The 143260-nt window shown below is 39.4% G+C and overlaps 7 protein-coding genes and 1 long non-coding RNA gene across 12 annotated transcripts; 4 read left to right on the top strand and 4 right to left on the bottom strand.

Annotated features, from left to right (window-relative positions):
• Positions 1-37465: 37465 nt before the first annotated feature.
• On the bottom strand, positions 37466-42616 carry echdc1 (enoyl CoA hydratase domain containing 1). Of its 2 annotated transcripts, XM_043260572.1 has the most exons (6): positions 41872-42616; positions 41554-41783; positions 40405-40547; positions 40148-40200; positions 39770-39850; positions 37466-38386 (listed from the first exon to the last, which is right to left on the bottom strand). In XM_043260572.1, the coding sequence occupies exons 2-6, from the start codon at positions 41765-41767 to the stop codon at positions 37978-37980; spliced, it is 900 nt and encodes a 299-aa protein (XP_043116507.1). In that variant the 5' UTR covers positions 41768-41783; positions 41872-42616; the 3' UTR covers positions 37466-37977. The 2 variants fall into 2 exon arrangements, with proteins under 2 accessions (XP_043116507.1, XP_043116508.1); XM_043260573.1 differs by lacking the exon at positions 41872-42616 and having other exon boundaries at positions 41485-41696.
• A 1419-nt stretch (positions 42617-44035) lies between these two features.
• soga3a (SOGA family member 3a) lies at positions 44036-55810 on the bottom strand. Of its 3 annotated transcripts, none has more exons than XM_043260569.1 (7): positions 55673-55810; positions 53868-54035; positions 51237-51491; positions 49390-49851; positions 47853-47932; positions 46293-47763; positions 44036-44684 (listed from the first exon to the last, which is right to left on the bottom strand). In XM_043260569.1, exons 1-7 carry the CDS (start codon positions 55691-55693, stop codon positions 44499-44501), a joined length of 2643 nt encoding a protein of 880 aa, XP_043116504.1. In that variant the 5' UTR covers positions 55694-55810; the 3' UTR covers positions 44036-44498. The 3 variants fall into 3 exon arrangements, with proteins under 3 accessions (XP_043116504.1, XP_043116503.1, XP_043116505.1); XM_043260568.1 differs by lacking the exon at positions 55673-55810 and adding an exon at positions 54118-55650; XM_043260570.1 differs by lacking the exons at positions 49390-49851; positions 55673-55810 and adding an exon at positions 54118-55652.
• A 48-nt stretch (positions 55811-55858) lies between these two features.
• On the bottom strand, positions 55859-63520 carry LOC122360178 (protein SOGA3). Its single transcript, XM_043260571.1, has 7 exons — positions 62909-63520; positions 60367-61059; positions 59273-59497; positions 58971-59129; positions 58559-58627; positions 56601-57788; positions 55859-55994 (listed from the first exon to the last, which is right to left on the bottom strand). Exons 2-7 carry the CDS (start codon positions 61024-61026, stop codon positions 55884-55886), a joined length of 2412 nt encoding a protein of 803 aa, XP_043116506.1. The 5' UTR covers positions 61027-61059; positions 62909-63520; the 3' UTR covers positions 55859-55883.
• A 3504-nt stretch (positions 63521-67024) lies between these two features.
• Positions 67025-73850, bottom strand: elovl4a (ELOVL fatty acid elongase 4a). The gene is made up of 7 exons (XM_043260678.1): positions 73615-73850; positions 73028-73118; positions 71779-71966; positions 70577-70657; positions 69532-69703; positions 69308-69435; positions 67025-68542 (listed from the first exon to the last, which is right to left on the bottom strand). The coding sequence occupies exons 2-7, from the start codon at positions 73092-73094 to the stop codon at positions 68231-68233; spliced, it is 948 nt and encodes a 315-aa protein (XP_043116613.1). The 5' UTR covers positions 73095-73118; positions 73615-73850; the 3' UTR covers positions 67025-68230.
• Positions 70106-71769, top strand: LOC122360242. The gene is made up of 4 exons (XR_006252793.1): positions 70106-70468; positions 70554-70673; positions 70785-70936; positions 71208-71769. It is a non-coding gene; the product is annotated as an uncharacterized LOC122360242 (long non-coding RNA).
• A 1106-nt stretch (positions 73851-74956) lies between the features above and the next one.
• dctn3 (dynactin 3 (p22)) lies at positions 74957-77256 on the top strand. The gene is made up of 7 exons (XM_043260679.1): positions 74957-75118; positions 75662-75746; positions 75820-75906; positions 76346-76429; positions 76533-76591; positions 76678-76737; positions 76822-77256. Exons 1-7 carry the CDS (start codon positions 75017-75019, stop codon positions 76906-76908), a joined length of 564 nt encoding a protein of 187 aa, XP_043116614.1. The 5' UTR covers positions 74957-75016; the 3' UTR covers positions 76909-77256.
• A 718-nt stretch (positions 77257-77974) lies between these two features.
• ttk (ttk protein kinase) lies at positions 77975-88276 on the top strand. 2 transcript variants are annotated; one of them, XM_043260675.1, is made up of 25 exons: positions 77975-78073; positions 78525-78621; positions 78842-79064; positions 79237-79343; positions 79436-79579; positions 79729-79825; positions 79910-79991; positions 80069-80178; positions 81178-81274; positions 81381-81486; positions 81625-81844; positions 81924-82030; positions 82358-82501; positions 82633-82772; positions 82860-82987; positions 83069-83198; positions 84462-84554; positions 84629-84786; positions 84860-85011; positions 86148-86272; positions 86359-86430; positions 86520-86696; positions 86774-86864; positions 87327-87409; positions 87822-88276. In XM_043260675.1, the coding sequence occupies exons 2-25, from the start codon at positions 78534-78536 to the stop codon at positions 87897-87899; spliced, it is 2952 nt and encodes a 983-aa protein (XP_043116610.1). In that variant the 5' UTR covers positions 77975-78073; positions 78525-78533; the 3' UTR covers positions 87900-88276. The 2 variants fall into 2 exon arrangements, with proteins under 2 accessions (XP_043116610.1, XP_043116609.1); XM_043260674.1 differs by having other exon boundaries at positions 87324-87409.
• A 584-nt stretch (positions 88277-88860) lies between these two features.
• On the top strand, positions 88861-140140 carry bckdhb (branched chain keto acid dehydrogenase E1 subunit beta). The gene is made up of 11 exons (XM_043260677.1): positions 88861-89090; positions 90301-90378; positions 90452-90520; positions 94793-94926; positions 96765-96920; positions 98571-98679; positions 105711-105808; positions 106520-106630; positions 132259-132345; positions 138554-138701; positions 139823-140140. Exons 1-10 carry the CDS (start codon positions 88898-88900, stop codon positions 138692-138694), a joined length of 1176 nt encoding a protein of 391 aa, XP_043116612.1. The 5' UTR covers positions 88861-88897; the 3' UTR covers positions 138695-138701; positions 139823-140140.
• The last annotated feature ends 3120 nt before the right edge of the window (positions 140141-143260 follow it).

Below are 143260 nucleotides of genomic sequence, written 5' to 3'. Positions count from 1 at the left end.
ATCCCTTTATGACTCTGGACCAGCTGCTTAACCAGTTTAAACTAGACTCAGACCAGCTAAACTAGTGCTTGACAGGTTTAACGGGTCAGCCTGTTGTGAACGGAGAAAATATTTTATTTCTCACAGCAATTTAACACTTATACTTACTGAGCATGAACACGGCCATTTTTGGACTTAAAATGTTATTTTATCTTCTGAAAAGAAAAAAAAAAAACTTTAATTCATCAAGGATGCAATCAAAAGTGTTATTAATAATGTTGCAAAAGCTTTCTATTTCAAATAAATGCTGTTCTTTGAATCCTGAAACTTAAAACGTATCAAAACTGACAAAAATATGAAGCAGCGCGTCCTTTTTCAACATTGATAATAATCTGAAATGTTTCTCGAGCAGCAAATCAGAATGAGTTCTGAAGATCACGTGACACTGAAGATGATGATGCTGAAAATTCAGTAAGAAATTACAGATATTTACAGAGAGGAGAGCTATTTTAAATGGTAATAAATATTCTAAATATTAGTGCTTTTAAAGATTTTTTAATCAACGGCGAGCACTTCAAAAAACATAAATAATATTACGGACCCCAAACTTTTGAATAGTATTGTGTGTGAATTTAATTGCGCTACCACTAAAAATAACTACGTGCAAGACGCTCCAAAAAATAATTGAAAAATAATAAAAAAGCGTGTCTTTACTCTTTTTTTTTTACGTTATTTAATTAACTATATATGTATTATTTTTATTTAACATATAAATACTAATTGAATATTATACCCCTGATAAACCTGTTCATTGTATTTCACAAAACAGGAAGTCTGCTGTAAATTTGATCGTGCAACACTGATAAAAGTAAACACGCTCTGATATCTGAGCTTCATCGGGAGATCAGCAGATGTTTTCAGTCATCAGAGCAGATCCTCAAAACACATGACAGATAAGAAAGGGTGTGAGATTGCCATCTGTCTCACGGACGAGCGCAGTCTAAGAGAAATTCCTCCGGTGAGTCGATCCTCACCCGAGTCAGAGAGCGTGGAGGACTTTATGATCTCTCTGTAACTCCTAAACTCATGAAGCGGGTTTAGTTTTGGTCTCGTCCTGCAGTGAGAGGCCAAAGCCTTTGATTCCCACACGGCAGACCTCGTCCAATCAAACACACAAAAACACAAAGGCCGATATCTCATATCAGCAGCTCATTGTTACGCACCGGGCCTCGCTAGCGCTGCCAGAAACTTCAGAAAGCTGCTCAATTAAAGCACCTAGTGACAGTTTGGCTTATAGAAGCAGTTTCCTTTCAATGAAAAAGTTCCGTACAAACACACAAGCATGAATTCAGAATAACCGCTTGCTATTTTTGCAATATAACAAAAGAGAGAAGTGCAATGGTATGCAACACGAAACTCTACATGTGCGCATGCATATGCATATTTTGCAAAATACAAAAACACGTCGTTTCCGTGAGCAACAATTTGAAATAATTTGTTTTATATTTCTGCACTGGTTTAAATTTGCGATGCTTTTTGGATTCGTAGTTCTGCTCCTCATTAAAGCTGTTAAGTACAGGTTGGTTTTTTTGTCCAATAATTTTTTAACTCAAAGCTGATTGTAACGCTTTAACGAAATCTTCTTCTTGAATCCCTACGAGAAAAACGAAAGGAAAAAATACATCCGTAAGCAATGGCACTGAAACGCAGTCTATTTTTAGTCGTCCGGTGCTGGCCGGTGTGACTGTGGACCTGTCTTATCACATTTACTTCTGTAGGACTGTATTCAAAGATATTTTTGTCACCCAGGAACTTAAAGAGTATGATTTTTAGCCATAGATTTCAGTCACTTTGCAGACTTAATACAATACGCTCATTTTAATTAGTAGGTTGCAGTCTAATAAGTGCAGCATTTTGCCTTTAACAGTAATGAACAACTTTATGTATGGAAAGATAATTGCAAAATATAAACTGAGCTATATATGAATAAATATGAAATCACAACTGTGCAAAAAAGATATAAACTAAGAACTCAGAGTTTATATCTTATAATTCAGATTGCAATTAAAAAATCTAAATTATGAGTTAACATCCTAATAGCCTTTCATTCATTCATTCATTCATTCATTCATTTAAATATTTTTTTATACCGTCCATACAGTTTCCGTACAAAATGCTATTAAGCCCAAGTCGTTAAAACCGAAACAAAAAAAAAAAAAATATTAAAACAAAAAGTGAAACAAACCTGTGACCGAACACATCTAAGACATAAAACTACAAAGAAAACATGATACCTGCTACATGCTAGTAATGGCATAACCCATTACTAGCACACATGGGTGTGTGTGTGTGTGTGTGTGTGTGTGTGTGTGTGTGTGTGTGTGTGTGTGTGTGTGTGTGTCGGGTTACAGTACAGAGGGTGTAAAGAAGGTTTGATTTCTTTAGAGAACAATGAAAATAAACTCCACCCTAGAAAGTGAAAGGCAGATAATCTGATGCAATAATAATAATCTTTAGACGCCGCAGGATGAGATGATTATGACCTGGTTTTCAAACGCAGCTGTGAGACCAAAGACCTCGAGCCTGTATGAGCCGAGAAGAACAATGAGCCCTACCACACCCTCCCTCAGAAGTCAGCACTCGCTCACACCCTGCGGAGAGCGCTCTACGAGGTGGTCTTCTGGGACCGGTGTGTGATAATGCGTAGGACGGCAAAACTCACCTGGAAAAGACAAACACACAAAGAGAAGTGACATTAGTGCTCGTCCTGTCTGATCACAGCGGACTCGAGCACACAGACCTCAGGGAGACGTTCAACAGGATCAAACCACGCGTGCCTTCTCAAACACTGCCCCCTGCTGAGTGTTAAGGGTCACTTAGGGACCGCATATAACCCTTTCACAATAATTAATACATCCACTTATCACACCATATATGTGCATGCAATATACTGCACATTATATTGACATTAAAACACACAAAATATTTCTTTTGCAGCTTCTCGCACGTAATGTGACACGATCACACTCATTCTCATTGTAAAAAAAAGTTTAATCTGCAGACATTTCCTTGTTTAGGGACCTGGGTCTTTGTGCATGCAGAGATCTGACCGCTGAATAGGGATTGTGTTTTTTTCTGCAGTAGTTTGCACCCTACTTCCGTGATCTAAATGTTTTTAAGAATTAAAATGTTTGTTGTCAGTTAAAAGTCCAGGCCTTCTTGCGTTATGATTATACATTCAGTGGCATATACTGGTCTTAAAATGACAATAATATCCCTTACCGCAATTAATTATGGGGCAATATATCACACGACAAAAAGCTGTTATCGTGACAGGCCTACTCCCATATCTATGACTTTTTATCAGACATGTGTCTATAATGTTTCTGATTTGAGGAAAAAAATAAGAGTGGAATAGTATTACAATATATATTATTTACAATATATATATATATATATATATATATATATATATATATATATATATATATATATATATATATATTTTTTTTTTATTATTATTTATTTATATATATATATATATATATATATATATATATATATATATTTTTTTTTTTTTTTAAGGTAAGTTAAGCTTAAGGTAAGGTAAGCTACATATAAATAAATTTAGTTAAAAATTTGTCAGCTGAATTGATTAAAATGCAGCTAAAATAAACCACTTAAAAAAAAACAGTGCACAGACAAACCACAATCTACTGCTTCATTCTCACACAATCATCAATATTTCATGTCTATTTTTTTTTTGTAATCCGTGTAGTTTGAGATAACGTCCCACTGACTGTATATCATCCTACACGCTTTAATCTTATCCACAGAAAAGCCCTCGACGGCAGCCGGACAGAAGACAACTCTTGGCGTGCTTTGGTCAGACGGGGGAAGGTCACAGAGGGACGCATTCACTACGAGCGTGCGAGGTCTCTGAATGGTGAGCTGGCGCTGAACCCGAGGCCTTTCCTCTGAATACTTCCATAAGCTCACAAAGCTGGACGCGACGGCGAGTGAATGCCAGAGAGCTCTGAGCTCGGAGTGAGATGTCAGAGAAGCGGTCGGAAGCAGACGGGCGCTCACAACGGACAGTTCGGCTCGAATCATTCCGCTCATCTCCTTATAAAAGGCAGACGTTGCTTGTGAGAGTGTGTGAGTTCATACGGTATGTGTGTGTGCGGGTTCGTATCCGTTTGAACAGTTCAGCAGCAGTCAAAGATAAAGCCATCGGAACTCAACCCTGAGCAGAGAACAGATCCAGATGCTACTTAACTGTTATTAAATGTCACTTAAACAAGTGCAAGTGTCTGCTGAATGCATAAATACTGATGGAAGAGCATGCAGGATGAGCACGTGATGGTGATTTGACTTTTGAAATACTACAAATTAATCAACTTTTTAAAGAAGCTGCAGCTGTATGTAAAACTTGATTTCGACTTAAATCTTAACTTGCGACTGTTAGAGATGAAAATATGAAATAGAGATAAACTTGCATATTTACATAAATCAAACATGTTTTAGCACCACTTTATTGTCAACTATTTGCATCTAATTGAACAATCATGTTTCCAAAGCATTTATACGTATGCATTAATCGGCATAGATTTGTTTAGTGTAAAAATTGTACTTATTGGTTATAAAGCATGAAACGCTAAATATTTATTTTATATTCAATACATACATTTTTATCAGTGCTAACAAAGAAATCTGACTGTATGTATTATTTGTATATTATATATAATACATAATACTTTATTTTATCGTATGAGGTACTTGCACCTTTTAACTGCACAAATAGGGCCTGAATAAAAAAAAAAAACATTTAATAACAGGATAAGAATAAAATAATTGAAATAAATGATTAAAGACGAGACATGAGCAGGTTTGTGTCGACTGACTTCAGGGTTGAGCCGGAATTCATCCAATCACAGCCCTGCGCATCCCATCATGCTCTGCCCGTTCGAAAACTCCTCTAGAGCGTGATTCTTCTGTTATTTCCCCTAAAGTTCAAACTGTGCATTTTTCTGAACTCCACTCCGTAACCCTCGGGATGAAGCTGTCGTACCTCAGCTAGTCTAAGCACTAGAAACAGGAGCCGGTCTGGTGTGACACCCGTGTTATCTTCACTAGCTAGTGAGCTCTCGTCTTCCACCCCGCGACCCAACTCAGCCGTCTCCTACCTTTACCGGAGCAGTACAGATCCATCCTCTCTTTTCTATCCGCTCGAGTTAAACTCAGTCGCGGCTCTGGTTGTAGATCGCGTGTCGCTTCTCCAGAGCTCCAGGTGAAAGCGTTTCTCCTCCCACCACATATTCCCACGCTACCACTGGCTGAGAGACGCTTCGTAGAAAACAGGGTGTATCAGTAAAACAGCAATAAACCTCCACTCCAGATCCTCATTGTTTGTTGAAATGTAACTAAAGCGGTGTGTGTTTCCCGTCACACACACACACACACACACACACACACAACGACTGCACAGAGCAATTAAAATCAGTCAGAGGTCAGACGCGTGTCATTTCTGCAATACATAATTACAAAATAATGAGCGTTTAATGAATGTTTTCAATTCTAATGTCGCTGCTTTAAGACAGAGAAAGTTATCTGATGGTCAAAGAGACTATAAAGACATAAAACCATGTTATATTATATTAACCATTAACATTATCAGAAGATGTACTGCTCATATCTTTAGAGACTCAATAAACTAATAAACAAGACTTTAGCACATCCTGATCACCAGCACATCAGAAACAACAGAGAAACATGATGTATTAGAAGTAATGACGCGCTTCACGGAAAACGTATTCAAACTGTACAAAATCTATACAAAAAGACCAGCATTTCCCACAAGTACAGTGATGCTGCTGTAATTATTCAGTTTTAATAATCTGAGTATTACTCAGGAATGAGTCGTTCCCTCCGGAGTACTCCAGAGCGTTTCCTGATGACAGTAAATATTTACTATAATAAGGGAATATATTCAAGACATATTTAACGGTGAGTTTCCGTACAACACATATTTCAAGGGTCTGGGGTCTCGGGTATAGAAAGCGAACTTTGAGCCAAATACTACATTTAAAAAGGTGGAAAAAAACAACAGAGATATCAACTGAATGAAATGGTAGAAAGTAAATAAATATAGATGGGTAATAAGTACATAGATTACACACACACACACATATATATATATATATATATATATATATATATATATATATATATATAGTTCATAGTGTTTTTGAAAGAAGTCCCTCATGTTTAGTAAGACTATATTTATTTGATCAAAGATACAAAGAAAATTGTGAAATATTGTGCAGTTTAAAACAGCTGATGTGAATATCTGTTGATTTTTATTTCTGTGATGCACTGCTGAATTTCTCCAGTCTTCAGTGTCTTCAGAAATCCTTATAATATGCTGATTTGAAACAATTTTGGATCATTAGCTGTGTTGAAATAGGCTTTTTGTAACATTCCAAATGTCTTTACCGTCACTTTTGATTAATTTAATGTATCCTTAATGTCTTTAAAATAAATAAATAAATAAATCTTAATGTCTTTTCACAGAAATTATTGCATTTAAAAAATGTTGCGTCATAAATTATTTGTAGCAGGTGTAATTTTCTGTGTTTTCATATTCATAGCAAGCATTGTGATAGGAAAGGATGACAAATACGAAAAAAAGGAAAGAAGATATGAAAATTTCAGACTTAGTGTGCAAGGACCTGTACTGACCCCAAACAGTAGTTTAAGATACACCTGCGACAAGATCCATTATAACAGAGGAAGAAAACAGCCAAGAAACCCATAAAGACGTGACCGACTCTGACACAGGCCTTTCATCTTAAAACAACAGACTCCACACGAGTAAACACGTCTGTAAATCTTCACATGCACCCCACGCTGACTTCCTGCCTTTGTCCTCTTGGAGCTCAGACTACACACACACACACACACACACACACACACACACACGTATGAAGGAGTCCTCTCAAACTCACATGCATGTGAACAGAACTGAGCTTTTATGGTCTTACGTGTTTTGCTCTGATATATGATGAGAATGTAAGCTGTTTGAGCAGAAGAGGGCGATGTTTTTCCCAGCACATCAGAACAAATGATAAAAATAAGCAAAACATATTTCATTAAATAATTTAATTTAATTTACTTGAATTTCATTTACTTGAATTTAATTTATTTCATTTCATTTTATTTTATTTATTTATTTTTTATTTAATTTAATTTTATTTTATTTAGGCCCTAGTTCAATTAGGACATTTAAATAATTTTCAGTGCCAGTTTATTTCAGTTAAAATAGCTCCGATTTACATTTTAGTCTGGGACTAGACTTAAGCCTGGTCTGTTAAACTAAACTATTTTACTATTTTTTACTTTAATATATTTAAAAAGAACGTGTACAGAATAAAGCTGAAATAAAAATGAATATTAGTAATACATGGTAAAAAAGAATAATAATAATAATGCAAAGACATTTAAATTTTAGTTTTTATTTATTGCTAGTTATTAATTTTAGCGCTTCAACCAATTCCATTAAGCTTCTAATATTTATATTTTATTGAACAATTATTACTTTTGAAAAGTTTTAGTTAAAATCATGAATTAAAATCATGAAATTGGACAGTTTTAAATTCCTCCCCATGAATTTCTACGTGAATAGCATGCTTTCTTGTGGGAGGGTAATAAATGATAGGGTTTACAGCAGAGTAACAACAGCTGAGGACACAGACTCAACTAGACCACTGGACAAGAGAACAGATGAAGACAGACGAGACTGGAGCTGGCACGACCCGCTGACTACTAACTACACACACAGCCTGCGCAACATCACCGCTTGTTTACCAGAGACTCCATGACATTCAGCTCTAAGACCACCAGAGAGACTTTTATCTAGCAGGACCCGTGAGCCTCTGATTATAATAGCAGCTACTATTCTGACACAAAAGTTGTTTTTTTCCTCATTGAGAGTCATTTAAATGAAAAAAAGTACACGCATGTAATGGACTTCACAGACGCTAAAGTCACCTTTTCACCTCAACATTTACATCAGAGAGTACTACAGGGACTGAGTTTCTATCAAACAAATTTAAATGCATTGAAATATTGAACATCATATACAATCTTGCATAAAAATATGAGCGCAGGGTGAGAATTATAAGCATTTGTCCTCAAAACTCTTCTTTACTCGACAGTTCTGTTACTGTTTTTTTTTTTTTTTTTTTAAACAAGTACAATATTAAACACACTTATTAAAATATTAAATATTATAAAATTTGTAAATATTAAAAGCAATATAAAAACAATTTTTATTTATTAATTAGTTACTTGAAACATAACTTTTATAACAAAATACAACAAAAAAAACTAAAACTAAAACAACTATTAATTATGAATAACAAATAATGCTTTATGCAATCTCGTAAAGCAACTTTTTCTACATTTGATAGTTCGGTCAACCCTTAAAACCAAGTTTGTCCGACAAAATCTAACTTTTTTTTATAGCTCATGTTTTTCTTTCAGATGTACTGGCAGCCAGTTATCTTTGTGCAAATGTGCGTCCATATTAATTAATTTATGAATAAGCAGAATGCAGCAAATGTCCAATCAGTATCGGTTTCTCATTCCAGAGTGATCTGTGTCGAGGAACTTGCTTAAGCTCAGGTGCTTTGATATATTTACTATTAAAAAAAGCATATACGTGGAACTGAGAAGAAATGACCCCGAACCCAGAATTCAGCTGCCATTGACACGAAAAGTACCGAAAACAGACAGCGTTTTCCAGGATTAGAGAAAGAGGATTAGGATCTCAAAAAATAGTCAGCGTCGGATGGAAAACAGTGCATTGCTGTAGAATTATGTTGAGTGTAACACAAGAAGCCATGCGTCCATGCGGTCATGTGTGGGCTTCATCAGAGAGCATGACGTCTGTGGAAAACAGCCAGTGACGTGAGATTCCCCAAAGCAGACTTACAGGAAAGCCCTGGGATTCCCTCCCGCTCTGAGAGGAACGCTATGTCTGGCAGCGTGACTCACTTTGAGCAGTGTGTGTGTGTGTGTGTGTGTGTGTGTGTGAGGGGCGAGGAATAGCAACACCCTATGAAACCATTATAGAGCTCATAAAGCACAGAGGTTGTTGATCTATAAATATCTTCAGCTCTATATCCATATGGACAATCCCTGCAACTTCCTCTTGTATAAACGTTTTTTGCTCTATGCATTAGTGTCACATGATCCTTGATTTGCTGCTCAAGAAGCATTTCACGAAAGCTCGGGAAGGCAGTGAGAAAAGGCCCACAGTTGCCTGCTAAGCACGAGGAATGCGGCGTCACGGTTCATTTTAGCGCTGGGACGTGACTTCACATACAAGAAGACGTTCACGGCGAGGGGCGAGATTCGCAGACGCTTGATAATGACCGTCTGCTGAACTTTGCTCTGCAACGAGGAGCTTCCGCGCAGATTCTGGCAGCGCTCGTGGGAGCTAAAACAACGGGAATGAACCAAATGGATGACAAATCGTTTTCACGTAAACCTGTGGGAGCGGGAGAGCTGTGTGAAAATCCTCACGTGCTCCAAGAAGACGTGAGCTTCAGCCTTCGCCAAGCTATCGATCAAACCGCCATTTGCAGCGTGAACACCGGTGTACACATACATATGCATCTTTAGAGAATATCCCATCTCAGCCAGTTTAGGCAACCTTACGAATAAAAAGATTTGTTTATCGTGGATGCGCCGAACACAAGCTGCTGTGGGTCTCCTCATTAGCTTGACACCGATGGGGATAGATAAAGAAAACAGTAACACAAAGTTGCCTCACACTCCCAATTAGCTGCTAATTAATAGTTAGTAAAGTACTTGTTAAGTTTAGGTGTTTGGTTATAAATGTAGAACATGGTCATGCAGAGTATGTGCTTTATTAGCACTAACAAACCAGTATTTTAATAAAAGGCAAAGTTAATAATGAGAATTGGTCCCTATACTAAAATGTTAGTTTTTTGAGAAACTTTACAATCTATTGTTTTGTTGAAGAAAAGTTTTGCGAACCAACAGAAAGTTAAACATGACCGCCGCTGGATTTATTCTATTATGAGGTCAACTGTTTGACCGAAGAAACCTTTAATTGCTGTGATTTCTTCCATTATTTGTGTAATGATGTAAATAAGCCCAACTAGCTCCCACAAAACTTTTGCATTCTCCCATAAAACTGTTGAATTCATCACAATTTTACCTCCAAAACGCAGCTAAGTTTAGCCCTACGCACACATATATATAGAAAGACAGTCCGTCTGAACTTCCGGTGGCTCTGAAACAATGCCACAGCCGGACGCCTCTCCCTGTCCACCCAAAACAATCACAGCAGTCCTCCTGCTTATCTCTCGCAGCTTTAACATGGAAACATTTAGTAACGTATTTCACCATGTATCATTGCATGTAGTGAAACAATGAATCAATCCATCACCTGACCTCCCAACTTCTTCCATTATTCTCCTAGAAAGGGAATCCCAAAAATTCGGGCGGGAGAGAGCAAAGTTCGCTCAATCTGATCAGATTAGAGCCGTACCTTTCAGGATCGTGATCTCATGCTGAATGGATCTGGAAGTCATGACTGATTGGTGAATATCTTCAGGAAGTTCTGTCTTCAAGCACCAGCTCTTGGCTTCTCTGTCTTCAGTGTTTTGGCTCGTGGTCAAGCTCCTCTTCCTCACTCGCGTAGCCTCCCTGTGCTGGGATCTGTCCGTGCGCCGCCCATCCCTTCCACCAAACTCACCCTGGACTGTGAGCATCCTGCCTGAGCCAATCCCTCGTCCATATTCATGACGACCCGGCCAATCCCTGCGCCGCTGCACGCATACATTACTGATCGAAGCTATGAGCGGCTTTCATTCAGCGAGGATGCGTTACGCTGATCAGAAGTGACCGTAAAGACATTGTCATTTCTATTCACCTGTGAATGGTGAAAAATAAAATGCTTCACAGTTTCTGCAAACAACATTGGGCAGCACAACAGTTTTAAACTTTCAGAATAATCAGAAAGGTTTCTTGAGCAGCAAATCAGCATGTTATAATGATTTCTGAAGGATCATGTGACACAGAAGACTGGAGTAATGTCGAAAATTCAGATTTGATTACAGAAATACACTATTTTGCGGCGTATTCACAGTAAAACTTTAAACTTACTGTATTTTATTTTAAATAAATGCAAAAATATTACTGACTCCAAACTTTCAAACGGTAGCGTGGTTCAAAGATTTAACGTATTTAGCCTTATCCTATGCAATCTTTAGTTTTTCTTTGAACTGTTGAAGTTTTTTCCAGCTGACTAGAGAAGAAAGGCAGATAAAGTGGAAGTATTTCTCCTAAGCAGAAGCAGAGATCATGTCTAAAGATTTGCTCCCCTGGACATCCCACAGGAACAAAAACATTCCCAGCATACTTTACTTTCAAGCCAATAAAACACAGTAGCTGGCCAATAAATAAAAATATTTCGGATATTATCAGAATGTGCATATAAAGTTATTTCATGTCAGCTGCCCAGATATCAGTTTAAATGTACTGAAATCACAGCACCGTCACGTGACAAGATTGTTCTCAGACATTTGTTTTCATAAGGCTATGCTCGTGGGTTATCTGATGAAAGTGTGCAGAGCTGACATTTAGGCAAACAGAAAGCTCAAATAGAGTTTTGATATGCAGCTGCTTTTTGAAACGTGTGAGTGTTTGTATATAAACACACAGCCTGTTAAATGAGAATGAAAGAAAAACTCAAAGTTTTCAAATCACATGAGCCAATATTGTATTTGCAATAGAACATAAAGAACATAATGTTTAAAATTGGAAATTTTACACCTCTATCCACTAAATGAGCTAATTTCAGGTCTCAAGAAAGTCGTCACAGGGAAAACAAAGGGCTAAAAAAGTATAATATATATATATATATATATATATATATATATATATATATATATATATATATATATATATATATATATATATAAAATAAAAAAGTTACAGTGCTTCTAGAACTACATATCCTGCAAAACTACAAATACCAGCGTCTCATTAAACAGCAATTGCTTACAGCTTCTCAGTCATCATTCAGGAGTGGTTTGAGTACAGTAAGCATGAGGAAATCTGATATTACATGCACTCTCACTCAGAAGTAAACACCACCCTAAAGAGACGGCAGTCCAACTGATTACAGGAAGCACAAGCTCTGCAAATAATAGCAGCACTCCCAGAGCATTGAGTGCTGCTCCACCTGCAGATTCCTGACACAAAGACACTTACACAGCACAATCACACTGGATTCACCACCACATACCCGTCAAACAGAGTCTCAATCTGACACCTGATTACAGTAACGCATACTTCAACTTTGTAATAGTATTATAATAATAATAATAATAATTCCAACTACTTATTTAATTGGCTTAAAAAAGCAAATTTTCACTAGGTGACTTAGAAATAATTGCTCATTTTAGAATTACTGGGGTAACATTTTTAGGAATTTATTCTACATAAAACATAAAAAACTAATAATAATTAAAAAATCTGAAAAATCACTTATATGCTCTGAAAACGTTTTTGTGTAAGCTGCTGTTTTCAGACAAAACAATACAGGTAAAATTAGAAGAAAAAAAAACATTGAGCATACTCTTCATAAGAATTAACTTCTTTCAGTAACCATAAAGTGTTAATAATCTCTTTACACTTGTGTCTTCTTAGGATGCACTGTATGTTTTACAGTGAAGCACGTCTCTGTTCATTTATACACGAGCAGCTCGGGACCTGCCAGTGTTTTCATCCTCTATGAATAATGTTTCCCACTAATCTTGCAGTTTGAATGTATGCAAACTCTCCTACTGAACTGAATGCAGTAACTGATGTAAGAATGGTCTTGGATATCGTTTACTTGGAAATTCATTCTGCTTGTGACTTATGAAAAGCGTGCAATGAATGGAAGTAAAATGAGAGGAGATGTATGGCCCGTGAGCTGAGCTCGTTTCATTCAGTCCAAAAAGAGGTCGTCATCAGTGGCTCCCACAAGCTGGATGTCCTGAAAACATTCCAGTCCTCTTAGGTCATGCAATCCCAAAAAACACATCTAAACACTCTGCTGATCTGGTTATTTGTGCTGTGGACTCTATTGAGAGGCTACGTCTGTCTACTACCCATGAATGGACAGAAGTAATGCTAAGCAAACACACGCTCATATTTCATATCATATCATACTCTGGATGAATGCATGTGTGAGACCCCTTCAGTGTGTGTGTGTGTGTGTGTGTGTGTGTCTGGAAGCACTGGGACCTTTTGGCTCAGGATCTCCTCTAATCACTTGTCATTGTTTTGGCCCATTGTTACTGTTCCAAATCCATTAACAAACACCTGACAGGATATCCATGTGTTTTGTCTTCGATTGCTCAATATTTGTTTTTGTTTCCATTTAAAATTTACATCAGCATTTTTCTTTAACTTCAGCATCCACTTTCTAAATGGTCGATATTTTGAAGATATCGACCAATAGTTATACATCATCGGCTGACATTTGTCTACACCAGATGCAAGCATCACGTCAAAAGCAAATCAAATCCACTATAAATCACTGATACTTTCTTCACAGGATTCAGTGTACAGATACACATTCAGTTTCTGACTAACGCTTCTTGAGTCGACTGCCAACAGGACAAATGAAACAGTAAAGGAATATTCGCTTGGACAGGAACAAATGGATCATGGTTCATTTTTAAAGGAACAGTTCAAAATGGCCGAAATCACTGACTTCTGGTAACAGCAGTATGAGCGTTTGTAAATGGGCCCAGGAATACTTCCAGAAACCACTGTCGGTAAACACAATCCTCCGTCCCATCAAGATAGCAAATGAAGCTTAATTTTAATTTTGCTGTATGAGTGTTTGTAACTTTTGGGGGGTGAGGAAACTGTGGGGTAATTTTCATTTTTAGGTGAAATATTCCTTTAATGGCACCCAGGATTGTGTCAGAGGATTATATATTTGTTCAGAGCATTTTATTTAACAAACAAGGCACAGTGTAATAGAGAGTTTGCAAAGAAACTTGAAAAAAAATTGGCTTACTTCAGAATTGAATATATATAATTGTTTATATGGGGCATATTTCAGTTTTAAACCATAGGGCAAGCCAGTAGATATCACATAAGCAACATGCAAACTTATATATATTTGTTTTATTTGAATTACCATTCACCCAATCAACAGCCACTAGTCAAGTCCCACCCTACATTTTGCACTTCAATGTACGTTGCAGAAAAAAGTTACACTTCTCTATTTTTCATAGGTTCATTGTACTATAAAAACATTAAAGCTGTAAAAATGACTTGTTCGATACGTTCTTCAGCTTGTGATGTCAAGTTCAGTTGGCGTCTAAGAGCTCAAACCACTTGAATCAGGGAAAATAATGCAGAATGAACGTTAATGGCAGTACACACGCTCAGACTGACACCGCTGGGGAAACCCAGGCCCTGGCAGATGATTCCTTCCTGTTGAGGAATGCTGGGAATGGAGGAAAGAGGAAGTTGTTAGACACTCGCACGTTTCCCTTGTTTTGCGTCTCACGTCAGCACCTCAGCACACAAACACAGAGACTCGGAGACGAGGTCAAGGCCAAGTTCCACACACAGCGAGAGCAGGGGCTTCATTAGTTCAGACAGTGACGCACACAGGCATCTGGAAACCTGTACGCTTCACAAGAACATTTCTGGATGGAAGGATAAAAAGATTTCTCTGCTGTTATGGAGGAAACAGTCCACTAGAGGCTGTGCTCACACAATCAAATGACAACGGACATGTCAAATCCAAAGTTCTCTGTTAATAGAGACGGACACAGAAGAAACAACAGATGATGTCAAAGTCATAACTGGTATCTGTCTTTGGACGGCTGACTGAGGATATCTAAATAAAGCTCTAAGAGAAAGTTCATAATATCCTGTCAACCATAAGACAAGAGAAACGGCTAATTATCTCACTTTTACCACAGTTCTTCTGGCACTGGTCCAGCCCAGACACAATGAAACCATCTACCAAAACACAGCTCAAGATGACACACAAGCTGATACTACGTCACAAACCATCTACTCATAGAGTGAACTACCATTACAAGCATCCGAAATCATGACAATTCTTTTATTTAGCAAGAATGCATTAGGTAAAATCAGTATATTAGAAGGATTTCTGAAGGATCATGTGACACTGAAGACTGGATGATGATGCTGAAAACTCAATTACATTGTATTCACATAGAAATTGCCCGTTTTAAGGGATCATATGACTACTTTGTTTGTGCTTCCAAAAGAAGACATGACTAGAAATAAGTGTTAACAACACTGTTCCAGAACAGATGAACACTAATATTAAAGTGGGACTGATTCCTGAATCCATGCTGACTGTGAACAGAGACTATAAAGAGACTGATTCTAACTCTGCAAGAACAGTCAGGTGCTTCTGACTCACAGCCTTTAAGTAAGTTAAAGTTTAAGTAAGTTTAATAAGTTTTCTTATTAAAAGAACTTGCAACTTATTATTCAAACGCGAGTCTTGAGCAGTGAAGTGTTGTTGTTTCGCCAATCACAAATGCAGTCATGGTGTTGTGTTTACGAGGCGCAATGCCACATGACGCATAAAAAGGCACTACAAAGTCATTATAATCATTATGTATCCACTGGGTGCAAAAAATTCCTCATTTGTAATGTGTTTTATTGTTTTTGTGTCACAGCATTACGTTATGGTAAGGGGCGTAACCATCATTCACTTGAGGTATTCGGCCAATCACAGTGCAATGGATAGCTGGCCAATCAGAGCACACCTCGCTTCTCAGAACGATGAACTTAAATTAATAAACACATTACGCCAAATACACAAAATAATGTTCTTTTTAGAAACCCCTTTAAATTATAATAATATTTCACAATATTACTGTATTTATATTTTATAGTAGATTTACACAGAAATCTGCTGTTTTAAATTGTAATAAAACTTCAGAATATTACTGTATTTACTGTATTTTTAATTAAATGCAGCTTTGATGTACAGAAAAGAAAATCTTACTAACCTTAAACGTTTGAACTGTAGCAAAGTTGTCAAATTTAGTTCCATCAAACTTTGGGAGATCATTGAATATCATTCAGTTTAATCATAGTCTGGATTCCATAATTAGATGTTAGAGGGGAATATTAATCATGCAATCCATTCACAATCATACCCTTTCTCACAGATCAGAGCATATTTCTGAATATATACTCAAGGGGTGCTGCTGACTCGGCATGTCAAGCAACAAACAAGACAAAATACATTTCGCTGAAAGCTCAAGACTGGCCAAAGTCAAAGTCTTTTTGCAGACTGAGCCGTGATGTATTTGACGACGCAAAAGCACTGCAGAACTGACACAAACCGTGGGCTGAGACATGAGCAGTGACCTGACGAGAAAACCTTCAGAAGAAAACATTGCATGAATGACAATCAAAAGTAGATTTTGAGATTTCAGAAGACACCGTGAGGAGCTCACAGTCACTATGGTGGCTTCTATGAGGTTTGTGGCTCTCCAGGTGATTGCTTACTAGAGTTAGACCGGCCACACCCAACAGGAAGTGACCACAATTCAGAGAACTTCAACAGGTAATAGCATTCTGGGAAACGAAGAGCTCTTCCACATAAATGTAAAGTACATACAGTCTACAGGTGACGTTTAACAGATAAAACCTGACTTCAGAAAAGTGTTTAAACCATCAGACAAGGATTCGTCAGGTCATTATTCAAAATTTTCCTTCGTGACTAACATTCCAGTTCTATATATTTTTTTAATTTAAAGTTGTAAATTAAGAATATCGGTATATAATCGGAATTTCTGAAAGAGACGCTAATGCTTCAAACCTCCGATGACAAATCAGTTGCTATTCATGGCTGGTGACAAAGTTCCTTGTGCATTTCTAACATTATATCTCATGCATATATAACATATTTCTATAAGCACATTTATGCTTGACACTGGACTGTATGATATGCTGAATGACATTCAACACACAAGGACGCTGAATGAAACAAGAGAGCAGCCCAGCAATTTCTTTTTCCAATTCCTGTTATGATACTGGAAACCTGTTGACTGCGTCGCTGACGCAGAGATGGCCTTCTGCTGTGGAAATGATAATAACAATCACTGTAATCAGGCTTACACGCGCTAATTACAGAGTTCAGTAGAGAGCTGGCGACCTCACCCACAATGCTTTGCTTCTAAAGCGCTGCCAAATCGGCCCTCAAATAAACTACTACAGGAAGCACAAAACTGGGCGCTCTTTTGGCGTCGCGTTAAAGAAACAAACATTAGGCTTCCCAAGCTAAAAGAGGCTCTTAAATGAAGAGGAGAGCGGCGTAATGCCAATCATAGAGAAGGGGAAACCCACTTCAGAGTTATTTAAAACTCATGTGGAGAACGGCACATCTGAGGTTGGGCCTATTATTAGTTTAGGTCGTATATCATGAAAAGCAGGATTCTCCTTGCTCCTTTGAAATACTAAATCAGCTCTCTAGCTGAAACTAGTGGTGTCACGATTTTATTAGTCAATATAAACACCAATTTTGAGGAAATTAAATCAGTAAGGACACGTCAAATTGATCAAAAATGAGAGTTAAAACAATTTATTCCCAACAAATGCTGATCTTTTGAACTTTCTATGCATCAAAGAATATTGAAAAATAAAATACATCATAGTTTCTAAGAAATCATGATGCAGCGCAACCTGTTTTTAATACAGATAATAATCAAAACGTTTATTGAGCAAATCAGCGAATTAGAGCGAGGTCTGAAGGATCATGTGACATGTAAGGATGCTAAACAATTCAGATGCGCTTCACAGAAATAAACTAGATTAAAAAAGTTAACAAAATTTAGGTTGGCCTGAGAAAGCCTGACCAGAAAGTTTGAAAAGTTTAAGAAGTTTGATTCAGTTGATTCAGTCTGAAATGGATGTTTTTAAAAGCTTAAAGTTTGATAGAAAGCTATGCGGTTGCTAGGGTGTTGCTATGCGTTGGCTAGGGTACTTGAGGTGGTTGCTAAGTTAAGTACTTGGGGCATGTGTTATGCAGTTGCAAAGGTGCTTAAGGTGGGTTGCTAAGGCAGTTGATAGGGTACACTAGGTGGTTGCTAAGGTGTAACTATGCGGTTGCTAAGGTACCTAGGGTAGTTGCTATGGTGTTGCATTGTGGTTGCCAGGCTACTTTGTTGGTTGTTAGGGTGTTAAATATAGCAGATGTGGTATAATATTGTCAGGACATTTTGAATTAGAATCAATTAGATCATTTTAAACAAGGATTTAAGGTTTTAAAAATACCACAATTATATGTGAATTTTCAAAGAAGGCTTCTACGTTTTATAAATAAACTGAAGCGATATCCCAAGGTACAAAAGTTCATCTTTGTACTTCTTCGTACCTTTAAGTTACCAATGAAGTCGTTTGTACCTAAACCGTACACCTTTTGAAAGGGAGATCAAAGCTCTAATGAACTCTTGAATCACGTCTAATTCAGTGAGTGGAATCAGACGAGGCATCGTTAAGCTCCTGACGATGAAGGTGATCCATGCTCTCGGTGGAGTATGTGAGGGACGTGCGAGCAGCTGTGTGTCGGGCGACCCGTCATGACATTCCTGATCCTCACGCTGACCCAGTCATTCAAGTCTGAGTTTCTCACATGCCTCTGCGCTGCGGTAAGCTGCCGCTTTCTGGCGCAATGTAAATGTTACAGCTGTGTCATCTGATAAAAGCGGCTGATAAAAATCAGTGATCAATCACAGCAGCAGTGAAGTGAGAAACAGGAAGGCCGTGCGTGATCTTAAGCTCCTCAGAGTGCCGTTTATTGGTCCTCTCCGCAACAGGAGGCTCTTAATTCGAAAGAGAAACTTCTGGAGTGAAATGATTGTCTGGTATGTGAGCTCGTCTCCATCGGAGCATGACACTGACTCATGCGCTAGTAGCCGGATGATTATATTCCAAATAAAGCAAGGACAAACTTTAACGTGTGCGTGTGGAAGTACGAGAGGACACGAATGCCTTGGACAGTTTAAACAGCGACAGGTCCTGATGAAACACCCCGCAACGCTTCAGATGAGAGAGTCAGGTCCTGGAAATATATTTAATTAAATGTGTATTAAATGAATAAAGTTTTCACTCATTTTATCTCTATATCTCACCTTCACAGCCTTGATATGAATCGCACTTTGTGAAGAAGAAATAAATAAACCATGACCATTAAGTGGAATCAGAAGCAGAGTTATTGCATTTCTAACAAATGCTATCTGTACTCCTGGTTGAGTGTCAGTGAGTGCATGTGTGTGTGTGTGTGTGTGTGTGTGTGTGTGTGTGTGTGTGTGTGTGTGTGTGCACCTGGTATTTAACACATTACGGGAAGCAAATGTCCCCACAAGGACAGGAATACCAGTAGATTTTGACCTTGTGGGGACATTTTTTAGGAAACAAGCTTATAAAACACACAGGATTGAATTTTTTGAACATCTAAAAATAGTTTCCTGTAAGGGCCAGAACAATAACACATACAGTCTGTACAGTATAAAAAACATTACACCTATGGAGAGTCCCCATAAAACATGGAAACACAACTCTGTCTGTCTGTCTGTGTCTGTGTGGACATTTCTGTACATGCACATATGCAAGTACAGTTCCTGCCCCTGAGTGTTGTGTGCTGGTATTCTCCAACCACACACACACACACACACACACACACACACACACACACACACTTTTAACCAGGTGCTGTCTGAACTGAACGTCTCATCCTCCTTCAAACCAACATCATCTCTCTGAATCAGTGTGAACTTTACTAAATGCCTAGGTAGCCTTGAATAAAGGCATGCGCTCAATGGATAACTACTACTACCACATCTCGGTGAAGGCCAGGGACAGAAGCTCTTTGTGCGGTCAGATATTACCTTGCAGCAGCACAGCCCGCTCAGACACACAGTCATTTACAGGCCGACCCCTCAATACTTCTGTGGAAAGAGCTGCTGTGATTTCCATCTGGCACAAAGAGAGCAGTGTGACGACATGCCAAGAAACAACCACCGACATCAAGGGAAATCCCAGACTCGGATCTCTCTCGCTCAGCATTAAGTATAAGAGTAACTGGAAAAATGGAGTAATCCTGAGACGCATCTCGTACCGCCAGCAACATGACTAAAAATACTACAGTCTTCATTTTATTAAGAGATTCATCTCAATGAATCCAGTAGTGGCTGTGACCTCCTTTCAATTCACGATTCATCATGATTTTATATTAACGAGCTGCTTTAATTGATGCACACACACACACACACACACACACACACACACACACACACACACACACACACACACACACACACACACACAGAATAAGAGTGAACATGCTCATTTCATATATCACCATTCTAAATCATTTATTGTTTTTTGGGTTTTTTTTTTTTTTTAAACAGGTTTTCACAGGGGACCCATAATTTTATCAAATATAGATTTTTTTTTTTTTGACAGCAGATGCCAATATAAATGGTTTCACTTTCTAAACCACAATGGAATATATTTATTTTAGAAGTACGTCTGAAAAAAAAAACATTTAAAAAAAGAACTGCAAAACAAGCAGATTTATACTTTCAGTAATAACGTCTTGATGGTGTAATCTTAAATAAAGTTATCCAGAACTCCTATCAAACACGTTCGCGGATGTGATGTCATCAATTCATCATCGTTTTAAACCAGTTCGTTTTGCCGTTTATCTGCTTGCTAGTAGATTCATATCAGTGACGGATTTTGAGATCTCCCTGAATCAAAACGCATTGACATGAGATGCAGATTTATGAATGAAGATTATTGTGAAAGGAAACATGATGCGGGATGTAATGAGCTTCAATGATGTTAACGGATGAGAACCAGATTTTTAAAGCATTTTTTAACATTTGGGCAGAAAAGCGCCTTTCAGGCTCCTCGACATGCTAAAGTCCAAGCGACACGATTGAACACACGCACAGATAAATTCTCACGCATTCTCTCTGTCTTCTTACTGACAGCAGCGGAGTATCTTCACAACCAACGCGTTCTTCACATCTGATAAATTCAGAGCTCAACTATGTGGAAATCTTTCAGCAGAAACTCCTAATAAGGAAGCTACAGTTTCTGCGGGACTGAGCTTTGACCTGCAGACAAACACACACAGAACACACACATTTCTCTTCTATTGTGTGTCAGGGTCTCTTTTTAACGGTTAATAACGTCATTCAGAAAACTCTACAAATGAACAAATGAACTAAGAATTTTGGTTTTGATCAGGAAGTAAACCGTTGTATGTTTTAAACGTCACTTTTTTGGCAGCAATGTGTGAAAATGAAAGATGCATAAAAAAATTATCAGTCAATCGAACTTGAAAGATGATTTAAATAAAGACAATGAAGAAATGCAAGAACAATGTGAATGAACAAATCAAACATCTCTTTTTTATCTATGTTTTTATTTTTTATTTTTATCAATGTATATGGCACAGAAGGCGCTGGAAATGAAGCAGCCATATAAGGGTGCATGCTGTGAACACTTGAGCCCTGCTTGTTCCAGAAGTGTCCGCATAATAACGACGGTACAGATGAATATCTCACTGATGCAGAGACACGCGCACACACACACACACACACACACACACACACCTACACACATGATGCCACAGCCACCAACCGATCAACGATCACTCGCTCACACAGATCAATCATATGCACAGCCTCAAAACATAAAGAAAGCTCGCAGCATGCATGCATTTATTTCTTAGTGCCAAAAATACAGTGGCATTTAAATTGGCCCTTGCTTAACAATCAAGACCGCCGAAGGCCAAAAATAGTTGCTTAATTGGAGGCCGTGCGAGGGGGGCAACATGCAATGTTATTTTAAGACCTTAGGGGTTTCAGCAGGACTGCATGAAACTGCTGAGAGAGAGAGAGAGGTAAAGTGACACTGAGTAAGAGAGAGGTGTGTGTGTGTGTGTGTGTGTGTGTGTGTGTGTGTGTAATGATCCTGGTCTACAGCGACTCACTGACGCCCCGCCACCTGCTGCTGCAAATTACATTAGAGGATGCTATCGCTCTCAAATCTCTCCTTCATTGCTCAAAACTCGTTTGAACAGTAATTCTTTTAATAAGAAAATGTAAGACTGTTCTTGTAGTTAGAATCAGTCTCTTTATAGTCTCTGTTCACAGTCAGCATAGGTTCAGGAATCAGTAAATGTGCTGAACACACTTTAATATTAGTGTTCATCTGTTCTGAACAGTGTTGTAAACACAACTTAACACTGATTTCTAGTCATGTCTTCTTTTGGAAACACAAACAAAAGTAGTTTTACAACGAGAAACAGCGTCTCCGGAACATGGCGCCCTCAGCAACACTACAGACAGAAGAATAGCTCCGCCTTCTTTCTTATTTAATTATAATTCCATTTTTTTTATAAATATTTCCTGTTTTTCTTTGAGTGTTTTAGTCATTTTTCTATGTGTTTTTGTATTTTTATTCTTTTTTTGTCTGTTTATTACGTTTAGTTTATTTATCTGTAGTTATTTTAATAGTTTGAAGCTAAAAATGAGAAGTGTTTGCAGCTAGCTGATATAAAACAAGTTTAGGTTAAAAGATATTTTTCGTAAACCGTAACCGGGCTGTTTTGGGTCACCACTGACTTCCATAGTGGGGAAAAAACACTATAAAAAGTCAATGGTGACCCAAAACAAACTTTCTTCAAAATATCGTCCTTTTGTGTTCAGCAGAAAAATAATTCATACTGGTTTGGAACTACAAATATACATTATTAAGCCTTGTACCTTTAGATCAAAAACATATTCATTTTAGTCAAAAGAATATGGTTCAATGAGCAAGAAAATTCGGTTTCAGTCGATCCAGGAAGCAAACATAGCTGTCATTTCTTTAGATGATAGACATCACAGAAGATTGCGTTGCACACAAAACTCTTTTAAACATTATGGAACGCTTCCATGGCAACGGTTCTCGGTAAAGGCAGGAAGTGCTGGAGCCGTAATGAAACACTAAAAGAGCGACGCTTCCATCAAACCAGCACGAACCTCAGGAGAGAGACTGCTGACTTTCCACAAGGTCACAGATGAGTTACAGGCGGTTTACAGAACAAATACTTTCCACCGTCAGACATCAGCAGAACAGTAGCACAGCGACCCAGGCCAGCCCTTACGAGCCCAGCCGGCGGAGCCGATCAATACACGCCACAGCCGCTCTCTGTCCACACTACACCAGCTTTTAGGAGGCAACACACGGTAGAATACTGAAGAAACTACCCTCGAGCTTGATTCACACAGAGCCTGCATGCTCACTGAATAAAATTCACAAAAAAATGAAAGTTTGCAATAATTGTCAGTGGCCCTCATGGTGATTTTTAAAGGAAAAATTAAATATAGCAAGTCATAAATCTCTGTGTTGTGTATACAGAGAGGTCAGAGTAAGAATGAGGAGTCGGGACAGGATTAGCTCATGCTCTCGCTCCAATACAACATCAGCTGACGGCCTCTGGACCAATCAGAGCACAGACAGCCAAAACAAACAACTGCAAGCAACAAGGCCACCATCACTCAGCACAAGACCTTTCCTTAAAGCAACAGCTGTTTGTAAAGAATTAGAATAGTAATAATAACCCACATTTACCATTAGACTCATTCATCATTAGACTATATGCAAAAACTGCCATGCTACAAAACTCATTTCCATTGATGTTGGGTGAACTTTTTGTTCACTTTTCGTTGTATAAAGTAAAATAAAAATAAAAATAAAAATCTTAGAGCTTAGATGCAAAAGAAAAGAAAAAAATATTTGTAAAATATACTTAAAATAGAGAAAGTAAATCAAATCAAATCAAATAAATACAAGCAAAAAAATTAACAGTAAAATTCAGTGACAAATCTAGTAAAGTGCATGCTTGAAATACGGGAATAAGCATTATTTGGTATTAATTGTATAAACTTTGTAGGAAAACATGACATAAAATATTAAATATTACAGAAGTGTTACGCTTTAAACAATAACAAAAATATACAGAACTATTAGAATATTAAAAAACATGCAGTAAAATTCTGTAACAGGTTTAGTGAAATTGATGCTTAAAATAGAGAAAAACACTGATTTTGGTGTAAACTAGTGTGCAAACAAGTAAAATAAAATAAAAGTGAATAAAATAGAAAATATTTGGTTTAAATGAATAGAACTTTCCTCTCATTATTAAGTTTGTGCAGAATCTTTTTTGCACCTTCTACTATCCTGTCCTAACAATTTAATGTTTTAATAACTTGAAATGACATTGCAACCATAAAACAAAATATGTCAAATTAAGGATGAGCAAGTGAGCAGGAAAGATGGAATGACGTGCCTTAATAAGGACATCCCAGAGTCTCTGGCAGAGGAAAAGAGAAAGGACAAGAACGCTGCTTCTGTAAACTCACGGTTTACAAACACACACACACACACACACACACACACACACACACACACACACACACACACACACGGGCGACGAGACAGTGATTCAGCACAGGCCTCCACAGGGTCACTCGCAACACAGGGACAAAAGTGGGGCGATATTTATAGAGGAGGCATCTTCCCCGCGATCAGGTGAGAGACGTGAGGAAGAAACACAAAAATCACTGAACCCAAGAAATAAAGACTAAAGATCACTTAGTAACAACAAGACACACGATTCGAGGAATCATTCATATCAACAAACAGCGCTCTGTGACTGTGCACTCACTGTTGAGAGGAAAAACGTACCCTTTGAACTTACGATGTACTACAATTCAAAGCTTTGGGTCAGTATTTTTATTTTTTGCAAAGATATAATACTTTTATTCAGCAAGGACGCATTAAATCGATCAAAAGCATTAAAGGTATTTACAAAAGATTTCTATTTCAAGCAAACGTTGTTCTTTTGAACTTTCTATTCATCTGTGAATCCTGAAATATTAAAATGCATCACAGTTTTTATGAAATATCGGGCAGCTGTTTTCAACACTGAGAATAATCAGAAATGTTTCTTGCAGCAAATCAGTAGATTAGAATTATTTCTGAAGATCATGTGACGCTAAAGAGTGACGGTAATATAAAATTTGGTACTTCATCGCAGGAATAAATGACAGATTACTGTATATTCACAGAGAAATCGGATATTTTAAATTGTAAAAATATTTTTTAATTTTTACTGTACTGATTTTCTAAAAGTAAAAAACGCTGGAAAAAGTGTCAAGTAACAAACAGAGGTGATGAGAGCAAAAATCAAGCTCCTCGAATGTAGAAAGTATTACAACTTGACATGAGAAATCTAACAGAAAGTACACTCTCCATCACAAGTCATCAAGCAGAACGTGGATATCAGACGCTTGAGTGAGGACAGCCTCGTCCGGCTGAACCCGACTGACCCGAGCCGAAGGCCGCAGCGTGCAGAGAGCCAGAGACAGAAATCAAGAGACTGTCAGAGTAAGAAATCAGCTCCCCGTCTGTCAGAGTTGCTGCAGTGTTATTGAAGTCAGCCTGAGAGCATTCGAAAGCCTCCGGTGAAAGCACTCTGAACTTTGTCAAACTCTAGAGACTGACAGACAGCATGTGTGCGGATCAATAATCACTGAACGCCCAGCAGCTGAAGACCGGCTGCACGTGGCTCCGGCAAACACACACACACACACACACACACACACACACACACACAGACTCATGTCATCCCTTCCAGCCTTTCCCCTCTGTGTGGTACCTTTATATTTCTCTCGGACGTTCTCATAAGCTTGGACAAAGTCCTGTTCATCGGCGTTGGGCGGCAGGCAGAGGGGCTCGTACATGGCCATCGGTCCTGTGCTCTGTGGATGATGTGAGGCTCTGTGTTGCTGTGGATGAGTGTGTGAGCAGCAGCGCTGTGGTCTCTCTCTCTCTCTCTCTCTGCTCTAAACTTCATTCCAAAGCCAGCGCCAGCCACGCCCCCTCCTTCCTGACTGGGAAACAGCAGCAGGCTCCGCCTCTTAAAGCCGCACAGCCCATCAGCGTGATGACCCAGGCCACACCCGGCACCCGCTCACTGTGCACTAGAGCTGCTTCGCTCACTGAGGTTGCATCGTTTTGATCCAAAATGCATTAAAAATAGTCAAATATTATGATATTAAAAAACTGATTTCCCTGTGAATACACTGTAAAATGTGATCGATTGCGGTGAATTTTTAGTATTATTACATTCGTTTTCATCATCACATAATTCTTCAGAAATCATTCTAATATGTCGATTTGATGATTTTAAAAAAAACATTTATGTTTATTATCGTGTGGTCATGCCGTCCAATATTTTTATTTTATTTACAGATGAACAGCACTTATCTTAAATGTAAAAACTTTTGTGACATTATAATTGTTCTTACTGTCTGCTGAACAAAAGTAATTTCCTAAATGGTAGTGCATCACATTTTCCATTAAAGTAGACAATATTAAAAAGTACGAAACATATTACGCTTTGTAGAAAAATAGCTTTAAAAAAAAAAAAATTAACTCTAGCAGGAAGTGTGCGGTACACAGCGAGCAATACTACACTCAGAAGTGCACTGCATGAAACCCTGTAGCCGTGTGTGTGTTTGACGTCACTCTCACACATCGATATTAAGCGTGTTTCTAACATCTCATCCACTCCTAACGCAGCCCATGCTTCTTTCACGCACGTTTCTGTTTCATTGTGCTTTCTTTCAGTTTTTGTTCACTCTCGCGCAGCTCCTCCCTCACCGGCCCGACCGAAACCTTCAAAAGCGCTTCGCCGAACAGGTTTGAGTGCTTCCTGTCAGACAACCCATCAAGCTCCTTAAATATATCACTCAGTCGAGACATGTTTACCTAAAGCAGTTTTGTCAATTAAAAAAAAAATTCGATTTCTTGTCTTTTGTATCTGGAGTAACTGTAGCTTGATTTAAGCATGCCAGAAATAAAAGGCAAAAAAAATATAATAAATAACATTTAATTAATATCCCATAAAAGACACATTTTGAAGGAAGTCGTAAAAACAGTTATAAAGCAAGCCTCAAACCACATGGGTTCTCAAAAAAAAAGTAAAAATTAAAAAATATATTACCTTTAAATATTTAGGTAGCTTGGATATTTGTTTCTGGTTCTTTGTGCACTGTTAAAGTTGCCCGTGATAGATGAGCTTCGTCATGTTTTTCTTTCTGGCTTTGCAAGTCATACCCAAAAACTAACCTCAGTGTGAAATGACTCAATGCACGTACATAACATCGTATGTCTTTCTGTAAAGTGGATGCATATTTTAAAAAAGGCTGGGACAGGGTCGTTACAGGTAACCGAACCTCAAACTAAATCCACGAAAAATATTGTACCGTCTCTACACCTAGAAGAATAAAATATTTCAGGGTTATCACACAAGCAAGAGTGAAGACAATTCTGCTTTTATTTTCTGAAAATGATATAAAAATTAAGTGCGTTTCCACTTTAAACCAGAAAAATAATATGAAATGTTCTTATTTTCTCAAACACAAGAGCACAAATAATGAATCCCTGCGAGCAGCTCGTCAGAGAACACCAAATGCTCTTCTAGCTCGCTCACGTCTCTTTCAGTGGCCTAGATTTTGAGCACAAATAGTCACTCGTTTCATTCCTCATAGAATCTGTATTTTTGAATGAACTGGTTGAATGAACGATTCAATGACTCACTTGTAAAGACGGTCACTTGTCGCCATCTAGTGGTGCTAAACCGTAGCACAAAGACTTTACCGTTATAATGTGAAGACAAGGATTTTATTCTAAATATTCTGCACGTGTGGAAATTACAGAAAGAAAGACCATCACAATTCAGTGAAGTTACTAAAATTGAATTTGGGGAAAAATAATAATCCTGACATAACAGCATACGGCTTTATTCTTCCTTTTCTGTAAAACATTCTGATGCAATGTGGATAAAATCCCGCGACACGCGCGCACGCACACACGCACGCGCACACGCACACACACACATACACACACACACACACACACACGCGCACACACACGCACGCGCACACACACACACACACACACACACACGCGCGCACGCACACACACACACACGCACGCGCACACACACGCACGCACGCACGCACACACACATACACACAGTTGGTGGCTGATTCACGTTACTCCTCAATTAAAGATTAGAATTACAGTAAACAGTGAGGCGTAAAGCTAAACCTCTTCTAAATTACTCCATTTTTAGCGTGCAATTATATGTTAATATATCCGAGGCCATCATGTCAGTTCAGCCAAAACAAAATTAACATACACAGTAACACAGAGATATACTGCATTTATATTTATGTGCATTTGACAAATGCTTCTATCCAAAGGTACACCTTATCATTCAGGGGTTGGAATAAATTCAAGTGTGTTTGAGGGACATATCTCCAACAACCTGAGACGTTCCTTCAGGACTAAAGTCTTGAAGCCATAAACAGGTGTGAGGAGGACGTTACTGTGGGCTCCGGTTACACAGGACAGCCGTGTGTGTGTGTGTGTGTGTGTGTGTGTGTGTGTGGCACGCTAGCAACATCTGAGGACTTAGCATCTCCATGCGATCATAAAGAAACCCGACGTGAGTGTGAAATTAAATATGTCCGACTCTCCCAAGGAACGGTTTGACCTTACATGAGCACGTTAGCATCGCTACCTATAATAGCACTCAGCTGCCGTGACCTTTGACCCCCTCACTCATGACCTCAGGTAGCAGCAAATCTAAACAGATTCTGTCACCTGCGGTGTAAAGATCAATGCATTATAACAATTAAACCCGAGTGCGTTCACACGTCGCTTCTTTCATCATGTCCTGCAATATAGAAACACTATTCAAATTATAGTCATTATTATAAAACAATTTCACAGATTTCAGGCTAAATCAAATTGACCAAAGAATAAAGAATACATTATTTAACCATTACAGTTCAACACTGCTCTTTTGAAAAAATCATAGCTTCATTAGAATGTTTTTTTTACTTTTGTTTTGTTATAAAATCTTAAAATAAGTTTAATATAAATATAAATATTTTTAAATATAAAAAAATATAAATAATATAAAATGTACCCACATTTGAAGAAACACCTTTATATAACTGTTCTTTTTTTTTTTTTACATGATTTTCAGTTTTCCATTCATTATTACATTAATTTACCTTTTTACATTTCCATTTTCCAATTAAAACTTATTTTTCAAATTTATTTTATGCATACATTTTATTGTTTTATACTATTATTATTATTATTTAATTATTTATTATTATTTAAAAAATTAAAATGAGTTCAAATCCATCTCATAAATATCATACCATTTTTAAAATAATGTTACCCTAAACAAAAAGAGAAATAAAGATAAACCAAAATTGTTTAAAGTATTTGTGTTTAAGTCCATCATGCAAAATCATACCGTTTTCAAACGATAATCTAAACTAAGAGTGAAAACATCAAAAAATATAAATAATCCCGAGCACCCATCTTTGAAGGAACACCTCTATTTAACTGAATTGATTTAGTGTGAGATTGAATGCACATTTCCACCCTGTCTAATAAAGTTCAGGCGCTGCTGACATCTGGTGGAGCCAAACAGTTCTGCAGCTCCATAATAAAGTGATCTGCACATCATTTTCTCATATGCTGATTTACAATCTCATATTATCTGAGCGACTGCATTGAACAGCTGCACTTTCATAAATCGACATAAAACCGTAGAGGCTTGAATCTCTGTGGTCTGCAGCACTAGTTTTATAAGATCTCTCTCGTTCGGAGAAGAGGGTGGATGTAAAGCAGTGTCTCATGAAACCCTGTGGACGTCAACGGAGCCGCGGCTCTGACTCAGCGCTCGCTAACAGCAGCTAGCCGCGTGTCATCCGTCATGTCAGGACCGCGCTGCAGCACTACAGGAAACACTCATATCTGTGCGGCTTCACATCCACTCAGCGTCACGAAAAAGGAAGGATCATCATTTGCTCGCTGTCAGTAAGATCTGTCCGTCAGCAGAAGCGCTTTCACGTCAGCCGTCTTTGCTCGCTTTAGTTACCAGGTTGTTGAACCATCGACCAATCACCTGAAAAGACCATGTGACTACTCACACGATGAAGGGAAGTGACATCACTGTGGGCTGATGACATCACGAGAACACCAACCCCCTCAAAGCGCTCACTGGCGAATATAAACATGAACACCCTCATTTCTTCAAAGCCTTTCATTATTATTTTGTAACAGAAACAGTCTATGAATACTTATAGATTCATTAACATAATACCAAAACTACATCAACAACACACTGTTTGGGGTCGTATGACTTTAAATAAAGTTTCTACTGCTCACCAAGTCTGCATTCATGTGATTAAAAGTACAGTACAAATAGAGCTTCAGTGTTATGATCCTTTACAGAAAAAAATGGCACTGAATTCAAAAGTCTGTCAGCAGGACTGTGTCTGTGTGTGTGTGTGTGTGTGTGTGTGTGTGTGTGTGTGTGTGTGTGTGTGTGTCTGTGTGTGTGTGTGTGTGTGTGTGTGTGTGTGTGTGTGTCTGTGTGTGTGTGTGTGTGTGTGTGTGTGTGTGTGTGTGTGTGTCTGTGTGTGTGTGTGTGTGTGTGTGTGTGTGTGTGTGTGTGTGTGTGTGTCTGTGTCTGTGTGTGTGTGTGTGTGTGTGTGTGTGTGTGTGTGTGTGTGTGTGTGTGTGTGTCTGTGTGTGTCTGTGTGTGTCTGTGTCTGTGTGTGTCTGTGTGTGTGTGTGTGTGTGTGTGTGTGTGTGTGTGTGTGTGTGTGTGTGTGTGTGTGTGTCTGTGTCTGTGTGTGTCTGTGTCTGTGTGTGTGTGTGTGTGTGTGTGTGTGTGTCTGTGTGTGTGTGTGTGTGTGTGTGTGTGTGTGTGTGTCTGTGTGTGTGTGTGTGTGTGTGTGTGTGTGTGTGTGTCTGTGTCTGTGTGTGTGTGTGTGTGTGTGTGTGTGTGTGTGTGTCTGTGTGTGTCTGTGTGTGTGCTGACAGAGTCAATAGAGAGACCTGTGAGAAGCTGAACTGTCTCAGATTCTTACTGTAGTTTTCCTGAGGACACTCACGTCACATCAGACACTCTTTCTGTCCATCACTGAAGATTTTGTCTCGCTCTGACTGCAGATGCAAGAGGAGCACAAACGAGCCATAACACTGAGCTTTTCAGGACATGAATCAAGAACTTTGCATGTTCTGAAGCTAATCTGAAAAGAGCTCCTGAGGCAGTGCTGCTGTGTCGTGACTGTGAACCTCAGCTCTGGGGCGTTGTGTGAAAAAAGTCCATAACCAGTCATTTAAAATATAATTATGTACTTTGAAAGTATAATAAACTAGTAACCCTAAATCTAGTCTAAGTCTAGTCACTTAAAACGTTCTAATTTAAAAAAATGAAAAATATAGTAAAATTATAGTTAATCAGTAAGTCTAAAGGTTGTAAAATATTGTATTTAAGCATTTTAAATATAGTATTATACAAAAAAATATATTATAAATCAATAACTCCAAATTGAATGATTTTAGGTATTTTAACATTAAAAAAAACACTAAAACATTACTGTGATTTCAAAAGGAACATATTAAAAACATATTAAATGGTTAACTGTAAATTACTATAAAATCTACAGGAAAAAAAACTTACATTTCCCAGAATTCCTTGCATTGTATTTCAAATTTATTTTGAATTTGAAGTTTTTTTCTTTAAAAGCCTGATATTTCTCCTTAGCTTTTCTTTCAGTTATGTTTATTAAGGGTGAACGTTACATCTAATGTTATTAAATTCATGTTCATTGCATATTTTAGTTTAATGAGTCTCACCGTGATGGTGTTTAGTGTTTGTGTGAATGACACCGAGCACCTTCTATATACGTTCACCTCTAAAAGCTGCCTGGGCTTTGGTTCATCGCCCGCTGCACTTGGTGGTTATCAGTATATTTACAAAACGGATTTCAACGGATTAACAGGTTAGTATTTTAGCATTTTATCAGTTACCGAAATTACGGTATTTAACTGTAAATTGTAATGTAATGTAAAATTCTAATACGTTGTTACCGTATTTTTTACTGCAGAATTGTAGTCGTTTTTTTCCACCATTTTAAAGTGTATAATAATAGAACAAATCGACAACTAAATATTTTAACGTAGTGAACATTTCTTTCAGTTAAACAAATTTCATTTTAGTCTCGGACTAGGCTTAAGAAACCTCGTCTGTGAAACCTTGGGAAGTATTTGACCACATTTCCATTGAAGCCCGCTGTACTGTAAGTCTGTCGCTGCTTCATGTTATTGAGCGTGTTTGTGTTCAGATGCGCACTCGAAAGGTTTCTATTCACGCATGGCTCATATTTCACGTCAACATTGCACTCAGGTTATGATTACTCTTATCGAAAGCGGTAATGCCGTCTAATGCGCTAAATCCATTCCAACTACACTCCTCCAACAATGAAGCTATAGGTCCCACATGACTCAAATTAGCCTTAACGATTTATACTCGAGTGGTCCGTGCCTCTGTTAGAGAGAGACACTCGAAACGACCATCAGCACGGCTACGCTGCTTCATCTGGCAGCGTGATTAGGTCAGCAGATATGATGCACGGACCTGCGATGCGGATGACGGCCCTCTCGGCCGGGTCCAGCACCTCTCCGGAGGCCGATTTGGAGCGCTTGACCCGCTGGTGTTTGGGGAGGTTCCAGGGCAGCGTGTCTCCGGGACTCGGCGAGCCGCTGCGTTCGCTGGAGCCCTGCTCGGCCGGAGGATGATCCCGCAGCTTCTCCATCGCCTGCCGGATTCACAGCAAACACAACACGGTCGATGCACGGACGTACGCAGGCAGGGAATCGATACGCTTGATTTAATTATGCATGAAAGACAGCGTGCACATCATAAACAAAAAACGCCCGTACATTATTCTGATTTTTAGTAATGAATGTGACAGAAAGCAGAACGTCTGTGTGTTTAAAGGGAATATATCCTCTTGCTGTAGGAATTTAGCGAAAAGAAAGTTCCTAATTTGTTCTGCCGAACACAGTTTGTTACCAGGCTGCTTTGGGCCACCATTGTCTTCCACGGTAGGAATAAGAAATACTATGGAAGCCAATGGCTGCCGTCGACTGTCTTTTTAAAATGTCATCTATTTTGCTCATGAATGAAAGAAACTCAAACTGTGACACGAGGCTTCAAATGATGGTGGCATTTTCATTTTAGGTGGGGCTATTGCTTTAAAGAGAAAAAACAACAAACGATGTGATGTATGAATATATAATAACGTTTCTGGTTTACAATAGTGCAAAAATAAGAAATAAAGTGTTTATCGTCTGTTTTTCTGTACTCCTAATGTTCACTAAACCAAAAATAATAAATGATTTGAGACTTGTGATTTGAACCTTAGTTAAATTGCAGGCAAAATATGTCCTTTAACCTCATATAACTAAAAAAACAGACATATGATTTCAAAAGGTAAGGTAAAAAATAACTTTAGATGTGTGAAATTATCCTACCAGTGCAAAGAAAAACAGCAAATGGCCTAAAAGAAGATGTAAGTTGACTCCCTGACAGTAGGTGGCGCTCATGAGATATTCTCTTTTATTACCGCTGTAAACTAAGCGGCCGCGGTCGGGGGGAGGATATCTTTGTCCATTATTTTGCAATCGGTGATAAAGACGAACATTGCAAAATTCTACATTTTTCCGTTTAAATCCACGCAAGGTCAGCCAGCGCATAGGCTATCACACAAACAACCAGCTAACCTCCGATTCCTGCGTTAACGGCACCTGAGAGGAAACGAAAGGCATATTGGGTATTGTCTTAGTTTATTTTCTAAATAAAAATCTCTTTATGGCTGATATGGCCTAACACACACACAAATGCCCATGTGTCACCGTTTGCCTAGTTTCTTTGGCCATCCCTGCCATCTTGTTATTTGGACTCTGTCTGTCATGTTTGTACTATTGTTCATTCACCCGGAGGATCTGTCTGTGTTTGCCCTGTTTGGTTACGTTTACCGTCCGCTGAACCTCGCTTGTCGTGATTTACCTTCGATAACCTCGTCCCTGCCTGTATTGCGGACCGTGTCTTACAATAAAAATCTGTCACAGTCAGACACGTACGTTGCATTGTATTTTTGTTTCCAACTTGTTCGCTGCGGTAAAACCATTTTGAATTCAGATGTTTAAGATGTGGGTGTAAATGGGAATTATTTACTCATTCGTTCAAAAATGGAAAAGATACAATGACGTTACGCATATTCCATTTAAAGTTTAGACAAAAAAATACCAGCTTCGTAAAGGAGTATTGAGGACTAGTGGTATAACCAAAAATGTATATCACGGTATTTTTCACAATTATGTCGGTTTCTGTGTATTTTTATATCAAAAAATAAATACCGGTATGCAACTGAAACAATTAAGCATTTTGGTTGTTTTCAATTTACATTTTAAAAATCTGCCAAATCAGACAACGGTTGGAACTGTACAAATATGCAGGGGAAAAAAAATGGATTATTAAATGATATCAGAAAGATGACCTCTGGAGATTGTGTCACGGTCAATAAGTCTCTAAAAATATCCACTAATTTGACCTTTTTCTGACAAAGACAAGGCACCATGTGACATTCAGCTACTGCTCATGAAGGTCAACGAAGACACAAAAATACATCAGCAATCACTGAACATCATGGAGGAAAATATTCAACTGGAGAACACAATGAAAGCATTGATGAAAAGGTTTCTGACCTTTAAAAGAAAATGAACTTTTGCATTACTCATAACTTAGGAAAATGACCTGTGTGTTAAAGTTAGGCTAACCATGAGTAGATGATTAACCCCAGCACTGACCAGGCCTGTTATATATCTGACACATTTTCATATCAACTGCATTATAATGCAGAACTATGTAAAACCAGTGCGAGATATAAAACTTTATCCCTGTCGAGTACATACTGGACGACACCGGCTCTAGATGTTCCCAAAGCTCCAGTTTAGAGCACATCCACACAAGAACAAGTAGATATGCTTGCTTATGTCATATAAAGACCTGTCTTTGTTTGCAGACGATGAAGGACCGAAAAAACTAGGGAAATGAGACCTCAAAGAACCCTGTACACCTGTCAGCCTGAAACCAGTCATCCCAAAACTCCTGCAATGAACATTCACTTCAATTAAACCACAAGTTATTTTTATATAAACAAGTCTTGATGCAGTGTGTTGCCATAAGAACAAACAACGGTAGGAGATTAGTCTAAGCGTAAAAGCATTCTGGTCTCCGTGTCAGAAATGCGCGTGCATCAAAACTCTGATAAAGTTGAGAGCCTCACGCAGTAACAGCTGGTGATAGATCAGTCTCCTCGTGGATTATAGGTCACGTGTTTCTTACCTGCGAGATTTGACTGGACCTCAGTCAACATGCAAACGATGGCTGGTGTAAAGTTTACAGTTAAGGTAGGTCTACGGAAATGTCCAGGGTGCACAGATGTACATCTGATAGAGAGCAGGAATGCTTTACCTAATGTTTACCCACTGGATGGACGTTAACTGAGTCATCAATGTCCCATAATCTGGGTTATGACAGTCCCATCATCTGAACTCAGCAGATAGAGACACATACTGTAGACCTGACTGACAGAAGTCATCACATCACGGTCAGACTCACTCTTTGTGGATCCGAGGAGCCGTTTCCTCTACCACACACGGCACAGAATATAGCATTACGTTATGAGTGATTGGTTTTCTGGCCGGTTACTCAGATTTTTTAATTATTTCTGTTGTATCGCAATGCACAGCAAATCTCTAAGGCCGACAGTACACTGTAAAAAAAATACGATTAGTTGCGTGACGCTACGAGCTAAACAAACATTGAAATAAAACATGTTAATATTTATTGTGTGAAAATAATTCATATAATTATTGCGCATTTATGTCCCGTGGACGCGCCGTCATCCTCACCATAGACAAAAATGTATCTCTTTCTAACAGTTTGTTTGGTTATTATCAAAAATATTAAGGTTTGTTTACATTTAAGAGAGAATATTTTCTATTGTTTGCCGCTGCAACTCCAATTTAGTCGAGTTATCCAAAAATCCACATATACAAAATAGCTATTAAAAAGTAATGTCCGCAAGAATTATTTCCAATTAAGAGTTAATGTAGGAAATGGCATTGAAATTTTCATGGTGGCATAAATTTGACTTCTGAATTTTCCTGTGGTGTTTCTAAAGGTCCCATTGTCAAAGAAAGCCCCCTTTATGATGCAGATGTGCTGATGCATGAAAGCAACATTGGTGTATCTCATCCGAAATGCAATAAAACAATGTGAGAATGAGAATTATGCCTCTGGCTTATAAGAGCTGAAGGCAACCATTCGCACTATGTACACAGACGATTAAGAAACTATAGCTGTGCATTAGTATTTTCATATTTACCTCACTACATTTAAGCCCGTTTTAATTATAACACTGAGCCCATTGCAACTTTTCGAACAGTTTTAAATATGAGGACATGCATGAGCGTTGGAGACCATATTAATAGGCTGAGGGGTAAAAAATAAATAAATAAAAAAAAGAGCAGACTGAACATCTATCCATAAACATATCTTGAACGCATCAATCTCTATCTATGTGCAATAACCATTAAACATCGCATAATCTCAGTATTAATAGAGATATGTGGTAACGTGTGGTGGTTTACCGTGTGTGCTGCCGCAGCTCCCGCGGTCCCGTCACAGCAGCACCGACGCGCTCGCGCTTCACCGGGAGTCACCGAGATCCGCGCGCGGCGAGAATACAGTCAGTCTGGCGCAGAGAGAGGAGCTGAAATACAGAAACTGCAGTGCTGTGCTGTGCTGTGCCCATACACACACACACACACACACACACACACACACACCGCCGGTGTAACGTCAGCGATCAATGATTAACTCGCGTAAAACAGCGAGCCGCTGCGCCAAACGACTGAACAACACCGGCAACCGGACCGACCCCGCTGCAGTGGACTGGGACCTTCTTCTGATGATCAGCCCCTTCACGTCCACTGATCTGACCGGGGCTTAATGGTTAAATTAAAGAGACATGCAGGTGCTGTGTAAGCTAACATATAACATTAAATATCACTAAATTAGGTGTCCTTTATCTGTGATGTCGTATGATTTCAGGTAGATGGATGGATCAAGAAAAAGTTAGGTGTCGTGCGAAATATAAGGAGGAACTGCACCACAAATGTAGTGGAGTATAATAGAGCACGTACTTCTTCAAAAACTACAAAGCAGCCAAAGACACTTAAGTACAGTAACTAGCCACATTTACTCAAAAACGTGGGCAATGTGGATCATTGGGTGAATTCTTTTCTGAAAAAGTCAAAAGTTTGCCAAACTTAGCATTCTAAACACTGCGGTCCTATAAAAGAAAACGCATTTCAAAAAGATTCGTTTTTTTATTCGTTTTGTAAAGAAATTTAAACGCAGGCACAATACTTCACAATACCTCGTTACCTCAGGGACTGGTCCAAGTTTCTGATCACCCGACAGGATGAGGCCAGTCACATCAAGCATGGTTCTTCCATGAATATATTCAATATGAAGACTATAAAAACAATTATACACAGCTATGAACGCTCAATAGGACTGAAGGTATCAAAGCATTTAGTTCTTGATGAGGCATGGTGACGCTCACCTTCACACTGAGTTTGATTGACCTTGGATTCATGTGTTTTAATTAGCCAGCATTGCTTTGGTTTGTGCTTTACGCAAAAATAAGACAAGAATGTTACGCTATGGCGTTGGATAAAGGCCATTAATAAAGGACTGCATGAATGTGGAGAAAATCCCGCAAATCTCTGAAAGAAACACCACTCAGATAAATGATATTAATTTAGTAATACGTGCATGTGCAAGTCGACACGAACTCTGCAAAACAATCCTTTCGGTCACTTATGCTTCGGTTTTTCAGCCAGAGCTTCGAGGTTGGCCGGGCCGCCCCATACGGTCCCAAACACACTTCTCTCGGTTTTCATGGCTTCGTCCAGAGGAAGCTCTCTTCCCGAGACGACGACCTTCTTCAGTGCCTGGATCACCGGAGCTGGGCCCTTGATGAACTGAGCCAGCCACCGCTCGGCGTGAGACAGTGCTTGTCCTTCACCAGAAGAGCAGTGGAGCACCTCATCAACCAGTCCTATCTGTTTTCCAAAGTCTGGATCGACTTTTTTAGCCCCGCTCAGTAGCGTCAGGGCGTTCTGACTGCCAACAATACGAACTAGCCTGGCAGCTCCTCCCCATCCAGGTACCAAACCCATGTGCTTATGAACAAACTGGATAACACCATCAGACGTCATCAACCTAGAAACAGAAATGAAATGTGAAGTTCTGGTGACAGGAAGGGGGTCATATGATGCAAGTTTTCCTTTATCTTTGGAGTCTTGCAAGCGGTTAGTCATAGATAAGATCCCTAAAGTTTCTAAAACGAAAGTTTCAAAAAGATCTTGTCCACAACGGCTCAAACGGCTCGTTTAAACACGCCCCCACTTGTCTACATCACAGAGTGGGTTTATTTTTAAACACCAACCAAATGTTACGCAACATGTTCGTTCTGGAGATGCTGTGTTTTGTTGTGAAAGTGAAACTACTTTGTGCTTCAATCGAACTTTTCAGTTCTTCAGAGCATCTAAGCGTCCTGAACTGTGCTATTTTGAGACACTGTGAATATGAACTAAACCATTTTTAACATGCCATCTCCGTATTAAAAGTATATATTAAGTTACCACTTGTAGTACACTCAATCCCACCTTTCATACATTTGTGTGTTCACTATCTGCTGCTTCTGAGCGTCAATCATCAGGTCCTCCTGTCACCCTCTCATCTCTGGGATTTCACTTCACTAGTTCACTGGTAAGTGTTTCAGGGTGGCCTGGGGAAGAGAGATATCTAAAACACATCAGCTGGTCACTGGGGTTCCTCAGGGATCCGTTCTTGGACCCCTCCTCTTCTTCACGTACACTACATCACTGGGTCCCGTCACAAAGGCTCATGGCTTCTCCTATCACTACTGCCTCTCTTTTCAACCGGATGATTGAACGCTAGCTGTGTGGATCTCTGGCTGCCTGGAGAACATCTCATGGAGGATCATCACCTGCAGCTCAACCTGACCCCCAGTATCATATAGAAGTCACAGTCTCAGCACCCGCCTACTTCCACTCGTTCTTTAGAATCTAGATCCCCTCCAGAAACCTGAGATCAGCAAGGGAGCACTTTCTGGGAAACAGTCACTTTCCAGACAGGCTTTCCAGAACCACTTTCCAGAATGTTTCTATTCACCATACCTGGCCGGTGGAATCAACTTCCCACCTCGATCTGGAATGCTGAATCTCTGACAATTTTCAAGCAACACCTCTAAAAAAAAAAATCTCCCCGTCTAGCCACCATTTACTTTGAACGATGCCTAAAATCTTGTGCTGCAAGCTCTTCTGGTGTCTATTTGCCTCTTTAGAATGAATTCCTCCGTTTGTTGGATAAAGTTCTGCTAAATGCAAAATTGCTTTGTTCATATACACAAATGTCTCAAAATAGCTCATTTGAGTATTTTTTTTTTGCATATTAACAGCAAAATTAGTGCATGAACATAGAGCACTTTAAGTGCATTACGGAAGCGCACATTTTTCCATCTGGCATGGACTGCAAGAATAAAAAATGACTTGTTTGACTCCAAACGGGTGTGTTTTGAACCTGAAGTCGCAGGCAGTGGTGAGCTCTGCTCCTCCTCCCAGTGCTCTTCCCTCCACCAGAGCGGCTGAGACGAGCGGCAGCCTACCTGGAAGAAACAGGAGTTTAGCTCTGCAGGAATCAATGAGTCCCAACAGATCGCTGTGTTATTAAGCACATTGCATTAGTGTCTATCAGCTTTACTGGCATCTTTGAAGAACATCTAACATCAGTGGAACCATTGCTCCGTCACATTACAGTGGAAAACAGTTTGAGAAAAATGGTTCTTTAAAGCTCTATTCCCTCAAAGGTTCTTAGGGAAACCAAAAAATGAACGCACCAATTCAATCCCATAGTGCGCTGCAAAATGACTGTATGACCAAAGTGCAAAGGAAGACCAACCTGAGGAGTCTGGTGAGAGTGTCCTGCATGAACTCACACATCTTCAAGCCATCCTGAAAAACACAGCCAACATTACATCAACTGGAAGCAGTGCGCGTATGGCTTTCAATCTCGTGTTTTTGGAAGCTATTTTTGCGCAAATGCAGGCGTAATTTACCTCGCCTGAGTTTGTTATGTCTAAAAGTTGTTCTTGGGGTACAATTACTTTTGTATCTCAATAGCTAGTGAAATGATCATGTGACAGCAGGCGCTCTCACGTGTGGGTTCGCTGTGGCTCTGACTGCATTGAGATCCGATCCAGAGCAGAAGGTTCCAGCAGCTCCCTGCACGATCACAGCCTTCCCTTGGGTCCAGCTCTCCAGGTCACACACCCGCTGCTCCAGTTCAAGCATCATGCTGCCTGGAAACACACACACACACACACACACAACCAACACAACTTTAAAATAAGCAGAGCTGTCAAACCATTCAGTGCTAAACTAAATGCAAGCAAAAATATATCTTAATAATAATATAGGAGTAATATATGAATATCTACTGTGTACATATAAATTTAAAAATTTATTTATATATAATATATATTATTTATATACATTTAAATATTTTCTAAATATGTACTGTATGAGTGTGAATTTATACATACATAATGCATTTACATAGTAAATACATTTATAACATTTTGGATGCAATTAATCACATTTAATTGTTTGACAGCAAAATAAACTTTAGCAACTTTTATGTCCAAGGGGCCTTTATTTAAACTTGCGAACTGAATTTTCTTTTAAGAAGACATGAAGTTTGCATTAACCTGCACTGAAAACCACGCTTTCATAATTTACCATGCTTTTCATAAGCGCATCAGATGTCAGATTTTATTTTATCGTTTACCTCCAGATCCAGACTATCAGCCTTACAAAATGAAAACTACATTTTAAAACCTAGGATCATCTCACAAGAACGAAATGAACGAACCAAGTTTCACAAATTTGCATTTATAGAGTGTAATAGACAGCATGGTCACCCATTTTATCCCAGAACTTTCGTGTTCGCCACATATTTTAAAATAATGCCGTGTCATAAAGGATCAGTTTTGCAAAATTGTTAAATCTGAATTAAATACGCGGTATGTTAAGATAGGACGGTATTTAAAGATACAGCTCTTCGAAAATATAATATCTGAAAAAACTACATTTTCAAAATAAAATTGCCTTTAAAGTTCTCTAAATTAAGCTCTGAGCGATGCATATTATTATTCTAAAATTTAATTACTTAAAAATGTATATTAATGGAGCATGATCTTTATTTAATATCCTATTGTTTTTTTATATGATCCATACAGTGCATCGTCGTCTACTGTGACAAATACACGGGTGCTGGGTCTGTCAGGTCGTGTGTGAAGTGAACACCGGAGAACGCGTTCCTGCGCGCGGGGTTGTTGACGGTGAGCACCGCGATGCCGGACTCCTGCTGCTTCCGGAGCTCCACGGATCCCCCGGAGAACGCCTGCAGCTTCTCCCGGAAACCGTCGGCAGACCCGCTCCCGCAGACGGTTCTGGTTCGGTTCTGCTGGAGGGTCCTCCTCAGGGCCCACCGGCACCGAGCCGCTCCGCACACACTCATGATGCCGCTGCCGAGTCTGTCCGGAGAGAGAGAGAGAGGTTTTAAACACGTAGTTTTCAAACTATAGGAAGCTGCAATATAACACTTAACATGTCATTAATCACCTTGCCCCGCTCTGGAATGATCTTGTTCTGCTTTTAACGCTTTGAGTCGCACTTGACCCGCACTTGACCCGTTTTGAGAAGTCGGCGTAACTTTAAAAACGGTCCTGAAAGAAACAAAGTGTTGACATGTAGATCCCGCCTCGTTGGAGCCCCGCGTTAACGAATGAAGCTGCCGCTGTTTGGAATGAGAGCGTCGAAGAAAATCACTTTCATGCGAAAGCAGACGAAATCCGTACCAGAGATGACGACGGGGTTATTCACCTTGTTTTCTAGAAGATGCTTTACATGTCCACGAGGCGGCGCTGTTCGTCAACGCGCTCCCTGCACGGACCTAAAGGATGGTATCATGTATGTAACAGACATTAACCTTCAGTTAGGGCCAACCTCAGTGGGACCTAAACACACACACACACTGAGAAACACTGCCAGAAAGTGTGTGAGAACCAGAAGAAGACCCTGCCTCACCTGGACGCTCTTCCTCAGACTGATGAGAGGAACACTCTCTGTTTCTACCTGAGCAGTAATGTTTAACTTGCTCAGAATAATACTGCACAGCACACCATGCATGAGAAGGGTTTTTATTTAGAATGCATAGCCCATAAACATATTAGTGTTACGTGTAACATTAATGACAGCTTTAATTTTCTTTTCTTTTTTTTTTTCATTTTCTAAATTATAAATTGAAAATATGAATCTGAACATGACTTCGTTAGATGTCTGTAAATACCCACTGGCCACTTTTGTGCTCTTATGTAGTGCAAATTAATTTTGTTACAGATTTTATTTGATTGGTAACTTACTCTTCTCGTTCCACAGTACTAATCAAAAAAGGCTTATAAAAATAATTGAATTTGGCATAAAACATAACCTTCCTAAAATAAAATTTGACAAAATAAATCACTTTAAGGGGTCCGATATTACTTTACGGGAAACAAACTTCTTGCTTTCTTTCATTTTTTGAACAATCTGATAAATCATAACTTTTAACTGTTAAATATTATTTTTTAAAATGAAAAATATCAGCATTGCAGCATGTTAGCTCGATGTATTCTTCCCTTCTCCAGAGGATAGAATAGCATCAGTAGAAATATCTTTACTCTCAACACCGGACCAATCAGATTTATTCTGCTGTGATTGGATACCGAGCTGAGACGTAACCTTATCTAACCTGCTACCTATTGACCCAAACTAATACATTTAATTTATCCACAGCATAGCTTAAAGATAAGACATATTCATTGTTAAAAAAAAACTAGGCGTATAATTTTAATTTATGACCACTTTTATCTCCCATTCTGTATACAGTCGTACATCTCAGACTGGTTGACATTACGGAAATGACAGATTTAATTATTTATTAGATAATATTACTAGGTCCTAGACCTTTAAGGTTTCGGGTTACACGTCACAGCGGGACAGACTACGCGCGTATTTTTATCTGGCGCCAAACAGACGCGCGCGAATAGTTCTTGGTCTGAGGACGCAAACGTTAATAACTTCATTTTACCCTTACGCTTTAAGATGTTTACACGGACCTACTAGCTTATATATGAGTTTAAAGAAACCTCTAACGAAAAATAATAAACGCTATACGCCAAGGTATTATGTTGCATAACCGGAAACAGTGGTGCAATAAAAATATTTTCTAATAAAAGTACTAAACCCAAAAGAGTGCGATAACAAATTTCAATGCCTTTCATTGACAGTCAAGTGTTGTCGGATTTCATAGCGCTCGGTGACAGGTCCACAGATGCTCCATCTTTTCATGGCTGACGCCTATGTTGGGCCTCTGGCTTCCTGTTGGGAAAGATGTTTGAGTGAAGTGGAATAAATGTGGACAGCGATGAGCTGATTTGAGCTTGGGGAAGGTGATCTTTGTCCTGGCATGTCGGCTAAGGTTTTCTGACAGGATGCTGCAGCTGCGAAAACATTTTCTTAATTCTGTATTGAACTGGAGACGGCAAGGTCGGAGTCTGAATGTCTAGCTGACAGAAATAGAGTTTTAGATCAAGGAATGTGAGGTGCAAAGCAAATTCAGCACGTAAAATGAAGTGTGCTTTGGACACTGTATTCAAAGTGTGTTTTTAGTGTACACACACGCCAAAAACACCACATACAAAACACCGGTTTTGCCAAGAAGGCTAACATAAAACGCATCTAGAGATGAGTGTCAGTATTTTATTTTATAAATGCTGAATACAGTTTGACTTGAGATAGTAATTATCAAGAAAAGGACTGCGAAGGCATTGTCTAGATGATATGTCTCAGACCAGATAAGCACGTAAACCGAGCGCAGAATCCGTTGGTTTCCGTAGAAAGCAAGTCTGTGGCTTTGGTGAAGTTGGTAGAAGATACGCTCGATCAGACATCAAGGCCTCGCGAGCAGACGAGGCCACACGGGGACAGAAAACAGGTCTACATTCGCAGCTATAAAATATGATTAATACTGGTTTATGGACACAGAAAACAAGTCACGTTGGTAGAAATGAAATGTACACGTCTTTGAGAAGAAAGCATGAAAAGGCAGTTTGAGTTCATGGTTATAGAAATGTAAACAACGAAACTGGACAGTCATCGTGGCTCGTCAGGCAACATGTAGAGCTTAAAGGCGTCGGACGTGATCTAATTTAGATGACGGTCTCTGTGTGAAAGGTGGAGTAGGTGAGTGTTTGTCTCTGGGTGAAGCCTGTGGGTGGTGGCGAGGGAGCTGATGCAGACGGGCGGCTAGCCCAGCGAGAGGGCAAACGTCTCTTTGCCGGACGCGCAGGTCGTGAAAAGCTCTTCTTGATAGCTAGCGAGGACTCTTTGCATTGCTGTTGAGACAAATATTTTTGTGAAGCCTTAACGGGTTGAAATATTCCTGTCAACGGCGTAATAGCGTACATGTGCTTTCCTGCGTGTGGATGAATCTCACTAAAACTCTCACCATGTTTCTATCCAAGCCCAAATAATAAAAGAGAAACCTGTTTTCTTCTTATTCTCCTTTATGCAGTTCAATCTACGATGCAAACCTACAGTGCATTGTATCCAAAATGTATATATGGTTTAAATTGCAACGTAAGCTGACGAAACTCAATTTGACACAACAGGATGATTTTTATAAGTTCAGTACAGCAGTTAGATCTTAGGGTGCCTAACTGTCACGGAAAAAAATCATAATCCAACAAAAAAGCAAAAAATACAGTTTCTTGCACTTCTTTCAGTGCCAATGCTTTTCAAGGCAATGTCTGAACTTTTGTCTCCTTCATATGTTTTCCATTTTAGAACTAAGTTAAAATAAAAGAGCTGATTAAATCTCTCTGATGCTGCTCTGACTCATCTGACAATCATTTCGAGTCATTTTGTGTAGTTCTCAAAGCAGGCAGTCCGTGCAGAGGACTAGTTTCACTAGACTCCTGGTCACGCTACATGTTTCTGTAATTACACCACATACTTTGGCCTCCTATAAAAAAACAGTTAATTGGGGTTTTCTAAAGAGCTAGACATGAAAGATAAAAATTAAACTAATTCTTTTCATTACAAGCCTTAATCCAACAATAAGAAGCTTCTGGGCTCCTTGCTTAGAGCAGTCTGCCAATGTCTTCTGACAGAAATACAACTTAAGGAATTTTAAGTGTGTTGCTTAGATGGTTTTGTGGCAACAAGGTATTTGAACAATAAATTCTAAATATTTCCAGACTTCAGAAAAGACTTTCAGTCGTAGATTAAAAATTATTTTTTATAATCTTTCTAAGCAATGACTTATGTTACTTAGCACTGAGAAAAATCCCTGCTCACACACATTCATCAGTTACTGTAAGACTGTACAGCACTCGCAGAGACAACCTATTAACCTATTCATTTATGTCTAAAATGTTTTAATGAAGATTGGTGTTCTTAATATTGTCACAGCGGAAGAAGTTTGCACTCTTTAACCATGTGTATATTCACAACACAGGCTCTCAGACCTTTTAGCAAATGCATCAGGAACTAATTTCTACTTAAAACCAAAGTATACTTTACTTTTTACATGTATGCGAGGGAAAGTATACATCAAATGTTTAATACACATGCAAAAATGAAGTATAGCTACTTTGGGATTTAAAGTGATAGTTCACCCAAAATCTGTCATCATTTACTCACCAGCCACTGGCTTCCATAGTATGCAGGAAAATATTACGTTTGGTTGCCGGCATTCATCAAAATACATTCTTGCGTGTTCAACAAAAGCAAGAAATTCAGGATGCGTATACGATGACAGAGTTTTTAGGGGTGGATGAACTGTCCCTTTAATACACCGCAGTCATCTACACTCGCACCTCATACACTTCTCCACCTGAGTCGTTTAGCATGTACTTGAATGTTTGCAGTTCGGGTGAAAGTGTGTGCTTTTGTGGCTTGAATGGCATGGGTCTGTGTTCGGGAGTGTGTGCAGTACTGACCTGCACTGATACATGTGTCTCTTTGTGGGCTATGACCTGCTGGTGCGGTGTGTGTGTTAATCTCATGCTAGGCTCATGCTGCATATCCAACATTTCCAATAGGTCCACAAGGTCTTCCTTTTTCCCCGGACTGGGCTGTGATCGCTGATGCTGCTCCTGAGATCTCTCCAAATCCTCGTAATTTTTGAGAATCCTCTCAACAGCTCCATAGTTGGACCTAGACTCCATTGGGCGAGGATAGGCTGCTAGCGTAGAAGGCTTCCATGGATTTTCCTCTAGAATCCGAGACCTGGTGCAACACATGTCCTTTTTTGTTTGTTTGGCTTTTTTGTCTACTTGCTGTTGGTCTGTACCAACTTCCAGATCTTTGCTGGACCTTTCCAACTGGGTTTGCAGATGTGGTGGACTTGCACTCAGTTTTTCTCCAACACTTGGGACAAGCTGTTTAACTGGTGAAGACTTAACTTCACTGTCTTGCTTCAGACTAAGCACTTCCTGCTGCAGTGATGAAGAGTTAGTGAAAAGGCTCTTTGTTTCTTTCCTTCTTCCCTCCTCGTTTGAGCACTGTGCCACGAGATCTGAGAGTACATCCTTGGGATTGTCTTCAACGTGCCTCGAAGGACTGTCTATAAACGTGTCCTTTGATACGGCCTCTGGTAGACTGTGAGAAGAATCAGCGGAGACCTTCATGGAAATGTCCTCATCACACCGAACGCCCATCCCTGCCTGGAAGAGCGTACGGTTGAACTCTGCAGTTTTCTGCTCAAGTCTCTCATTCCTGGAAATAGCCGCAGTACTGGGATATGGCGAAATAAAGTCTAGTGATGCAGCAGAATCTGAAGGCATGTTCAAAGGAGGATATGCACCCTGGTTGTGTTCATCTATTTGGTTTAGACTGCGATCTGAGGCTGCAGCTGCAATGTCCACATTTGAGAGACATCTCTTAACAGGTAGATATCTGGATAACTGGTTGCTGCCAAATCTACTTCCATCGCAGGACCAGCGGCTCTGGCAGCAGCTGATATTAGACTTGGAATCAACAGGCACGGAGCAGGCTACGTTCCCAGAGTCTGTCAGAATTTTCCCCTCATTTTCTTGAAGCATTGCTTCAAATTTTCGTACAATTGCGGGACTGGTGTACTTTCTGTCTGGGTGGGTTCCTGGCCATTGACATCCTTGCTCTGCACAAGTGGACTCTATTTCTGAAACGCAAGGACTGCTTAGGTACCAAGATGTACTACGGGCTGGTATGGGTGGGGCTTGTTGTCTCATGTTGTATTGTGGCTTAGCCTCACTTTGCTGCGATTCCATGTTACAACCTTCCCAATTCGTCCAGTATTGCTCATCGAGGGATTTAAGGTCTTCACTCATGTTTTTCAAGTACAAAATTGTGTCTTCCATTTCCAGATTGTTTTTTACCCTCTCCACCAAATCAGCCTCTCTTGGAAAAAACGTTGACTCACTGCGACTTCTAAGGCGGCAAACCAAACAAAGCGAGGTCGTTATTAAGCACTGATCTGATTTATTTATGATGCATGCAGCACCTGTTTGCAGGTTTACCTCTTAATATCAGGCCACTTCCTTGTTTCCTCCTGGTAGCTACAGAGTTCTTCACTCACACGAGCAATTTCCTTAAGTGCCTGCAAGATGTTGATGAATAAGAGGACTTAGATACAAACTTTAGAGCTCAAACCACAATATAATATAGCACATCTTTAGCCCCACATAGCAGCATCCTAACATGAAATATAATGGATGATAAGTAAATGTACAGTGGGTAGGGCTGTGACAGTAATGGACTTATTACCAACCGTAACATGGTGTTTACATGCAAATATATGTATACACAATTGTAAAACAAAAAATAAATAAATGTGGGCATGGCTTAAACATCTTTTAACAAATGTACTTTTTTATTTTCATTTAACATGCAGCCTACAAAACATTGGGCTATAAAAGAAATAACAGTTAAAAAAATAAAGTAGCCTAAATAATTTGTAAATAACTTCAGTCACATGCTGGAAAAATCTGTGTTGGCCTGTTAACAATTAGAATGTAAGCACCAATGCTTAAAAGGAATAGTTCAGCCAAATTTTAGTTCAGCCATTCTACCCCACTTTTTTTTAGTTTTATATTTATTTATCCTGGCTCTTCCAAGCTTGGTAATGCTTGTGGATAGTGGCCATTATTTTGAAGTACTGCGATGTAAAACTAACCTATACACCTTCAGGGGGTTATTACATGTCCTCTGAAGCAGATCGATGGCTTTTTGGAACAAAATATTTCTATGTAAATAACTGACTCGTGTTATTTTCTGGCTTCTTGGCAGACCTATGACTCAATGTACTTGCAGCATTAACAAGCTTAGAAGATACAGGGCAAATTACAAACTCTGACTGTGTTTGTCTGATAGAAGAAAGTCATATACACCTAAGATGGCTTTGGGGTGAGTAAAATGTGGGTTCATTTTAATTTTTAAGTCAATTATTCCTTTAAGTCCACCTTGTTTTTTGAATTTTTTATATTCTTGACAGAACATAAGCATGTTGATATTGTTCAGAATAAGGGAGGATCTCATTGGTGTTACGAGCCACATTGAACATGCCTTCAGACGGTATACTTGTTGCGCAAATTCCTTCCTTTGCCCATTTGACATGCTGCACCACAACAGCAAAAGTCTGTCTACACTGGACACAACAAAGAGACCATTAAAATGATTTGAACTTGTCAGCACGTCATAAATATTACGAGGCAAATGTTTACTGTCCAGGATTTGTTGTGTCGTATCCAGTGTAGACAGCTTTAATAATATAATTGTGTTCTATTGTATTTTGTTGTCTGGTGTGAGTTCATGAATGAACAATTTACAAAAAAAAACACACTGTGGTGGTTAATGGCACTGGTTGTCATGGCGACCATCATTATGCAGCTGTCATGGTGACCGTCACAGTCCTAAGAGTGGATTTACAGCTCCCTAGGTTTTGTGCATCCAATAAGGAATACTTTAGGAGGTTTGTCAAAAAAAGTATAGCAAGAGTATAATAGTAAATCCTGAAAGATGACCACCGTTAGAGTGTAATGATCAACAAAGTCTCACCGCATTAAGGGCAGTATTATTCTTCTTTTTGTCGCTTCCACAGCTTATTTCCATGCTCTGAAATCGTTTGAAAGGGTTAAGGAGGTCATCTTGGCCAGTGAAGCAGGACTTGTTCCCCATATTCTTTTTCAAACAGCTTTCCAGGATTTCTTCCAGCTCTACAGTGTCTATGGCCTGTTGTTCAGCAGAATCTTGCTGATTTAATAGTTCGCTTTGATCGCTGTTGCATTGGTCGCTGGCTTCACTGGTGTTCTGACTGAGTTGACTTTGTTGGGAGTCGATGCTGACATTGCTTTGCTGGGTTAGAGCCTCAGAGTATTCATTGCTCTGGGCGTCTGAGGGATAGGTTACTGCACTCGACAAAGTGCTGGCAGAACATGAGCTGAGCCTTAGTGCATTCTGTCCATCAGTAATTGGTCTCAGAGAACTTCCTGTACGGTGGGCCCTCACTTCATTGTACAACTAGAAAAGACAAAAAAATTATGTTTTTCTTGGTAAATCTTCCAAAACTCGTCACCTAACAAAAGCAGGGTTGTTAAATCCCACTCCTGAGTTTAGATCCAACCAGCTTCAGCGCACTTGCCTTGATGTTTTTAATTAGTCTGAAGACCTTGATTACTTTGCGCAGGTGTGTTTAATTAGTTTTGAAGCAAAACTCTGTAGTACAGTGGCCCTCCATGAGCAGGTTTCAGCAACCCTTGTAGTACAGATCGGCCTCCCAATGCCAATATTGTGGGTTCCATTTCCAGATAATGCAAGAAATTATAAAATATAAACCATGAATATGGAGTAAGTTGCACAAAAGTGGCTGCCAAAATACATATGTGACTACATACTAAAAATCGAAGTCGTGGTTCAGTCCCTCAACCCAGCCCTAGAGGGCCATTACCTAGTTGAGTTTAGCTCCAGGCCTAATCAAACACACATGAGTAAACTAATCAAGGTGTTCAGAGTTACTAGTTACTAAAATTTCATGTTTGGTCTCTACGGGATTACACTTTGACAGACTTGGATGAAAAGGAATGGACAGAAAAGGTTATGCCGAGTTCACACTGCACGACTATCTGGGGTAGCATTCAGTTGCCGCTGTGTTCACATTTAATGATGGCTCGGCGACAGGAGGTTACACGCTGCATGACTTTACAATAAGAAGAATCGCCAACAAACGAGCACACATAATAGTGTGTGATGAGGAAATAACAAAGCTCAATTGTGGAAATGACATTAAAATGGTAGTCTGCAAGACGTTGATACAAATTCTGCACTGATCTGAAGTGAAAGTGATGGAGGAGGAAATAGTTATTGTGATATTATGGTCTATAACTCCCCCATGAACTTCCCGCTGCTCTGTTTCTTGCTCTCTCATTGGCTGTAGATCATAATGTATGTTTCAGTCAGAACTCATTTCACAGCAGGATTCTGAATCACAGATATTACACAGATATTCTCTCAGATTGCGTCTTTTATAATTCACGCTGCGTGATTGATTCGCATGTATGAGCAGCGAGTCGCCTCTAATTTTACAGTACCTTTGGGCGAGTGAAAATCTGGAGTAAAATCTTACATACCTGTATGAATAAGATGCATATCTTTGAAATGAAACATCTGCCAAATGCATACATGTTTGCACTTTCACTACCACTAGCTTGGAGCTCTCAGCTTCTGTCTGATGATTGCCAGTCGCCACCGAGCTAAACTTTCTTTGGCACGGTTTATATAATGTGACTTCACTACTTCCAATTTTAGGTGTCACCATTATCCATCAAGGCTTCATTTAGCGTGGAAGTGAACAGGAGTAGTTAGGGAGTCAGTTTGAAACAAGATACGGTTCTCTGAGCTGAGCTCACCTCCTCAATCCTCCGCTGCATGTCCATGAGCTGGTTCTCCCACTCCTTCCTCTCAGCCTCAAAGCGTTCCAGCAGCTCAGATTTCTCCTTCACCCAGCCCTTCTCGCTGTTCTCCAGCCTGCAGCGGAGGTCCATGGCCGCACTGTGAGTGTCTGCCAGCAGCTTCTTTTGTTCTGCTCTCTCCCGTTTCAGAGTGTCCCCTACTTCTGGACTCCTCACAGTCTCCGCCACCACACTACATCCCCGGGCTTCTAACTGTGGGGGAAGAGAGGCAGGGATTTGCTGACCACCAAAAAGGAAATGGGGGTATAGGACAGTTGTACAGAGAAAAGCAAGCATTTGAACAGGAAAGAGGAGTTTCGGGAAACCTATCGCCAACAGGATGAAATGGACCTTGAGTCCTCAACATGCCCATCCTGAGCCTAGTGACTATGTAATGGAGAGGCCATGTCGGCATGCTGACCCCCCGATGATCCTGGAGAGAGAGCTCACTAGACAGCAGACACTAAATCCATATTTGTCACGAGCTTGATTGAACTCTGCAGCTGACAGATGCTGTTGATGTCACTGTGGCCTATAGTCTGCATAATTTGGCTTGTTGTGTTTTATTAATTTTCTTAAGGCTGTGCACTACAGTTTATTTAGGGATAATTTTAAGGAATAAGGAAGCATTACATCGGACAAAACTAATAATAAATGCATTTACAATGTTGCAAAAGCTTTTTATTTCAAATAACATTGCTGAGCATAAGAGCATTAAAAATGGAAGCGTATTAAAAATCTTTTCTGAACATATAAAGTAAGTCCAACAAATCGGACATCTTAAAATAGCCGATAACTCAGTTGAGATGTTTTGAAGTCTTGCTTGGACTAAACCTGCTTAAGCCACTATCTGTGCGACTGGCAAGACAAAAATAGGTGAATCTTATTTATTCTTCTCATAGCAACGAACCAGACTGAAGCAGTGTTTGTATAAACAGTGCGCTCCTATAGCACTAAAATGTGCTGGCACACTGTCATTGAACCGACGCGCTCTCCTGGGTACGCTAGCAGTGTGTGTTTACAAGCAGAGGCCATGTGAAACACTGATGTGCCATGTAACCAGAGTTGATAGCGGTCGGATGCTGCTCAAGTTTTAAGACTAAAATATAATGAGCGCGGTTGCTGTGCGCTCTGCGTCTGGGTAACAATGTCACAAAAACAGCTCTCTATTAATAGACAGCAAGACCAATCCTTTAGCATCTCACATTCCTAAGGGTGGGGCCCTGGAGGAACTCATCTCTGTTTTAAAGATCAGAAATATGCTTAGAAGTATGCTGGCACATACCCTGCTGCGAATGCCTAGCGGTAAACCTAAGAAATCCACTGGGACAAAAGTATGTGCTGTGGTAGGATGTGGACGGCAAAGAAAACAAGTTTTTAAAGTTTAGTTTGACCCCTCCCTGTATTCTGTTCTCCGCACCGACTAATACTTTGGGTGGATTCGTGTGGCGAAACCCAAACCGTTTTCTGAATTCAAACAAGTGCAGTTGCGGTGAAGTGCGCGGCCCCACTAAACGACAGCACGCCGCTACGAGGCTCTTCTTTTGTATGTTTCTGTGTTTAGCTTGGACCACAGCGTGATGGAGTCTCTGTCTAATGGCGCTCTGTGTCTAGTATATGTCCTGAGGTGCAGTTGGTCACAAGATCTGGCATCACACAACCGTTCAAAGCTCATCTTCACGCTGTCTGTGCTACTGTATTAGGAGTGTCTGAGTCACTCATCCACAATAATGTATAAAACTCCAGTCGTCTCTCACCGTGGATGGTGAACGCAGATCTGGACCGTGTCTTTATAAGGATAGCGTTCCACTCGAGAAGGACAATACACTAAGGTGAAAACTAATCAGACGTGGGTGCTATTTTTAGTTTGGTAACATAGTTTCCACATATTACTCCTACGTTTTACTGCGGAATGTCAAATTACTTTTTCATTCTTTGTAGATATCATCTAATAGCCGGTCTTGTGTGGCTGCTTTACCCACAAAGCTGCTGTTGACAGGATATATTTGCACTTGATAGCGTTTGTGTTACATACAAAGCCTATGCAATCTCTGAGCTATGCTCAATGGCAAGCATTTAACGACCAACAAATAATCATATGCGTGCATTATCCACACGCCAGTCGAGATCGATGACTTTTAGCGCTTTAATTTGTAACCAAATCTTTTTCCATAAATGTGCTGTTATTTTGTTTATTTAGTTTTTGTCGACCGAAACTAACTAAAAAATGTTTTTTTGGTTCATGATAGGTTTTTTTTTTGTTATCAGAAAGACATTATATATAATGCATGCACTGGATTTTTTTTTTACCTTAGTATTTAATGCAATAGCTCTATCGCATATGCCGTAAGTCACAGTATTTCAGTTCATATCAGTTCACATCAAGTTCACACTGGGACAACTTACCCCCACATAGTCTGACAACACGCCTGAACATGGATTATAGTCCATGTTTAAATAACAGTATCCTTTACCCTGGAAAATGACCGTGCACGTGTTGAATAACCCTAGGAAACACCCGCTGGAGTAAAAGTGCTATTAAAGACGGCGGAGCAATCAGTAGATCATCAAAAGACGTGCTTTTCGTACCTGAGTAATGCGACTTTTCAGCTCTGATCGCTCCAGGTCCCACGCGCATCGATCCTTCATGTACTGCAGCTCCAGCTCTCCCCGTTTACTCTCCTCGCGCTTCACCCCCGACTGCACCTCCTCTAAAACACACTTCAGATCCAACAGTATCCTCCTGTTCTCTCCACCCTGCAAACACAACGCAGAATAAGAGAAGACGTCGGCGTCTCAAACGCATTCAGTCGCGTCGCGCGCGCGCGTCCGTTTGTACTTGTATATCAGCGACTTGTCTCAAAAGCGTTTCCTTCTCCACTCTCCACTCCTCCTTCTCCTGGTCGAAGCGCTTCTTTAGTTCCTCGAGCTTCTTTTTTGTGCGCGTGTGCGGACTCTGCAGCTCCGGGTGGGTCGCGTCGGACGCGGCGGCGGCGGGAGGAGGTCCAGGTGGAAGCTCCGGAAGGTTGCTCGGGAAAGACCGAACCCTGGCGGGACTCTGGAGCTTCTTCCCGGGTCTCTCCAGACGCGAGCACGGGACAAACTCCCAGCCTTGCGCCTTGCTCACGTACCCGCTAGATCCATTTCCAAACGCATTCCACATCTTTCAGTCACAACGAAACACGAATCACAGACTCTTTTTGAACTATTTGCGGTTGCACATTTCTATCACTATCCGAAACCCGCCATGTCTGCCCTCTCCTCCGCAGCCCAGGCTGCGCTCTCTGCGCCGCGCGCATTTGTTGCTTCCATGTCAATAAAGCACGACAAGGTCAAGCTGTCGCTCTCTGGCGCCGACTTCACAATGAAAATAGCGTCGTCCTCTCAACTACATCCTTTCGGTTATAAATTCTCACTCCGCATTACTTAATCCTTGAAATAATCCAGTGAAGTGCGGAATGAAGTTGTCCATTAGCTTACTCTGCTTCAGACTGAAAACGACACCGATAGACACGGAGTCAAGAGCCCAAAATACTCTGAGCTCGCTGAGAGTAAGAGTTCACGTGTATTTTTACCTCTGTCACTAGGCCTGTCTGTTGGACTCATGAAACTGCGCAAAAATAGTACGCTAAAAAAGTATCTTACTTAAACTTTGGCGTGCATACGATACGCATCCAGCACGCAAGCCATTGTATCATAAACACGTCAAAGTTCATTTTTGCTTATCAATACCACGAGTTTTTGTTTTAAATTGGTCGTTCAGCAGTCCTATGTACAAATACGCTTCAACTTTCACTTATGCATTGACACCTTTAATAATTTGTTCTATAATTTCTGACTCTCCAGAGGATTAAACTCTGAATGCATTGCTTATCATTTTAGAAAAGATGCACATATCCGCTTTTGTGCATGTTACACTTTCACTATATTTCTACAGTTTAAAATGCATACGAATACAAAAGAAAATAAAACCACTGGAAATATTCACAGTTTTCGGTGTGAAGCAGATCATTAACTATTAAAACAAAAATTGATATACATACGTCACACAATCTTTATTTTGAAAGTGCGAAAGCTTTCAAATGTTTTTTTTTTTCATCCTGTCCTCTGTTAAGAGATTATAGTTATTACCAATACACTTATCACCTAAAATGTAACATTAAGAGATTTTTTTAATCTCCAAATAACCATATGACCAACTGGGCTCTTAAATATAAATAGGAAAACCAATGGCACATTTATTTTACACAGTTTTAGCGCAAATTGTATTATTATTGTTCGCAAGACAGTCAATATGTTCAGTATAATTATTCAGATAACTGGGACTTAATGAAAGAGCGTCATTTACACTGTATTAATTGCAACACATTAATGAAATACACAAAAATACTCACCAAATATAAGAGATCCGTCATCGCTGTTTTTGAATGGAAGCTTGTGTTTGGCCGAGGGACTGTATTCTGTGCCTGAAATGATGATCACTTCCTGTACCGTGTGTAACCTTAATGACATGTCCAAAATCAATATAATAAATTAAGAAAGCAGGAAAAAAGAAAAAGAAAAAAAAACAACGAAACTGTAGTATAACTTAAAAAAAACGAAAGTTTACAGAACAAAGAAAAGAGTGAAAAGAAAGACTAGTTTGAAAATAGTGGCATATGATAAAGATGAAAATAAGACAAGGATGAGAATGAGCAAAATAATAGGCTGAAACATCTGGGTTGATATCAAAATGGAGGAGGAAATATAAGAGAGAGAGGAACCGTGAGTCTAAAGAGAAGCAGTGAAATATCCGTTACATAGAAAATACCACATTTATCCAAGTAACAAACCGTATGCCATATTTACTCATCCTCGATCCAGACACTTTAAACTATTAAACTATAGTCACTTCCTAGCATGCATCATACTAGCATATTGGCCGTTTACTAGTTTGTGTAAAGCACATGTTAATGCCTTATTCCTCAAATATCAAATTAAGATCTTATTGAGGAAAAAATCATAGTTAATTGTGAGAATTGGCTCTCACTAACTACAGTTTTTAAGAGTTAACAAATGTTTATGCAGTTTTTTAAAACACGAAGTGGATCATAAAAGTTAATCAAAGTTGTCCTAAGACAAGAATGGGTATTGTTTTGGTTTTAGGACAACTTTATTAAAAGGTTTTTTCCACTTTAAATGTTGACTAGCGTATATATATTTAAAAAAAGCCATACAGGGCCAGAATGACATGACAATTATTAACTAACGATTGAATGTTAATTTCAGGCCACATATTCCTTTAAGCAGACTTGGATAAGTCTTGCGTTTATTTGCACTTACGGACAGAGGCTCTTCAGTTTCTCTGTCTTCTGGTTTCGGGACTTCCAGGCGGTCAATGAAGTTCTGCAGCTCCTTCCTGAAGGTTTTCATCTGAGCGTTGATGCGGTAAAGCAGCTCGTGCTCTCGTATCCGGCCGCCCTCTTCATCCTCATCCATCCTCCCGAACAGCTCTCCGTTGGTGGCGTAAACCCGAGCCTCGGCGATGATGGTGCTGGTATCGGCGATGAGTCTGTCGATGGTCCTGCTCAGCCTCTCCGCCTCCATGCGGATGTCGATCATCTGCTGGCGGTCTTTGAAGCCCCTGGATAAGAAGCGCCCCTCCGGGGTGTAGAGGGAGCGAGTTGGAGTCAGGCAGCGGATGTTGAGGACTTCGTCCGAGTCGCTTTCTCCTCCGACGGGCCCCTCGCGCTTGCGATGCGGCGGGAGGCGGGAGCAGTCGTCGTCGCTCTCCCTGCGTCCGCAGTCGCTCTCTGCGTCGCTGTCTCTCGGGCTGCCGCGGATGCCCAGGTGAGAGGCCAGATCGTAGCGCTGCATGTTGGACAGAAGCACGCGGTTTTCGTACTGAAGCTGCATCACTTTCCCGCTCAGCTCGTTGATCTGCAGCCGAGCCGCTTTTAGCTCTTCCTGCAGGGCTTCCATTTTGGCTCCGTCGATCGCTCCGCTGCTGAAGCGCGACCCCTCGTGAGAGCCGGCCTTGTATTTGAGCTTGTTGAGCTCGCTGGTCATCTTCTTATTCTGCTCTTCCACGTCAGCCAGATTGCGGCGCAGAAGTTCGGCCTCGTCCTCCACCAGCTGCAGCTGCTGCCGGAGTTCGGAGAGAGCCTCGCTCTGCTCCCTGGACGAGGGGTCCATCGTCCCTCCAGACAGCTCATCCGCGCGCATGTCGTCCAGCTCTGCCTTCAGACCGCGGTTTTCCACTTCCAGCTCCACGATTTTGCGGCCCAATATATTGGCTTCTTCTTCCACCAGCCGCAGACGCAGCTTCAGCTCGGACTCTCTGGTGGTTGGAGGACCTCCAGCCTCGCCTTTGGGGAGAGGACTGTCCACATCGCCGTAAAAAGAGCGGTACTTCTGCAGCTCCTGCTCTAAACGGTCTTTCTCTTTGTCTATCTTAGCCATTTTTTTCCGCATTAGGATGGCCTCCTCTTTGATGAAGGCCAGCTGGCATTTTAGATCTTCATTTTCCTCCTACGAAAGAACACAGGGTTTTGACGCCAACGGAAGAGAGCGCATTTTCATTTGCATTTGGCAAACTTTTTTTTCCAAAGCTACCTACACTTAGTGTCGCCAAGTCTGTGGAAATTGGACTATTTAAACATTTTGGCCGCAAGTTGTTTTTCCTATCTACAGGTTTAAGCGAGCCAAATAATGTTATATGTAGCCCATAAAATGTGAACTTTACCAGGGGACCCTCCTCAAAATGTCACTGGGCTAGTTTTGATTGAGCAATTGGATTTTGTTGTAAAAACCTGGCAACACCACCTACACTGCATCCAAGGTCAGAGTTTGGTCAGGTTGGGCAGTGTGAACTGTAAAAATATTGCTTTGGACAAAATTTGGGGGTAATATATTACAAGTAACACAAGTTACGTAATCAGATTACTTTTCCAAGCAACTACTAAAATAAAGCATTACTTTTACATTTACAAGAAAATGTTTGAGTTACTTCTTCAAATAAGTAACGCCGACACTTATTTTCCTCTGTTTTCATGTTCTTTCCATAAAAAGTAATTAATTGCATTATTTAGTTACTTTTTATAAATTAACGCAATATTGTAATGCATTACTTTTAAGAGTAACTTCACTTCGTTCTGGGCTGGAAATCAACCTAGTCTGGCAACACTGTTGAAGGTACACATGTAGTCGGTCCTTGCACTCCCAGGGAATCATTGCTACAGCACCACGCTCCACTGTTTGAGACACAGAAAGGCTCTGGATGCGAACAGCATTGCTCTTACTTCTGATGGGGTCTGTGGAGTCCTCTTCTCTGATTTCTGTACATCTTTTCCTCTTCGTTTCAGAGATAGCTGACAGAGACACGATTGCAAGTTCATAATTTGCAATAAAAATGATGGAACTTCATTGCTTATAAAGAAAGTATCTGTATTCTCAAAAGAAATAGTGTTTGATGTGTCTGTGTATATTTTAAATGAGTATAGAGAGATGAACTGTGCAAAGAAAATAAAAAAGAATATGTTTAACAATACAGTACTGTCAGTTTTTCTACTTAAAGATCTCATACTTAATTCAGTGATCATTATTTGTCATTTTAAGTATAGCGATTTATTGAGTGAAATCTGTTTAAAAAGGTCATTTCTTTTTCTCACAGTGCACTGACAACGAGTTAGTTTGACATCGGTTTTCTCTCACCTCTTTGGTCTTGTCCAGCTCGTTCTGTAAAGCCTGTTTGGTCACCTCCACTTCAATCAGCTGTTGCCTCAGTCTTTCATTCTCTTCTTCCGTTTTGGTCCGTTTCTCCTCCACATTCTCCAGTTCATTGTGGAGACGCACAGACACATCCTTGGCCACCTAGTAGAGGAACGAGCATTTCAGGGACGGTGTTGTCTTTTTACTGTCGCTGTCTCATTCACTGTTGTTTTGCGATTGCGTTTTTTACTTTTTTGACACTGATCCTGCATTGTTTATTGACATGCATTGTAATTTGCCTTTACCTTAAGGTCTTGCTCCAGGCTCCTCAGCAGTTCCCCGTCAAATTCTCCAGTTTCTGCGTATCTCATTCTCTTCCTCTCTGCCTTTCGCAGGCGATACTGAAGGATTCGGCAGTTCTTATGGGCTCTCTCCAGTTCACGCCGCATGTCCTGTAGCTGACAGGCATCTTCCTCGTAAAACGTGTCCCTCATTTCATCCATCTCTGCTCGCATTTCTTCAATTTCATGCTAATAAATTACAATTTCACATGTCAGTCAGGTTTGTTTACAAAAACATGCATGACTATATTTAGTACGTATAATTTGATGTTGGTCAGTGACAAATAATGGTGGAACATTTTAAAATAAGATAAATGTCAGAACCAATCATTAGAAATGCATTTCAAAAACATTTATTGCGTGTTTAACAAAACTTAAGTTATAGTAACTTATTACATTATCGTATTTACTATCATTGGTAATATTTGTCTCAGACCTTGAATACACATGATATTATTCAAAAGTTGTCAAACATGTTTTTATGGGAAAATGATGTCTAATGCAATTAATATTTATGTCATTAAAGTATTTTTGAATCACATATTTGAAGACTATATGGTCCCAGATTTGATCGTTCACTCACTGTATGAAAAATGCTTCGTTATATAATATGTAACTGTTCGCTTTATTTTGCCGTGCTCACATTTATGAACTATATTGTCTTCTGCCAAGCCTGTTCCCAAGCCCTTTCATGTTGAGGTCAACATGAAATATTAGCATATTTCTGGCCCACTTGTTGGTCTGAATAAAAGTGCAGATTCATTCTTCACCGCTAGGAGCAGTAAAGGAGCTGTGTTCTCAATAAAGCTGTTCACAAAGCATGTTTACATGCATGATGAAAACGAGACCAATCGCCGCAGATGAGCGTCACGCAAAGGAGGGGTTTCAAAAATCAATCGTTTGGGAGTCACTGAGCAAGTAAGGTAAAAATATATGCATATTTTGTGTTTTTGACCTTACATGAATGTCAACCTGTTGTTGGGAACTCCCCGAACCAAAATATGAACAAATATGAACAAATATGAACAATATTTCCAGCCACATTTCGCATCATATACCTTCAGGTATTCGTTCTCGTCCTCCAGTCTGTCGATCTCCTCCTGCAGCTCCTGGTTCGGTGGAGGTGAGGCCTCCGAGGGCCGGTGCGTGTCGGCGGGCGGCAGCTGCGGCTCCGTCACCGGTGAGCTCGGCGTCTTCGCCGGCACGCCGCTTTCTTTCTTCAAGCTCTTGTTCATGTGAAACTGTATGAGCTCGGACTGCAAGCATCCCTCCCTCCAGAAGCCTGGGCCGCAGCCTACAGCGCTCTTGGCCGCCTTGCCTCCCTCGGCTCTCGCCGTCTCTCGCTTGCCCTGAGAGGACTTGCTGGAGCTGGGCTGATCGGACACCACCCGAGCAGCGTCGGCCCCTGGCCCCGGCTCATCGGCGGCGTAGGGCTCCTCGGAGGAGCTGCTGCGCTCCTCGATGCTCTTGCTCTTCTCGGCGCGTCTCAGAGTCGGGCTTTCAGCTCCACCGCCGTGGACAGCCGCCGAGCCTCGGGCCGCCTGCCGGTCTTTGCCGGTGACCGGAGAATTACTGCGGCTGCTCTTCCCGCCGCTCTTCGAGGCTTTGCCGGACGCACTTTTGGAAGCTGCTTTGGACGGCGAGTCTTTGAACCGGGCCGGCGACGACGCCCGCTGCTGCTGCTGCTGCTTCATGCTGCTGTTTTCCACAGAGTCCATTCTGTCATCTGTGCGAGTGATCCATTTGTGACCCTGGAGCACAAGACCGGTCATGAGCACAGGAGCATTTGTAGCAATAGTCAATTGTATTGGGTCAAAATGATCCATTTTTATTTTATGCCAAAAATCATTAGGATACTGAAGAGTGAGTTCACCCAAAAATGAATATTTTGTCATTAATGACTTGATGTCGTGTCATTTCAGATCCATAAGACCTTCATTAATCTTAGGAAGATAAATTAAGATATTTCTGATGAAACCTGAGAGCTCCGTAGTACCGCAGAAGACTTGATTTGGAGGAGAAGAATTGTTGAATGAAGTGGTTATTTTTGCACACAAAATGCATTCTTATAGCTTTGTAAAAGTACAGGTGAAACGCTGATGTCACGTGGACTATATTATTGATGTCCTCACTACATTAAAGTTGCGTGGAGTCTATGGGAGGGTCACAGAGAGCGCTCAGGTTTCATCAAAAAACATCATGTTTTACGGGTTTGGAACGACGTGAGGCTGAATAATTAATGACAGACTTTTTGGGTGAGCTACCTATTTAAGTAAAGATCATTTTCAGTTTTACGTTTCCTACAGTAAATTGTTGATTAGCAATATGCACTAAATATCATTTGGACAACCTCAAAGGTGATTTTCTCAATATTCAGATCCCAAATATTATCCTAACGAACCATACATGAAAACGTATTCATGCCAAGCTTGCTTATTTAGTATATTTACTTATTATTTAATTATATTTACTAAGCTTACTTATTTATTATACTTATTTATGATGTACGCATTTCAAAACTGATCCTTCACGTTCTATCCTGCATGTATCTGAGAGGGAAAACGTTTCAGTATTTTAATCGTTATAATGGATCTCTAGTCACTTATAGACCATAAAGGGATTTCATCATCTTAACAACTCAAAACTGGTCCAGCGTGAACCAGGTACAGTAGAAACCAGCAGATTTCCCAGCAGTGAGCCCAACCCATCGCCACATAGACTAGACCTCTTTAATACGGACATTAATAGGGATATGTCTTTGCCTGGTATCTTTTTGTTCAAAAAAAGGGATGCCAGTGCTCTTGTGAAGGTGTCTGGTTACCCTTACAAAAATGAACCGCAGTTTTACTACAGATTAAACCAAAAAAGCATGTAACCACAAATGAACCACCGTTTTGCATAGTTCAACCGTGGTGTTTGTAGTAAAACTGTGGTCGGAATTGTAATGAATGCGCCCAAAAGCAGGGTCTCTACAGTTTTACGACAATAAAGCCGTGTTTAACTGAAGGGAGACTCGTCTGAAGTCAGGATGCTGTCTGTAATGGCAGCTCAGATGTTGTCATCGTTCCGCTGCTCAGACAGGCCTGGTCTTTTTCACCCAAACATTTACAGTAAGTCTGAGAAAATGCATTCTTGATTAACACTTTCTTTCACTGTTCCGATTATCTTTCTTAATGGATATTCAATAACGAGTAATAGACGGGAAAATAAATAAATGAATAAAAAAAATTAAAAAAAAACAAAGGCATCGATCATGTGGCAGCGGCTGAGATTTAAATATAAATGAGAAAAATCATCAGTTATTGTTAACTATACGCAGAGACGCTGGAAAAGCCCCAGACTCGTTCATGACTGTTGCATTCATTCGGTTAGCCCAAGGCTATTGTTGAAATGTCCGTCTTAGATTCGTTAGCCCCGTGTCCGCGTAAACCGACACTTTATTTCTGAGACCGATTTAATGCCGTCGCGCGAGGTGTTTTCTCATAACCTTTTTCCAAGGTGAATGAAGCTTTGAAGCCGTTTCTGTGAACCCAGAGGATCAGCAGACGCGCGGACAACACGCTTAACCATCCCGAAATAACAGATGAACGCCGTTCTTACCTTCTAACGACTCATCTTGTCTTCCTCAGGGTGAGGGGAAAAAATAACGGCCGCGCAGAGCGTCTATAACCACCATTAACACAGATCGATAGTCACGCGCTGACGTCACCGCGGGGCCGGGTCTGGGGAGCAGCGCGAGCGCGTCCATCCATCCATCCATCTATCTATCTATCTATCTATCTATCTATCTATCTATCTATCTATCTATCTATCTATCTATCTATCTGTCTGTCCGTCTAGATCCTGTTGTTTGTTCTCCTTAAAGCAAATGCAACGTTTTTAAATAATAAAATCTATCATTTTATTTAGCTCAGTTTATTCAACACAGAAAAAAACAGGTTCTTGTTGTTCATTTAAAAAAAAAAAAAGAAAAAGATTCGCTAATGCAATATTTTAATTCGTTTCTGGGTGTGATTTTGTAGTTTGTAGATGATGTCAGTGCTGTGGGTGAAGTAAGACTGGCAGATCAATACTGAGCTCTGAGCATCTCCATCACACACACACACACACACACACACCATCATGTCTGCCGTCCTCCTCTCTTGCCCAGTCATACTGCCCTACAAAAAACTTAGTAGGCATTTATAGGCATATATAAGGCAAAATAGTTAAAAAAAAAACTTAAACCACACTTTACTTTTTTAAGGGACTGTGTCAAATATAACTGTGTATATATATATATATATATATATATATATATATATATATATATATATATATATATATATATATATATATATATATATATATATATATATATATATATATATATATTTGTTTAATAACAAAAATAAAATAAATTCATTTAAAATTATTCCATTACCCTTGTAATAATTATCTTTGTCAATTTAACCATAATACATATTTATTGTATTTCTGTAATTATTTTCTATCAGCTTCTAGCTTTAGGGCATGGACAGGGCTTAGACTAAACTGGAATTAGGCCATACCTCAATTAGAATATTTAAGTATTTTTTTTTATAATGCCTTAGAAAAAAACCACATTAAATCAAAAACAAAGGCATTGATGTATCTTAAGATCAATCAGTGCAAATGTGTTGAAGTTGAAACATCTTTTTTTCTGGTCGGGGACGAGGCGTATCACTTCTTTTAGCTTCTATACATTTATTATTAACTTCTAAAAGTCTCTTTGAATAATATGCATTTTTTCGTTTATTTCTGTTTTCTCTTTCTCTCTGTATTTTTCCACATGTTCTATGTTCTCTGTTCTTGTATTGAACTATATTTCTGCAATAATAAAAAAAAGATCTGATGTGAATTTTCCCACAGAACCTTCTGAATCGTTTCTGTGAAGTGAAACCCGACAGCACTGATCATAAGACCTGCTTTCAGTCAGCTACTTCAAAATACAGACTGCTTTTTGCCTTTGTGTCTGTGACTGTTTGTTCTCGTGCGTTCATGATGTACTGTCAAAGTCAAAGTGTGTGTGTGTGTGTGTGTGTGTGTGTGAGTGTGTGTTAGTTTGTGAGTGTGTGTGTGTGTGTGTGTTAGTGTGTGTTAGTTTGTGAGTGTGTGTGTGTGTGTGTGTGTAGTGTGTGTGTGTGTGAGTGTGTGTCCGTGTGTGAGTGTGTGTGAGTGTGTGTTAGTGTGTGTGTGTGTGTGTGTGTGTGTGTGTGTGAGTGTGTGTGTGTGTGTGTGTGTGTGTGTGTGTGTGTGTGTGTGTGTGTGTGTGTGTGTGTGTGTGTGTGTGTGTGTGTGTGTGTGTGTGTGTGTGTGTGTGTGTGTGTGTGTGTGTGTGTGTGTGTGTGTGTGTGTGTGTGTGTGTGTGTGTGTGTGTGTGTGTGTGTGTGTGTGTGTGTGTGTGTGTGTGTGTGTGTGGGCGGGGGTGGACAGACGTGACCCTCTCTGTCCAGCTGGTATCTGAACGCAGGTCTTGGAGCAGCTGGGAAATGTAAGGCAAGGTTTCTAATTGCTGCCATTAGCAGAATGCATGCGTCTGTTCGAGTCTAGTCTGTGTTTCACAGCTGGAGTCTGTGATGCTGATGCCATGTATAACCGTATGACGAAGACCCGTGTATTTAATTTGGCCACAAATCTCTGCCTTAAAGGGATAGTGTCACCATTTCCTCACCTTCAGCTTGTTCCACACCTCTGTGGCTTTATTTCTTCCGATGAACATAAAAACGAGTCTATATTTAGTTTCCTCACTGTGAAGTCATGTTCGGACATTCTTTAAAACATCTTCTTCTGTGCAGCAGACGACAGAAACCCACACGGCTTTGAACTGAGAGCAAGTGAATGTTTTCGCTGGGTTTATTGGTGAGCTATCCCTTTAAGTACCGTAACTCATTTTAGACACAAACGATTCCTCGAACGGAGCTTTTCTGAGCCATTCACATCAGAGAGTTATGTGACATTGTGAAATATTAGTTTCTACGTGAACATGCAGTGAAAGGCATCATCACTCCAGTCCCAGTGTCACGTGATCTTCAGAAATCCTTCTAACGTGCTGATTTGCTGACATTTCGGATTATTATTCATGTTGAAAACAGCTGTGCTGCACAACATTTTGCGTAAAGCGAGATGCTTTTCATTTCAGGATTCACAGAAGAACAGCATTTCTTTGAAATATTCCGTGACACGTGTTTACTGTCAGTTTTTGATTCAAGCACCCTTCTTTTAAATAAACCCTACCGAGCCCACAGCAGAGCATCCGTACTTTACGTCCTCTTCTCTCTTTGTTTTCTGTATTCTGCTGTGGTTTGCTGCTATTTGTGGCTGAACCGAACAACGAGGGAGGATGGGAGGAATAAAAAAAAAGCTGATTTGAGCGTCCGCAGACAGGAAGAGGATTGCATTACTGCGGCATCCGTGGAGAATCAGCGCGAGACGCCTGGCCGGCCTGCTTTATCTGTCTGTCAAATGACTGCGAAGTTTCAATCATTTAAATGGTAATAAGCGCCATTGCTCTTTTTTGTCCTCCTAACAAATACATGAGGGGCATGAACGCGTGAAAACATGTACATTTTCAAAACGTGATATTACATATCAATATACACACAGTCGAACCGAAGATGATTCACATATAATTATTCATATCTGTTTACGAGGTATAAGTGCCGACTGTGACATGTTATACCCCAAAATTATTCCCAATAAAATTGATCTGACATACGTTTCTATCAAAGTTATCTGATGTCATCAAAAAGTATTTTACTACCATTTTCTAAACTATAGTGAATAAACTGAAAACATTTTTTTCAGATATTAATTGATCAGCACTAGAAACGTCCGGCGTCCTCCTCTCTTCTTCTTCTGCAGCTGAATGAAACGTGTCACATTAAAGCATCAGACACTCGTTAGAAGAGCAGATGGGAAATCCCTGAGCAGGTGTGTACCGTTACCGTGGAAACCTTTGTCTTCGCCGAGGAGGAGGAGAGGCGGCGCTCTGATTGGTGCTCCGTGAATGAGTGAGGGGGCGGGGCTTCACGCCGGAAATCGGCCCGGAAACAGAAGGAGAGGCGAGGAGAAGGGAAGGATGACGGACAAAGAACATATTGATGGTTACAGAGTTTGTTGATATGATTATTACAATGTGGGATTAAAAAACAAAACATAAATATATACGTCCACATGTATTATACTCAATAGGCTAAGATTTCTTTACAGTAATTTCGCCCTTTCAATGCGAATATCTGTTAAAATATCTGCTATGTTTTCAGCATCATTACTCCAGAGTCACACGATCCCTCAGAAATCATTCTAATATGATTTACTGCTCAAGAAACATTTATGATCATTAAAAGCAGTCGTGCCGCACAGTGTTTGTGCGATTTATTTGAAATGGAAATCTTTTGTAACATGTCTGTACTGTCGCCTCTGATCGAATGAACGTGCCTTTACTTACAGTATCCACAATAATATTTATAACAATAACAGGTCAAATGCACTCGATTTATTGCATTGTAGTTAGGGGCTGATGAAGAGTGCAATTACATAAATCAATCAGAGATGCTTTTAAATATGAGCTTTAAATATATTCCATGTCTTCTCTCAAATAATGAGTGCATTATGCGAGCAGCAGTCATATCAGCCACACACTTCCTGGCTCGTGAGAAATTATTTCTGGGAAATGAAGCATCCGATAACAGTGACTACGCATTGGCATTTACTTTATTATTTTTTTTTTTATATATACAGCAATGTATATCTGTCATTCGAAAAGAAAGAAACGAGCCGATGATCGATGATCGTTTTCAAAAGCACAATGTACAAAATCGCACAGAATATACAACATTATAAAAAATTCAAGACAAAACACGTGATGTATTTCAGTGACCGCTCCAAACGAGAAAGAAAAATAAAATAAAATGACGCGGAGCTTAAGACTTTTTTTTATTTATGCACGATACGGTACAGTAGCTACAAACACACTTCCCAATCCTGTTCGGATGCAGTGATTTCCCGATGGAAAGCTAAAAGCCGCTGCATCCGTCCCGGCCGATCTCGGCTACTGAATTGGTCTGATAATGGACGCAGATATTTGATCCGTTTCCAAGCCGGGCCGCAGAAGCACCGAACTGATATTTATCTTCCCCGTCATTCATATCGGAGGTTTGATCGAAAACTATATAACTGTATATCGCCGGTCACCCCTAATTCTCAGAGAAGCTGAAGCTGCACAGGACCCACGGAAACACATCCTGACGTGAAACGTGAACAGACACGAATATGCTTTACAAACAACGGATATACAGTGAGGTCCAAAAGTCCGTAAGACCAAGACGAAGCGTTTCAGCTATTTCTATCGGACTAATCGTGCGACTCTTTGTACAGATGGCCGGGTTTTCTCCTTCCTGGAGGGTTTTGGAGCTCGGATCATGCTGGAGACACTTTTCCACTCGTTTTGTCATGCTGATAACAGAATCAGTGAAGGATTCTCGCGAGTCGACTTTTGGATCGCACCATAGGAAATGTTATCGTGACTTCTTTCTCATGATCATCGTACACTGACTGGCGTTAGGATAGCGATGCAAAAAAGGCAGACGCATACAATAACGTGCCAAACTTAAAGGGGCAGTTCACCAAAAATGAACAGCTGACGGCAGCCATTGACTTCCGTGGTATTTCTTCCATCAGCGGCTGCCGTCAGCTGACTTTCTTCATAACGTCTTCTTCTTTTGTTCAAGGAACCCGTACAGGTTCGGAAACAACTCGAGGCCGAGTAAATGATTTTTTGGGTGAACTGTCTCTTTAAGGGGGACGGTAAGGAAGGGTATCGTTCAGTCTCTTTACATCTAGGCTCATTTTTCTCTCTCTCTCTCTGCAGTCGTACTGTTTGCCGGACGCCCGTCAGACGCTTCAGTCGCGCTTGGCTCGGCCCTTCCTCTTCCTCCTGCCGCTCTCGGCCGCCGCCGGCTTCTCGTCCGTCTTGCCGGCGTTCCCGTTGCTGGAGGCCAGGGCTCCGTTGGAGGCTCCGTTGTGAAGGGCTTTGCCGGGTTTGGTCGCGGTCTCTCGTCGGGGCTGGCGGCGGTACGTCTGGTAATAGAAATTCCCAAAGAGGATGATGAAGGTGAGGGCGTATCCGATCAGACACCAGTGCATCCACTTGGGGAAGGGACAGTCGGAGTAGAGCGACAGAGCCGTGTGACCGATGGTGACGTGAAACTGGACCTGCGGGAGAAATGCAACATGCGATGGTATGTTTTGATGCTCATCTATGCTGCAACTGATCAAAAATACAGCAAAAATTGGGCATTATCATTATTACGTTGGTTTCCTCTTAAGTGGACATCATCATTATTATATACAGCATCGTTATTTCCTTTTTCATTGTCACACGATCCTTCACAAATCATTTGCTGCTCAAGAAACATTATGATCAATATCGAAAACGAAGAACTGACAAAATGTCGTACGCTTGTTCTCCGGGAATCTTCAATGAATAGAAAGTTCAGCGTTTATTTGCTTTGTAACATTATAAATATCTTTATTGTAATCCATCCTCGCCGAACAAAAGTATTAATTTCTTAAAAACAGTTCTCACTGACCCCAGATTTTTGTACGTACACAAAGTAAATATTATTTCTGAACGATATGACACAGGTTAAATTCTATTATATGTTTAAACTCTTACTTTGCATAAATTTGCATAAAATTCTTAATAGTATGATGACAGAAATATTAAAGACAGCGTTTTTTTTTTTTTATCAAAAATTGTATGCATACTCTTAATGCCAAATAAATGGAAAATGTGTATTTTATGTTTTATAATTCTTACAAAAGTAAAAAAAATTAAAAATAGACAAATTCTGGAACCTGACAAAGCAGATGCTTTGATATATTAATGATTGTTAATTGATATAATACTCTAAAGTTCCACATCATTCTCAAATTTGCCCATGTTTTTTAATTTCCTTGTAAACCCCCGGCATTTACCATTTGGATGATGGTCAGGTACTTCTTCCACCACAGATATCTCTGTATTTTTGGGCCGAATGCGGCCAGCCCGTAATACAGGTACATCAGGACGTGGATGGCTGCGTTCATGTGAGCCCCGAAGAACGCTGTGAGAAGAGAAGAGAGAGAAACACACACACATTGAGCCCTTCAGCACAGCATGTGATGGTTGCACGTACGCCGCTGATGCATCTGATGCTTACACTGTCCCCCGGCGACCCACTTGATGCCGATCCACCACAGAGTGAACATGGTGCAGTGGTGATAGACGTGCAGGAAGCTGATTTGGTTGAACTTCTTGCGTAAGATGAAGAACACGGTGTCGAGGTACTCCACTCCTTTAGAAACAAAGTACCACCACAGAGCCGCTGCCACCTGCCATTACGAGACGGGAAGAGTGCGTTAGTGTGGCGTAATATCGTTTAAACACTATGTTTCGTTTACTGTTAATGAAAAGAAATGATCAAATTTGACTCTTTAGAGCATTCCAATAATTGAAAGCAAAGAAATCGAGTTTACAAGAGAATCATTTTATTGTGTAGATCACAGCCATAATGTAGCTTAATGCTAAATTATATATATATATATATATATACACACACACACACACACACATATATATATATATATACATAATATATGATGCACATTTACAAAAAAAAAAAAAAAAAATATATATATATATATATATATATATATATATATATATATATATATATATATATATATATTTTTTTTTTTTTTTTTTTTTTTTTGTAAATGTCTTGGAAGGACGAAATCATTTTCATCAATTCTATGGGGAGTGACATTTGCTTTCCGTCAGGTTTTAAACTGAAAAACGTCATTTTCAATTAGAACGATATAAAAACGCACGGCCCCTTTAAATAAATGACTCACTCACTTGCCCTTTTTCAGTGCATATGGCCAAAGATTCAGCTGTTTTCGATCACACAATTATGACTTAATATCAGAATTTAAGCACCGGCTCCCTCTTTCGGAGGACTTCAAAGAAATGTGGTATCAAGCCGGAGACATTATTAGGCTAAAACCGCTTCACTTTCAGATTACCATTCTGCCTCCTGATTCACCTCAAACCCGGGTCAGTGGCGCTCGGGCCGGCTGTAACGGATCCCCGAGTGTGTGAGTGTGAAAGCCAGACGGTGTGTGAGTGTGTTAACGTGACCCCACAGACTGAAACCCAACGCCTCGCTTTTTCCCGCTTCAGCAACCGGAGAGCGGCGCACTCACCCTCACTTCATTGGGATCGTCCGAGTAGTCCACGGGCTGGCAGATGTAGCTGTAGTTGGCCGCTCGCGCCGCGAGGAAGAGCTGAAACACAACAAATGTATGGCTGGCTTAAAGGACAGCTCCTCATCATTACCTTCACAAACACCATCACTGAAAACAGATGTGCATTGAAGGCCTGCTTCACCAAATCATTTTATTTTGCTTTCAGGCCGTCCGGGATGTGAACCGTTTGTTCCTTCAACAGATTTGGAGATACGTAGCTCTCTGTGGTGAATGGGTGCCGTCAGAAGGAGTCCAAGCAGCTGATAAAAACATCACGATAACACACACCACTTCACATCCGGAGAAGACCAAAGCTTTGTAAGAAACATATCCATGAAGACATTTCAAACAGTTGCTTCTCACTACAATATGACTACATATTTCATAATAAGTGAATACGTCTCACAGAATCCACCCACATATTTGTTCAGAGCTGCTTTGGCTTATAAACTGCTCGATCTCTGCCGATTTCTCTAATTATTTAGACAAGAGGAGGAAGTGTTATTATGAAGTATGGCCTTGTATTAAGTAAAAAAAGTCTTAGCAATGGATTTGTTTCTTAGTAACGTGCAGCTTTTGTCTTCTCCAGATGTTCACTGAGGGACTGGAGGGCTGTGGGTTATTGTGAGGTTTTTATCAGGCTCTCGTTCTGACGGCACCCATTCGCATCCATTGCCGAGACACATTTCTACGAATACATCTTGGAAGGATTGATCTTCATCTGGGGTGAACTGATCCTTTAAACGAAACTAAAGATGTAACTTTTCAAAAGAATGAGCAAGAAACCGAAACTAAGAATGTGCACTGCAATAAAAAATACGTTTTCGATCTGTTTTGGCTGGTCTGATTTCATTCATTTCTCAAATCTGACTGCGTTTCCGTCCAAATAATGTTGAATCATAAATACCCAGAGTGGCAATTTACAGCTAAATATAGCAGCAGCGGGACATTTATAGCACATTTAACGGAAATATAGTCAGATATAAGAAGTAAAAACTTACAGGCTGCACTCAAAAAATGGTAAGATCTTACTTAACTGGTTCTGTTAATATTATTTCATATTGTTGGATATCAATTCGTGCATACCACCAATGGCATCTCCTATGGGTTAAATGCTGCTGGCGTTTTCCGAGGAGCTGGTGGTTTTTGGGCGAGCTCACCTCTTTAAATATGAAGAAGTTAAGGATGACCATGCTGAAGTTGTAGACGATGAGGGTCTTCCTGAGCTGGAAGGGCTCTCGGCCCTGCATGTACTTGGGCCCCAGCCAGAGGAACAGCAGATAGGAGGAGCTGATGGCCAGCGTGGGGAGAGGAGAGTCCATCAGCGGCCATTTCTCCACACGCTTGTCTACACACACACACACACACATCAGACCCAACACAACACGCTTTCATCTGACACATTACCTGCTTCCTGGCAAAACATTTCCATAATTGTTTTTCATAAACCAACATAACTCTTGCCGAATTTGTCATATTTTTGTCATTTTGTCATCTGTTAATGTTTCTTTAAGACCTAACCGGCTGTGTTAGGTCTTAAAGAAGGGCGTTATAATACCGCGTGTCCGTGCTTATCTGCTCGAGAAGATGCAAAAGTGAATAACCCCCGATCTCACGAAGGCCGTTTCATCTATCTAAAAACGTCTTTGTTGAAAACTGTGAATCCAGACAATATTTTTCTGGTTATCATCCTTAGCGTGATCCTGCCTCAAGACTCGCCTTTCAGAAGCAGTAGAATAACTGTATTTGGTGGCTTAGTATTAGTATTAGTATTAGTATTAGTATTAGTTTGACCTTCTTCCAAACAGTGCATTTAGTTTCTGAAGAACGTCTTTGTTGTCACCTTTGCTGTGTTCTTGAATGGAAACGGTAGCCAGATATCGGTCACGCTTTATTTGATCTAACTAAATAAACTCCTAATTACTGTAATAGTAGGTATTCGTTGGGTTTAGGTAGTATTACGAGATCTAAATGAGACCCTAAAACACATTTTGAAGGTTGCAAATCAGTGAAAGCGAATCAGTGGCACTCATTATGCCTATATTGTTATTTGTCTCTGAGCCATTTTGTTCTAAAGTCCTTTATAGGTGCTGATCAATTCAATGTTCGGCCCCTACTCAGGGCTCACAAAAGAAGCCGGACGGTTTGCTCTCAAAGTGAAACGCGTGGACGTTTCCGTCATCTGAATAACCTTCCCCCGAAGGGTTTGCGGATGCTGCGAAGGCTCACGGATGCCATCAAAGATACCACGAAGCTTCAAGTCGAATCGAAAACGGCCAGCGTCGCCTAGTTTCGAACCTAGTTTCCGTTTGAGAACCTGAACACCAAATCTAACAACACGCCGGAGCTGGAGACTCTTCTGCTTTATTGAATCGCTGATATCGGGTCACGGGGGTCGAGAGCGGGTACCTGCGATGGTCAGGCTCCATCTGTAGAACTCGACCGTGTCGTTGATTATGTGCTTTACGAAATCCATCGCCGAGACTCAAATCCTAGTTATCTGAGAAGAAAGGAGAAAGAGAAGCGGTCAGCACAAGATGGAAAGCCATGTGGCGATGCTGCGGGGATGAGGAGGTGGGGATGGGGAAGGGTTTATTATGATGGGGAGGTGGGGGTGTAATTCAGCACAAAGACCAGGACAGCACGTGTCAGCACACATCTGCTCAACAACATCTGAATTATAATCTCGATCGCCATGTTTCTGACGCGGGGACGCGCTCGCATCCTTTCTACGGAAGCGCGCGAAATGATCGGGTCGAAGGCGTCGCTGAGAATCAAACGTTCACCGGCGGACCCCCATCACAGCCTCTCCCAGAACGCTTTTATTCGTGCGTGAAGACGCGACGGACAGTCGGGAATCAAACGACGCGATGCGGCAGGAGACGCCGGGCATCCCCGCGCGTACGGCCTTACGGTCCCCAAAACACACTCCACGCACACAATACCACAGGTTTAGCGTTAAACTGGCGTTTTGATTCGGATGATTGGGCTCTTACCGTAGCGCGATGAAAGCCCGGTTCTAATGACATTCAGCGCAAGGTCGCGGGATCCCGTTCTTCCGTGCCGAGGGAAACACCTTCGGTCCCAGATCTAACCGGATCCGCTCACAGGCCCGGGGCTGATGCACACGGTAATAAAGCCATCCGCGCGCGGAGCATCCTACAGGGTCACTGGCATCGATGCGGCTGTCGGGTCGCTCCCCTCGACTCGCCGCTCTACTGCGCATGCGCCGAAACAGGTGCACTCCTCAGCCCCAAACCTTCAGCGTTTGCGCAGGATGCTTTAATACATTTCGCATCTCTTTTCGACCGTCATTCTTGAAGTTACTGTTGTCTCATTTCTTCTTCTTCTTTTTGCTAATTAGAAAATACTATTTAGGATCTTACAGCTCACGTTGAACATCGTATACGTTTTCAGAGATGCGTTTCCATATTTGTGATTTCATACTTCACAAAAACACGGCGATTTGGAGATACGTAGCATGAAGACATTTCAAACAGTTGCTTCTCACTAAAATATGACTACATATTTCATAATAATGCTTCTTCCAGTGAATAAGTCTCACAAAATCTACCCACGTATTTGTTCAGAGCTGTTTTGGCTTATAACTGCCTGATTTCCCTAATTACTGAATTATGGCCTTCTATCTATCTACAGTTTGAAGTAAAAAACATAAAAAAATAAAAAATATATATATATATATATATATATATATATATATATATATATATATATATATATATATATATATATATATATATATTTTTCGTTTTAAACACATTTTTTAAATAATGATTTATTTTTCTACTAATTTTTTTATAAGCATACGAATTCTTTACGAATTATAGTCATATGAAAATTATTGAATTGAGAATTTGGTCAAAAGCCAGTTTGATTGTAATAGTTCACCTTACTACAAGTTATATAAGTATATATATATATATATATATATATATATATATATATATATATATATATATATATATATATATATATATATATATATATATATATATATATATGATTTCATGTAACCTAGTCCAATATATAGTCGAAACTAAGAAGTATGAGACGTCGTCTGTGCTATTATAAAAAGATAGGCTAACACATGACGTGTTTTATAGTAAAGAGTGGGAGAAATATCTAGAATACTCTACACATGTGGGTTAAACGGATGTAGGTATCTAACTGTTCCCCTGCTGGAACCTCATTAAAAAAAGGAGCGAGGGTGTGATGATCTCTGTTCAAGTTTAAAATATTTCACAAAACCGTCAGAGAATATGAAGGCCGGTCGCGCTGGAGGACCGCGGGGGGACGGCAGCGTGAAGCGCAGAAGAAGAAGAAGACGACTCTGCGAGGCGTCACTTCCGGTTTAGAGAAGAGCCACCGGACGACAAAATGGAAGGAAAAAACAATGTAGATGACCTGGACGCTCGCCTTCAACTTCTCGAACAACGCGTTTACGGCGAAAGAGCTGGAAAAACCAATAAGCCAGTGAAGGTGATTAGCTTCATAGACGCTCTCTCTCTCTCTCTCTCTCTCTCTCTCTCTCTCTCTCTCTCTCTCTCTCAGCGCCGCTGTGTTTATTGACGTTGATTTGACAGGTAATATTTAGATCATAATATCAGTCAGTCTTGATGATTCTGCTGTTAGTAGTTGTTAATAGAAGCTGAAAGCCGGCGTTTGATGCAGCAGTGTCCACCGCGGGCGTGGCAGCTCCTCTGTCAACTAGTTAGTACACTAAGTAGTGCACGTCCAGCGCCTTTCAGTTCAAAAGCGCTTTATCAGTCAAATGCGTTCGTGCGTGTCCTGCCAAGAGAAACACTGTCGTCAGAGTCTCAAAATGAGTTCAAAACGAGTCATAAACTCAATTTAATTATCAATTATAACTACGCGCACGCTCATTTAGTCAGTTCAACCTAATTCAGAGTTTGCATTGAGCTTTAGTGCTTAAAAGCACCAGTCGACTGATGTTTCTGTATAGAATGTCTTCCAAGATCTTCCCGCCTGCAGTGTTTTCTGATGTGTCTTCCCTTCCTTCAGTGTGCCGAATCCCTCACGAGGATCAGTGCTGCCCTGGCAAACACGGCCAACAAAAGAGAGCGAGTCAAGATCCTCCACAAGAAGAGTGAGCGCCTCGAGGTTAACATTTGCACTCGTGATCCCGCTGGCTTGTTAACGTGTCTCCTCTTTTCTGTCAGTTGAAGATTTGCTGAAGTACTTGGACCCCCAGTTCACAGACTTCATTGCCGTGCCGGATGCAATGAAACTAGAGTTTATTCTAGCAGGTCAGTGCTCTGTTTGTCGACGCTCCTTCGATCCTCACGATCAAACACAATAGTATAAACTGCTTAGGCCCAACAATATGCATAGTTACTGACGTGAACAAGATTTTCGTTTTTGTGCCATGCTTCAACGGGAAAAACATTAAACATCATGCAATATTTTGCACACGGTCATAGCCATGTCTTGTAAGAATAAGATCAAACGATAGCAAATTTGACCCATTTCTACCTAGCAACAGAGGAATCTGCACAAAACACTAATGCAGCTTTTTGCATAAATGTTTTTTTTTCTGTCACAGTCTAAAAAAGTTAGACGTAAACTCATTATTAAACCATTATTATATTAATGTTATAATTGATTTAGTGGTTCACCAGTTGAGAACAGTGTTTTTGAACGGGCTAGTACATAAAGCACATAAAGCTCCTGGCACTTTGTCCGCAGAGGAAGAGTTTTTGCGATCTCAAGCCACATTATTGGAGCAGGTCCACGATCTGCAGCCTCTTCTGGACAGCAACCACATAAAAGGTGAAAACTATCTCAATAAATATTCATCAGATCTCCAAATCAGCCTTTTCTTACTACGGTTATTGCATTTATGAGAACACAGTTTTGTTCCCCTCGCTCACAGCGGTTCCAGAGCTGACCACCAAAGTGCAGCGGTTGTCACAAATCCACATTCAACAGCAGGTACCAAAAAAAAGCTGTAAATAATCTGCATCTTAACGAGAGTCATCACGAATATCCCCGTATGTAAACGTATGCGCCTTCCACAGGACCAGAATGAAGAACTATCTGCTGAAGTGAAGAAGCTGTTTGAAGAATACAACAAAATGGTATCCTTGCTCGGCTGAAAACGGCACGCGATAAGCTCGTTCTTGTTCACACGAAGGCCTCACTGTCCTTAACCTCTTCCGCAGATGTTTCTTTTATCGAAACAGTTCTCCCAGTGGGACGAAACCCTCCGGAAGCTGGAAGGACCCAAGCAAGGCCAGCAGACGGACTAGGACGCTCGTTCTTCGCACGCTTCACTAAATCAGCTTCACTGTCGTTCCTAAACGTAGCTTGTTTATAAGTGAGTGTTGTCTCCGTCTACACTTTGAGTCATTATGTACCGATACGGTCAACTTACTGTATTATAAGTAATAATATGCTCATTACACTTGAGTTTACAAAAACATTTCTCTGCTTGGAAAGCGTATTGCAACCTTTCTCCTCTACGTAAACTCATTTTGCTTTTTAATTTATTTATTCCGACAATTGTGAGGAATGCTGTGCGTATAAGGCGGGGTTTTTTTTTACCGCCTTTAGAAAAGTTTCACTACTAATCATAAATAAAAGAAGGTGCCACTGTATTTGTCTCTTATTTTATTCATTTATTTACAAAATGCATTTTACATTTAAACATAACCACACTTTTTTTTTTTTTTTTTTTTTTTTTTTAAACAATATTACTGGAGACGTCTTTCAAGTTGTTTACAATGAAACAAGTAAATGGACAATGGTTTGGTATATTGAACGTTAAGTCTTTCAACATGAATTTCCAAGAAAGATGGTTGAAACTTGAATTTATTATCAACATGAATTGTAATCTGCACTGAACTACATGGATCTTTTTAAGTTTTTATTTGCAAAGACATAAAACACACAACATCTGTTTATGTCACTTTTACAGCATTTCAACATTTATCTTTGATCAAGGGAAAAAACCCAAAACTCTTTATATAATACTTTATATAATATATTGATAACAGATCATTATATTTATATTTTTTAATATTTATATATTTTCTTCTATACAAAAACTACAAAAAGGGGGTGTGAGCACAACATTTACAAATAAATATAAACAAAAAAACATTTGTTTTTTAATAGGAGTTATATAAATTTGGACTAAATGTCCTAGATGTACCTTTTTGTGATCCTATGACAGAAAGCAATGCCTTTTGGTAGAAATTTCTTAGTAAACAATAAATAATCTCCGAGGATCCCGAAAACAAGGAACGAGGCTCCTAGGGAGCCCCGCCCCTCAGATGCGAGCTGGTCACGTGAAATACAAACGGACCAATAGGAGCCCGCCTTTTGGTGGAAGTCGCGGATTTTGAAACGGTTGTTCAACAAAACATCCGACTGATTCCCACCGTCAGATTTTCCTGCTTTTTCCGTCTCACTGTAAGTATATCGCTTTAAAATGCTATACAACATCGCCCAAAATACCACCTAGCACGCCGAGACGTAGATTAGCAATAACTAAATCGGTCATATACGATTGTCGACGAGGTATTTCTTATTGTAAAGCGAGTTTAGCCGAAAGGCTAGGTTAACGAGCATTCGGCCTCTGGTTAATAATAGCAGCGAGTTACAAAGTATTAATTTGATGAGTTAAGGTCTAGTTAGCTGGATGAAGAACTGGCTCAGATGCTGACAGGAGCACAGCGTGGATGACGAACTTTATATTTACCTGAGTGTAGGATCGTCGACAAAAGCTTCATCGTTGTCTTGTCAAAGCACGGGCCTGGTCGTTTAGGTTTGTGCGCTCTGTTCAGATTTAAGGCTTGAATGACATGCGTGCAGACTGAAAATGTCATTGCAGTACAGTTGTACTGATGTGTTTAGTGTTTAGTTTGCAGAGATGGATGAAGAAGAGAGCACAGAGAGACAGATGCAGATCGCCATGCTCTGTCAACGCCTCGCCAAGATGAAGAAGTTATACAACGATGGTAATAATGCACTCATATTCCACACTTTTAAACATGGATACATTAGGGATCGAGACTTGAAAAGTCACAATCTTCCAGCGTGAATGTTTATTGTTGCGCTAGGCTCTTTCGGTTATCATCAATCTCTGAAATGCTGATCTAGTAACCGTTAAAGAACGAAAAGGTCAAGGAAGGTTGCATTCGAGCAGAGCAGAACATCTCCAGCTTGTCTTCCATACAGATGACACCGATTACATCAACCGGGCCATCAGCTCGAACTCACCCGACACCTGCCGGACGCTTCTGACCAGTCTGGAGAGGAAAGGCGATCCTCAGACGGATCCCGGCCTGCTCACCAAACTCATCGACAGCTACGCGCGGGTCTTTTCCAGCATGCCCTTGGGCAAGTACGGTCAGGTCGAGAGCTACGCCAAGATGCTGGTCAGATTTGCGGAGTTAAAAGCGTAAGTCTCCGTTTCGCCGAGGGATTTAAAACGCCTTTTCGTCATTGTGGAAATTATGTGCAGAATAGTTCTTACTATTACATACTACTGAAAATATTCTTAATATGCTTTGACTCGTAAAACTTTCATACATTTCAACGCATTATTTATTTTCTCCTCTCTTCATCCACAGCATCCAAGATGTAAACGATGCTCAGGCTAGTTTCGACATAGCGAGATCCCACTGCAAGGACTTTGCCTTTGTTCACATTGCCTGTGCTCAGTTCGAGCTTTTGCAAGGTAAGGAGACTTAAAAAATATAAGGCTTGCGCTGAGCTGCTTCTGTCAGAATTGTTTGCTGATGGCATTCAATCGCTTCTCGTTCTCTCCAGGCAACCTTAAGAAATGCACTTTGATTCTTCAGAAGGCTTTTGAAATGAATGCTAAACCCAGGCGCGTTCTGGAGGATGCCGTGAGGAATCTGAACGCAGGCAAATGCCAGCTCCTAGCGCGTGAAGATAAGGAGAACGTGACGGGTTAGTTCAGGTCACCTCGGTGACTCTTCTGTACGGAAGCTTGTTTCTGATACAGAATGAAAAAAGTACCAGTGCAAAACTTGAAAGCAGAAATGCAACCCGAGTGTGCATGAATCCTCATTTTTCTTATGAATTAAACGCGTCTTCAGTGTCTGCACATGACGAAGCGCACGAGTCTGTGAGAAGCGGCTCCAGAAGATCCGATGGGACGTACGACCTGCAGAGCAGCAGCACTTTTCAACACGGGTATGAGGAGCTCTCTTCTTTCTTTTTTGTTAAGACATGCGTCCCGTGACAGAACCGACGTTAACAAGCGGTCTCGTGTTCCAGGAGTGATCAGAAGTTCAGTCCTCCGGAGAACGTGAACATGTCTCTGTGGAGAGCAGGGTCACAACAGAGAAGAACGGCCTTGGTAAGAGGAGACCAGGAGATCAGCGAAGCACGCTTGAGAGCTGAAAGTCATGCGTTGGCTTGTGTTCTTTCTTGTAGGCGGAAAGAGTTCCCATGGTGCCTCTCCCTATCCCTGAATATGAGAGTGGTGACTGTGACGGTGTTCATAAAGCAGAAGCTTCAGCCGCTCACGCCAGCGCTTTCTCCAGGTGAGAGATGTCTGTCTGTGCTGGGCCGCTGATATGACCCGAAATAAATATCAATAGATTTCCATATTTTCCTACAAGAAGCATGACCCGAGTGAAATGCGTGACTGCGAGAGAAAAACAGGTTGACATTAGGGTTACACTAAATGTTCGGCAGCTGAAATTAAGTCAAAAATAGCTTTTTCGGTGTTTAGCGGAATAACCGAAAAATACATTATGCCAAACAATAAAGTGTCAGAGCAAACGCAGACAGCCAGAGAGCGTTTAGCACTGCATGCCGGCTGTTGCTGGTTACTGTGTGATGACTGAATGACGAATAATTAGTGAATAAACGTTAGATTTTTACAGCTTGGGGTTTAAAGTCCAAATCTGGGCTGAAAAATGGTTACTCGTCGGCTGCTCTGTAACATTTGCATGCATTTTTAAAATAAAATAAGAAAACTAAGACGATAATGATGATGATAATTACAACAGCTCTATTAATAAATTCATTCTGACATTCAGGAAGAATTCTCTTCTGCTCTGCAAGGCTGCATTTATTTGCACAGTAAAAAAAATACATGCCTGACTCAAAATATCATTTTTCTAACTTATCTATTTTAAGTTAAATTGTGCTTTGTTGGTGCCAAAGTATTAGGCAAGTTAAAATTCCGGTCATATGTTTTATATATTATTATTATTATTATAATTTTTTTTTACCAAGATAAGAAGGAACAGCATCACATTGAATCACTGTTTGAAGAGTTTAATCTGACAGCAAGTTTTAGGAGATCATTTTTAGTCCATTATCTAATATGAGCTTCTAAAACTTACTGGCTTAGTTGTCAGTACATCAGAATTGTTTATTGGTAAGTAAATATTTTAAAATTGTTTTTTTGTAATTGATTGAGCTAGACAAAACGGTAAAAAATTCATGCGATTGTGGGAAGTGTTAAACTGTCTCAATTTATATTCACACTGTTTTAAATGTTTAAAAATCTTTAATGTTGGATTGTTCTACAGGCAAACCAGCGGTTCAAATGTTCGCTCCACGTTCCCCGTGTGTTCCTCGAAGAAAGGCACTCCAGATGGGGACTCCTACAGTCTATTAAACCTGAAGGTGTGAGTCTTTCGGCTTGAAAGTAGAGAGTTACGAGTCAGGGCATGCAGAAAATGAACGTGTGGTTTGTCCAGCTAATACTGAACAGTGTTGTTGTTTGGCTCAGCCTCCTCTGATTAGTCCAGATCATCTGAGGGAAGACATCGAAGAGGGCCACACCATCACAGCACTTCTACAAAGAGCAGAAAGAAAAGAATCTTCTCGAATGGAAGGTAATTCTTACATAATACTATATTCGTGTCTGTTGTTGACCCCGAATACTTTAGTTTTAGTCTGTGTCTCATGCAAAACCTTCTTAGGATGCTGAGGTTGCCTCGAGCGGCTATTTGATGCATTTCGTTCTTTCGTAGAAACCACTGATATAAACCAGCTCATCAGCACAAACTCTCCTGAAAGTTGTCAGATCTTCCTGAAAAACCTGGAGAAGAGAGGAGACCCTCGTTCGGACGCGGCGTTTCTCTTCAAGCTCCTGGACTGCTACTCCAAAGTGTTCGCCAGGTTTCCTTTGGCCAAGCATTGCAAAACGGAAAGCTACGCTCGAATGCTGGTGCGGTACGCGGAGCTGAAAGGGTGAGTTGGTGGTGGACGGCAATGAGTCTCACGTTAGCAGCTGATGTCTTGAGTGCCTTATTCTTTGCCGCCTCTACAGGATCGAGGATCCAGAAGACGCTCCGGATCACTTCAGCATTGCCAGATCGCACAGTAAAGCTTTTGCTTTCGTGCATATCGCACACGCTCAGTTTGAGCTCTCTCAAGGTAACGCATGCGTCCGTTGCTTTAGTAATAATGTGGTACATCGAAGACTCAAAAAGTCTTAGCTTCAAGGTCACGTGTTGAATATGCCATGTTTTTATTCTGAGAAGATGCACCAAATATATTAGTGATTTCTATTGCAGTTATAGGTGGGTGCGTCTGAGGTTTTAACTAATGCTGGCTATTCATTCTGTCCACAATGCATTTGATTATGACCGGCTCATAACGATGATCTTAGTTTTCTTCCATGTTGACTGCATACTTCTGTCGTTTCTTTGCCTCATTAACAGTAAAGCTGTTTAATTACTGCAGTGTTTTAAATATTCTCAGGCAATTCAAGGAAGAGTAAGCTGATTCTTCAGAAAGCGTTGAGCTCCAACGCACGGCCGGTTGAGACGCTGCAGACCGCCATCAGAAATCTGAACTCTGGTAGAACTCATCTGCTTCCTGCGGAGCATGAAGAGAACGCTGCGGGTTAGTCTCGTACTCCGCTGTTAAAGGAGACTTTCTTTTACCTCCGAGGTGCACTTGAGTGTTTTTTTTTTTTTTTTTCTAGTGTCTTCTAAGGTTCATGTGAAAAATGGTGCTGCTGTTTGATTTTACAGAAAGTTTCGAAGCACTAAGTAACAGAAAGGAAGAAGGAAATCCAGCAAAGGCTCCCGAGGAGCAGCAGAAGCCTCATTTCAAGGAAACGTCATCAGAGTGGAAGATCCCTGCTCTCATCAACAAGCACGCGTCTCCGGAGGTCTGGATGCAGCGCATGCTTTTGTGTTTAATGTTTGAGCTCCGATTCATGAGGTTCATGATCGGTCTGTTTTGTGTTCCCATTCAGGACCGTAAAGCTCCGTCAGTTTCCACTTCGTCCTCTCTTCATGCCGTGAGGACACCCGCACCTCCTCCCAGATCCCAGCCCTCTCTCAGCTGTCAGACGCCCAACTACAGAGAGCCGCCTGCGAACAGGTACAGACCCAGCAGAGCTCCTGAGGGGACGTGGCCTTCGTGTCTTATGCTCAGCCGTGCTTCTCGTCGCTTCTTCTGTAGTTTTGTGACTCCTGTGGTGAAGCAGCGGCCGGTGGTTGTGTCCGTCCCGACGACGGCTCAGAAAATGTGTCCGGCTCAGTTGCCCTGCACCCCTCAGAGCCGGGCGTCCTGTGTGCCGCAGCCCTCACAGGTGAACACGTCTCGTACATCCCCAACATCACACAGACGGAGAAACACAGTTCTTTCTTTATACGTGTGGCCATTCGAGTTATTGTGGACTACAACCATAGAAAGCATCTTCATGCAAACATTTATTTTCCATTAAAAATTAACATTCATTTAAATATTTAATTTCAGCTTGGTTAGCCTACAAAAAAAAAAAAAAAAATACTAAATAAACAACTGCCTAAATGAAATCCAATATTAACGACAAAAGCTAATTCAATTAAATGATATTTTGAAATAGATTTAAATCATTTTATTAAAGAAATACTGGTAGTTTTTGTGAGCTGCTTATATTTTTATATCTACTTATATTTTGTGATTTATGATTCTTATATTGCTTTTAATATATATTTTTTTAATTCACTTTGACATGACATTTAACGTAGAAACACAGATGCTTCCTTAGTTACTGTTACAAACTTGATTACTTGATTTATTTAGAAACCGATTCAATTATAATAAAATGCAAGCTAAGATAAGACCCATTGCTAGCTGTTTGAACTTTACAGATTTAGCAGAATATCTGGAGTTTAGTTTTAAACTCAGGAATTAAACGTTTGCTCGTTACCGCAGTAATTCCTGGTTACAGTTCTTTATACCAAAAAAGCGTTCGGCACTAATAAAAAACGGTTAAACTTGATAACTGTAATTACGTTTTCACTCGTTTGTAAGCTGATTTTAAATTTGCGTGCCTGTTATTTTTGCTATCTACAATTCAGTCTTCACTTGCTAAAAATGGCTGATTCTTGATATCAGAAATGAATGTTTTTCTAATAATTTTTACTTGCATGGATAAAATGGTCTTATTAGTAACGGCAACGATGACGGAGATCAGAACCTGTCACTACTGACCAATAAACCGATAAAATAATTCACTCGCTCATGTCAAGAATATATGAAATGTGATATCTGCAATTGCATTGGAGTGGTGATTATCAAGAATTATACTTTTTATATTTTCAAAATCAGTTCTTGATTGGATTTTGATATCAAGGATCCACTTTTTCATTTACAGTAAATGCAATTAATGATATTAAAAATATTAGATTAAGTAAATAATCCGTTCATGATATTAAAAAAAATCGTATATTGGAAATTCATTAAAAATCAAATCTTACTAGGTCCTTGAGTAACTGATTGGATCATGAGCTGGGTCTGTGTGGAGTCGGGTGGAGAAACGGTGATGTTATGTTAATTAAATGAATGATCTGCGTTCTTTCCGTCTCAGACCCCTGCCTCAGCTTTCTCAAACGAATCCATCACTATCAAAGGCAAGCAGTTCTTCATTTTCAAGATGATCGGTCGAGGCGGATCCAGTAAGGTATGACTTCAAGACCATTTCGCCTTTCCTTTGAGCCGTCCAGTGTGTGTGTAACGGTGTGTGTGTGTGTTCAGGTCTATCAGGTGTTTGATCATAAGAAGCACACGTACGCTCTGAAGTACGTCAATCTAGAGGAGGCCGATGCTCAGGCCGTGGAAAGCTACAAGAACGAGATCGAGCACCTGAACCATCTTCAGCAGTACAGCGATCAGATCATTAAGCTCTATGACTAGTAAGTGTGTTGTGCTTGGAAGCGGTGTACCAGCTGTTCTGCTGTTCTCACGTGACTTCCTGTTGGCTCACAGCGAGATCACCAGCGGCTACATCTACATGCTGATGGAGTGCGGTCACCTGGATCTCAACACCTGGCTGCGCAGCCGCAAGTCCGTCAACCCTCTGGACAGGAAGTGCTACTGGAGGAACATGCTGGAGGCCGTGCACACCATCCACAAACACGGTGACGCCCACCTTTCATCACACACTTCAACAGTGTCGAGTTAAGAAACGGAAATGCGCACAGGATCTTGAAGATTTTTAATTTGACATGCTTTGAGTTTATAACAGGAGTGATTTATAGCTGTGTGAAAATAGTACAGTTTGTTGTTAATGTCTAAAGCAGATACTTGTAGGTGGCCTTAAAATAAAATGATTGACTTCTTTTTATATATATATATATATATATATATATATATATATATATATATATATATATATATATATATATTTTTATATTTATATATTTTTTTATTTAATAATTTCTATTACTTTTATAAATTTGTTTCATTTATTAATTTTATACATTTTTATTTTATTTTATTTTTTTATAACTTGTTTTTCAGTCATTTAGAAGCAGAATAGCTTGAAGCAGTTACAAACCTGTATTAATGTCAGCGGTGACCCAAAACAGCCTGGTTACAAAACCTTTCTTCTAAATATATTCCTTTGTTTTCAGCAGAACAAAGACATTCATACAGATTTGTAAATGCTTGAGTAAATAACAACAGATTTTTCATTTTTGGGTGAATTGTTCCTTTAACATATGAAGTCTTGTTTTCTGGCGAGAAAAATAACAGAACAAATCTGTCTGCTATTTTATTCTCGTATATATATATATTTTTTTTAAGAGCATGTACTCGCTTTTCAAACATTCTATATTTTAAGCAAGAAAAATGTTTAGATTTTTGTACCGTAAATCAGAAGATAAAAATGGTAAGAATCACATTTAACTGATTTTCCAAAAATGTTCAGTGAATTTTCTTATGTATTTTCCTTACAAGTAAAATGAGCAAAACACTCTTTAATCAAGATGTTCACTTTCCAAGCAAAACATGTTGCTTTGTGTTTCCTTTAAGAAGAATTAACTTACCCAATGTTTTATTCATACCTCATTTAATTTAGAATTTTTATGTATTTTTGTGGTCTTTCATAAGAATGTCTATATATTAAATACTTATATATATATATATATATATATATATATATATATATATATATATATATATATATATATATATATATATATATATAATAATTTTTTTTTTTTTTTGGCAATTATTGACCAGTTTGCATCTATTTTATATTTTTCATATGAAGGTATCATCCACAGCGATTTAAAGCCGGCTAATTTTGTGATCGTGGATGCTTCGCTGAAGCTGATAGACTTCGGGATCGCGAACCGTATCCAGCCTGACGTGACCAGCATCATGAAGGACTCTCAGGTCAGGACACGCCTGGTCCAGTACTACAGAAACGACCGTTCTAGTCCGTTCTGCCTTGATTTACCCGTTCTCATAACGTCCCTCAGGTGGGGACTCTAAACTACATGCCGCCAGAAGCCATTAAAGACACGTCCTCCAACGGCAAGCCAGGCTCAAAGGTGAGCGTGCTTCGTTACGGCATCTCCTGTCGATGTACTCTTTTTCGGGAACGCCGTAATCCCATCATTCCCTGCTCCTCTGTCTCCAGATCAGTGCTAAAGGCGACGTGTGGTCTCTGGGATGTATCCTGTACTGCATGACTTACGGAAAGACTCCGTTCCAGAGCATCACCAATCAGATCAGCAAAATCCATGCCATCATAGACCCGACCCACGAGATCGACTTCCCCGATGTTCCAGAGAAGGACCTGCTCGATGTGCTGAAGGTGCGCCGGTCAGTCGAAGGGTAGCCCCTGCGGTTCTTACACTCGGTGCTCATCGGCCGTCTGTCCGTGTGTTTCAGAGGTGTCTGGTGCGCAATCCTAGAGAGAGGATTTCTATCGCGGAGCTCCTGGATCATCCGTACCTGCAGCTGCAGCCTGCGCCCGAGCCAGGTATGAACGCCTACTGAAAGCACTCACTTCCTGTCTGAAGGTGCATGAAGGCTTGCATGTCGAAATTTCTAAAAAATCATAAATGTGTAAAAAGTCTAATTAATTGCGTAGAAGGAATAACTTCATCAGTGTTTTTTCTTTTACAAATAATTAAGCATCCTTAAATCAAGATAGGAAAAACTGACTTCATTTCTTAATTCTGAATCTAAGAAATTGATCAAAATGAATTCATGCGTAAAACAAGAACAAATATCGTCTGTTTTCCTTTTGAATGACTTATTTTTTTCATTCATTTTAACCTATTTTCTAGATATTTATGTTAGGAGACTGTATAGACGACATCTGTTAAAGTCTGAGATATTTCTTCAGGACCTGCAGAAACCTCGTAATATGATCATTTATTTCTTAAAGCAAGTTCTGTCTGTTTTAATATGATTGTTTTCTCACCGTCACTTACAGCAGAACCATGTGCCGGTGATCTGAAGAGGATCCTCAATGAACTGGCAGCTCTTCAGTCTCCTAACAGCATCGCCAGAGCTGCTAGTGTAAGTGATCGTGTGTGTGTGTTAGTGTACGTGTGTGTGTATTAGTGCGCGTGTGTGTGTGTGTGTTAGTGTGCGTGCGTGCGTGTGTGTATTAGTGCGTGTGTGTGTGTGTGTGTGTGTATTAGTGCGTGTGTGTGTGTATTAGTGCGTGTGTGTGTGTGTGTGTATTAGTGTATCTGTATATGTTTACAAAAGTGATGTTTTTGATGAAATGCCAACTATTAATAAAACTGTGAAATAATAAAAAAAAGGTCTACAAGTTAAAAAAAACAAACAAACCCATAAATCAGATGATAGAAGGCATGAAGTAGATGTTCAACCAGTTTTGTTGATCTCTCTGCGTATCAAACGTGATGCATGACCGAAGCAAAAATATTATTAAAACGTTATTTTCAACATCGTTCTCTACCAGAACCTGGCCAAGATGTGCAACAGCGGGAGGAAGTTAGATGTCTCTGAATGTGTGAAAACATCCAGTCAGACGCTGTGAATGAGGATGAACCCTGTTCCCAAACGCTCAGGAGATGAAACCAGTTGCCACTGTGCTGAACTCTTCCTTCTAGATGCTTTTAGCCAATGCGTGTTTGTTGTCCATTTCTGTGTTTTTTCTTATTTGACTACGAGATGCAATCTAAGAAAGTGTACATGACAAATATACATACCTTTCAGATAGGTTCCAGATTCGGTGTTCGTTTCTAACATATAATGCTGTTTTTATGAAAGTAACTCTAATTTTGCAGTATGATAAATGTTTTCACAGCTATTCTGTTTGTATTCTGTGCATTTATTGATGTCTTGATGCCGTTTCTTCAGAATGCATGATTACTTTTCTGTGATCATCAATCGATTAAAATGCTTTCAACGGTTTGCATTATGGGTCACCTGCACGCTCCTCCTGAAATATGAAAAGTTCCCCAGAAATTTACCATTTATTTATAAGAACCCCCCCCCCAAAAACTATATAGAAAGGGAAACTGCTAGCGCCAAAACCGTATTGACTGAAACGATATTCTTTTTCCAAACCTACTCGAGGTTCTTTCTTTAATATATATATATATATATATAATTTAGTTCAGGAGAAGAAAAACATACATGCAGGGCGGGTAAACGACGACATTATCTTTTTGGTGATTTATCCCTTTAAGAGCTCAAAAAGCATTTAAAAATAACAGGAAAATTCGTAAACGTAATAAAAAAATTGTAGGGTAATTTCGTGAATTATAATATTGCAAGGTCAAATTATGTTTAATGTGATGATACAAAACTAAAACGGTTACATTATGTTCGTATCTCAAAACCCAGTCATTTCTTTTATAAAAAAAACCCAAAACAAAATAATGCTCCAAAACGCAGAAACCCGTCACGTATGTTACGTACATGACGTGCGGTGTCAATCAAAACTCCTCCCACGCGTCCAGCCAATCAGAGCCTCGCTGGTCCATGTGAGCGCTGACGTCAGAGCGCCGTTCCAGCTCGGGTTCCAGCGCAATGGCGGCGACGCGGCTCTTCTTGAGGACTTCGGTCGTCAGGTCTCCGTTAACCGGGTTAACCGGTGGCGTGCGCGGCAGTTTGGGGTTAACCCTGCTTAAACTGTCCCCTGACTGCACAGCCAAGCCGAAAGCACCGAGGAGACATGCAGCGCACTTCACCTATCACCCCGACCCCGTGCCTGCTCAGTACGGTAATGCCCTTGTTTACACTTTACAGTGGAGACCGCGACACGTTCATATGATTCATATATAAAGCTCTAGTGCTTAAATACTGTTTATGATGCGTAAGCCTGGTAAAATGGGACGGATAAATGTATGACAACTAAATGAATACTAAATGAATCATTTGAAACAGTGAGCACAAAAGTACTTGCCTGTGTTGGAGTTGATTTGGTCAGTTTGCTGAGGAGGAGTCATTTCGTGAAGACTGGATGGGAGAAATGAATGAATAAATACAAGGTTTATATATTCATAACAATTGAACGTCTAAGTAAGGTGTCATGAACGGGCCGTATAAGAAAAGCTGATGAAAAGCGACGTTTAATAACAACAACCAATATCATAAAGTATACTTAGTTGCCTTAAAAGTCATTTAGAAGTCTGTATAGTTAAAAAAAAAACATTTTAAATTATGGAAACTATCAAGAAATATCTAGAATGTCATTTATTTATCTGCCTCCATCAGCTAAAATAGAGTTTGAATTAATTCCCTGTTACAACACACACTTAAAATTATACTGAAATACATTCATAAAAGAAATCATATTTGCATGTCAGTTTATTTTTTAATGAGTGCAATATCCATAACTGTGCATACGACTGCACTTTTTTTTTTGTTTTTGCTGTTTATTTAAAAGGAAAGTGTTACAATCAAACAATGCGTAGTCAGCGAACGCACATTAATATATTAAGCTATATAAAAGCTTTTTTCTTAAAAGAAATAAGAAATCAGCATTTTAGTGGTTGCTGATCTTCAGGCCTTTTTCTTAAAAGATTATTTATTAAATCTGGTCATGACCCGTCTTTTATGTTTCATATAGGTTGACGTAATGTTATTATTATTATTTTTAAAGTGTGAACTGACAACATCTGTGAAACCAATGCATCTAAAAACACCAATAACATTTTGTGTATATGTGTATATATGTATATATATATATATATATATATATATATATATATATATATATATATATATATATATATATATATATATGTATGTATGTATGTATGTATTGTAGAACATTTCACTGCATGTTGTACCATGTATGTAGGTGTATGTGACAAATAAAATTAGAATTTGAATATATATATATATATACATACACCTGTGTGTGTGTGTGTGTGCGCATGTATATTTGTGTGTGTATATATATATGATTGAGTCGAGTGTCTCTGCAGGCCCCACACAGAAGATGAATTTGTTCCAGTCCGTGACCAGTGCCTTGGACAACACGCTGTCTAATGATCCCACCGCAGGTACCCTCTCGTCTCTAACCCAAGGCCTCGAGCGCTTCACCTGCTGTGACGCTAACACCTCTGTCTCCCGCAGTGATCTTCGGCGAGGACGTGGCGTTCGGAGGGGTGTTCCGGTGCACCGTCGGCCTCCGAGACAAATACGGTGAGTCTCGGTGCTCGCGGGTCACTCCAGGTGAAGTGTGTGTGTGTGTGTGTGTGTGTGTGTGTGTGTGTGTAGCGTGCGCTCACACTAGATGGCAGCACATATTAGAGAAAGAAATAAGTGCTTGCCGCTCACCGTGTGCTGCATGCTTCACTAAGAAGCAGTGCGTGGTACATAGCATAGGTGATAGAAATATCAAAGGTGATTTATGGTTCAACACTTGAAAATAGAGAACACTCAATTTTTCTTAATTTTGCTGCTTATTGATAGTTCGTGCAGGAGGGAAGTTGAGGTATTATTCGGGATGTAGAATATAAAAATGCATCCATTAAAAAAAGTAAGTTTGTTAAATAAAACTGCAGCTCAAACCCCAAACGACATTACCTGAAGAAAAATAAAGATTAACTGAAATAAAACATAAAAACGATATGTAGTCCAGCTAGTCGCCTAGGCAACATTTCTCTTTTTGGTTTAGTCTATATTTGAAAAATATATACATTAAAAAAAAAAATAAAAAAAAAACTAACAATATTGCTATACCTTTAATTCAAATTTGACAGCATAAAATGAAATAATGTAAGCTAGTTACACTGCCTGTTGTTTTCTGCTCATTTGGCCGTTTAGTGTCTGTCTGGATGGTAATTATTAGCTTTTATATTTTCATTTCAAGGACGGCGAATGATTTCTGAGTCGACTTGAAACTTATTTGAAACGAGCAGCAGATCCTCTTCTTTGGCGTTATTAGGTTATAGAGTGCGAAGCATACTTTTCACATTGCATGTCCTTTGCAAAGAAACCCACTATTGCCCTTGTATTTCGCTTCGACCTTAAGTCCTTTTGCAGCCGCGTGCGTGTTTGTGTATAATTGGCAGCAAGCAGAAAATGGCCGTTTCTAGTGAACGCAAGAGCCATTGCGCACATGAAGGGGAGACCAGGATCAGAACGGATCTCTCTGGATGAGAGCTGCAGGAAGCTGAGAATCTCTTTTGCAATGAATCCATTCTGGTCATTTATTCTAAAGTTAATTTCAAGAATAAACAAAGTGTTGTTTGAGTTTTAAGATTAGCAGTTTAAAACCAAAAAGAGGGGTTTTGCGTTCACATTTGCAGCTGGATTTTAAAGCTGCATAAATCAGCATAAACTTAACTTGCGTTGAGGTCAGAGCTTCAGTTTGCTTCTGTATCTAAATAAAGTAAATTGAACAAATAACCTAAAATCTGTCTATTTTATACCGGTTTGTTAAGCAGGAAATTATTAAGCGCAAATAACTAGATCAGTCCAGAACAATGACTCTCTTAGACGAGATTCAGCTCGTTGCTTTTCTTTTATTTTAGCCATTCAGAGTCTTTCGGGACCCAGGGGTGATTCAGCCAGAAAGCATGCATCAAGTACCAGACATGCTTTTTATAATACGATGAAAGATTTCAATTTCAGATAAATTTTGCTCATCTGTGAATCCTGAAAAAATAAAACGCATCAGTTTCCACAAAAATATTGAGCAGCGTAAATGTTTCCAGCGTCGATAATAATCAGAAATATTTCACGAGCAACAAATCAGCATATCAGGGTCATGGGACGTAGTAATAAATGAATAATAAATTAGATTCGAAGTAATCCTAAATATTGCTAAACTGTGGCTCGAAGTTTTAAAATAGAAAATATTTTCGGAACTGTGATGATTTCTTTTTGGTGCGTCTTTGGTCAAATAATACAGTCTTTCAAAAATATAAAAAAACAAACCAGCAGAAAACCTTTTGAACTTCAGTGTCAGTTAAAAATGGCATTAGTAGTTCTTGAAGGAAGAAGCCATATATAGTATTTAAATATAATGTCTTGTTTTTCAACTCTAATGCGCGTTTGACATTTTGATTGTTTTCCTCTAAACATTCATGAATAAATTGCTCCGTTAAAGCTCCTCTAAACGTCTAAAAAGCGCTTTCACTGGAACGCCGTAACGTTTGTGCGTTTGAGCTCTTTGTCATTGGTTTTGTTGCACTCGATCAATTATGCAGGAGTAAATGAAGTGGATTCAGAGCGAGCAGCTTTCGCAGGCCGTAGTCAAATGATGCCTCCGCGGAGAGGCGGGGAAGACGAGGAAAACAGGCATTATGGTAATGATTATAAAAAACCCCGCACATCTGCTGTTTGCCTCTCGTTTTGGACAGAAGCGCTATATATAGAGGCACTCTGTGATGTTTTGAAATAAACACAGATCCACGACTCCAATATGTCTCCCGCCGCGTGGGTGCCTTTTGTTTGTTATTGACGTCAGAGGTGTTGACCTTTCGGGGGGATCATTATTTTCCGCGCCGTCTCGTTAGACGGGAACGGGGTTTTGGTGGCACTCATTCGAGAGAGTCCGTGGCCTGCTTCCCGCTCCGGTGCTGATAAACGCGCTCAGGTCAACGGCGGGAAGGACTGACGCACACGCGGCCGTAATGCAGTGACCGTCTGAACACCCGGACCCTTCCGTCTGCTTTAAATTGCTTTCTGTGAAGTGGATTACAGACCGCGGCCGGTAAACACCGCATTATCTCTGAAATGCCCATCAGCCGTCCGTCCAATGCGTGCCTCATTCAACAAAAGACGCTTTTTCATTTCAAGGACGGCGAATGATTTCTGAGTCGACTTGAAACTTATTTGAAACGAGCAGCAGATCCCTCTTCTTTGGCGTTATTAGGTTATAGAGTGCGAAGCATACTTTTCTCACATTGCATGTCCTTTGCAAAGAAACCCACTATTGCCCTTGTATTTCGCTTCGACCTTAAGTCCTTTTGCAGCCGCGTCGTGTTTGTGTATAATTGGCAGCAAGCAGAAAATGGCCGTTTCTAGTGAACGCAAGAGCCATTGCGCACATGCAGGAGACCAGGATCAGAACGGATCTCTCTGGATGAGAGCTGCAGGGAAGCTGAGAATCTCTTTTGCAATGAATCCATTCGTCATTTATTCTAAAGTTCATTTCAAGAATAAACAAAGTGTTGTTTGAGTTTTAAGATTAGCAGTTTAAAAACCAAAAACAATCATGCGATCTATATAATTGTTTTTATATGAAGCGTAACCTGTATTCGAGACACATGCTGAAGAAATGCATTGTGGTCGTTGAGCAGCACTTCTAGTAGACACCTCCTAGAGGAGAACGTGGGCTGAGGTTCATCACAAAGTCCGTTAACTCAATGTGAATCTGTTGGCCTAGGCAAAGACTCACAATTTTGTCAAATTAAACACAACTCTTATAGGCGGTGTACACACAGCTGGTTTAGGGCTGGGCGGTAGATCACACGATGTTCTCAAAAGGAGCAGCAGTTAACACAGAGCCCTAGATCCCTGACACGCTGTACAGATACAGATACCGATACTCTCCACGAGATGCTGAGCCTCCAGGACCAGGGTTGGACCCCTGTCTTAAAAGAGCCATTTTTTCTTATTCCAATTACATTTTCCAATTATTTTCCACTTGTGGATTTAAAAGGTCCATCGGATGTTAAAGGTTCTTTATTTTTATAAACGTTGTTTTGTTTTTGGGAGTGAAGGGTCTTCTAAACGTGTCTGGTGTTCAGTGGAACTCTTGTAGCTTTATTACCGTGAAGCCCAGTTCTTGCTTGTTTTCTTAAACCGAGAAAGGAGTCAGTGATTTTTTTTTTCTTGAGGTAATCGGCAGCATGTGTCCGTAGACGTGAACTTGAACTGAACCCAGAGTCCGTTAACGGCTTTCAGTCTGTGATGTATAGAAACGGTTTCATGCGTGATTTCATCACGTCTTCAGTTATTTGGAAGAGCCTTTCATGTGCTCTGGTATGAATGAAAATAACTTTCCGCTCTGAATATAGGCTTTTAATATGCTTCTTTACTGCATTAAAAGGGAGACGGGCTTTGTGTTTGTGTTTCCCTGGTGTTGTGTATGTTTGTAATGATTTGTTTCGTAGTATAATTCAATCGTGAATGTTGGGGGGAAAAAAATACTTATTTTTTTGGAGCGGATTTTATGGTTTGAGGTTAATACTTCCTGCTTTATACTACATAATATAAAAACCATATCAAAAATCTATATATTAAAAGCACATGGTGTGTCGAAGCTTGGCAGTCATCAAAACGTTCATCCGCAGCTGCTTCTCAGCCCATGCTTGCTTTCGTTCCTGACATCTTCTCACGCATCTCCTTGTTTTGGATGAATATATCCGAGTTTGTACCTGTTGCGAAGATGCTGATGAAAATGGCGCTCGATTAGCCTGATTGAGAGTGGAGTGGCTTGACATTTAGCGGGTTTCTCCTCAGGTAAGGACCGTGTATTTAACACCCCGCTGTGCGAGCAAGGCATTGTGGGTTTTGGGATCGGCGCAGCTGCTGCAGGAGCCACCGCTATTGCAGAGATTCAGTTCGCTGACTACATTTACCCGGCCTTCGATCAGGTGAGCTCTTTTCTTTATAAACATCACCTTTTGACACTATTAGTTTTTTGACCCAGAAATAAAGAAAATCCAACACATAATGTTGTCATCCATCTCGGAAACCCAAAGGTTTTTTATTTCTGAAAAAAGCACAGACTTCCAGATTTATGAACTCTCAATCAACACACGATGTCTCATTTGCTACAGTTCATTATAAGCACCATTGCATTTATGTATTTATGTCATTGTACAATATATATATATATATATATATATATATATATATATATATATATATATATATATATATATATATATATATATATATATATATATATATATATCCAATTCTTTTTATAAGTTGCGTATATACTTGTTTATGATATGTTTATATTGTTTAGTAAGTTAGTATGTGTGGTATGTTGTTTTGGAAGAGCGTATGAAATGGTGTTGTCATCAAACTGCTTTTGAAATACAATAAAGGCAATTCAATTTAATTCTTTCAATGAAGGAGTGTAGAAGTAATCCATATCAATTGAGCGGCTTAATCCAAATCTCCTAAAGTCAAGCGAGATCGTGTCTCTTAAGGAACAGTAGGGTCATTTCACGGAAATTACACAGAAAGAACCATTAAATAATTAAATAAATGCATTTTAATAGCACACCTTTTTAAAGCAGCCTGCCTAGTTCACTTAAATAGTCTAATAAATGTGGCTGATAGTGGGGGTTTTTTTTTTGCAGGCTGTTGGTTAAGGTTGCCTTCGACTAAAGATTTTTCTGATCGACGAACCGCACGTCGCTTAATAAACCATTTAAATCATAATAATGAACCTTTACTTGCCTATAAAGCCTAATAAGCCCTCAATCGCTTGCATAAAGCTTTCCACCGCACCGGCAGAAGTAATGATTATGAATGCATCAGGGAAAAACAGTATGGAGCCTGCATTAACATTTTAAGAGATGTTGGCGACACTGACTCGAAGTAATAGACACTCCTATATGTTTCATAAGGATTACTTTCCTGCCGAAAGCTCTCTATAGATGTTTTTCATATCTGGGAGGCAAGTATTCGTGCCTAAGTTCACAGAGACTGAGGTGGCAGAAAGCGCATCCTTGCTTGCTTTCCATAATTTTACAAAAGCACAGTGTGATTTTTACACGCCAATAAACAATCTTTACAGATGTAATGTATTGCTCTTATCTGTATGACTAGAAATTGAGCATTTTAAGCATTAACCATGACTTTGCCTGTGGGCTTTTTTTTTTTTCTGCAGCTGGTAAAATTAGTATATGGTGTTGGGTTATTTGTGAGACGCCGCCAGACTTTAATATGTAAGACAAAGTGTCCAGATTCTGCCGCTGATGTTCTCCACGCGTCCTCGCCTCGCTGAAGATGGATGAGTGTGCCTCCATCGTCAAGGCAACTGAATGCCAGAGACAATAATAGGGGAATATTTTACAGGAACCGTTTGCGCCATTATGAGTCACACTGCCACCAAAAACTGACCCTCCAGCGAGCAGAGGATTCGATTGTGGACCGTCTCTGATGTTTCTGGAAGCTTTGTTCGCTTCTTTCTCTTCATTGTCGTGTAATCGTGCCGCCGTCAGAGTCCATAAAACCCCAATTCACATTGTTCCTTCCAAGCAGTTGTTGTCAAGCATTGTGAGAGAGTTTCCTGGCTCCATGCTTTATTTTAATAAGACTGGCGTAAACGGCAGGAAAAATTTCCTTTTAAACTAAAAAGCGTTTTACGAGAGGAGTTTTAGACTTGACTGCGTTTGCATTGCAGAGGCCGTGTTTTCTTGCGCGTCGTAAATGTAAACTCTTGTTTCTGTTCTGTCTTTTGATGCCATTGAAGATCGTAAACGAAGCGGCCAAGTACCGGTACCGCTCCGGGAACATGTACGACTGCGGGAAGCTGACCATCAGGTCTCCGTGGGGCTGCGTGGGTCACGGCTCGCTCTATCACTCCCAGAGTCCGGAGGCCTTCTTCGCACACTGTCCTGGAATTAAGGTGAATATCACCGTGTTTATCTCCCTTTTTTTGTAGTAAACTGTGACCTCAGCAAACTCCCTGATTGGCTGCATATTAATAGTCAGTAGCTATTAAGAGATATAAAGCACATTGATCACTGATTCGGCATTTTATAAGTGCTAATAAACATCCAGTATGTTCAGTAGTTACTAGTGATGTTTTTCATCGTTTGCCTTCCGTTTGTCTCTTCCTTTTGACATTTTTTATGATTTTAAAACATTGGACATTTATATTCATAATGAAGGACAGTCCTAAACCAAACCACTGATATTCTGGTAAGCCTAATTTATTAAAGCACTTTTGAATTAAGTCTCTTCATCTCACCAAGGCTGCATTTATTTGATAAAAAATGCAGTCAAAACTGTAAGTGTGGACATTTTATTACAATAAAAAGCGGCTGATTTCTGTGTGAATATACTGTCAAATTTAAATTATTTCTGTAATGCTCAGCATCATTTCTCTAGTCTTCAGTGTCACCTGATCCTTCAGAAATCATTCTAAAATTCTGATTTGCTGCTCAAGAAATATTTCTGACCATTCGGCACTGAAATTTTAAAAACGTGCGTTTGGGCGCTATTGAGCAGACTCTTAAACTCTGCTGATTGGTCATTGTGTTCATGAACGCTTCAAACATGACTGTGATCGGGTTAAAATGATCATCTCTTCAACTTTTAATAACATTTGGTTTTAAAGAATGGAAAAACATCTACATATGATATTTATATGTATAGGTGTGTCACGCACAAATGCAAGGAAGTGTCAGTAAGGAGCACGTTTCGTTTTTTTTTACCTGAAAATAAAAGAATCCACTTGATTATCTATTGTATTTCAAATATCCGCTATTTAACAACAATTTACATTTTATTTTTTATTTAATTTTTTTATTTATTTATTTATTTATTTATTTATTTTTGTCCTGCAAAATATAAATGACAAAATATGTATTTAGTAATTAAATACATATTTTGGACACCTTTGCCTGACGTTTTCCTTTAGAGTTCATAGTTGGCTCAGATGCAGCAAAACGAGTCCAAACCATGATGCCAGCACCTCCACGTCAAAGAAAATATTTTTGTATTGTCTTTGTCTACTTTCAGGATTTGCGTAAAAATCTGCTGATGTTTTGGGTCATATTTTTGCAGAAATGTAGGAAAATCTGAAGGTACTGTATATACTAAAAATACGCAACAGTGTGGGTATATTAAGCAGCAACTCTTTAATCATGTCACATGTACTACAACACATTTCTCAAGCTGCATTGAAACACTCAAACTTCAAATTCGAAGCAGATGGATGTTTGACTCTGATCAAGACTGCAGGGTAGACATATGGAGTGTCCGACCGTCTGACTCTCTGTGCATGCGTCTTTGTTGTTTGGCAAATCTTTTATGGAGTCTTGATCTATAATGGTCCGTGCCGTTAGAATGGGTCTCTTCGAAAATCAACGCTGGTTTTTGAAAGTAAATCGCTTTTTCCATCTTGAGGCATCTTTAAAATGAGCCCAGTGGAGAGACAAAGCGTCGCCGTTGGATTCTTGTGTGTCCGTAAATGTAGGAATGACGAGCTTATTTGTTTTGCCCTTTTATGAAACTCATAATAGCGTTCCTTCCCCCTTTCTCTGTTTGTTAGATCGTGGTGCCGAGAGGTCCGGTCCAGGCCAAGGGTCTTCTTCTGTCCTGCATCGCTGATCAAAACCCCTGCATCTTTTTCGAGCCAAAAATCCTGTACAGAGCAGCAGGTGAGAGATCGTGATCAGCCACGGTGGCATCGTGGGTGTCTGCCATGAGATTTTTCACATTAGTTGACCTGTCCTTCAGCATAACATGCTGTACAGTCAAATTTGAAAAAAATTGGTAACACTTTATTTTGTGGTTACGCCTATTAATTGCTTATAAGCATGGATATTACTATAATATTATCCATTTATTAGTGCTAATAAAACACACATTAGTGTCTACATTCCTAATTTTACCCAGTACTTAAACTTAACTATTAATGAGCAGCAAATTAAGAATTTATTCAGAGTTAATACCCTTTACTGGGATTTACAGGGAAACTGTTTTCTTATTAGCATGCATATGACTAATATTAGCCATTTATTAGCACATATTATTGATACCTTATTCTACATAATAGTTAGTAGAGGGCTTTGACTTAGTTATTCAATTAATCCATTATACTGAAGAGAGCTTTTAGAAGGCTGCCCCCGTCTTTTGTGGTGTTTGTAGTCAGTTTGTAGTCCATTCCCTCAGGTGTGTCTTGTTAGCCCCCTGTGTATGCACAGCCCCAGGACCTTTTTAGTTCCTTGTGTTTTGGCCGATCACGCAGTTCTTTGTTCCTTGTGGATTTTGGTTTTTGTCTGTTTTCCACAAACGTTAGTTTTTCACTGCCATGTGTCTTTGACTATTGACTTTGAGCCTATATTTAGTGTAATTAAAATACTTGACTTTTACTCGAGTTGTTTTGCAATTGGTTTCTTATATTTATTATTTTCTGTATTATAAATTTGGCATTTTGGTTTCATTGCGTTTATGCACATATTAAACCAGTGATAAATACGACACATACATATACACAGATTGACTGATCAGCCAGCATTGGTCAGGCACAGATATCGGCCAGATCAGACTGACGTCTTCCTTGTGTCTGCTCAAATGAATAGTGCACATAATATTTTGCACGGGTTTTGAGTAATATTGCTGAATAATTTAGTTTGAGCTGTAATATATGCATTAGATTGGCCATTGGGAACCCAGCCCTCTATTTATGGAGTCATGATTATTTATTCTTTCGAAGAAACATTGTTAGTAGTATCACATTACCTGTTTAGTCAGTCAGTCTGTGGAGTTTTGTCGATCTCCTGAATGCTCCCATCTTACCTGCTCATCAATCAGCGGGGTTCGTTGAGTGGTTTGATGTTTCAAACAGATCATTGAGAATCTTGAATGGTCTTATTATTGTTTGATGCTGTGCAGCTGTTGAATGAACACATGCTGTTTCTCATTTCTCTCTCTCTTTGCTTTACACTGTACATGTTTCACTGAAATATGGCTCCGTTTCAGTCAAACTCTTCAGCGCAGAATGGCTCCGCAGTTCAGTCACAAGTCATGAGAAGAATGTCATTGATCTCCGTGTTTTAAACTTATAATGTATTCATCTATGTAATGTACATCTATATAATAACAGACTTCTCCAGACTTTAAGTCATTTACATTACATTTAGTCATTATCCAAAGCGACTTACAAAGTAGAACCAAACAGACCAACAATGTACAAGTCTAGCAAAGTGCACATAGCAAGGATGTTTCTTTTAATATGCAAATGAATTTGACCAAAACTAGTAGAATAGTAGTATTAATTGGACAGGTGATAGCGAAAAGACTCTGGTAGGTAGGTAGGTCAATCCACCAGCTGGGGGCCGTCCAGAAAAAGGTCAGTGACATTGATTTTGTACTTCTTTGAGAAGGTACCACAAGGCATTGTTCATTTGCAGAACGCAAGCTTCTGGATTTTTGTCAGTTTGTGGTGTTGTGAATTGGTTGCCGATGTTTCGTGTTTTATCTGTGAAGAATACTGTCATCAGCCATATGAGTCGATGAAGGAGGAGGTGGAGGAGGACAGAGCAGCTGAACAGTTGTTAATTTTGTTGTGGAAGTATGTTGTTTTAGCAGTGGAAACACTCGCAGAGAGGATTGACCGATATACAGTAAGGTCAGTAGGGTTTATGGATTTGCGCCACTTCCTTTTTTGCTATTTGTGACCGGTGCGGAAACTGAGAGAGTGGAGAAAGGGAAGATGAAACTACAGAGGATAGGCGAGAGGGAGAGCGTCGGTTACGCCGAAAGGCGACCAGCGGAGGAGCGTGTCCGGAGTCCGTGTGAGGTCTGAAGTGGTCTGAGGTGTGCAACGGTGTAACTAAATTGTTGTCAGTTGAGCAGTAGCTTGTGCAGATGAGGTCCAACTGGTTGCTTGATTTGTGAGTTGCTGTAGTAGACATGCTCTTGGAGTCAAACGAGTGTTGAAGTCACCAAGTAGTACCAAAGGAGTACCGGGTGAGAAATTGTAATTGCATGCGTTTCTTCTGGTAAGAGATGGTAGAGTGTCTAATTTCCATACTTTTGAAAAAGGCAGACCTGTCCCCACAGATTACTACAGTAAACACAATGTGTCCTAGCAACGTCAACTGCACTAAAAACCAATGAGAAAAGATACAAAACACTGTCCTCCTCTGCTGATCGACTGTTTCTACTCAGACTCCACCCCTTCAGTCTCACCTTCATTTGCATACACTTTGGAGTGCCACACCCACATCTCAACATCCAATCAGTAACCACTGCATAGAGCCATAACCATTGCACGTCTTAAATCCTTTTCTTTTTTGGTAATTTAATACATTTAGAGGTATATAAGAAATCATCTTATAGTATTTTGATTATATTATGATCATTTTGTTTCCATAATTCAAGATATCAAATTACACTCGATAGTCTAACATCATCTCACTCTTAGTTTGTTAAATGTTTTTTTGTTTTTTTTTTGTAATTATTTAAAATATATATTTTAATTTTATTTGAAACATGCATATTTTTTTGTTTTCCTGTAACCATAAAAATGTTTATTAATAAAATAAATATAGAATGGAGAAGGAAATGAATGCACTTTTAAGGAAGCCAGTGCGAGTGCGGTTTGCCGTCAGGATTAAAGCATATTCATCTCCTGCATTAGATCTGCTTTCTGTCTCTCGCCGCTCTGACTTATGTGTCTCTCAAGAATTTAGCTGAATGACTTTAATTTCCTGACTAAACATTGGAGCTTGTTTTAGGATCCTTGGCTCGTTATAATTATTTGGTTTTCATTTTACAGTGGTGCTTTTCTTATTTTTTTTTTATTGCAGTTATTCTCAAGATGGGATAAATCATCCGGCACTGAGTTTGTATAATTCTTGATTTGAAAAACTTTGTGTTTATTTGATGTTAATGTGGAATTTTTCAATTTCCACTTTTGTCTTTTTTTGAATCTGTTGGTGCCAACGTTGAAAGCAATGTAATAAATTGTAACTCCTCTGGCAGATTATTTGGCTCTAAATATGGTGCCGATTTATTACATGACATTTAGAAGTTCACAGCACCATTTGGGTTGAATTTGGTAGAATTTTCTGAAATACAGCAGCCTATTTTTTCTTTGTTGGTTGCTGCTTTGCAGCTGTTCTGGTGCTTTAAAAAGTGCAGTAAGTGTTTTCTGAGAAATGCTGGATACCAAAAACAAGTATCCAATCAGTAGAGAGGGGCAGGGTCATTCTTCATGTGCATGTTCATGGAGTTGGGTGTGGAGCTGTCAAGATGGTATGATTAGTCTCTGTGTGTTATTTAGTGGTCCACGTGCTCCATAGTCATATTGTCATCAGGCTGAGATCACTGATACATGATAATATCATGCTAATTTAATGAGTTAGTTTCATAGCCACAGAGTGAACCAGCTCCAGGGTAAGGCTAAAAGCTGCCGTTTAGTGTAGTCTCTTGGCTACACGTTATGTATATTATTAATCAAGTAGCATATTGAGATGTTAAAGAATATATTTAATATGACTGAATAATAAGTTACTAATACGAAGTTGCTAATTATGCTTACATTTGCTGCTGTTCAAACAAGAACAGAAAACAAGCAAAGAACGTTGAATGAGTTTAAGCACTTTTAATACACTGTATGATGAATTATTCTCTTGTACTTACAGGATACACTTGTTTATGATGAGAGATTTCACAGGTTGGACGAAAATAATGCAAGCACTCAATTTTACATAATCGCATAATTACTCGCCCTCATGTTGTTCCGAACCGTAAGACCTCTATTCATCTTCAGAATGCAAATGCAAAGTGAGTGACAGGAACTGAGGATTGTGAGCAAACGACAGAATTGCTACAAATGTCCGTATCCAACATGATGATCCACTTTCCACGAAAAACCCAGCGCAGAGAAAGCAACATCCATGAACGATCTGCAATAGCTAAAAGTTCAATCACAGACACAAACGCTAAAATGAGAAAAAGATGGAGTCATGATTATAAACCCTGGACAGTTGGAGCACTAAGATGAACTTACCAGACATGATCAAAAAACTGTAGACAGTTCTGTAGACAGAGTTTCCCGTTTCCCAGGTGTTCACATTGTTTTGTTCAAGCCCTGAGTGTTTCCCATCTCTGAATTATCTTTTTATTAAAGAGCGGTTTTACCATTAGTTCCTGCAGTATTTTTAAATGACAGAGCACATGTCAGCTGAAAACACACATCAGGCGTCCAACACTGTACCACGAGCTGGAGTCTGGAGCATTAGTGATGCCTTTTTACTAGACTTCATCAATCATCGAACCCTGGGGTGAAACCTCTGAACCACACACCAGTGAGCTCAGCCTGAAGCGCTTTCCATTCAGCGTGCTGTGTAGCTTTATTATTTTTATTTGTTTTGGCTGCAAGAATCTCTCTGGTGTTGGAAGTCAGAAACGGGCTGTGGATTAACATTGGGTTACTCAGGGTTGCGTTTTATAAGGACTGTCCCGCTAACGGTCAGCTAAACGTTAGTCGATGAGAAGGGGCCAAAACCAAAATTGTGTTAGTCTGTTAGTCACACAAACTGAAGAAATCTGTCTGTGATGGACAGATCATTAATGGCTGGTCCTCGAGGTAATTACAGTATATTGGGAAGGAAACCCAAACTTTGACACATCAATCATCCACCTCAAATATCGAGTAGCAACTTTATACATTAGCCTTGATAAATGTGCGTTATTAGGCTTTTTACGGATTGTTGACCCTGATAACAGCGGAAACAGAGGTTCTTGTTTATATAGAAAGGAGTAAGTCTGCTTTTATTTGTGTGCACAAACGATATGAAAGCCTTGTGCTTAAAGAAAACGTGAACCAAAGCCGGTCATAAAAATGATCAGAAAGTCAGTGTGTAGGCTTCCCTTACAAGAGTTTTAGGCTATATATTAAAGTTCCTTCAGTACGTGTTAGAGTTATTAAATGTGCATCTAAAACCTTTAGAGATTTAGTTTGGTGATTGAGGGCAGTAGTAAAGTTTAAGCAGGCCTGTCATTCTCCTCACGTCCGTTTCAATCCTTGCTCCTGACCAGTATGTAAAATTTTACTTCACTGGTTTGTTTTTGGACGTTATCATTATCAGGTGCACTGCAGGCAAACTGCAGTAAAACCCTAGAATGGTTTGCTCAACATTACTTGAGACGCTTCAAAGAACACGATCGCGACGTGGGCCAAAACCCTGCAATCTAGTAAAATTCACACCGTCACTTTCATGAAATTGACATGAATTTGAAACATCTTTAGTGACAAATGTGTTTTTTAAAGGTGCCATAGAATGCATTGACACAATATTTTAAATTGATCTCTGATACCTACTTAGAAGGTAAGGGCAAACATCCTGGAGAAACCGTTTTACATGTCCATTTAAAACCCTCGGGTGTATCCCCAGAAAGAAATGTTATTTGCTTATTTGTAAGGGCCTTGATTAATAAAGTTAGTAAAAGTAACTGTTCGGATCATAAGATGCATTAAAAACAAACTTTAAGCAAGCTGTGACCATCTGGATTAGTGCTAGGTGAGCTTTACCTTTAGCTAAACATTTGATTAATTGAATGATAAATTTTAGTTTAATTAAATACTTTTAGTATTTAGTTTTTTATTTCTCCAGAACTGTGGTCAACCAGTAAATAAGGCAGAAAAATGACAGAAAAATCAACTGTACGAAACATTTCTGCTCCCGCTGGATTTTCAAAGTGCGTTTTGACTTCTGGTACAGGCCAAAAATAAATGCATACTGGTATAGAAAAGATCATAAGGAATTTTTACAAGCTTCTGTTTCCAATTCTGAGCAAAAGTACGCTCCTAATGTCGACTTCAGTCATTTTTCGCTAAATTACTTTAAACCTCATTGTCAGAACAGTAAGATTTCCCAGAAGACCACAAAGACAATGACTTCAATGAGCGTATAAACTGCGACGAGGAAAATGGCTCTAATTAAACATAATTTTACCGTAAAGATAATTCGGCATTTAGGATCAAAAACAATGACATGACATGTGACAGCTGAGAAATCTTCTTTCTGCAGTCTTACTGCGAGTTTTCTTTAGCTGGTTTCTTTATCATGTTTCTTACAGACTTTAAAGTGCTTCCAGTATGAACCGATCAGAAGGATCTACAGCGTCACAAGCGTGCTTTCATTTTGTTTCATGTCTCCCTCTTTACATACAGCTCATAGATTTAATCTTTATCTTTTATAAAGCACACATTTCTGAGGCTGTTAAACCAAACCTGTCACTCAACCTGTCTTCTGTCGTCTGATTGAGAGTTCAGAGTGTTATATCAAGTAAAAGCTCAATGTAATTCTTCAAACCACTGCCTTCAGCTTCTGCTTCAGGTGTCTTTTTGCTGTCAAATCTGTACTGGTTAATAACTTTAGTATTGTTGCATTTTCCATATGAGCTCTTACTGGACCGAAGCGGATCGTTTTACTTGATTTACTCGATCAGTCAATTTTAGAAAAATCGCCTCGAATCGGATCATCTGGATCTTTTAAGGAATGTTTGTTCGTCATTGTATTGCATTGCATTTATATGATTTGATGATCAGACTTTGCATGTATATATCATCTTAACTCCTGTTATTGGATATCTAGAGTGACAACTGATTTTTATCATTTTATGTCCCTAATTTAACATTTCCTGACTGATTGGTCTGTCTGCTTTGGTTTTGCAGTGGAGCAGGTGCCCACAGAGGCCTATCTGATCCCGCTCTCGCAGGCCGAGGTGCTGGAGGAGGGCAGTGATCTGACGCTGGTGGCCTGGGGAACGCAGGTACGTCTGAGAGAACCGCTCCTCCTCCTCCTGCGTTCTTCGGTGGATTATGATTTCTAAAGCTCTCTGGGGGTCCTGAAGCTCAGCTCAGACTCTCCACGGGTTTATCCTGCTGAAGCGCTAATGGTCGATATAAGACGAATTACAGGTCGGGAGGAAACCAGGACCTCTCCAGTGATTCACAAATAGGCTTGTTTCTAATGAACGGTGCTCTCCTGTTTTTCGCTCATCCTATCGATGCTCCTTACGTGAGCGGCACAAATCAGACCTTCGGGATTAATGAAGTACTTATGTTGTATGCTTTAGTTCAAAAGTTATTTTTAATACAGAAATGAATACTGTTATTAAAAAAAAAGATGCATTATGCCGATCTGCCCTTTTTGTATTGTTTTCTGAGGTCCACTTATAATGCCATCAAGATTTTTAGCATGGAAGAAAAACAGTTTGAGTATTTTCTGGCAATATGACCAAAATCGTATATCTCAATAACTATATACATTGCCTAAAAACCCATTGAAGTTCACTTTTTTTACTTAGTAAGTTGAGGAACATAGAATTTTTTTTTAAATTATTATTTATTTATTTATGCACTGTATTTATCATGTTTAAGTCTGATCTGAACATTATCTGGAGAGCTTCTGAAACGGCTGCAAATAGTTATCTCGGTCTTCACCTTTACCTGTGAGCTCACCTTCGACCTTTGGCCTTCAGGTGCATGTGTTGAGGGAAGTGGCTGCCATGGCACAGGAGAAGCTGGGCGTTTCCTGTGAGCTCATCGACCTGAGGACCATTTTGCCTTGGGACAGAGAGACGGTTTGCAAGGTATGAAGTGAACACGCACGAGTTCGCTGGGTTATTTCAAACCAAAGAAATAGTTCAGACCAAAATTAAGGTTATTCCTACCAATTTCCGTTTTCAGTTTAGTATCTTCTCCTGTTTTGTTAATGATTTTAGGTGGCAAAGTTTTCTGAACTATCGGTTTTAGCACGTAAGCACCATGTTAAAGGAATAGTTAACTCTGCCATCACTTTGAGGGTCAAAGAAAATCAGGGAAACAGAAAACGGATACCTTTTGGCTCCTGAAGATATATTGAGTTCTAATGAAGCGAAATGATCAGGATGTGCAGGATTCTGGGCATTATTACCTCTAATCCAAAACCTTAGGCAAACGGTTCAGTTTGTGAATGAATCATTCGTTTCTACCAATTCTTTTTAGTGAACTGAATGATCCGGTCTGAATCAGTTCACAGCTGGAGCAGCACAGATCTAGAGGTTACTCAATCAAAACTCACTTTCAGACTCCTGACACTCACTCCGACTGGAAATGAACCAGAATACCAACATGTCTGATCCTGTGATGAATGAACTGATTGGCTGCTCCAGTTCCTGCAGCCGTCATTGAACTGAAGTAACAGTTTGACTCGGACCGAAGATCGAAGAAACACTTGAATGAATGGGCCAAATGAACATTTTTATGGTTTCTTTTTTTTTCATCAGTTGTTTAAACCAGAAACAAAAACTGAATAAATCAATTTGTGGAAAGAATCATATTTCCCCAGCTCTGATAATGCTGTAACTAGTCTTCAGTTTCTTGCACAGACTGATCGTTTCTCTTCATAATACCTAAATATATCATCAGGAGAGTTTTCTGCTCTATTTGACTCTCAGAGTGCTGATAGCTGCCGACATGACTTCTTATAAGTTACCATGTAATGTGCATTTCACCCTATGTTGACTTCCTTACGTTAGCTGGTGATGCAGACAGTAGTTGTTGTGATGGGAGCAGTGTAATAGAGTAGCAGGTCTTGCTGTAGCGGATTGTTTTGGCAGCTTGATCAGATTCTCATGGCTTGTTTGTTGGAAAGCAGCTTCTTAAATAAACATGAAAGCCATTAAAAGCCTGCGTAAAACTCAATAGTGTGTTTACAGTAGAGCACCGCACAGTGTTCACCAGACTGCTGAGAAACCAGATGGAAATGATATTTTTGACTTTTCTCCATCAATTTACCTACTAGGGGTGTGCGGTATTGTCAGAGAACAATATCTCAATATTTTTCTTGGATTTTATAGATGGTTTGCTGAGTATGTTATTGTACTGGTATCTTAAGGGTATAGTTCACCCAAAAATCTTAATGATCCTATATTTTACTCCGCCCAAAACCATCCTAGGTGTATGAATTCAGACAAACACAGTTGGAGTTTTTTAAAAATGTACCCCGTCTCTTCCAAACTAATGCTGGTGGATAGCGGCCATTATTTTGAAGCTCCATAAATCAGATATATACGCAAGTTCTGCGACGTAAAAAAATGAACCTATACGCCGTCTGGCTGGTTTCTGACAAAAAAACATATTTTTAAGTTGTCTGTTTCAAGCAAGTTGTTGACACTTTGACAGGTTCAGTTTAAGTAAAGAGTGTCTGAGAAAACGTTGTCACTGTTAATAAGTTTCATTTAACTTCTCAATTCTTAATTAACTTCTCCAAAGCTATATAACGTTTCAGAGAAAGAAATGTCACTCTTTGTGTGACATTGATTAATATTAATATTGATTGAATTTTTGTGGTTTTGATTAAACTTATGAAATGCATCAAATTAACGATAGACATGATCTGATGTCCCACGATACTGATCTTATTTCGAACTGTGCTGACTTTTGAAATTTGGCTTGTTAATCTATGCAGTGATATTGTGGCTCAACACAGGCATCCAAACCAGAAAGCTGCTGTATATCACACACGTGCCATTATTTGGTAGCAGCTTAGAGTACATTTGTAATTAAGCAATTTGCCCTGAACTGGAACGATGGAAACAATTGAGGAGCATGACCCAAGAAAGCGCAGTTGCGTTCTGTTAACTTCTACAAAGCCTGTATCAAAGTGAAAAGCAGAAACATTTTGAAGCCAGATGTGCATTGAGCTTTGCTGAACGAAGAAAACAAACATTCAGATCTCGGAGCTTGTTGTTGTTGTTGTTGTTGTGGGACAAAAAGATGAACACAAGGACCATTCCAGTAAATAACAGGAGACGTAAAACAAACCAGCATTTGGTGACTGATGAGAACTTTAACATGCACTTATGAAAGGAAAAGGGCACAAAACCAAGCTTAATTCCGTACAATGTTTGTTCATGTATGTATGTGTGTGTGTAATGTGTCTGTGAAGAGCATCAAAAAAGAAAGAACGGTGGAACAGTTTAAAAGCAGTTCACTTTTGTCTCTAGTCAAATACGTTGTTGTGAGTGGTTTCTGTGAATCTCAATCTGCTTTGAAAGTTTGCTTTAGTGAAAACTAGTTTTACATTTTATTACTATAATTAGGAAACTTGACTTTACAAACTAAAATTGTCATTATCGAAAGTTCGGGAACTGCATTAGACTTCAGACAGAAAAATCTATATTTGATTAACGCTTCCATTCAAACGTTTTTGAAAGAAGTCTCTTCTGCTCACTAAGATTGCATTTATTTATTCTAAAACACAGCAAAAATAGTAAGATGATATTTTCAATTAAAAAATCTATGTTGTAATGAAATAGATTGCTGTGATCAAATCTGAATTTTCAGCATCAGTGTTACATAATCCTTCAGAAATCATTAATAGGCTGAATTGCTGCTCAAGGTACATTATTGATTATTATAAATATTGAATGCTGCCCAATATGTTTTTGGAACTGTGATGCATCATATTTTTCAGGATCCTTTGATGTATAGATGGTTCAAAAGAACAGTGTTTATTTGAAATAGAAATCTTTTTCAGCACTATTCATGTCTTTACTCTCACTTTTGATCAATTGAATGCCCCCCTTGCCCGAATAAAGCTGCAAAAAACTTTTGAACCATTTTGTATAAGGCACAGATACCCATCAGCACCACTAGATGTCCTAATAAGTTTCAGGTTTAAGTTCATCACTGGAAGAGTCCAGAGCCTTTGGAATCACTGTTGGGTTATGATTTATGTGTTACTCTGTGATTAATGATCGATGAATACTGTTTGGATGAATATGAATAAATACTTGGGCCTCATTTCAACCCTGAAATCAAAAGAAGAAAATTGAAGTAGTTATGCAAAAAAAAAAAATAATTATGAAACCTATTTTAGCACCGTAGGAATGTCTGCATTTAAAAATAACAAATAAATGTAAAAAAATAAATAAGAATGTTCCGTATTAAACAGCTTTGTGACATCACAGATGCAGCCAATCATATGCAGTGTTCAATATACAGGTGTTTGAAGTGTGATTTCAGACCAATCAGATTTGACGGTGGGCGGAGCTACCCAGCATGACGCAGTAGAAACGGAGACCAAACGAGAGACATGGATGCAGCTAGTTTGACCAAAGAGAACCTACCACTTAATGCCTGCTGTAATTATAATTAACGTCAGGGTGCAAAAAAAATAGGCGTCCTTTTCTTTGTTCAGAACTCGAGTGGGTAAATGTGTGGATTTAGTGTTTTCTTGAAGCATTTGAGACGATAAAGCGCTAAGTGTGAGGTTTCTGTCTTGAGAATAGATATCCGAGTTTTAATTTCATCTTGAAGTTCTCCACCAGAGAAGAGCTCCATAAATCCGTCGCTTTATAAACACTAATTTAAAAATGGAAATTGCAGCCTGTTTCTTCCGTGGTCCCATTTCCTTCCTCTGTGCGCCTCGTTGTTTCGTGGTGAAGTTAAATGTCTGCATGCAGAGGATGTAAAGAGGGCTCATAACTATATGCTGTTTGAAGTTTTACTGGCGGCTCATCTCAGAAACACCTAAACGAGATGTCATTTCAGCTTGCCGGAAGTCTAGACTGAGATACAGCAGTCCTTATAAGTCTCGTGTAAGTCACATAGACCATAAACTTGTTGTACAATCAGTTTCTTATCATTGCAAATTAATAAAATAAAAAATCTGGGCAGCGAATTATACATTTGACTTTTCTTTTACTGTATAGTTTTGTATGAAAATCCATATATTTAGGCCTAAGTTTATGTATTTGAACCGCATATATAGATGGAAATTTGGATTACACACGCAAACTAATAGAAATAAAAATAAATAAATAAAAACACTTGAAAAAAAAACATAGTTTAACTATTTGCATCTTCTGTAAAAGTGTTTTTTTTTGTAAAAGTTATGGTTAAAAAGATTTTATATATACGTGTGTGTGTGTATGCATGTATATGTATAGAAAATGTCACAATTTTTGAGAATTTTGCATAGATCTGTTAATTATGGAAAAAAAAATACTTTTATTATTATTATTTAATTATTATTATGATTATGGTTATATGCGTGGCTAGCTCTGAAGCAAGTCATATTCAGTTTGCTTAAATGTATGAGAAATGTATGACTGACAACTATGCGTCGCATGACGTTTATTAGTTTAAAACCATGTAGTCCAGGCCAGTGGATATTGTAATTTGTCTTTATTATTTTTCAAGGATATCAAACAGCTAGTGAACTACTGGCTGCGTGTGTCTCGTTCATATTCATCCCGGCTTCTGTCTGTGGTCATTAAAGCAACACGTATCTAGAACATGTTGTTTTGGGTTTCCTGTTACTTTCTCTGGACGATCCGCAGAACTGCTAATCAACAACTATGAGATCTATCTATCTATATATCTATATATATATGCATGCTGCTTGTTGACACAGGGAAAGCTCTGTGTGTGTGTGTGTGTGTGTGTGTGTGTGTGTGTGTGTGTGTGTGTGTGTGTGTGTGTGTGTGTGTGTGTGTGTGTGTGTGTGTGTGTGTGTGTGTGTGTGTGTGTTCCCTTCTAGGGTCTGGAACCGTTCAGTAAACGTAATAGACGTTCATTTAAAGGATAAACAAAATGGCCAGTTTGCCCCTGCCAGACCAGCAGCCTAGATGATATAATGTGGAAAGTGTTTTTTTTTTTCTTTTTCCTTCCGTTTGTTCAAATTTAGGCGTGCGGGACATGTTTTGAAAATATCATATCATAATCTGTGTCCTATGGTTTTTATTGGTTTCCTTCTTGGCCGTAAAGGATTGGATTCGCATTCACCTTCATGATGCTTCAAACCTACAGAGATATAAATCTGAATATGTTCATTCTGTCCTTTTCCATGTAATGACAGACGGAGACATAGTTAATGTCAAGCTCTGAAAATGACAATCAGTCAATCGGTACATGCATGCGTACATTAAAGGAATATTGCCCCCAAAAATATCAATTCTGTCATCGTTTGCTGGCCCTTAAGTAGTTCCAGACCTGTATGAATTTCTATGCTTTGCCGAACTCAAAGGAATATATTTGAATGTCACCATTGACTTCTAAAAGTCAACGGTGACCAAAACAGCCTGGCTTCAAACTTTCTTCAAAATATCTTGCTTTGTGTTCAGCACAACAAAGAAATTGATGACAGAAAAACATTTTTTGGGGGAAATATTCCTAATATTCCTAGTCATTAGTTGCTAATACATTTTGGAATGCATGTGCTTTCATGATCAAGGCTGTTTTGATATCATTTGAGATTGGAGAAAGACACTTCAGAGCTTTGGTGGAGTTTGGTGGACTAAAGACCTAAAATGTAATGCAGAACTTATATTGGTATTATTTTAGGAGTAACTAACTATGAATACATACATACATACTTTAGCTTGGAGGCAGTTCTTTATAATCTCACAGGCATTTTCCATTTCAAATAAGTTATAAAGCAGCAAAACTGTCTTTAACACTGATAAAAATCAGAAAAGTTTCTTTAGCAGAAAATCAGCATATTTGAATGATTTCTGAAGAATCATGTGTTGTTGAAGATCGGAGTAATGATTGCAGTTTTCAACCAAGAAATTCAACTTTGAACACGGAATAAATACATTTTTACAACACATTCACATTCACAAGAGTTCTGAAAGACAAGCGACTTATGAAAACATAACCGCTTTCATGGAGATTTGGCAAACCCTTGACCTTGCAGGTCCGTGAACAGCACACATTCACTTTCATTTAAATTCAGCCCCATAAATCATAAGTGTCTGTCTGAGACGTCCAGAGGTGCCCTACGCATGGAGGAGGTGGCTTTCCTCATTCCTGGTTCTTATCCTAAATCAGAGTTGACATGCCAGGTCAGTTACGGGTCTCGTTGTTGGCCAGGTCTCAGGCTTCAGTCCAGATGTTCCACTGGTGTTCTTTTTTGCCTGGACTTCCAGTGTGGGACCCAGTCTGCGGTCTGAGATTGAAGATGGCACTTCCCTCCATGTGCGAAGGCCAGTGGTCAGCAGACCTTGGAAAGGCCGAATCCTCATTACAATGGGAGTCTTGTTTCCATATGGGTTCAGCTCTGTATTTAAAGGATATTTTGATTTGCTCCGCCATCTCAGAAGCACAGCTGATGTTCCAAAGCAAACGGCTCTGCCTCGTCTGGTTAACGTGATCAAGATGTGCCCTGAGGCCTGCGGTTCGCTGCTCTTGCATTTGCACCTAGTTAAATGCATGTTGAGATGTGCTGCGTGTTTGCGCGGTGTTGTTGAATGTTACTTTTAACGTGAAGGTTCCTGGAGCTCCTCGGCCTCAGCGGTGGTCCCGAACATCACTGAGAGCAGACCTGATGAATCGTCATGCAGCAAAGACGATGGTTCCCAAAAACGAGCCATGCATCACAAAAGACCTGCCAAACCTGAATGGAGCGTCGCCATTTTATTTTTCTTCGCCGTCGTGTGCTTTTCAACTCTGAAATTGGCTTCATCAGAGAAACTGATGATGAAAATGGTGGGAATTAAAAGTGGAATGAGAGTCTGCCTAAAATTGATCTCAGTTCCCTTTCAGATTCAAACAGAGGTGGCATGAATGCATTTACACTGGAAAAGAACAATAGTTGTTTCAACTTCAATTTTTAAGTCAAATAAAATATTTTAGTTATCGTTTACCTTAACGTTAAGTAACATGTATGTTTAGTTGACTCAACAAAACAAAAAATAGGCAGCTGGGAAAAATGCTAAGAGATAAATGTTTTAAATTAGGCATTAAGATTAAATTAGGGGTGGATTTTGTTAAATGTGTAAATAATTAAAATGTGATTTTATTTGATTTGTTTTACATCAACAGCCCTACTTAAGACATGTTTTTGTGTGTATTTGATCATTCAGGCTTACAAAGCTACATTGAGCCCAAAAACAGAAACTGAATATTTCAGTTAATTAAATAATTCATGAGCAACGCTCAATTAACTGAAAAGTTAAGCTTTATATGCATTTAAATTATGCATACGGTTTTATAAAACTTTTTTATTTTCCCCCAACAAAACAAAGCTCTATTTAGTACTTGGACATTAACAATTCTTTTTTTTTTTTGATGCTCTCACCAAATCATTTTCTTTCTTGTTTTATCATGCTTAATTGCTGTATGTTTTTGACTGTATAAAAGCATATTTAGAAAACATGCTGAGTCTGCATACTACTTTTTCAGTGCTACAGTCAATTTATCTACTTTAAAACATGATTTACGCTCTGGGTTGCCATTTGGTGAAAAACTCACTACATCCAAATCAGGTTTATCCAACCTAATAACCTCTACATTCATCTGAAATGCTCCAAGACTAAAGGCATATTAAAAAACAAGTAAATCCACTCATCACCTTCCATCCTCAGTCCAGTCTGAGGAATAGGAGCTAGAAGAAACGACACTCTCCAATGTTTCACATTTGGACTGCAGTTTCCATTTGACACCTTAGAGCCGATAAGACAAAAAAAAAGCATGCAAGAACTAAACATTATCGACGCTGCAGCACTTTAACGTCACACAAGCGTAACTGCCAAAATCGTCGGTACACGTGTTTTCTAGAAACCAACCCACGACCTTGGTGTTGCTGGACAGTTACAGGAACACACCTGCTGTTTATTAATTACGCATAATTACGTCATATCATGACCTCACTCTGAAAACCGCGCAGTAGAGCGCTGTAATGCACAGCAGTTTCACAAACGCAATGCTGTTTGACTTTCAAGGGTTTCGTGCGGCGCTTGTGCTGGTTCTGCCGTTAAAGACTCTGTTTGGAGCACAACTGTCGCCTTGGCTTCGGAGAACGAGTTTCCCGACGGAGGCTACTTGACGAGATAATGCTGTTCACCCGAGGTCGTGCATCATCTCGCCGGCCGTGATACCTGGTGCTGATGAACAGAGGAGTTACCCGGCTGATTGTTTGCTCTGTAAAGTGAGACGGCGCATGCGTGCCATGGAATTCCTCAGCGCTGTTGGCTGAACCTGTTGAACCCCACGATGAAAGCGTGCGTCATTACATGTCTCATTTCACAGCAAACACGGGCTTGACTGCGTTGGTGCAATGACTCTCTAAAGATAATGGGTCAGCCTGTATGTGGCGTGTTTTTGACTTTGGATGTGGAATTGCGTGCCGTGGTGTGATGATTACTGGAAGAGTGTTGGAGCCCGAGCCTGACTTGCTTTCATCCGCTGGAGAGAAACACTCCGGATGAATCAGTCAGCCTCATTTGCTAAGTGCCACGCTCTCTAATGCATATCTAATTCAAAAACCTTGTGGTTCAGACCGGTGTGTGTGTGTGTGTGTGTGTGTGTGTGTGTGTGTGTGTGTGTGTGTGTGTGTGTGTCTCTGAAAGTCGGGCGAACGTTCTGTATCAATTATTCATTCATTTAGATGCAGCTGTACATCCCAAAGCAGCACTTCACATGAAGTTCAAAGGGTTAGGTAACCCTTTAGGTGCAAGTTTTTTTGGTTTTTGGAAAAATGCAGGATTGTCAAGATTTCAAAAGCTTGTGTTTTGAAAGGGCTTAAAGATATAGATCTACTGTAAATTAGAAAAATGTTAGGCATGACCCAAAGTTTATGTGGGGCGCAAAAATACTCATCTAATTTTCATATTATGACATCATCGGGGCGCTCCATCTTGAGTTTCATAATGTTCAGGAATAGTCAAGATATTGAATTGATCTTTGAACTTATTTGCATGTGTTTTTTTGTCTTTTTATCCTTATTCCAAATGATTAGAAAAGAGAAAACCAACAATAAAACAGGAGAAAGTACTAAATTATTAGTATATTTCTATAGGCTACTATATAGTCTAGTAGTAAAACGCATGTACAGTAGCCTACTTTTTGTACTTTTGTACCTATATTTATCAGATCATCAGTAATATTCTGGAAATAATATATATTCAATGGATATTTGAACTTGCATGTTATGTTTTTGTATTTTTAATCCTCATTCCAAATTATGAGAAAAAATAAAACCAGCAATAATACAGAAAGTACTAATAAATTACTACAGTACTATATTTATTTTAGGTGTCAGATGTCCATAAAAATTAGTGTCTAATTACTATTCATGAGCCTCTCTTCTGATTGGCCTGTTTTTTCGGCGTGGCGTTCAACCAGGCCAATCAAATTTAACTGCCGTCGCATTTGTGTCAGCGTTATAGATGGGTGCAAAACAAAGAGAAGAAGCATTGTTGGGATTAGCTGGTGGCTAATGACAAACTCGGCATGTCTATACACTAGGGCTGCAACTAACCGATAAAATTGATTGTTATGGATAATGAAAAATAATCGACAATGACTCTTATTGATTAGTCGGGTCTGCCCACAGAGCACATCCAACTTCAGCCGCTTGCGTCAGATTACAGCACTGAATAACACCTTTTAATAAACAAAATCCATCTAAAAACAGTGAAGGAAACAGAATAAAATGCTGCAAGAGAAGCTGCCCCCAAAACATGCACAATCTTTGTTTTAAACTTTAAGGTAATGCATGGCGCTTTTCCTTTTTTGCATAAATGTTGGTCCTGTAAGTAAATCTTTACTGTTTGAGCCCCGGCGCAGGAGACGGAAAAAATTAAAAATTAAAATCAAAATGAAGCGCACGTATTTTATGAGAGCAGGAACTGTAAAGGAACGCTTCATAACCACCTTTACATAAATGACAGTAAGACGGACTTTGATCAAAATGAAAGTGTTTCTGCAGAATACTTTTACTGGTTAACAACAGTTTTTATTCATCTTTTATTACAATTATTATTTTATTGTAGAGATTTATTCTATATTCACTACATATTCATTAAAACAGATTTGTGGTTAAGGTTTTTAGTTGAGTGAATAGGTTAGTTCTCCAATATGCATAAGATCTATTTTTAATGCAGTAATATAATTATTGCTGTTATCCATGAAAAAAGGCATAGAAAATGTTTTTTTTTTTATCAGATACCCAATAACAGTCAAAAAGGACCTTAATGCCAGCAAGAATGCAAGCATTTAGGAAAGTGATTATCACAAATAAATATTGCATAAAATATTTCCACAAACGAGAAATTATTAGATTGCTTGTTTGTCATTTACTTGTAATTAAAATATTAATTCCTTTGTTTAACTGTTGTAAAGACTAAACTAAATGACAACAGGAAACGCGAGCACTGTGTGCTCATTCACTTCCTCTCTCAGCACTGTCAAAATAAAAGTCCAGTGCGCCTCAAAATAAATCTCCTGCTTCGAATGCATCGGCCAAACAGAAAAATGTATTGTCCGATTCCTTGGCTATAAGTCAGTCGACCACTAAATAAAGTAACAACGGTTGTGTAATGAAGTGCAGCTTGACGTTTTTTACTACATTTTCGGTCTGATTTCAGCTATCAACTCACTGCTTAAAGAACATCCTTGATGTTATTTTCTGTACAGGAAATGAAAAGGTGATGGATTCTGCTCGAAATATGACAAAAAAAAAGCAGCTCACATGATTTATGCACTATATAGCCGAGATAGAGACCCTCTTTTAAAGGACCCAAAAATGAAAATTCTGTCATTTATTCTCTCTCGTGTAGTTCCAAACTTTCTTCAGAATATCTTTCTTTGCGTTCAGCAGAACAAAGAAATTCAGTCCCATTTGGAACTACTAGGGGGAGTAAATGATGACACTATTCCTTTAAGAAAGGATTTGGTAAAAATCCTCCCTTTCACTGTAGCTTTTCTATAGACGTCATAAGAAGGCATCATGTTTTGAATACTCGGTTGCATTTTTAATAAAACATTTTATCTCATATCTCTCAAGAATTTTATGTCACAATGATTTGCTTTTTCCCCTTATGCGGTAGAAATAGGACGTTATGCAAATTAAATTTCTGCTCTTCAGCGTATTTCAATTTTGTGTTATTTTTTCCTCATTAATGAATGATGACTTGTAATTTTGGGATCGTCTGAATTTGCGAAATGTAGTTCTGAAGCCTACAGATCCTCTTTATTATAGGGTAGCCTAACGTTTGGTATTACTCAGTTATTTTGGATTTCCCCTATTAGAGCATCTGATCTCGCCAGTCAGGATGGAAAACCGAAGACATGTTCTGCCAAGGCTGCCTTGTTATGCAACCAGAAAGCGCTCCAGTATATTTCAGCAGCTTCCAGTGAGATTTAGCTTGAACTGACCGTTTCTGCTGAAGTTATGATGGACATGTGAACGGGCTAATGACTCTCTGATCCCATCAGGCGCTGAAGCCATTTTCAGTGGTCTTTTTTAAGTGCCGCTTCATTCTGCCGTCATGTAAGGCTTTGTACAGTTATCTAATACTCTGCAGACCTTGGTCTTTCAAGATGAGTTCGTTCGGAAATCATACTGTAATGTTCAGAGCTCACTTTACTGAAACTGCTGGATCTGAACTTTCTGACTCCAGAGACATGGATGCATTATGACCATCCATATGTTTACGTCCACAACGCATGCTCGATGTTCACGGATTTTAACATGAATGCAAAAGAGAACGTGTGTATATATATATTTTTATAATTTTTCCTTTTACGACAGGCAGATTTGTTATCCCTAAGAACATTTAAATCATAAACGAATTTATTTAGAAGATCGAGACAGGAATTTAGTATTTATCTTCCCCTCTGCTGTCCTGAAAACATGGCAGACCTTGACTTCAAAACCATCAATCTCTGCACCATCACACTCTTAACGTTTCTGTAAAACTGTCCAATCGTTTGGCAGTTCCTCGAGTTAAGGGAACACTTAAACAGTCACATGTCCCGAACAGGAAGTGGTGCAGCTCTGTGCTTCACAGGACTGAGGACCGTTTGATGACGACCACAGCACGAGAATATTGTTGGCAGGTTGCGTTTGTAAGTCTCCGGGAATGACTCTGGTAGAGATGGCAGAGGAAGAAAGGCTGGTGGCTTGGTTTGCGTCCTGCATATTTATGACTGACTCTTACACATATAATTACATTATTAACAGGCATCACTTTGGTTTGCAGCCGCTGGATGTTCTGAGACTCGGTGGTTCACACGTATTGGTCAGGAGATGGTGTCGTAACTCTGTCATGTGTGGCCATTGTTTCAGTGCTTTATTTGTGGAAAAGCAGTGGAAAGTTACTGGCGACTGATCCCAATCCAGCGCTTTATGCTTCCCTTCAGGTTGGACCGTGGCCTAACCCGACACCCGTCAGGCCCTGGATCCGCTCTGTTCTCATGTGGCCCGCAGACCTTTCTGTCTGTTTTTCGAGGCTTTGCCTGGGGTTCAAAGGAGAGGGTTAGCGTAGCATAACGCTGTGCAGCAAGCGTTCTAATCAACATGCCGTATGAGCGCATGTGACAGCCGTCCCTCAGGGGTCCACGTTAATGAACTATAAATACTGTACTGCTACCGTACTGGTCCTTGAAAGACGTGTTTCGATTTGGACGTAAAGAAATAAGAACTGTAAAGTCCTTCAAAGTGCTTGAATGCTTTTCTGAAGACCTGGAAAGTTCATTTTAGTCTTATGTACGTTTTTACTGGAATGTGATTTTTACAAAAGCCTGATGTTAAGATCGAGTTGCGTTCTCATTGTTTGAATCTGATTCAGTGTTCACTGTAAGCTGGTCCTGCTCTGTATTCCTCTGTATATAACCCTCCACCTCCCCCAGCACCACCTGTCTAGGTCTGGTGTGGGATTTCTGCCTTTTCAAGATGCAGCAGCAACAAAACCTGCTTGCTCATATCAGTGCGTCTGTGTATCTGTTGGCAGTATCGAGTTCATATTCGCATAGCAGACTGAGTATGCCAAGACTAAATACATTAATGTTATTCGATATGACAGTATACTAAAACTAGTCGTCGGGATTGAAATGAATTGGTGGTCTAGGTCAATTGCACTCAAGAAATCGTTCACCTGGCACGTACATGCTACAATGCACACATCAGCCAATGTTAGACTTTTTTTCTTCTTTTAATTACACCAAACTTTGAGCATAATGGTTGAAAATGTTTAGTTTTACAAAGCAATTTCTAAAATTTTTGCATTGAAATTAACCTTGCCATTATCGTGCATTTTTAAGCACTAATAATTTAATAGGACTGTTAAATTAGATATAGATCTGAAAGCGCACCCTTTATAAAGTCGTTGTTTCCCAAAAGGAAGAAAAGGAGAAAACTCTGAATGATTGAAACAATGAGTTATTTTTAAAACGATTCCCAAGCCGTTTCATGTTGATGTCAACATGAAATATTAGCATATTGCCAGCCCACTTGTTGATTTTTATTATTATTTTTTTTTGCTCACAATCGCTGCTTTATCAGGTGTTACACACATGAGATAAAAATGAGACCAATCCCCGCAGATTAGCATCACGCAAAGGAGAGGTTTGGGAAAAAAGAATCGTTGAGCAAACCGTTTTAGTCGTTGAGTCGTTATAAGACAATGATTGTTTTTTTTGACCTTGCATGCGTGTCTGCATGTTGTGTGAGACTCCCAAAAACAAAATCTAACTTTTCTTACTGTACAATATAATAATTTAGTGGTGCCAAAATGCATTTAAAACCCTTGATTTTACTGATTTAGTGTTTATTTCTTTTCTTTTTTTAAACTACCAACGTGGTGCTGCTCGTTTCAGTAAATTGATCTAATTTCAGGCCAACCGTTCTTGTGACTAATGGCTCCAGAGCTGCAAGAAATGACATATTCCTGATTTCACATGAGTTTGTTAAATGCTCCATCTGGATTTCATTTGTAAATCAATGACCTGTAAAGCGTCCTGACGCGTCACTGTCCTCAGGTCTGAAGATCACAGACCGTTTACTGTGGTCGGTTATGAGCTCCTCTAGTTGCAGTCATCATCCTCCTTCACTTATCCTCTCTCTTTTTCTTCTCCTTTTTAATCACGCTTCATTTACTGCCCTCATCAGATCTGCTTTTCTGCTCATTCCTGCATTCCTGGGCTCAGCACCGAGATTTCTAGAATTCCTCTCTGTCTCTGTGTCATTGCTTGGATGACATCAGGAGAAATCCACTCGTCTCGTAAAAAAAAAAAAAAAAAAAAAAAAAAAAAAAAAAGAGCGATGAGTGGCTTTTTATTCACTCAAAGCTGTTGTTTTTTCTCTTGGTTATTCTTTAGAGTGCCTCCAGCCAGTGACTCAATCATTTACTTTGTAGTGACGTCACTTTTTTTACAGGAGTCCTGAGACATAATAAATAACGACGCAAATCATTTGCTAATCGATAAAATGAAGAAGCTTCATGTTTGTTACTTTGCACATTTTTCGGTTTCAATCTAAAATGTATAACATAATGTAAATTTCCTATTTCACGTTACTTTGTAAAAGGCATAGTTAAGCAATAGGTTGTATAGGTTAATAGTTATAAAGATGCTTATAAAATAAAAGGATAGCATGTTTACTTTGTCACTTTGTTCATAGCTGACTTAAAAAAAAAAAAAAATGCTGATAATCCCCATGTTCCTTGGGTTTTAATGTCGTATATTTTTCTCTAACCGTACTGTTAGTTCATCATCCTTTGTCAATTTGTTTTATTTTTACTAAATATATTTAATTGGACCAACAAGATGCGATCAATTAATGTAGTATCCGCAGAATCCATTTTTACGGAAGCTGCATTTAAAGTAGCGTGTAGTTAAACTGCAATTACAGATGCTTAAATAATATATGAAAATTAATATTTTACATTTATTCGAATATCATTTTCACTGTTTTTAACAACAGATCTGTGCCACAGTCACAGACTTAGTTGAACACTAATAATTTAGTAAGACTGTACAGTACATATACTTTAAAACATGATTGGCTACAGGCTGTTTTGGGTCACCATTGACTTCCATAGTAGGAGCAAATACTATGGAAGTCAGTGGTGACCCAAAACAGCCAACTTTTGTCAAAATATCTTCCTTTTGTGTTCAGCAGAAAAAAGAATTTCATAGTTTGGATACTTTTCCTTGAAATAATAATCAGCTTATTGGAACCAGACATAGAATTTTAATGTTTTCAACACAATTATTAAGTTATTTATTCAACGCAAAATAAGCATGACTCATTTCAATGGAACCAAGAACACAAACCTCTGACAAATGTTTCACAAATTATCAACAGACATTTCTTCGGTTTCATGACCAATAGTATTGATGCTGTAATGCGATTTATTGGTTAAATACTGAAAACTAAATGTCAGTGGGGTCTAATGTTGTTTGGACCCCATCTCTCTTCACTATGGCTCACACAGATCTGTGCTTATTGATTGCTCAGAGAAAACGAGCTGCTCCAGTGGCAGCGTTATGTAAGTGAATGGAGGTTTTGGAGTTAGTTCTGGTTAGCGCAGTGAGGCCTGGGTTGGCTCTGCTCGAGTGTAATCATGTGGCTCAGTGATTTGCAGTCCAGGTCACGCAGACGCTAGAGCTAAAAGTGTCCCCCAGGAGATGTTTTTGTTTAAGTTTTAAAGTATAAAAATTGGTACGACTCCGTTTCACACCAGGAGATTAACTCTATATTAATAACGTACAGAATAGCAGCGCACCAAGATCTTACGCTCACGGTGTTGATGGTCGTTTAGTGAGCTTGCCGCTGAAGGAAACTCTGAGAGGGTTCACCCATAAATGAAGTCATCATTTTCTCACCATAATGTTGTTTCAATGTGAAAAACCATTCTTCCGTGAAACTAAAAGCTTCTCTTTTCCATACAACAAAAGTAGAGGATGGTTTGTACTCTCAAACTTCAACACAGACGGGAACGCAAAAGTGCAAGACTTGCACACTGTATTCCAGTCCTTTCGAGATTGCAAGTATTGGATAGTAATTTATCTAGTATTGTTATTTTGGAAAGTTCTATTGGTTTGCGTAGAAATAATTGGCTCGAATGTAATGTTGCTCATTCTTTTCCATGCGTTTGTAAAAAAGGAGGCTGAAACATTCACGCTTTAAAAGAGTGAAGAGTAGAGTAGTCCGTGAAAGCAGATTTTCTGTGCATTGGTTAATACACTTCACACCATCGTCCTGAAGGAGTTGTTCAGTAAACACACAAACCTTCTAGAGCTCAGGCCACTGAGTTTCTCAAGACTACTTTTGTTACGTTTTTGTGTGTCTTAACACGTATACGTTTAAAAGCATCCGCACACGTTCTTTGTAAATGCGTGCACGATTATTGCTAAATTCCCCCTTTTTGTATTTGATGTAAAAATTTGCACAGGGTTGGAGTGACCCATGAGCGAGTAAATGATGACAAAATGCACATTTTTGAGTTCTTGTATATAAATATACATTTTTGAGTTCTTATTTGATGCTCAAACAATACATACATTAGCTTTTCTGTAGCTCAAAAAGTACACAGCTCTTACAATGCTTTGCAGAGAACTGACAAAAAAAAGCTGTGTAAGTGACTTTGGATAAAAGCATCTGCCAAAAGTGTGAATGTATGCACTGGTTTAATGGTGAAGTGCTAATAATCAGAAACCGAAAAAGATCTGAAGTGTTTTTTCCAATCATCTTAATAATTATATTAAAGTGAAAGTTAGTTATATAATCCAGTTAATGTCAGGAATTATATGCACAAAGTGTGTGTTTGTGTGTGTGAACAAGTAAATATAGGGCTAAATAAATGCATAAAGGACTTAACCTGTTTATTGACTTGACTTGAGCGTTCTTCTTGAAGCGGTTTGTTTTCCCTTGTGCTTCTGGTTTCCCTTCCTTCGGCTCTAAAGTGTGAGAAATCGAAGGTGTTTATAGTGTGTTTTTGATCTTTCTGTTGCTCTGGGGTGGTGGCCTGTTTTAAGGGATAAAGCCAGGTCACATCAGGCCTTCCTGAGTTGGCAGAATTGGGTTTAATTGGGCTTTCTGGCTTGCATGGAGCTATTTCGGTCTGAGGTCTCCCCTGGCATTCAGGCTTCGTGTTGGGCAGCCCTGCGTGAGGCCTGTCGCTCTGATATGCGTGTGCATGAGTTACCCTCCAGCTTTCCTGTTTCCCTTGAGCGTTAATAACGTTCTGACACGTTAAAGCGCTGATTAGCAATTCAGGCTGCGCTCGAAGACCATTCGTCATAGAGATCACATGGCGCTTGTGACTTACGTCCATGCGCTCGCCCCCGATTAAAGGTTCACAGCGTCTGTATTGTCGGCAGGATGTGTAAATGTTCTCAACAGACTAGATGTTTGGTTGGGCAGATTGCGGGCTGCTGTTTTTAGAACAACTGCAGCTAAAGACTAGTGGCAGGACTAATCGACTAGTCTCCTGCGTTTCCACTGGAACCCACTGACCTCGCGATTGTCCGGCGGGACCCCTGGCACGGTGCAGGCCTCATTATGCAGGGTGTGTATGGGAACGGCAGTAAACATGACATTTCCCTCCAGCGAGCGGCCCGTCCTAATCACAGCCCTGCTGCACAATATGCAGTAAAGGAGCCGCCACCGTCGCCACCGCGGACACTGAGACCAGGGCAGAGAGGACATTAACCCCTCATTCCCTCCGACTAGAAGCCAAGCTGTCTTTTATCGCACAAAAACGTACTACTTCAAAAAATAATGCATTTTGCATATTGCGTTACCCTGTAAAGTTACTACAGTTGCGTTGCTTTTTATGAAAAGTAATGCTTAACGGTACTTTTCCGTTATTTGCTAAGTCGCTTATTTGTTTTTTTAATAGAGTAAAAGTTATGTTTTTGTAAAAACACCAAATGTGAAACGAATAATTGTCTAAAGATGCGAACTGACTTGTAACTCTGACGTTTCATTGTAAACGGGTTCACGTAACTCGGGTTACAACAGTCGAACAGATCTGATTGTATTATATTGACACATCTAGGAAAATAGAGGAATTTTAATGTGGATTATTGTAAGTATAAAAATGCATTTTAGCCTATGAAAAATAGAGCGCCTCTGACTTCTGTTTTTGTAGCTCATGTGTTTTTAATGTAAATTTTCGAAACCATATAATAAATGATTTGTGGGACATTTTGAGCTGAAACTTCAGACACGTTCTGGGGACACCAGAGACTTATATTACATGTTACATAATATTGTTTCAAATATTTGTTTAAAATATGAAAAATGAAAGCATCTACCCCTAACTTTTAATCAATATGCGATTTTCAGGTTTCACTTTAATTTTTGGCTAAACCTTATGATTTAATGTGTGTGTGTTTGTCACTTTTACTATAGTTTTACAAAAATGTTTTTAATATTCATTAGTTTTATAGCATCTCAGTATAACAAAGTAGACTAAATGAAAAGAGACGTGTTGCCTTGCCGTCTAGTCGAGTAGTTTCTTTTTTATTGTTTATTTTATTTCAAGCAACAGAAGTGTTTATGGGTTTTAGTTACAATTAGTTTTATTATTATATGACAGAAACGGTATCAGCGTATAATTGTCTCTAATGGTAAATCTTTAGTGTGAACCGTAATACCTTCCTCTAGCGCTTTTAGACCGTGTTTATGATGTCAGAAGATTCTTTGATCTTTCTGTGGATGCATGATATCCTTTTCAAACGCACTCCTAATAAAAACCATTTCATCATCATTACGGTCCCTTCAGAGACAAAGACCTCAGACGCTGTGTGTAATTTTTACTCCCCGAGTAACGTGTAATTATTTCGGGGCTATTGTATGGCTGTTGTGCAACCTCCTGTATTTGAGGCCGTACTGCTGTCGCTGCGGTCATTTTACATTTTGGAGCCCATTTAGGAGACAAAGATGATGAAAGGGACTGCTGAAGCAGCGGATGTTGACTGCTTTTGCTTCAGGACTCTTTGGGATTCAAATACGATACCAGAATTGTTTGTCATAGGAAAGCTATGAGCTGTAAAGCCCCCCCAAAAAAACTAATTGGTGTAGTAGTTTACAAGAAAATGAAACATTACTGAAAGATGTAGATGGGGTTATTTCTTCATTCAATTTGGAGAAATGTCTCTCTGCAGCAGTGTCACGTCAACGGATGCTCTGCGGTGAATGGGTGCCGTCAGATTGAGAGTCCAAACAGCTGATTAAAAACCTCACAATAATCCACAGCGCTCCATGAGTTAACGTTTGGATGAGACAAAAGATGCATGTTTTTAAAAATTAAATCCATCATTCATTAGTTTAATAACTTTAAAATGTTGCTTCAGTCCATAATCCGTAATATTTATTTTTCCAGTGAAAAATGTCCTGTGTGAGTCAGGATAGAAGTATGCACAGGTTCTCTGATATGTGGCTGGATTTTAATGCGAGAGACGACAGGAAAGGGACTTTTCGCTGGAGGAAGAGTTATGGAATATGGATAAAAACGAACACGCATCTCTTTATTCTCAAGATATTAACCGCTGGACTGGAGTGCTGTGAATTACCGTTATGTTTGGACTCATTCACCCATTCGCTGCAGTTCTCCAGATCCTATGAAGAAAGAAACCCCTCTTAATCTTGTACGTGTTCATTATTGGGTTAACTATACGTTTAAAGTCTGAGCGTCCCAGAAAAGCCTGCTCTCTGTATTCGTCTCGGGTCAGGCAGTGTTTGTAATGAGCGCGCTGAACTGCTGGTGTCGAGAGGTCAGCTGTAAATAAGCAGTTAGCTGACAGCGCTGACCACTAGCTCAGTCGTTTTTAGACGGACAGCGTTCTGAATCCGAAAGGCAGTGAGAAACATTCATCCGTCTGGGATACAAACGCACGGCACACTGGACAATAAAATCGTCATCCGCGCCGCAGGCCGTAGTTAATGTCAACACATTAGCTTCTCATTAAGTTGTCTCTTTAGTTCATGAAGACAGAGACATGTGTTTTAAAATGCCACTGGAACCTCATAAAGACAAAACCGTACGAGTTCATTTTGGACCTGCGTTTGGACTCCTAGTTTTTCTTCCTGGAGTTGTTTTTCCTGGTCAGTTGGAGGCTGTTTTACAGACAGGGTATGTGAGAGAGCAGGGAATTGGGCTTGGCAGGTGACGGCGAGATGCTAAAGCGTGTTTCTAACAAGACAAACCAACACATGCGTTACTGATCAATAGTTTCTCTGTTAATTAATGCTTTGCGTCGTGATCAAAAGTAACGGCAAAGATTTATTTTATGTTACGAACCGTTTGTCTCGCTCATTAAAGAATACTAAAAAAATGGAAATAAAGCATGATTTCATAAAATGTTCTTCTAAAATATGTTTCTCTAAGCTCAGCCTGGATCACAGAAATGAATGACATTGTAACGCTGTTTCAGAACATTACTGCGTTTTTGCAGCCTTGGTGAGAATGGCCCTTCTTTCAAAAGACTTAAAAATCTTACTGACGTCAAACACTCATATTTTCTAAATGACCCAATGAAGTAAAAGTATTGTGTGGCTGTTATTTGCTGTTTGCTGTGAGGCATCTACAGCAGGCTTGAGAAGTGTTTGCAGACTTACGTCACATGTGAATGGGTCGAGACGGACATGGGGTCTATTATTTTACTCGTTTTAGTAAGCCTTATTGTTTCAGTCATTTGAATCAACGCCCGCTGCCGTGATTGGATAATATCATTGCAGTAGGACAAGCACCTCTGCCATGAGGCGTGTGGATCTGTTTTACCGTGATGTTATTCACCTCGTGGCGTTCGTTAATGGACTCGTTTGTCATCAGCGTATCCAATACTTCACAGCGGCGGTCGCCAGGTGGTCGCTCCAGGGAAGTGACGTTCTGGGATACAGTAATAACAGTCGGTTGTTTGTGTCTGAACTATCTGAGGTATGTGCTGTGCCTCTTCAGGACTTTCCTGGACGCTGACGAGCGGCTTGATGGGGTTAGGTAGTGCCACATCACTCTGACCGGACTCATTTAACTCAGTGGAAAGTGTATATGAAGCTGTTCTGCTGCTTGGCGAGCTTTCATTACGGATGCTGACCTTTTTACCTCCATGACCTTATTTTGTCAAAATAACAGTTGCTGGTTTGAGATCTGCCAGCCTCCGCTCAACATAACAAAGTTAGCATGAGCCTGGTTCTCTTAACGTCAAATAATTGCCACAGCATCAAATAAAATCTTGTAAAAAGTAGCATGAGTCTTGGTAATTAAACTGGATTTCATCACGACGTGCACATGCTATTATTATACAACGTTTTCATGAACTGAAATGTCAATATGCATTAAACAATTATATCTCATATTGTTACATTTAAAATATTTTTACCAAAATTGTTTCTTGGAATATTATTTATATTCATTACCGTTTTTGTTAATATTTTGAACTGACATGTTTTCAGTTTAATGAGTTTTTTTGTCTTGTTCCATGAGTCTGTTGTTCCACGAGATTGTTTTTTAGATCTACGGTCTAACTTATTTTTATTTAGTTTAGTTTCAGTATTTAGTAGTGTTCAGTATTTTAATCAAATAAATCTTAAAATATAATACAATAGAAAAGTTTTTACTGTGTTTTTAATCAAATACGGGAGCCTTGGTGACCAGAAGAGACTTCTTTCAAAAACATCGAACGAATCCAAACTTCGAATGCTAGTTTATTTCAAAGGTTTGAAACGCAAAACATCCGAAGTAGGGACAGGTCGATATTTACAACACAACACCGTTAGCATTAGCATTTCTGCAAGGCGACTTATTGTAAACGTTATTGTATATTGTACTTTTCTGCTCTCTTTTTTTTGGTTTCGGGTCAAATAATGGCATGACGGAGCAAAAGTTTGATGAATCGTGCCGAGCAAGATGGTGAAAGCGTCGACATGTTTAAATCCAGCTACCTGGATAGCATCTGGTTTAAGAGTACAGGCGTTTGAAGGAAAGTCTATCACCCCCTCGGGTACTGAGGTTTGTTACTGCCACGCTAATGCAAGTTAAATATGTTCAGCAAACAGATCACCTGCAGTGTGTTGGCCACGTGTTGTGCATTAATATACTTCAGACAAATATGTTCATGGTCTGAAGATGTCTGAATCTAGTCGTTTCCTTGCCAAGACATTTTATATTTCAATCAGACCTGGTTGAGTGCGGTGTGGGACAGTCGTAGGAAAATGTCTCCGGTCACACCCCTGCATTCTTGCTGTCTTATCGAAATCTCACACCCTTGTTAGCACACACTCTCGAGATTTTGCCGCTGTGCCCGTCTCAGTCCTCTGGCATGCGAGGCATCGGAAACCGCTTCAGAGACTCTGAGTTTCTGACATGTCACCAACTTGGTTATGAAGTGTGGAATTGTTAATAATTCATTCATTATTCTTCGTTTAACTGTCAAGTTCAGAGTAACCACATGCCTGTTTTACTCAGCACTCTCATACAGGCTCCAGAGAGAGCCTTCATTTTCTTTGCCATTGGCATTTGCCATTTTTTTTTTTAAAATTCAGACATTTTCTAGAATCTTTTTTTACTATAAAGAGCATTTTGTGGACTGGAAGGACTCTATTGATGTTTAAAGTTATTAAAAGAACCAATAATGCCAGATAAAGAAGCTTTATTTGAGGGAAGGACACAGTGGTGGTATCACAGGGTTTCAGCATTTAAACCTGGTTTACTAGATATTTACCCGCTCAACCACTCCAGACCAAAGATTGGGGTGGACTTCAGAGGTCCCTGAAAAACCAGGAGGCCCCTGTCGGCGACCCCAAAATTACGTTAACCTTTTCACTGTCTACAAACTGCAGTCAGTAATACAATAAAAAAAGAAGAGAAATGGGACAAATACAGTAGAAAAAAGATACAAAGTAACCAGATTGGCCTACTAAAGATAATTTATTGTACAGAAATGGAGCATAAAAAACTGTATTAAATATTCATTATTTATTAAAGTTACTGAAGTAGAAAGCAGTGAAGTATTCTTTTGTTTGATTAACAGCAGGTTCATTGGCTGCTGTCACTTTGAGACCACAGACGCTGATCTAATATAATGACATCCGTTTGACATTTTTCCAAGACAAATCTAACTGCATTTACTTAGTGTCAAAATATTTGTATCGGTGAGTTTAAGTGCATTTATAAAGACCAAAGTAGCTTAAACTTGTTTGTGCTCAGTCTTGGATCGCATGCATAAAAGATGGCCGACGTCTCTTTGGTACCCAGGCTCAGTGGAAATACGCACCTCTACCTTCTGTTGGGATGGTATCCAACCCCAATTTTTCCTTAAGTTTAACCTTTAGTTTCTGAAAACGTTAAAGTTCTCCCAGCATCTCTTGCTCTGTTCAAAACAATCTGGTGGGGGCTGGGTCACCTGATTTGTGATTTGACGTTCCATAAAAAAAAAAAACGTCTGGCAGGAGACTTGATATTACTGTAGTCACATGACATGGTTTAACCGATCTGGATGTAATGTAAGAAGGGCGACAGCTCATTGCTTGAAAGGGAAGAAATGGAATGTGACGTAGTGTTTGCATAATCGTTGGATGTCAAAATAAAAAATTAAACAAAAGAATTTCCGAATTTAATTTAATCGCACAGCCATCTTTGAGAGCAAGAGTGCCCCCTGGTGGTTCTGTGCCCTATGCTGCTCTTATGCTTGCGTGTAGAATGGTCAAACTAAAAAAAGATTGTTGTATCTGAAAGTTAAAGATAGATTGTGGTTTAAAATTGCAAGGTCTGGCAGATCGACAGGTCCAGTCAAATATACTGGCTCCTTGCCACATGTAATCCATTTTTGGGCCGCTGGGAAAGCATTTTGTTTGCAACGTTTCCAATGAGTACTTCAGAGCTAGAGTTCATGAGGTTCGTGGCATCTCATCTTTTAAAGATGGTCTGTTCTTATCATGTGGAGCCTGTTTGTTTTCTCGAGTGCTCAGCAGATCAATCAAACATGTACCAATGATGCCTGGAATGAACATTTTAATTACGACAGCCAGCACACATGTCTCGCACATTGAAGTCAGAGGGTGTTGCAGGTGTAGTTTCTTCTGTGTCTTTGTGGAGAAACATGCTAATCTCCCAGCTCAACATCTAGACTTCATCTCACTCTTCTCAGCAGATGCACAATCGCCAAATGGCAGACATTCAAATCCTTTTTATCTCAATACAATTTGAGGCTTTTATGTAATTACTCTTTACAGGACAAACCATGATCTTTCTGCAGGAAATGCCTCATCTTAAGCGTATTGATGAGTCCAATTATATTGCACTGTTTTGCACCTGTTTTTCTCCTTTGAAGAGCTGACTTTGCAGCAAGATCTGTCAGCTTCATATCTCTAAGCATCGGATGTTTGGTCAGTTCTCCGCAGCTGTGACCTGCTGTTTATTTTGATCAGGCTGACAGAAACATTGTTTGACTTAAGTCATAATGACCATTGACAGTGAAGTATGAACTTCAAACAAAATTCATAATCGGCAACAAATGGTGTTTTCAGTCTGAGCTAATTAATAAATGCAGTTGCCACGTATTCAAATGCATGAGCTGCCGTGCAACACAGCAATTTTTGACTAAATAGTTCCATAAAGAACCCTTTGACAACCTTTGTTTCACAAAATAGACTTTGTGGCAAAATATTATGAAAAGGCAAGAAAGAGATGGTTCTTTAAAGAACCTTTGACTGAATGATTCCAAAAATGGTTCTTCTAGAACCCCAATATTCGAGAGTGTACATGCAATTTTCATCCAGTTTCGATGAATTAAATCCGATTTCTGAAAACAGTGCACATTTGTATTGGTTATTATTCACTGACAAGTCATAAGATGTGAATAAACATTTGAATGCAGGTAAGAAGGTATTATTTTGGTGTATGTAAACATCGATTGTTTTAGACAGGAAGGTTTTTGTGTTTTTGTTTGTTATTGAACGTCACGATTTGACTCTCTAAAGACCTCATCTTCGGTTGATTGGGTTTAGAATTGTCCTGAGACAGAATAAAACTATAGTTGCTTCCGAAACTGATGTTTCACAAATCCGTTTACCTTACTCTGCTGTATGATGTGATGCATCCCAACACAATTCAACCTGTTTGGTATAAAATGTCAAATATATTATATAAAAATTAAAACTTTTGTTTTCATATTTAGCTTTTGGTTTCAGGGGCTGGAGCTCAGATCCAGAATTACACTATTGAGGGGGAAAAAGTTGTTTTAACTTAAAATAACTTGTTACCCATCTACCTAAAACTTTTTAGTTGAGACAACTAAAATGTTCCAGTTGTCACTTAAATTAACATTAAGTATCTTAAAATTTCAAGTTGACTCAACTAAATTTTTTATGCAGCCAGGTAACAAGTTATTTCAAGTTGTCTTTGTTTTTTTTTTTAGTGTGTAAAGATAACATATTGAGGCCTGTGCATGTTTCCATGATTCTTGACTCATGTTCATGCTCATGTTCTCTCTCTTCCAGTCGGTGGTGAAGACGGGCCGGCTGCTCATCAGTCACGAGGCTCCGGTCACCGGAGGATTCGCCGCTGAAATCAGCTCTACGGTTCAGGTGAGAATCTGATAGCCAATCAACACTCCTGCAGATGCAGCAGGACGCAAAAGCATTTCATTACTGATTATTTACTTTTACTTTTTTACTATAACTATAGTCTTTAAGAATAAAAAGTGTGCATTTTATTGGTAGACCTGTGGTTAGTTGCATAAACTTAGCTTCTACATACTAACTCTGCTATGGGATAGTAAGGAATCTGTGTGTTCTTGTTACGTCATCAGTCTTCAGAACTCAGCACTCATGAACACCAGTAGAGGTGAAAATCTTTGAATGTGTTCTTGATATCAAGGATGCATCATTTGTGTCCTCTTGTCTTTCTTAGTTTGTTTTGTCCAGGTAAAAGACCGGTCAGCACCACAGTGCAAGTCCTTTCTTTTAATCTTACAAATTCAGAAGCAGACTAGTTCTTAAGAAAAAAAAAAAGCTGAGCAACCTAAAAATGAAGGTGACCATCTTTTGCAGGAAGTCTGTAGGAGTTAGAGTCGGTTGTGCAACCAGCCATTTTTGGATTCAAATTGAAAGTCAAAAGTGTTTCAAGAAACGTGTTATTCATTCTGAAAACGGTTATATTTTTGCAGAAACATTTTTCAAGGACTCTTTGAGGAACTGAAAGCTGAAAAGAACAGCATTCATTTAAAATAGAAGTCTAACATGTCTTCATTCTCATTTTTGCTCAATTTAATGCATCTTTGCTGAGTTCAAGTACCTTCTGACCTCAAGTTTTTGAACGGTCGTGTTCACATTCATGAGTGTCTCGGGCTCGTGCTGATGGTGGAAATTTTCTCAAGAGATGGGTCCATGCATACATGCAGAGCCAGGCTTTAAACACAAACATCAGTCACGTTTCCATTGACGTCAGGGTTTGTTAAAGCACCTGTGAAGCTGGCTGGACACACCGGGCGCTGGTGAGTCAGCCGGATGTGCACAGATAATGGCATTGAACAGAAAAGATGCTAAAAAAGGCTTTTAGCCCGAGCTTTGGTCAAGCTACTGACGTCTGCGATAACGGCTGCTAACGTATCTGCCCTTCACCTGAACACCCGGAGCCCAATAATAACTCGCGTGGCATTTCTGCAGACTAGTGTTGTCACGATACTAACATTTCAGTTATCATTACCATTATCAGTAAGATTTCAGCTAGTTTCAATTGAAAGTTTTCAGGTAACTGCTCTAAAAATCACAAAATTAAATAAATGATCAAGCATATAGCATGTACATCCTTCTGTCAATGTGAACATATGGTGCTGCCTTAATATTTTATTCTACTTTTTTTTATTTGACATAACCGATACGACTCATGACTTTTTTTTTCTCTCTGTTGCAAAAATGCAATTTTTACGTGCCAACAACTATTCAAACGCATAGGTAAGGTGTTCAAAATCACCCAAAACCATTTAGAAAGGGTAACTGCGTAGTAACGTCCTGCTAGATGTCCTCAACAGCTTGTCATTGTGCTGACAGAGCTTTCAGAGGCAAACACCGCTCACGGTTTCTGCAGAAATGATAAAAGTCTAGTTGTGTTATTCTGTCACAGTAGAGATGCAGCAGAGAAGCTGAAATCATTGAGCAGAGGATCTAACAGGAGCTGAGGCTGTGACAGCTCGCTGTTATTCCTGGACCAGGACCTGGAACAGGGATATTTTTCACATTGATCTCTGTGTTCCTGGACAACTCCATGGAATAGTTGGAATTATATTCAATATCATCTGTCTCGCTCTGTGTGTATGAATAAAGCAGCCAGATTCCCCTGGAATGTGTGCGTGTGCGTGTGCGTGTGCGTGTGCGTGTGCGTGTGCGTGTGCGTGTGTGTGTGTGTGTGTGTGTGAGGTGTGAAGGGGTTTGCGGCTAGTGTTCTCCTCTAGTGTTGAGTGCATTTATGACGCAGGCATGTTTCTGATGCATCTGATCACGTTGAATTGGCTGAATTCATTGAATCTGAATTCATCTGAAAGCGAATCAGCACACAGGGTTTGAATTGGAGAATTCCTGAATTTCAGTTCACACAGCAGGAGAGTTTCATGAGCTTGAAGTTGGATTGATGTTTCTGAATCAACATGCCCTCCAACCAATACGTCTATATGGGCCGTTTGCACTAACCTCTGAAATACGGCCCATCGAAGCTCATAATACAATTGCTTTGTTTTGTACTATTTTATCTGCATCATAATTTGGGCCTGGTTTAGCTCTGTCTGTAGAGCATTGCATTATGATGACGCAAAACGTGAATGCGCTATAATTTATGATTTTGCTGGATTTTTGTAACGGGTAGGCCTAGTGTAAAATGTTAGTAAAACATTTTAATTACTCTGAGATCGGTTATTAAAACAGTCCACACATTGCATTTAAACAAAACACGCATTTTGATGGACAATGACAATGTACTCGCTTTTATGAGATACTGTAGCTGCTTAAGTTAGTTAGATAAAGTGTTACCATTTAATCTATTTAAACCCCACCCCTTACATTCAAGCAAGTGCCACACCCACATCTCATCAACCAATCTGAAGCGTAGAATCAGCCCCTGTACATTTATTTATTGTTTAATTATTTAATTGTTATAATTAAGATTTATGTTACAATACAGATAAAAACAAATGGAATTCTGGTACATTGCGATTTTAATGCACGCATTTTAATTCCTATTTATTCTATATTACATTGAATGCAACACGTTTTCTAATAAACTAACAAACTACTTCCACGTAAATAAAGCGAAATCGGTAATAAGTGCACACCTCTACCAACTGAAAGTTAGGGGTGTATGTGTATATATAAATAAATACATTTCTTTTAGAACAACGTTCCTTTTTTAATTCAGCTTTGTCAAATTCATATCGCAGTTGTGCATTCTGACGTCTGCTTCGGTCCGTATTCAGGAAATGTGATTTAAAAGGCAGACATAACAAATAATTTCTGATTATTTGGCTGATTCTGAGGCTCAGATTTGCAGCTTAAGGGTAAAAACGTGAACTATCCAGACCTGTGCTGCGTGATTTGATGGCTCTGCTCTCAGGGACGGTGAAGTCTTCTGACGTGCTCTAACGCTGACCCGGTTATCAAGCGAAAAATAGCATGGAGCTCAGAATGATCGTCTAAAAATGGCCTTTGAGATCAGCGTTTTTAGACTGGTGTGTCATGTACGGCTTTTAAAGGGAACCGAAGGATCCGAGTGACTCAGAGGAGCTTCTGTAACCGTGTCAGTGACTCCTGCAGAAGATTTACTGCTGCTAGTTCTCCAGTTAACAGCCGGAAAGTTACAGTATGTGTCCCAGAACTAAATGATTTCCATATTTAGTTTTTATCAGTAATGACAGGTCATAAACAGCCTCGTTAATACTGATTTTGTAGTTCATGTGATATCACATGGGAAACATGATAAATTCATTGGCACCGAACTTCACGTCACCGCGTTTTCTGCTTTCTTTGAGTTTTTCAAAGCGTCTGTCTCATATGGCTTAGGGCTAAAATGCATTTTTTGCGTTTAACAATTGTATTTTTTGGCTCTCACAGTCGGTAATATTGGCATTTCCGTGTCACGCTAGTCTTTGAATGCTCTCTAATCTGCGGCTGTTGCTGTTTCCGCTCTGGAAGCCAAAAATTTGCGATGCAGTGTATATATAAATACAGTGTATGTATGTGTGTGTGTATATATGTATATATATGTGTGTGTGTGTGTGTGTGTGTGTATACACTACCATTATATTTAAATTGTACTTTAATGCAGAGATACGTTGGTACAGACAATTGAAATGTTACAAATGATTACTGTTTCAAATAAAGACTGTTCTTTTGAACTTTCTGTTATTCAAAGAATAGTGAAAAATAAATGCATCACGGTTTCCATAAAACATTCAACATTTGATAACAATCATAAATGTTTCCCGAGCAGCAAATCAGCATATTAGAATGATTTAGAATCATGTGACACCAAAGCCTGGAGTAATGATGCTAAAAATTGTGCTATGATCGCAGGAATAAATTGCATTTTAGTGTGTATTCACATAGAAAAAAGGTATATTAAGTTGTAATAATATTTCAGAATATTCATATTTTTTTCTGTATTTTTGATGACATCCGTAAAAAGTATTTAGACACTTAAGCCACCCTATAACAGCTTTTAAACAGCAAGCAACTCCTGCTTTTAATTTGAACTGTCCGGTTCCAGTTACACTAGTTGTGTAATGATGCTCTTCTCTTATATGTTGGTAACACTGAAGTGTTTTCAGTCCACATGCATTGGCTTGACTTCTCTATTTTCATGAATTTCCAGTAAGAGTATTTAGAGGTTTCTGCTCTTCTTGTGATCCAGATTGGCAGGTGCACTTATCCACATTGGGATAAAAAAAAAAAAGTGACCCCAAATTGCCCCTGGCTGCAAAACTGAGGGTAATATACTAAGTATGTATTGTGGTGATTCAGGCAGCCAAATGGGTTTTAACCCCTAAAATGTCTTGATGTAGCTTGTTTAGATTGGTTTGCTGTTTGCATTTGTGGGTTACTACTAATCTTGTTTTATGCCTCTTTTTCAAAAACATCCTCTATTATCCTAGCCGTGATGGTGGAAGAGAGGATGGAAAACATGAATGAAGAAACATAAATGCCAAAAAGCGTTTGAGAGCACGTTGTTTTCCCACATTGCACAAACTTGTTGGAGCGAATTTAAACGAACGAGCGCTTTGCATCTAATTTTATCTGCTGTCTATCAGCCGATGTCCTGATGTGTCCTTTCCTGGAGTCCGTTTCCAGTCATTACAAACCGCACGCTTCAGATTCAGATTCATCCCGTCTAGATAAAACTATTTCTGAGCAGCAGAAGCACTAGGTTCGCCGTGCCACATCAAATCTCAAAGCGGTGATTATGTGCAGCCGAGCAGCAGGGTGCCAGGCTGGATCTGACCGCTGAGCGGCGGGCCGGACTCGAGCATCCAGGACCTGCAGAGCCTTTCCTGACATCTCTCCTCAGAGCTGGAACTGCCTCCCGATGCAAATCTGAAACACATTTCTGTGTTTACACAGGCCGTCGTGTAAGGCAAGCGTAAAGCCCTTTTAACGAAGCTTGACGCTCTTTTGTAGCCACTTTAGAAAACGCCAGCAGACGAAGGAGTCATGTTTCGCGCTTAGCTCATGTGTTTTCCGTGTTCGGATTTGGACAGCGAGTGTCCATCAAGAGTTGGAGGTGTCTTCGTAGACATTGGCTTTGTTTGAGGGGAAACATTGGACTCTCTTTGTGTTTTTTTCTGATGCACGAGTTTTGATGGTTCTGTGCAAATAAGTATAGTGTTTTTAGCCTTCTGTCATTTGGCAATCTATTTGCATTTGCATTTAGTGCTTTATACCTTCTTTATAGTCCTCCAAAAGCTGCACTAGAAGCTTAAATAGAAACCAACTGCTCGTTGGGGTCACGACCGAGGATAAAAACCCAGATTTTTCCATTCGCGGCTGTTGATCATGTTGCTCTTGATTTGGATGCTGTAATTCATTTCTTGTTCCTCCATATTCAGGTCATGTTCTTTGGTTCAACGTTGGCTTTGACTATGTCTGGTTAAATCTTGCCTCGACCAAAACCCATTAGGATTTTTTCCACTGGCTTTGGATTATTGCACAAAATAACCTTTGTGACCAATAAAAGCCTATGAGAAGATAGGCTTCAAAACCAACATTGTTTTCATTGTGAAGACTAAATAAAATCACCAGAAGTGAAATGCTGAGCAAGACTACAGAACAAAAAGACAAATGACCTCAACGTCACCACCTTTAAGCATCTCACAATTATTTCAGTATGCAAATGAAAGCATAAATACAGATACTTTTAATGAAACCTTCCATTAAAAAATCAAGTATAATAGAAGTTTAGAGCTTCAAATTGAAAAAGACGTTGAATCAAATTATTTAAAATAAAACTGTTGGTTCTTTCACATCAAACAAGCATGTTTGAGCTTCTTTTTACCATATTTGATGAGCTCTATATGTATGTGCGTTGGTCAGGGTTTATATGTGAATTAAACATGTTCATTTCTTCGTTATATAAAACATTGTGTTTGTTTAAGTTTCATGATCTCTTTATGAAGTTTCTGAAGCCTCTGTAGAGTTATTGTGGAATAGAAGTAAAATTTCATAAGTATTCACCCCCTTTAACACGCTTTGTATGGGTGAAAAGAAGATTTCTTTGTATTAATGTTAATGGAGCTGTCTGTATTCTCTGCAGGAGGAGTGTTTCCTCAACTTGGAGGCTCCCATCAGCAGGGTTTGTGGGTATGATACTCCCTTCCCTCACATCTTTGAGCCCTTCTACATCCCGGACAAGTGGAAGTGCTTCGAAGCAGTCAAGCGTATGATCAACTACTAAAGCAAAGGCATGTTTTCTTTCTTTTTTGTTTAACTTAATCAACATTTGGATAAGTTTATTGAAAAAAGCAACATTTTAAACAAAAAGCTGAGAATATTATTGTTTCTGGAATCGATTCGGAATGAAGATCAAACATTGGAGTCTGTGGTTTTTCCATCAACACGTCCAAAACTGTTTCTATACCACTTACTGGATTGTCATTTCATTCTGTAAAGCTTGTTTGACGATCATGCTGTGTTATATATGCATCTTCCTACATTTGCTTGTTGACGGCCAAATACTGATCCAGCCAATTAATATACTCTTTCAGAAGATGCATAATAGCACCTCCTTCAGTGGAAAATTCCCTCATTGGCTGAAAAAAAATTGATTATATGTGTTTCATTATAATATTTCATGCATCAGGCATTTATGGCTCATATAGTATGATATATTAAGCATAAAAAACCCAATTCAGTCAAAGGAATGAGCAAAAATGTGCAGTTTAGTGCAGATGCTAATATTTATCTCCCAAAAATGTCTTAGTGAGATTATATTAAAATGCTCTAAATGTATAATGTAATGTAACGCTCAATGTAATGTATATACAAACAAATAAACATTCCCCAAAACCCTAATGATCAGATTAGAGATTTTTCTTAAATATATGAAGTCTGGATAATTAAGTAAAGCCAAGCTGCTTCTGTCCAATTGGAAATATTGGTAATAATATCACAGCTATTCTTACATTTAGTAAGAGCAAAAAGACCTATGAAGCAAATAGACTAAAAGTCTAAAGAAACTATCAAGGCATGGAGTAGATTGTGGGTGACAGGTTTTTATAAAAAAAAAAAAATACAGAGGCTACAATTTCACATCTCAGTTATGATACTGTTGGGTTAAACAGAATCAGTATCAAGTACAGGTTCATGCTCTTATGAGTGCGCAGCTCTTTTTACTGTTTCTAGTAGATTGGTGCTGCTTGTGTTTCAGCCGCCAGTTTTATTTTCACTTCGGCGTTATTCCAACTATATTTGGTTGTTACAGGTAATTACACAGTCTGTAGATGTTTCTGCCATGTAGAACAAGCAAAACCTAACCGCTATTGCAAACATTTGAACCAGCGTTTGCTGCTTTTCTCGTTCGCAGGCGACACAGATCGAGAACTCGTCCACCTCTACATCAGTGAACAAACCAGCCAATAACGCCAGCATCACTGCTAACTAGGTTTCTACCTGTAGATGGGACCATGTCACCAGACGGGAACGTTCTTGATCATGTGTCCAGAGGATGAACGTGGTTTCTGAACACTAACATGTGGACTTCACACGGCTGCTGTGCTCTTCCGTCTGGATGGTTTTTGTTATTAAACTTAACTGAGGCTGGATCTTGTGTGTCAATGTTTTATTGGTGAGTTGCTGAATGTATCTTTGGTTTAATTGAATAAATCTCTTTCTCTCTTCTGAACGGAGCTGCAGCTTTACTGTGTGTTGTCAGCGGAGACGGATGCCGAGCGAGACTTGAACCGCAAACCCTGGACGGAATATAGATAAATGTGCATCTTTGACCGCAGCGGCTCGGCGCTGGGTGCGGCGCTCGGATGACCTCAGGTTGAGTGTATTCTAGCGTCCGTCGCTCTCGCACACTGTCATTACTCACTTAAGCATATTAAATCCGGCCCCAGAGATCTTCACACAGACGCTCGGCTGAGGTCAGGTCTTAGCTTCGTGTGAGGCGTTCTTCCTTCAAAGAGGAATGTGCAAAACTTCAAATATGTAGATGACTGACACATGCCTGGGTGAACCTGTCAGCGAAGGCCTTCCCAGACTGACAGACGTAATTAAGATCCGTTCGCAATACAAAACCTCAATCTAGACGTTAGCAGAAAAAAGCACTTCATATGATCTGTCTTTTTACACAGATGCTTATCGATAAAAATAAAGTCGATTAAAAATAGCCAATAAATTATTCGATTCAGTTCTGAACAGGGTTGCCAAGTCTGTGTTTTACACTGCTTCACTTTTACTATGTGTTGTGTTTCATACAATTTTGACTGAGCAGACCCCCAATGGAGGGAAAATGGCGGGAAAAAACGCCGGTAAGGTGAACTGAAAATTCTGCATAACATGCAACCAAAGAAATGCTAAAGAAATATATTATTCATACAATTTAATTGAAGACTCTAAACCCAATTTCATTCATAATTACAAACAGACAAGGACATGTCTATCCATTAAGCGCTCCATCTGTTTTGTGTTTTATGTATTGTGATATATGTTTGTATGTTTCTCAGAAGATTTTAAATCTGCCAGGCTGTTCTTAAAAAAAGAACTTGTTCTTAAAGGGGTCATGTGCTGGGATTTCAAGTTTTCCTTTCTCTTTGGAGTGTTACAAGCTGTTAGTCATAGATAAGATCTCTAAAGTTACAAAGACTAAAGTCTCAAAACCAAAGACATATTCTTTATAAAAGTTATGACTTGTCTGCACCCCCTAAAACAGCTCGTTTAAACACGCCCCCACTTCTCTACATCACAGAGTGGCTTTGTTTTATAACTTATGCTGGATAAGAAACGGTGACTGTCACTGGCCAATCAGAGCACACCTCGCTTTTTTGGAACAATAAGCTTTGTACCTTTTGTTACCTCGCGGCAGGTATGCATTGCTTAAAAACGCGCTAATAAAATATATCTTGTTTAATAATTTACTTACGAGGAAAATACTATGCAGGATAATGTACAGGCAGACGGTTATCTAAATTATCTACATAATACTGTTGTGAAATAAGTCCTGATCACACTGTGAGGCTTATTCAGCGATAACATCCTGCAGACTGATTTATTAGATTTGTCATAGGAGAAAAATTGATGAAAATGTTCTTTGTGGCGACCCATCTAAAAAGCTAAGCCTCGGACTTTCTAAATATGATCTGGCTCACGCTGATTACAGTGCACACCAATGCATTTCTGCACATGGATCAAGACCAATTTCATGCATAAATCAGAATTTCAGAACAGCTTGAACTGGTTCTCATATAGAAGACGTTCCATTTATTTAATGTGGGAAAAAACAACCCTTTTATTTACAGCATGCTGGTTCTTGACTTGATAATTTCCTGAATAAGAGCTAGAGCTATAATTACAACATAATATTATTGACCTCGGTATGCATTTTATGTATGGTTGGTTTTGTTTGAGTTTAATGTTTTAACTGTTTTATGACTTTCCACCATCAAGTCATATAGACAGGTAATTATTTTATTGTTCCCATATGGAAATTACGGTGTATTAGCATCTTATCAAAGCCAACACCGTAAAATAATGCATTTCAATGAATTAATTATAGAGGATTTACTAGACAGTACTGTAACAAACACAATATTCTAAACATAAGGCAACAGTTATGGATCAGGCCAAGTTAAGTGCTTTTTTTATTTGCTGCATTTGGCTACTACAAAATCTATCATCTGTTTCGCTGTTGAAGTTACTGAAGTATGAAAAGTGAAAATTTATTGTTAAATGCTGAAAATGTGGCATCCATGCACACAATATTATGATGGAAAGAAGTGTTGGCTATTGCAGTCTATTCAATTAAATTTCTGACCAATTTATAGAGGTTTTAACATTTTTACAGAGATAAAGGCAAAGGTCATAGTAATAAAGCACCCAGTTCTTGCATTCAATTTGGTTACTATTTTGAGAGACCGTCTGGATTAAATGTGCTTCTGACAAATAGTTTTATGTTAATGTGATGAATCTGAATTATAAATGAAGTGTGGTTTGTAATGACTCCTCTGCTGATTGACGAGCTAAACCAGACATGATGCGTGATGTACATCTGATGCGTTTCAGAGCAAAACGGGATATTCGGTGACAAATAATGACAATTTTATCCATTAGCGACTGATCGGAAAGTTAAAAGTCTGTCTGTGTGACAGAAGGTTGGATGAGAGAAGTTGAAAAGTAAAGAATTCATGAAATCGGCCAAAAAGGAAATACACTTCAGAAGTGGATTTTGATGACAAGGGCAAACATATTTTACGTGCAATAGCATAAAAAGTACCATCAACATGTGTTTAAAGTAAATCTCAAACAGGGTTGTGCAATTTATAACTGGGGTGCCTTTAAATCCTAAATTTGTAAGTTTCATGAAAGGTTTTATAGGATAGAAAAACACAGACATTCAGAGAAACTACGAGTGTGGAAGAACATGTCATTTTCTAGAACACCTTACTGTACTTGTGTTGAATTCTTTAGAACTTTAGTTCATTGATATACTATATGGTGTGATGGTAACACACATTCACACTTTTAAAAGTTTTCCCACAATAAACCAATGATTTGCTATTTTGCTATTAATAGTTACATTTACATTATGTAATAAAAAGAAAACAGTAGAAGAAGAATAGAGCAGGCTTGTGTTAGAGGCTTCTTTTAGGTAAAGTTAGGTAAAGTTGAGTGTCAATGATAAAAAAGCCATGTTTCTGAATGACAGAACCTAGTTATGCCATGTAGACAGAGAAGAGAAGCATTCCAAGAAATGAGCCCTAAGGCACCCCAGTAGTTAGATGGTAGAGATTTGGACACTTTA

This window comes from Puntigrus tetrazona, chromosome 16, assembly GCF_018831695.1.
Source record: "Puntigrus tetrazona isolate hp1 chromosome 16, ASM1883169v1, whole genome shotgun sequence".
Taxonomy (NCBI): domain Eukaryota; kingdom Metazoa; phylum Chordata; class Actinopteri; order Cypriniformes; family Cyprinidae; genus Puntigrus; species Puntigrus tetrazona.
Note: the sequence above shows the minus strand (reverse complement) of the source record. Positions and strands in the feature narration are given on the sequence as shown.

Excerpts from the sequence above, each read along its gene's own strand:
- echdc1 (XM_043260572.1), bottom strand. The coding sequence starts at position 41,767 with ATGAGTGTGTGCGGAGCGGCTCGGTGCCGGTGGGCCCTGAGGAGGACC. Across the intron at positions 40,548-41,553 it reads GCGCAGGAACGCGTTCTCCG|GCAGCATGATGCTTGAACTG; the intron begins GTGTTCACTTCA and ends GTGTGTTTCCAG. Across the intron at positions 38,387-39,769 it reads ACCACTGCCTGCGACTTCAG|GTTGATGACGTCTGATGGTG; the intron begins GTTCAAAACACA and ends TTCTGTTTCTAG.
- dctn3 (XM_043260679.1), top strand. The coding sequence starts at position 75,017 with ATGGAAGGAAAAAACAATGTAGATGACCTGGACGCTCGCCTTCAACTT. Across the intron at positions 76,430-76,532 it reads GGACAGCAACCACATAAAAG|CGGTTCCAGAGCTGACCACC; the intron begins GTGAAAACTATC and ends CCTCGCTCACAG. Across the intron at positions 76,592-76,677 it reads AAATCCACATTCAACAGCAG|GACCAGAATGAAGAACTATC; the intron begins GTACCAAAAAAA and ends CGCCTTCCACAG.
- bckdhb (XM_043260677.1), top strand. The coding sequence starts at position 88,898 with ATGGCGGCGACGCGGCTCTTCTTGAGGACTTCGGTCGTCAGGTCTCCG. Across the intron at positions 90,379-90,451 it reads GTCTAATGATCCCACCGCAG|TGATCTTCGGCGAGGACGTG; the intron begins GTACCCTCTCGT and ends TGTCTCCCGCAG. Across the intron at positions 98,680-105,710 it reads AATCCTGTACAGAGCAGCAG|TGGAGCAGGTGCCCACAGAG; the intron begins GTGAGAGATCGT and ends TTGGTTTTGCAG.
- LOC122360178 (XM_043260571.1), bottom strand. The coding sequence starts at position 61,026 with ATGGACTCTGTGGAAAACAGCAGCATGAAGCAGCAGCAGCAGCAGCGG. Across the intron at positions 59,130-59,272 it reads GCCTGGAGCAAGACCTTAAG|GTGGCCAAGGATGTGTCTGT; the intron begins GTAAAGGCAAAT and ends TTCCTCTACTAG. Across the intron at positions 57,789-58,558 it reads CTCCACAGACCCCATCAGAA|GAGGAAAATGAAGATCTAAA; the intron begins GTAAGAGCAATG and ends GTTCTTTCGTAG.
- ttk (XM_043260674.1), top strand. The coding sequence starts at position 78,534 with ATGGATGAAGAAGAGAGCACAGAGAGACAGATGCAGATCGCCATGCTC. Across the intron at positions 78,622-78,841 it reads GAAGAAGTTATACAACGATG|ATGACACCGATTACATCAAC; the intron begins GTAATAATGCAC and ends TCTTCCATACAG. Across the intron at positions 82,031-82,357 it reads TCAGTTTGAGCTCTCTCAAG|GCAATTCAAGGAAGAGTAAG; the intron begins GTAACGCATGCG and ends AAATATTCTCAG.
- soga3a (XM_043260568.1), bottom strand. The coding sequence starts at position 54,441 with ATGTGGAATGCGTTTGGAAATGGATCTAGCGGGTACGTGAGCAAGGCG. Across the intron at positions 49,852-51,236 it reads TGCAGCGGAGGATTGAGGAG|TTGTACAATGAAGTGAGGGC; the intron begins GTGAGCTCAGCT and ends TGTCTTTTCTAG. Across the intron at positions 47,933-49,389 it reads ATAATACTGCCCTTAATGCG|GCACTTAAGGAAATTGCTCG; the intron begins GTGAGACTTTGT and ends AACATCTTGCAG.
- elovl4a (XM_043260678.1), bottom strand. The coding sequence starts at position 73,094 with ATGGATTTCGTAAAGCACATAATCAACGACACGGTCGAGTTCTACAGA. Across the intron at positions 69,436-69,531 it reads GTGGGTCGCCGGGGGACAGT|CGTTCTTCGGGGCTCACATG; the intron begins GTAAGCATCAGA and ends CTCTTCTCACAG. Across the intron at positions 68,543-69,307 it reads ACCTGACCATCATCCAAATG|GTCCAGTTTCACGTCACCAT; the intron begins GTAAATGCCGGG and ends TTTCTCCCGCAG.